At 40.2% G+C, this 112,473-nt stretch overlaps 7 protein-coding genes and 1 long non-coding RNA gene across 13 annotated transcripts; 3 read left to right on the top strand and 5 right to left on the bottom strand.

Moving 5' to 3' along the window:
* Nucleotides 1-30,359: 30,359 nt before the first annotated feature.
* Nucleotides 30,360-47,238, bottom strand: trip10a (thyroid hormone receptor interactor 10a). 6 transcript variants are annotated; one of them, XM_067615862.1, is made up of 16 exons: nt 46,932-47,238; nt 41,320-41,435; nt 40,699-40,755; nt 40,063-40,210; nt 39,313-39,375; nt 38,714-38,818; nt 38,471-38,599; nt 37,948-38,094; nt 37,643-37,831; nt 35,011-35,175; nt 34,730-34,753; nt 33,978-34,087; nt 33,545-33,677; nt 32,794-32,882; nt 32,572-32,705; nt 30,360-31,952 (listed from the first exon to the last, which is right to left on the bottom strand). In XM_067615862.1, exons 1-16 carry the CDS (start codon nt 46,953-46,955, stop codon nt 31,801-31,803), a joined length of 1,785 nt encoding a protein of 594 aa, XP_067471963.1. In that variant the 5' UTR covers nt 46,956-47,238; the 3' UTR covers nt 30,360-31,800. The 6 variants fall into 6 exon arrangements, with proteins under 6 accessions (XP_067471963.1, XP_067471966.1, XP_067471965.1 ...); XM_067615865.1 differs by lacking the exon at nt 35,011-35,175; XM_067615864.1 differs by lacking the exon at nt 40,699-40,755.
* Nucleotides 47,239-47,924: 686 nt separating this feature from the next.
* icam5 (intercellular adhesion molecule 5) lies at nt 47,925-54,454 on the bottom strand. Its single transcript, XM_067570272.1, has 10 exons — nt 54,205-54,454; nt 51,351-51,617; nt 50,936-51,262; nt 50,502-50,801; nt 50,103-50,351; nt 49,479-49,805; nt 49,132-49,368; nt 48,753-48,974; nt 48,334-48,597; nt 47,925-48,177 (listed from the first exon to the last, which is right to left on the bottom strand). Exons 1-10 carry the CDS (start codon nt 54,254-54,256, stop codon nt 47,987-47,989), a joined length of 2,436 nt encoding a protein of 811 aa, XP_067426373.1. The 5' UTR covers nt 54,257-54,454; the 3' UTR covers nt 47,925-47,986.
* Nucleotides 54,455-54,511: 57 nt separating this feature from the next.
* Nucleotides 54,512-58,947, bottom strand: angptl6 (angiopoietin-like 6). Its single transcript, XM_067570273.1, has 7 exons — nt 58,394-58,947; nt 57,233-57,729; nt 56,969-57,106; nt 56,665-56,872; nt 55,531-55,724; nt 55,120-55,390; nt 54,512-55,037 (listed from the first exon to the last, which is right to left on the bottom strand). Exons 2-7 carry the CDS (start codon nt 57,701-57,703, stop codon nt 54,853-54,855), a joined length of 1,467 nt encoding a protein of 488 aa, XP_067426374.1. The 5' UTR covers nt 57,704-57,729; nt 58,394-58,947; the 3' UTR covers nt 54,512-54,852.
* A 2,968-nt stretch (nt 58,948-61,915) lies between these two features.
* On the top strand, nt 61,916-69,368 carry LOC137168305 (suppressor of SWI4 1 homolog). Its single transcript, XM_067570833.1, has 13 exons — nt 61,916-62,136; nt 62,425-62,595; nt 63,230-63,331; nt 63,422-63,472; nt 63,669-63,839; nt 64,051-64,127; nt 64,565-64,672; nt 64,819-64,942; nt 65,029-65,107; nt 65,319-65,448; nt 65,534-65,694; nt 65,781-66,206; nt 68,249-69,368. The coding sequence occupies exons 1-13, from the start codon at nt 62,122-62,124 to the stop codon at nt 69,190-69,192; spliced, it is 2,559 nt and encodes an 852-aa protein (XP_067426934.1). The 5' UTR covers nt 61,916-62,121; the 3' UTR covers nt 69,193-69,368.
* A 1,817-nt stretch (nt 69,369-71,185) lies between these two features.
* Nucleotides 71,186-74,496, top strand: eif3g (eukaryotic translation initiation factor 3, subunit G). The gene is made up of 10 exons (XM_067571203.1): nt 71,186-71,331; nt 71,422-71,468; nt 72,196-72,284; nt 72,893-72,952; nt 73,062-73,166; nt 73,285-73,480; nt 73,612-73,722; nt 73,833-73,969; nt 74,196-74,302; nt 74,392-74,496. Exons 1-10 carry the CDS (start codon nt 71,309-71,311, stop codon nt 74,405-74,407), a joined length of 891 nt encoding a protein of 296 aa, XP_067427304.1. The 5' UTR covers nt 71,186-71,308; the 3' UTR covers nt 74,408-74,496.
* A 1,392-nt stretch (nt 74,497-75,888) lies between these two features.
* dnmt1 (DNA (cytosine-5-)-methyltransferase 1) lies at nt 75,889-88,547 on the bottom strand. Its single transcript, XM_067571202.1, has 34 exons — nt 88,360-88,547; nt 87,865-87,901; nt 86,954-87,061; nt 86,634-86,874; nt 86,331-86,403; nt 86,133-86,217; nt 85,954-85,994; nt 85,816-85,870; nt 85,620-85,703; nt 85,422-85,531; nt 85,176-85,294; nt 84,964-85,056; nt 84,729-84,880; nt 84,130-84,317; nt 82,323-82,506; nt 82,105-82,202; nt 81,699-81,846; nt 81,499-81,614; nt 81,202-81,403; nt 80,977-81,110; nt 80,703-80,882; nt 80,399-80,623; nt 80,101-80,293; nt 79,873-79,963; nt 79,632-79,772; nt 79,222-79,504; nt 78,960-79,101; nt 77,979-78,145; nt 77,652-77,829; nt 77,333-77,528; nt 77,073-77,236; nt 76,571-76,687; nt 76,292-76,385; nt 75,889-76,181 (listed from the first exon to the last, which is right to left on the bottom strand). The coding sequence occupies exons 1-34, from the start codon at nt 88,404-88,406 to the stop codon at nt 76,144-76,146; spliced, it is 4,524 nt and encodes a 1,507-aa protein (XP_067427303.1). The 5' UTR covers nt 88,407-88,547; the 3' UTR covers nt 75,889-76,143.
* Nucleotides 88,548-88,775: 228 nt separating this feature from the next.
* On the top strand, nt 88,776-90,354 carry LOC137200990 (uncharacterized). The gene is made up of 2 exons (XR_010932110.1): nt 88,776-89,020; nt 89,565-90,354. It is a non-coding gene; the product is annotated as an uncharacterized lncRNA (long non-coding RNA).
* On the bottom strand, nt 90,167-108,790 carry s1pr2 (sphingosine-1-phosphate receptor 2). Its single transcript, XM_067615779.1, has 2 exons — nt 108,178-108,790; nt 90,167-93,307 (listed from the first exon to the last, which is right to left on the bottom strand). Exon 2 carries the CDS (start codon nt 93,173-93,175, stop codon nt 92,060-92,062), a length of 1,116 nt encoding a protein of 371 aa, XP_067471880.1. The 5' UTR covers nt 93,176-93,307; nt 108,178-108,790; the 3' UTR covers nt 90,167-92,059.
* Between the last annotated feature and the right edge of the window lie 3,683 nt (nt 108,791-112,473).

The following is a 112,473-nucleotide window of genomic DNA, read 5'->3' as shown; positions in this document are numbered from 1 at the left end:
GCACAGTGCTAACCAAGCTAGCAGCTAGCGCTAAGGTCAACTCCACCTTCTCATCCAAATATGGTCACTTCTGGCTCCAAAAATCAAAGATGGCAATGGTCAAATCCAAGACGGCGATGGTCAAATCGCTAATCGAGGCTTCAAAACGGTAGTCCACAAACCAATGGTTGACGTCTTTAAATAAATGGTCATAGATCAGCTGTTGTACTAAGCAGTATTCATAATCCTAGAGCCAAGACAGATTTGACTTTATCACAGTTTATCAATGATGCCTTCAATTTGTGAGTATTTGTCTTTAGTTTCAGGTTAATATTAAAACTTAGGAGAACATAGTGCATAGGTACATGAAACTGAACACTCCCAGCACCATAAGTGCAGAGCAGATCATGAACAGCAATGGAATATAGGCAACTTCAAATGTTGCACTCTACATTATAAAGTTCAGGCAAGAGAAATAAAGGGGTTGTGAGGGAGGGATGGAGGGAGACAAGTAGAGTGACAGACAAAGTGAAATGCAGGTTAGGTGAGAAGACTGTCAGATCACAGGCCTTTTCTACTGTATGTCAGTGAGACAAGATGCTGTTCTCTCCCCGGAAGATCAAAAGAGATGAGGGGGAGCTCTCTGAACAGAAGAGCTCTTTCCTCTTCCTCTGTCCTCTCTCTATTCTGCAAAAAATGAGAAAGTTGAGGAAGAAAAAAAAGAGCCCTGTCAGAAAGCACCAGGGGCAGTGGCCATGGGGATAGCAACAGGAGGGAGCCTATTTTACAGACCCAAAGTGCTATGTGACTAAACCACAGAACTAATTGCACCAAGACCAAAAGTACAAAATCTCCAAGGACCAAGGGCGCCTCTCCAGTGTTCAAATTACACTCTGGCTCTGGTGCAGTGGACTGCACAAGTTTGGTACTGTGGATATCTTTTATGTCGCATCAAAATGAACAGACACATATATGCCAATCTAACATACTTACTCTGTTTTTCTTTATTAGATTCACACTAGAACTGTCACGACATCTAGGTTTAGACAGCACATACATGCACATTCATATACTTGGATCTGGCAATAGAACTTGCTGTAGCTAATCCACTCTTGCCTCACCAGATTATTACACCTCTGATCAGCCAATCTGATTCAAGTCACACACACAAGAATTACGCATAGGCACTCAGATAAAACAATACAATTGTAATGGAATTTTTTTACTCTGTGGTATACACTGTTTTATGATTCACGTGTTGTGTGCATGTGAGGTGTAATCCTTTTTTTGCCTGTATGGCCTTCTCTTCTGTGAGAAAGCATCCACCTTGCAGTTCTCTGCAGATATGAAGAAACACTCTCAGCAGAGAGGGAAGAAACATTGATAAGAGAATGAACAATATAGGGCAACTGTTGCATACAGGGTGCTCAGTGATTTTCCATTATGGGTGCGGCTTTCACTATAGAAATGACTGGTACACTAAACTCTCTTTGTTTAAGACAGGCTATTGAGTTTGTATGCATACACGGTGTGATTCCACAATAAACTCTTAAAAGACAATTCTCTCTTTGTGAAATCTATCTCTATTACGGAGAATTTCCACAACAACAGTATAACCATAATGCATACAATAAGTCTTTACTTCGTTATATGCATTATTATCAGGAGATATTGTGTATTCATAGAGCATGAATCTACAGTGCAGTGAATTTCAAAGACCACAATTAAATCTTAAAATTATAACTGCTGACCGATACAGCCAATGATATAAAGCTGTTTAATCAACAAAAACAGACCACACTCATTATGTTTTCTGTCTATCACATGAATCATTTGACATACTAGCCTTTCCAAAAAACTTGATTAGCCAGCATGGTAACCAGTATGACAAAATGTGGTAAACTCAATGAATGCTGTGAGGAACTAAAAAATACAATATTAATTTAGTTATCAAGTTTATTTCAAGAGAAAGTGAACTTTGTGAAAAAAGTTCATGTACTGTGATGTCTCTTTCTATTCAAGATTGCCAAATAATATCCCCCAATTGGGAATAAAAAGCGACAAGACCCGACCGAATTGAATTCAGGACCATACTAAATCTCCAGAAAATGTCATCAAGATTGAGTTATAGTCCATAGGCGGACATCTAGCATAAGGTGGGCATGTTATCAAATGTGTGTGTGTCCAGTGTCCAGAGTTAATATATTGTTTTGTACAGATGATTGTCCTCTGTCAAGTTTTCAATTTTCATTCATTTAAAATCTATTCAGTACTGTTGAATGTCTTATATGTTATATCTGCTTCAGCAGCTGCTGTTTATGCAGTATGCATCTGCTTGTTTGTAACATTATTGGTATTACGCTCAAAATAGAGACGTGGGCAGGAGTTTTGATTTAATTTTCTATCTCATATCACCAACGTGGTAGTAGAAGTATTACCGTTAATAAAATTGATGGTAAATTAATTATACCTTATTTGCGATCCTCCTACTTGAATTTATATTGCTGCTATGGGGGCTCAGGTGTCGTTTGAAGCAGCTTCAAATACTAAAGCTCTCTCTCTCTCATTTACTGTTTCTCTCTGTGTCTGTCTGTCTCTCTCTCTTTCTCTCCACCTACAGTGTGAGCTGAATTTTGCTCCAGGTTGAGATATGTATAATTCATGCCTATGGTTTATAGTATATTATGTTTTAAACATTGCATAAATCTTCATCATACTCTCACATACATAAAACTATTTCACCATTCTTTACATATACATTTGAACATATTGAGGTTTGACATTTAATAACAATTTAGGTATGTGGGTAAGCACAAAAGCCTGAAAGTGAAATCACTAAATAAGGAAATCCATGGGGATAGATTTGCATTGGTGTAATTATTTTTCTTCAACATGCATTAGGGAAAAAAATCCAGCACTAATGTTTGGGCTGAGCAGGGACACCAAAATACCTTTTTAGCAGATATGCAGACTCATTAGAATGTTTCCACCAGGGATATGCTGCCTTTTCTTGCTTCCAGTGCAACACGACATGGCCCCACCCCTGTCACCTCTAGAGCAAATCAAAGTAAAGGTAATTAAAAACAGTCGCCTCAGCCCCACCCGTCCATAAACATTGCAGGCTGCACGCGCCATGCTACATTAATATGCAAATTGGAGCTAGGGCTGTGATCACAGCGCTTTACTGATCCAGTTATTAAATTAATTTCCCCCAAAACAAGCAGCGGGAGCTGCTGAGGTAGTCAATGGGTTCTTCTTCTATCTGCGCATATTAATGAGACTTTATCAATTTTACATTCATCACAGTATGGGGGGCGAGTGGTGTGGACTTGCATGGCCACCCCTGTGGCAGGCAGGCCACTGCGCTCTACAGTCACAGCCACTCACAGGGTCGTCCATCACCAGAGCAACCCCGGGACACAGAGGAACCAGGATCTCCATCTCATCTTACTGCCCTCCCATCACAAGTCCCGTCTCATCTGTCTGGCACTGCATGCACAGCCACGCACTGGGGTGGTATGAGCAAGTTGTTGCAGTAGCAGCAACAGGTGATGTCACATGGTAGCCGAAATGCTGCAGTCTCTGAGGAGCAGCGGTGTCGAACCACTGTACTGGCTGGTGAGGGTAGCACACTGCAATTCAATGTGAATTAAACACACAGACAGTGTGTAGGTTAACATCAACACAATACGTGGGTGGAGACTGACACAAAAAGACACACACATACAAAAGAAGTCCCACTGGTAGGACTGTAAGACTTTGCACAAAAAAATGAAAACAACAGGCTACTGTTATATTTTGTTGTTTCTTCTGACAAATGTGACACACACAAAATGGTCTACCGTAAAACCAACTCGCAGCAATATGAAAACAACTGACTTTCAAGGGTCAAAACACCAAATTTCAACAGGTGAAATGAAGGTTTCCTCATGGGTGCCGTGTAGAAATGATTGGGTTGTTTGTTTTACTAGCCTCCTTTTATATGTATCTGAAGTGACCTTGGGCAAAGACTAGAGTATGGGGACATTAGCAAAACAGCAAGCATCGTTATAGCAATTACCAGGAAATCACGGGGCCACAGGGAGCAATTATGTGCTTTGTGTCTACAATTGTGCATATAGGAGAGCGATTGGGGAAAAGCTGAAGAAGAGCAGACATGGAAAAAATTGAGCTATAGGCAAGTGGGAGAAAGTGGAGCCAGAGTGCGGGATAAGGAGAAGAGACAAAGAAACAGCAGGGTTGAATATCAGCAGAGGCAGCAGATGAGGGGGTCAGCAGTCAGGTTTGTGAGAGGATAAGAGAAGAGCAGGAAAGAAGAGGAATTTCAGTGGTAGAGAAGTGGACTCTTAAGTGTAATTGAGTGAGCACTAGTGAAGAAAAGTGGAGGAACAAAATAGCCAATAGCTCCTCTCGAATCTCCAGAGCGTGCATTTTCTGCCACGGTGATAACTTGGATTTCTAATACAGCATCCTGGTCCTCTGAGGCATAAATTTCAAATGGCACTGTGTCCCCACTGTAGCTGCCCACACTGCAAGATGCGAGCAGGGACGAGATGGCCTGACGACGAGTCTGGGGCTTGGCTGATAAGAGTGAGGTGGAGGAGGTCACTGAGCTCACTGTATTGAGACATAACCGCCGGTCAATTCAATTTCCTTAAGGACACAGGAGTCCAAACCACAATCAGAACATTTCATATCACAGTCAGGCTCCTCTTGCCCTTTTCCCAATCTCATCAGAGGAGAAAGGGAGAAAGGTAGAGGAATGAGTGAGAGAAAGCATGAAACTAGAGAGAGAGTGTCATGCAATAGATGATAGGAACTTTGGGGGTTACTGCAATGGCCCAGAAAATCTTAATTTCCTGACAGAGTTATTGTAACCAGTGATTATGCTCCAGCTGGTCTCAAGAGGGAACGAGGGGAGGAACATCAGAGAACACATTCACAAACAGATTCAGTAAAGCTTTAGCACTCAGACAAACAGGCTAACACTGCCGGGATGTCGGGTTCTATAAAAGAGAAGAAACAGCCTCTCCCCAGCACTTTAATTATTTACATCAGTGTGTGCTTGACTTTCAGAAGAGAGTTGGAGCAGTACACATACAGGCCACCCAGAGGATCAAACACCATGCCGACTGCGACAGAGGATCCAGCACTGAACCAAACTCTGATGCAGAGGAAGAAAAAATGGAGGGTGACTGAGAAGAGCTGAGAGGAGGAACCAGTATACAAAACAGCAATCTAATACTGGAAACTTTGGGATGCCTGTGGACACCCACGGACCTGGAACAAAATAAAAGATTAGAGCAAACATAGCCAAGATGTGGCCTTGTTTTTTTAACCACAGCAACTTTTCCTACTTTCCTACTAATTTCACTTGGATTCTTAATGCAGGCAAACGGCCAAACAAAGTTCAGATGAAATTACTGTCACTGCTGCCGTTATGACTCAATTAAAGCTGAAGCTTTAGCAGCAGTTGTGCAAAGTGGGAGTAACATGATTCAACTGAAGAAAACCTCAGAATGTTGTTCAGACTGCGGTTTTACACAGGCGCTGACTGAACAAACAATGGCGCCCCAGATCATGTGAAAGGACCTACTGATCCTTGGTGCAAAACAATAATTTAACACATTCAAAGATATAGAATTTCTGTCAACAAAGAGAGTGCCTGGCCATCACATTTCACCCAAGAGGTAAAGGAAGTGCGGCTTCTAAATGCCTCCAGTGGATGACATTAAAATGATGTGACAGAGTTGGTATTTGCCAGACAGGAGCATAGTCATTATTTTGGACAAGGAAGAAAAGTGGGAAAATTTGTTTTCACTGCCTCACTTTTACTCTGTTTGTATAGAATGTGGAGAGGTGTGATTGTTGTGACAGTTACAAACTTATTTCTCACGGCAGAAAATTTTCCCTGGAAATGCAAATGAACTGGGGACCCTGAACAGATGCTCCCCTGGTCATTTGTCATTTCATAAATCATGCAGTTTAGGCTAATTTTGCGGTTGGTAAATCAATACTTTCTGAGACTTCGTTAGTCAGCGCAGACAAGGTGTTCACACGAGTGGGTGGCTGAAATGAAAGTTGCAATAAAGAAACCAGATGCTGAGAGAAGTGTAAATAAGTCCTTTGTTGCAGCAGCAAATTCATCAGCGCTGAAAACGCTGAGCCAGAGATGAGAGGGGATGAAGAGGTTGTGATGAGCAGCTGAGCAAAAGAAGAGCGGCTGATGAAATGATTTGAGTGTTTAGAAGTAGAGAAAGGCAAGATATGGGCTCATAATCAAAGGCCATGGAACCAAATGCAATTATGCAGTCTGTCTGCTCATTTAGATTGATTCAAAAACTCAGCCTCCAGTGGTGGATGTTTGCAAGGACCTAAAAAATGTATCTGAACAATCTCTCTTTCCTTTATCAATAGTTTCACATTCAATGTCCTTCTCTTTATCTCAAACAAGCAAAAACATCTGGTCAGATGTTTCTGAAGCAGCCAACAGCAATGTCAGGGAAAGAGTAGAGGGAAGCTGAAGGCCAGCAGTTACTATACACATACTATATAGATAATGTGACAAAGCTGATAGGTGCAGACACACACGGGTCAAAGTCTGGTGTCTGTTATATTTCCCATTGGCCTACAGTTCCTCCCACACACTAATAACACCACTCTGAAGTATATGGGACACCAAATGATTGTGATTATGCAGCGCAGTGGGTGCCTGTCTGGTTCTTGCTAGAGGAAAAAAAACAGAGAGAGACAGGGAAGACGCGAGAGAGCCAACAAACTATAACAGCATCACCGAGGAGAATCTCTGGAGCTTTATTACCAGACTGCAACAGCAACAACTCAACCGAAAGCAAACACGCTGTACAAGTTTTTGTCATCTGCCACCCTTTCACCCCATCCTCCCTGCTTTCCTTGTCATCCTTTTCTCTCCCATTTATGTGACTCCCAACACCCCAATTCACCTCTGTTTGACTAGCCCTCTGACTGTCTGCTTTATTTGTTCTCTAATATTGTCAGGGAATATACAACCCTTCTGTGGATCACTGCTTTTAGGCTGAATTTGTATCTCACTGCCTGACTGAGGGAGAAAGAGGGCCAAAATGGGAAAATAGGGATCTTTCAGGCCCAACAAGAGAGATGGATAGAGAGCCAGACAGAAGGGGGGGGGGGGGGGGGGGGGGGGCAGAGGAGGGTGGAGAAAAAGTCCTGCCATTCTGAGGTCTTCACAAAGAGAAAAGAGAGACAGCGCCAGGAGAAGAATACTCACACACCACAGCGGGTTCCCCGACTCTTTTACAACCTTCCATCGAACTAAAACGCAATACCTGACAGCCACTGACAGATTCTACAGCAGGAGGCAGCACAGAAGAAGCACACAGCACATGTTTTCCGTTCATATGCCTTGCATGTGTACATCCATGCATGAAATGGGGCTTACAGCTGCTGACAGGACTAAAGCGGTCTGCAAGCGCGATGCATAATTAAAATGTTGCTGTCATTAAGACATAATTTGCATTAAGTTTTGTTTGACATAATTTCAAACTGACATATGCATGCTAGTTCATCTTGTGACTGCTTGTTTGTGTATGTGTGTGTGTGGTTGTGCGTGTGTTAAGAAAATCATAAGAGACGTGAGAACTATCAAACTTTTAAATGTGCCCACTATGTATATAGGGGAATATATCACATCCACATGGGAGAGGAAATACAAGCAGTAACATCTGAGTGATGGGAAAAGTGAAATTTGAATGGTGAGCTCTCATGTTGAGTGAGAGATTGAGGTCATTCTGCATCCTGATCTTTTTTACAAATGGAGGAGGACTTTCCAAAGGCTGCTACTTCATAAAGTGAAGTTAGCTATTAAATCACTACTCGATCTCCCACACATATTGAAAAAGAGGTGACATTATTGGGACAGACATCAGTGAAAACAAAGGCCTTCTTAAATAATCCCATAAAGCACAATGAGGTGAAAAACAATCTTGTTTTTGATCTCTGAATGTCATCATTTATCATTAACGGAAGAGGGTTTGCTAACAGTTTGCGTGCTGTTATAATTTAAATTCTGTTTCCATACTTCAGAAAAGTGGACAGCATAATGGATTTGTCCGGTAATGTGGGTGTGGATGTGAATTACTTCCTCCTAACTTTCAGAGTCACAGCAAAGAAAACATTTTCTGCCAGAAAGACAGCAAAAAAGGTTGAAGCCTTTTTCATTTGATTCTCACAGTAATTTATGTAATTTATGTTTCCTGCACGGTGCTGAAAGCTGCACGCCAGCACTCTCATAACAACAACTCACCACACCATCCAACAGAATCTACCCGACTGTACCACCGCAAACACAGACCTCTAATTATAGACTGTGCTTTTGATTAACATGGCCTCTTTAAATAGGTTTTGTCCCACTTTCTGTACATATAATATAGTGTGTCTTATGCAGGAACACGAACATCCGGATGGAAGTGGTAGCAGTTCAGAGTAACGGAGAAACAGATAGCAGGTGCTACTGTAAATGTGATCCGTGCATATGCCTCACAGGACTCATAGGTTTAATTAAATTCCCAGCTGTCCTGTTTCCTTCATGCACATCAGGTCAGTCGAATCACTACAATAAAAAATCTACATCATTGGCATGCGCTATCACTGGATGTATGCCAATGAAGCACAGAGAACAGAGAGAAAATACATGGCTTTTGTATTATTAACTCTCCTGTAATTTTCAAACAGTGTTTCATGTTTGTTTTTCATTGTCACTAATCTGAAATTATGTCTGATCAAAAAGAAAAAAGAATAGTGTAGCCAATAATTAGAAACAGGTACGAGGTTGTACAATTGTGAAAACACTCACGTGAATTTTAATTAAATAAAGCCATGGATAATAGATGAAACAGAACTTAGCTATTGTGTGTGATACTTGATGCAATTGAAATTAATAGACATAATGGAGAAATGTAAATTAAAGCTCTTCAACACCTGACTATGGAAAACAAGTTATACAACCTCTTACATGATTGTCTCTCATGTGGCCATAAAACCAAGCCATATATTGATAAAACTGAGAGTTCCTGTAAAGAAAAGTAAGAGTTATACACTATATCCTTGGCAATCAAGCAGAGCACTGGAAACCATTTATCCAGTTTCCAGGTATATTGTTAAAAATAAAACCAGACATCTATATCTATAATTGGGCACTGTATCCATTTCTCTCTGGGTTCTAAAGCACTGGACTGCCAGACTCTCAGCAATTTGTGCCAGCATCAGCTGCGACGTCAACAGGGAATAGATAACGAAGCAGATATACACCTGAAAGAACCTCCTGCAACTAATATGGCTATGTAATGTTAAGCTTTCATTTTATCTCATCTTAACTTTTATAATGTTTGTTTCAGAAGTGTCTACAAGATGATTTGGCAGGCAAGTATTGTTTGTTGTCATGCCACTGAGGCTCATTTGAATTTCAATTTGGTGTGGAGGAAGGCAATAAGAAGAAAGGAGAGAAGGAGAAATGTAAGGTAGCGAAGGGCAAGGCGGCAACAAGTCCAATCACTCATATATGGGAGTCATTTGTCTCAGTCTGAGGGGAACTCATTCAATTATTCTTTAACTGTTTGCATTGAAGCAGAGCAAGTATCGATTCATTTTTCTCATAAAGAGAACAAACCAAGACGATGAATAAAATGTTTGCTCAAAAGACTCAGCAAAAAAGACATAAATGTGTATACCATACCAACCCTTTTAATACAAGCCTAAAAAGATTAACATAATATCTAATATGCACTTACAATTTCTAAATTGTAGTGCTGAACGCCAAAACAAATTTACTCCACTCTTTTATGCTGTGTTAAAATCCAACTGGTTTGATACAAAAGTACACAACCAAGAACTCATTTTATAAAACCCCACATACAGTTCAGATTGTGTCAAAAGAGTCAAGATTGCATCACTGACCCTGTAACACACGCGCATGACAAGCAGTCACGACAAAAAGGCGAGATAAGCCGTCAAAGTTATTCAAAGCCTGAAAAATCTGCTTCTGTTCTCTCATTCTGTAGTGAGCATAATGTGAACAAATATCAGGTAAACACTGAAAAAAAAACACAACTAAAAGGATTTGGGCTGAAGCCGGCAAAGCTCTGCTGCTACAAGGTTTGTCCTAGAGGACGAGGAGAGGATGGAGGGTTTATGCATTTCTCTATACAAGTGATTCATGCCATTATGGATTCTAGCAACAGAAAGAACAATGAAAATGTGTTGTTTCTAGAGGGAGAGAGTTTGTTTATGTGTGCATGAATTGTACATGTGGGTGTGATTGAGCTACTGTTTTTAATGTCCTCAATCCTAAGGCAACTGTTGAAGGTATGAGGGAAACAAAAATGTAACCTTGTAATTTTTTTACAATTCCAAACAAGGTAGTTGTTCATCCTGAGCAGTTATGTTTCTCTTGAATGTTATTATTTCCAAAATATTTCCACCAGTTTCCATCAGTAAAAAATGTAGCAAGTCTCACAAAGACCTCCTTGCCTCTAAAAAAAAAGCCACTAATTTAGAGACTGGTGCTGAAATGTGACAGAATTCATTTTTGGGGGGCTGAGATATTCTCTACAGACAAAATTCTATCTGCAGAAGAAATGATTGCTCGGACCTGGAGGGAATGCATGCATTTCAGGTTTCCTTCCTTCCACAGTATTGTAACTGCAGGGAACAAGACTGCGCATTCATGTAAATAAATACACTGCTTCCATGTTTGAAATTGTAAATAGCACTTAAAAAAAACTCAATTAGCAACAGCTCCAAGCAACACATAATTGGAAGAGAACATAAAGTAAAAAATTGTGGGATTAAGTTATCAGAATAATAGATTGTATTGAGGCATAGCCTCAATACAATCTTTATTGCTATTTCAAAGTTGCTATTTCATAGTTTAGGGTTGGCTGGATAAAAAATATGGATATAATATGGAGCCACTTTGGTCCAGGCGATATGAACACAATAACCTCGAGCACAAACTCTGAGTAAGAGTAAATTGCCACTGTAACAACGCTGCATTATAAGTCAGGCTGTAAAATTGGGCGACAGACTCCACATACTGTCAGTGCAGCTAGATAACCAAGCTGTGTGCAGTCACCTAAGATGGAGAGGAATGTAATCTGTTGAATGAGACACAGCTTTAAAATAAAACTCATTTCTTCCCCCTTGGCATTGTGCTTTGTCTGCAAAAATGAGGATTTGCAGTGACTTCTCAGACACTCAGGGACGCTGGTGAATGAGAAGAGTTATTATTCACATCACAGTAGTTCACACACAGACACATGCACACACACTCAAATACACACATGCACAAGCTCAGAGGTCCCTTTGCTGCACTTGCTCATCCATTGCTATTCAGTGTCTCCTCCTGCTTGGTCCTTTATTACTCCCTGAGCAGCTCTTGGGCTATGTGGTTACAAGAGGTACAAGTCTGCTTAACAGCCCCTGCATATTCAGAACACCCATTATAAAAGAGGGGCAAGAGCAGTCAGACAGTGGGTGGGAAAATCTGACATGGACACTTCCATTCGACTCAGTAACTCCTGAACTCCAGACATAGTGAGAGCTCAGGGGAAACCAACACAAAAAGAAAATACAAATGAGGTCTTCTATTAGAAAGCCTGTAACCAGAAGGACACTGGCCAAAACACTCTCTCTATTAAATAGGTGACATCATAAAAAATAATCCAAAGAAACATAGTGTTATTACATGTTTTTGTCCATTTAATACATATTCTGTACATCAATGCTGGCCATTCTCCAAGGCACATCATAGTTTTTTGGATTTTTCTTTATGTTTTATCTCCCTTCCAGACAGCGACCGCTCTCCACTCATTTTACTGTGATATAAAAATTAACTGCAGAGACACGAAACTTGCTTGAGATAAGTAATCAATTTAAATCAGTCTTTCCTTCGTTTTATTTAAGTGAAAATTTCATGTCATGACCATGCATTTTAAGGTGCAGACTTAAAAGACTGTGACATACAGTTCCTGCCTCAGTCCTGTTTGTGTTTCTCTTGCCCTTTCTGGCTCTGTCCCTGCCTTCAGCCCCACACTCTCTTCTCTTGGCTTTGCAATTCTGTCCATCAGATGTCCCTGGACTTTCCTTCCTGGTTCCCACACCCACCTGCTCACCTGTTGCCACTCCCCAATTGGTCCATCAGTCCCAGTACTATATATACTGGTCCTCTGTTATCTATTCCCTGCCAGTTCATCAATGTAACTTTGTTGTACACTTGTGTTGCCTCTTTGTTCCTGTTACCTATGGTTTTGACTTTCTGCCTGTTTGTGACCTGTCTACCTTGGACTTGTTTGCCTATTTTGGACTGTCTTCCCGTTACCGACCTGTAAGCCGTTTTTTTTTCGGATTTTGATTATTAAAGCCCTTTTCCCCAACCTGTCAATTTGTCTTTGGTGTCTGCATTTGGGTCCTCTCCCATTTGCCCCGTATACACACCCGTGACAACATGTTAAACTACAGTATGTAAATTTGACTGAATTAAGACCATAGATTGTAAAAAAAAAAATAATGGATTAACCACCATGACGTCACCCATTGGTTTCTGGACTCCTGTTTTGAAGCCTTGAGTTTGCATTTGACTGCCATCTTGAATTTTTTGAGCCAGAAGTTGGCCAAGAAGGTGGAGCTGACCCTAACGCTAGCTGCTAGCTTGGTTAGCACAGTGCATTTACAGTTTATGGTTAACTGTGATAATGCTAATGCTAATGCTAATTTTGGATAGCGAAAAATGGGATTAAAACCATTAAAACAAAATGTATTTACTGGAAAAACTGAACATCTGACTCCTTAGAGGGTCTTTTGGTACAACCAAACGCTGAACAAGACTTTTTAGGTGACCAAAAATGTTAGAATTAATTTTCATGAACTGAAAACACACTGAAATAGTGACGGCTACGGCTACACTGATACTCTGAATCTGGGGTTACATCATGGTTACGTTACCTAACCAACATTGTGGCCATGGTAGCAACTTCTCAATCACAACGTAGCCATGCCCTAAAGCATACCCTGCTTTATCGTCTATGTTGCTCTATATAGGGCCATAATTTACAAAGTGAATATTGTGCTGTATTGAAGACTTGAAACTAGTGATTGGGACCATAAACTCATTAGGAAACTATTTACTGAGGTGAAAAAGCAAGTGAGAAGTAGAGTCTGCATTGGCTTCACTTTTCAGACTCGGAACTACGGGCTTGGTTACTTTGCAGTCATAGTCCCAGTTGGGTTGGCTTCTCTATTTAAGCAGGTTAAGCAGTGCTTAACCTCTGATAAAAGGGAGAAAAACATCATGAGACTAATTTGTTCCTAGTTATAAGTTAATTTTAATATATTTTGCTCTTTGCTGGTGATTTAATAAGATATTTATTTCATTGGTTTATGCTAAATAATTTATATCAAGGACGCTGTAGTTTCTCCATGCCAGACTACATCTTGCCAGCTTGGTTTTTACTACATTTAAATGTATCCTGTGGATGTTTTTTTAAACCACTAGAGGAATTGAGGAACAATAGTTTGATAAACAGATTCCTGTACTGTTTGTGTTAAACAGACACTCATGCCACAAGCATAAGGGTGTTGTGATTTAATTTTCTTTCATAAGCCTAACCTCCACACCATCATCCACCTGTGGGCTTTGAGTCAGTGTTCCCCATGACAGGATGTTTATTATCGTCACTTTCCAATCTCTGCTGTACTCCGTGTTGTGATTGCCTGCAGGGAGAGACGGGGTCAGAGACCTTCTGTAGATGCCAAATAGCGCCAGGCTTTGAAGCCAATTTGACATAGTAGCCAAACTGTGTAATTACAACATCACATGATGCTACTGGGCCCAAAAAGACTTTTTCCCATAGACTTACATTATGACAAAGATGTCTGTAAATCAGCAGATACATTTTTTGAGTGTCACAACCTCTGCAAAATGATTCGTTTCAATATCAGAATTAGATCCATTCTGTCGGATCACATTTCGAAAGTCTAGAATAGCCACACAATTGAATTGTTTTATCCCCATTCAAGTTAGCCGGAAGGCTAAACCGGAAGTTAGCGGTTTGAGCTGGCGGAAATCTCTAGTGTGCATGCTCCATGGGCGCATTGGGCCCATAGAGCATGCGCGGTAAGTTTTCAGGAAGTGTCTTTTTTGGCTTCATGCGCCACCGAGCAACTTTCATAGGAATGAGATGGGCCCCACCTTGACGCTGTATCCAGTTCTCTTTATGCCCATGGGAGCTACCTGCTTCACTAAGACAAGACTGTGTTCAAAAAATGTGGGCCGGCTTCCAATAAACTTCAGAAACCATCATTTATAACAGAGTCCAGAATCCAGAATCTTTTCAACAATAATTCAAACAAGTTTAATTTCTCCAATACAAAGATAGCAGCACATTTTGACATGTAGGTTACTCAGTAATCACCGGTCATTCTAAATCCATAACTGCCTATTACAACTATTTATCTTGGATATTACTTATTTCTGGATAATTGTACAGAAATTCTGGCTCAGAAAATATTATTATATTCTTGTTATATACTTGTTCATTAATAATCTTACAACCATAAAGAAGAAAAAGGCTTCTGTAGTTTCAATATGAGCTATGAAATTATGTTTTTTACAATCTTTCTTGAATGCATATCCTATCAGTACATGTCATATTTAATAGGAGATTGGCACAATAATACAGTATAAAAAGCACGTTCATAAAATTCCCAATCACTTCCTAAAAGAAAAAAAAGAAAAAACATATAATATATTTAATCTGCTCTGAGGAAATGGTGTGTGTGCGCGCATTTGGAGAATAGATGAGAATAATAGAAGGAATTAAGGAACAGAGCAGCAAAATAGACATTTTGATCACCCACAGATATGCCTCATGCATTATGAATGATGTAGAGAAGGAGCGACTGGCTCTCTAAACCATCACATCTGCAAAAGCAGTAACAGTTAAGAAAATGAAAGCATAAAAAGAAAAGATGTATTTGCATACTGGTTTATGGATTAATTTAAGGGATAATCAGGAGTTACTTTCAGCAGAGGGGTGTTTAATTAATGTCAAGAGGTTTTTCAGATGTGCTACAATAATTCACATCATTTCAGTTGGACCATGTAGACAGCGGTCCCAGCCCCCAGGGCTTCGAGGCCCCCCTTTCATGCTAAACTCAACATTAGCTTGTATATTTCTGCGTGAGCACAGGCAAGAGCTGCATCACCACGGAAACTACAGTCAGCTGGGAGGGAAAAGTATTACCATGGGAGCAAAAAACTAAATAATTATGCAAAACAGCAGCAGACTAAATATATGAGAAATTGCAGAACGTAAAGCTTTGATGAGACCCAAGTTCTAGTTTTTGAGCATTTTAGTCATAGTGGAGATTTTTTTTTCTTTTATTATAACTATTATTATTATTCCTTCTGCGGCATCCATAAGGCACAATAAACCGTCTGAGAAAATATGATGTATGTAGGGAGGAAGACAAATTATAATTGTAGCCGGCCAGAAACTGGAATGCTTGTGCATGTGTGTGAGTGTGTGTAAGACTGTGTGTGTGTGTGTTTGTGTATGTGTGATAAATACAGAACATGGGGGAGAGAAATGTCCCACCCTGTTTATCATAACATGATGGACCTCATTGGAAACACAAACTGACAGGCATATTTAATGTCCTTGCAATAACTGAAAATTGAACATAGTGGATAAACACCGACAAGGCTTTTCATCAGCAGTAAGTGCTTATGATAACCGTCAGATGCAGCAAAAACATTTGCATAATCTATACTGTATTCAGTAGAGAAATATACTATTTACACATTAATTTATAGAATATATTACACCAAATTATTGCAAATATGGATGCGCAAAGCTGACATGACATCAAATTTTTAAATCACATAGAGAGGAAATTGAAATTAACTATTTCAATTTGTATTTCACATGTTTCCAAACATTATATATTATATATATTATATATTATAGTATGATGAATACCAATATTGAAATCCAAACCAAAACTTGAGTTAATATGATTTTGAATGTATTTCAAACTGAATGGCAACATTTCCATATAATCACTAAATATATAAATAGAAAAATAAATGTCTGTTTCCACCCTTTAAATATTTATCTTGATTTATTACTTTTTGGCAATTTGTCGCATAGGCTCCCACTGGACAATATTCTAAGGTGTGTTTACTAACTGGTCGAAAATCCACCCTTGACTCCTGCAGGGAAACTTTAAAGTACTCCTCCACCATCCACACCAAACTCATTATACTAATTTGTCACCTCAAGGCAAACAGGTCCTGTTGCATTAACCTCCAACAGAAACCTTGGCTGCAAAGTAAACAGCTAAAAAAAAAAAGTCAGTTTCATTTTGGCTGTACTGCATTTTTATATGTATATAAATGAATAGTTGAAAATTGGGCCATTAAATTCCAATATGAATGCTGTTTTACATTATGTGCACATACATATATGAGAAATTGAATTGCATTTTCACTTGAGAAATGCCAGCTTTGAACTTCCATAAAGCCTTGCCTGTAGTATTGAAGCATGTGTATAGCTTTTAATATCATAAAACAAAAACATTCCTATATGGTAATAAAAACCACACAAAACTTGTCATCCAGTTTGCATTTCGCCATTTAACTACTCTAGAAATAATCAAATCTTAAGAGTTGATCTTGTTGAAGTTAATTCTTCCGCTAACACTGTTATGCTGTTCACAATCCAGGAGTGACAGATTTTCTGAAACTGCAAATGTAGATCGATGAAAGTGTTTCAGCTGTTGATGCAGAACACTGAGGAAGATGAATATTTATACAGAGGCACACATGGGAGCACTTCACTATGCAGCTGAAAGCCAAAAATGCAACCAACTCATTCTCCTCCCTTCTTCTGTCAGCCCAAACAGCTCCTCAACCGATTCTTCGCTAAAAACCCAAACACGCCCGTCTCTTCCTCCGCTGCGTGTATCTCATGTGTCCTGCTCATGTATTAGGAGCAAGGAATGTGCTTATATCACTCTGCCTTGAAAACATTCTTTTGAAGAGGCCAAAAAGCCCAATCCATCCATGAATTTGTGTGAGTAACAGAAAGCCTGTGTGATCAGTGGAAATTCACAGCTTGCCGTTTATCCGCAGACAAAAGCGCTGGGCAGAATGAAAGGGAAATTGGAGTGCTTACTGAAGCTGCTGAGAGGGCCCCTAGCCGAGCCACAAATTGCTTCCCTCCTCTCCACTACACAGCCCTAACATGGCTGAAGCCATACATCAATTACCAGCCACCTCAGTGGAACATCTCTGCCACTGCAGTACCTTGTCTGGTTTACTGCCAAATGAGTGCTGCACTTACTTCACATCATAGAAATCAATCAGGCAATACTGAAAAGGCAGGTGTATTATAAATCTACTGCCCATTCAAAGGAACTAAGTAGCTGTTGACAGGTGCCGGTGGCATCTCAAGAAGTGAGAGAGAAAGCTCACAAAAGGTCTGTGAACTAGAGAGTGACGCAGCTCACTGATTTCATATTCTGCCTTCTACTATTTAGATTTTGAGGCATTTTAAGCACCCCAAGCAGTATGTGTTTTTATGATTGCTAGCTGTGTTCATTAGAGAGAAAAAAATAGCCCAACCACCCCCCTTGCTTTGAACAAGCGTTGTGCTCTTACTCCAAACCCCCCGTTCCCAGAAACAACTTAGTTCTGGGCATTCGTCCATCAGAAAAAGAGAGAGAGAGAGAGACAAGTATAACCATTTTGTCCAGCTTTTTACATCCTAAGCCCTTATCTCTTGTCTGGTTGCCTGCCAGGCAAACCAGCAATCCCAAGACACACGCTGGTCTGTCCTCTTCAGCTATTTAAAAAGTCTGGTGAGTGCACCTTGTTTACCATTTCATCACAACTGCAAGCTATATCTGCATTAGGAAATTTTGTCACTGCCACAACCTTCGATTGAGTCAAAGCCGGGTTAAAATGAGAGGGTGAAGATATTAAAAATATGTAATGTATGAGGCAGTTGGAGCTGTGTAGGAAGGTAAATGATTGATGGCTCACCGCTCATACATTTATGCTAAGTTAGTTTTAATGTTTTTTTGAACAGAACAGTAATGGTTCTTTGGGCCTCTGGGCAACCACACATCTTGTGCTTTCTGTATGTATCATGCGTCCCTGCATACCGGTGCATTAGCATGATAATGGAATTGCAGCATATCTGGGGGTCTGACTAGAGGTGGGAGAGCAGAGTATATACTAACATAGAAGCCAATTAGCAATTTCAGCAGTTGCTTGTTGAACCGGCATGGTGCAGAGGTCTCTGTTAAATTAAAATACAAATGCAAACTTGCCAAAAGGGGGCCAGAGTGCTTGTAAATCACATCACAGCCACTTTACGCAATCACACAGTAGACAAGGAACAAAGAAACATTTAAAAAGTTTTATAAAGGATTTGGAAGACTGGTTCTTCCTCACGAGACACCTACAGTGCCAGCCTAAGGTTATAAAAATATGGCACGATTTAGGTTCTCACGTTTTGGGATTTGATCTGGCTCCTCCACTAGAGACTTTTGTTTAATTGCCGTTCACATGGGAAATTACTGAACCCTTAGGCAAATGAACAGGAACAGTTCTTTCAAAATTCTGCAGACACATACACACAAGCACACCCTCATGCTCTCATACTGGCAAGCTATCCAGCTCTCACTCAGCTTTCTGATTGGGTTGAAACATAGCCCAAGAAGAAATGAATTCCTGTAATCCAAACAATGTTAGATCTATTTGTCCTTTATTTCTGAAAGCCACTACTGCACTGACTTCCTGCTACTGTGAGGATACTATTGAGATATTGAGAATGGAGAAAGATGGTTTGACAAGATATAAAAAAGACATTTATGAAGTCTAAGAGTAGGTCTAGAGCCTGACAGCGGTGGTCTAAATTGTATTCATCACACTGTCTGCTTGAATGCAGACTGAAATTATACTGTCTGGAACTTCATGTCTCTTTGTGCTGAAAAAGGCAAATTCCCAACTGGGACTGTGTAAGTAAGTGGCATGTTTAGCACAATTTTAAGATAGAGATACATCTATTTTAAGGATTTCATTAGGCAGTCAAATTTTCCCAATACTGTTACACTTGGAACCCACTGCAGTTTCAAAATATCAACATCAGAGCTCCACTCCACAGAATCTCAATTTATAGACCACATGCCTTGAACCAGTGTCCCCTTGTGTCCATCTATGTGGCCTCATTTCTGACTGCTGCCTCTGTCAGTTAAATTGTCTTCCTATACATAAAGATTATGTGCTGAGGATAGAGCCTGCACTAATTTGTCTGACCTGTTCTCATAGGAAGAGATTCACTGTAGCTCCAGTGAGGGTGAATCTGCTCCAGAGTTGACATTTAATCCATGCCAATTTATCACTACTGCAGCCCACCCCAGTGGATACTACTGGGTGGCATATTGCTTCAGTGGACCTCTGGCACAGATGTAGAGTAAAAGACAAGCATTTTTCCTTTTATTTCTTTCTTTTTGTGTGTATAAGGGGGCTACATTGCTGCATCGGGGTGAGAGATGGGCTTGTTCAGATTTGAATTTAAAAAAAAAACAGAGTATGATCATAAAGGAAGCCATTGTTTGTGCCTTTTATGGCTGCATGGAAGCTGGCCAAGTTTGCTGTTGTGCAGAGATATAGTAATGAATCTCTAAAATAGTCTAGGGAGGTGAAGAACATTGCAAAGTTTCTTGAGAGATTCATTACCATATTCGCTGCACTGTGAGAATAGTTGATGATCACTTTTGCTTTAAGTGTGTTTGTTAGTTTGTTAGTCTATTTATTTCGAACGTGTAAAAATAAAAAACAGATAAAAACAAAACAAGAATAACAATAAAATGAAATAAACAATAAACCTATACAACAAACTCAATAAACAAATTCTCATAAACAACACAAATTAAATATTCCCTGTTCAAGAAGGAGTAGGAAGACACTTATTTACCCCTTTCTCAACTACACATCCATATACAATTTGTGTAAGGCCAATGTAGAAGTATTCATTACTTGTTTATGAGAGAAATTCACATTAAGAAGTCAGGCCTAATAGGAGTTGTCTACGTTCACGGGGCTAAACCTGTCAGACGTGATATTTTCCCCAAATCATCTCCAGCCCCCAGGAGCATCTCCTGCATCTCCTGTGATAATAAAAACACAGATTATATTATTTTCTGTCAGTTTCTCCACGCTCCCTGTGCATCATCATGATTGATTTTCAGTTAATTCACTGCAGGAGGATGATCAAATATGTGTCCCAGAAAGGTGGTACACCAACAGATTACAAAAGCGGCAGTTTGTCTCCCGTACAAAACCTTGTTTAGGGTGATGTTGACATTCAAGCTGTCACGCGCTGAAAAAGCACATTGACTTTATTTTCAATGATGTGAGGATACCAGGAGAGAATATAAAATAATGAGGAGGTACGAGAGCGGAATCCAACTGCTAGCATTTCAACATTATTCATCTTCAGTTTGCAACCATCACATACTGACATGTAATTTAACTTTCTTTTATTTCCTAATATCATTAAAGGTTTATTGCAATATTTCTATGTTGAATATTTCAAGTGTTATGTGTGCCCTGGGTCGAGCCTCCCAGGTATCCGTTCCTCCCAATCTGTGTACTGCACCCAACAACTTCCACTGATGAAGGTTATAAATGATTAAAGTTAAAGGACCAATGTGTAGAATTTAGTGGCATCTAGCAGAACAGACTTGGTATCCACACAGGAAACGGGTCACCTTCCACAGAGGCCGCCATGTTGCACCACCATGTTTCTACAGTAGCCCAGAACAGACAAACCAAACACTAACTCTAGAGAGGGCCTTTCGCATATTTCCACAAGTTTAGCCACCATCACAGGTTCTCCTACACGCTTGGAAGTGGAGGGTGAGGGGAGGTGTATTCGTTTGGTTGCAGTCTACGACCTCACAGCCAGATGTGTCTAAATCTTACACATTGGTCCTTTAAGGCATGGTGGGGTTTAGCCAATTATTATGAAGGTACAGGATTTGTATGTAGCTTGAGAGAAAGTTTTGCCTGGAAAAGTAAACTCTGACAAATTCAGTTACCTGAGCATAAGAAACAGCTATTTCTGGCATATGTTACTGTATATGGAGCAAACCATAAACCTCCTAAGTTCACAGTGATTTTCATACAGCTCTTATTGAGAAGAGGAAAACAGGGTTTATTTTTTTGTATTCACAGACAATAATATACAGATTGTGTCATGCATTTTGCCTTTTTCCATACTCCCACCTCTGTCCCTGCGCCTTCATCGTTCTCTCCCTGATTTGTCTTCTTACTCCAAGCTCTGGGGTCTCTGAGGCCCATGACCCATCAGTTCTGCTAAGACCTCTAAGGGGTCATCCATCACCAGGACTGCGCTGTAACCTGGGGATAGATTTCCTCTCCCCTTGCCCACTCATCAATCACCAGGGGCTACTGCGCATACCCAAGCAGGCTGCAGTAGGTGGGAAAAGCCAGTCAATGTCACTCACTTGGCCAAGTACCTGCAGAATAGTAAAAATAAAAACATACCGACTTACTCTGAAATTACAAATTACGTTTTGGATTTGTACTTTATTTGAGAAATAAATCTATGAACCTTGCTAAGAGGAAAAATCTCAAGGTTTTTCCTTGTGAGAATTCCTACAGACAACAGGCTAGAATCTCTATACACATACACACAATAGACAGCAGCCAAAATACTTAAATTAGTAAAAGATTCATTGAGATTTTATATTGTGTGTTTTCAAATTTGTTCAGAAACAAATCATTGTTAATGAAGGAATGTTTATGATTCATCTTGCTCATTTGAGTCAGTAATGAGCAGGAGCAGCAAGACAGCAATCATGACTAACAGACAAGAGGTGGAAAGGTTGCACAGCTGTGCGTTTGCCTGTTAGCCTTGGCTGGAACAACACCAGTGCACACTCAGAGGCAAATCGTCATTGCTTATGGTTCACTATAGGAAGTCATTCAATATAAAAGTAGTTTGTGACTTGCACATCACTAACTTGACAATAACAGTAAGAGTGAAACATAAAATCATTCATAAATTGTGTGAATGGGAGTACTGTAAGCGGGGGCCACAGTGACGCAAAAGAAAGCAAGGAACAATGACAGAGACCAAAGAGAGTTGAGAATATAGGGGAGCGTTAATCACTCACACTACAGAGGAAAAGAGTTCTGATGCAACAGAGCAGAAAGAGCAAAAAAAGGGGAGAAAAGGGAGAAAAAGCAACTCTAGCGTTTGCGTGAATATATACAAAGAGAGACGCGTGCAAGCACCTAAAGCAAACAGTGTTGCAAGTCACTGACACCTATACAAAGAGGATTCAGTGATGGTTAAGGCTTTTGTCACATCGATATAGAGGAGACTGAGCACAGTGGCTGATGGCGTTGAGTCAGCCATTGCCAGGTGTCCTTTTGACATGGGCACCACTCCCCTAAACGTCTGGTTGAGAAGAGAGAGAAAGCTGCTGCCACCAACACCCTTCCAATTAAAACCTCTAATTAATCAGAGCTATTTAAAGAAACCCATTCATCCCCGATGGCGGGAAGCACGCTGACGAGAGAAAAGATAAACTGCACATCTTTGTTCTGATTTACCTTTTCTCTAAGCTGCCCTTTGGCATTGCTGCTTTCACTCCACAACTCAGTATGCAGCTGTCACAGTTATAAAATAAGGAATAACTGCATCAGACTGACAAAGTATATATATTGCCTTTTTCATACATATTTTCTTTTGTTTCGTGACATGAATAAATGTGAAAAAAAACATATTGCACACTCATAGAGTAGACCACCTGCACTTAACATTAAGAGCAATCAATGCAGGCAAATCCAAAAAAAAATATTTACATCCCTGATATATACTGATATACATGGTAAATATACATAGTTTGTGATTAAATGTTAGCAGTTTGGCATTAAATTAGAACCCTGGTCATACAAAATAGAGACAGGTAGAGAAATGTCTTGTTATTATTACTTTTTACTATATATATTAAATATATATTATATATTTAGGGATTATAGGAAAATATTTTGCTGTAACATTTAAGTTCTTGTTTATATTGTTAATTCACTCTCAAAATTCTTATATTTCCATACTGTTCTCACTTTTGACTCATTTTTGGTTTATGCATCATACTGAGCTCACTGTATTAAAGGAGGAAAAGTTAAAGTACCAATGTAATGCAACAAGGGAAAAAAGATGAAATCATAAGATGCGACGAGCGTACTGTATGACCCCACCATGCGTAGACCTGCCTGGTGTCATGCACAATTTTGTTTCTCTGTCAGAATCTGTTTCCCTGAACCTACAAAAGCATTTCATCAGAGTCCAAACTTTCTGGAATATAAAAAGATGAAACATATTTTGGCAGACTGCATTTACTCCCTGTGAAAGGAGCTCATTAGCTTCTCTTGCCCTCAATTGAGCCTCCCAGATAGCACTCCCTTTCATGCTGAATACAAATAATGCCTTTACTAAGATTGTAAGACCCAAACCCAACTATGGCCATAACCCTGACCATCTCAAGCCAAAATCAAATATTTCCACTTAATTAGTTGAACTTGCAGGGTCATTGCAAGTCCTGGAAAGGGGCATGCTACCTGAGGAGCTCAGTTCAAGACAAAAATGTTGTCTCTTTAATGAAAACATGTGTCCCTCCTATATCTCAGGGTATAAAGCTAGTATTACATGTCCCATGTGCCTCACAGATCAGGAATTCCTGCTACTCCAGAGACTTCAGTTATGTCACATTTGACTGTTTTCAACACATGTTGGTTGCGAGTGTTGAAGTTGCATTGGTGTAGTGGGATTTTACAGAACAATACTGAGAGAAAACTGAAGCCAAGATTTTAAACACAAACACAAGCCCTGAGTTGAAAATTACCAAAATCACTCTTTTAAACTTGTCTGTCCAATCTCTACTGTCTCTACTGTTGGTCCACTAAGTTCATAAATAAGTACAGATGTCTAAGTCTTTATTCAAATGTCTTGGCAGACAAATTGCCTCCCTCAGTTAATCACTTGTATTTGCATATAAAGTCTGAACTCTGTACACACTTATCCATTAAGTACCTGGCATTTTGACTGAGGAGCTATTAAACTAAACCATCTCCATCACAGAAATATGAGAAATGGGGTGACCCATTTTGTGTGTCCTGTAACTCAATTAAGAACAACGGTAAATCCTGTGAATTGGTGTTTGCAACTTGATAGCTTCTTGAATCTGGAGAGATACTCAACTCCTTTTTTAAAGAAATGATTAGAGTGATGATTAACAGTCCTTCATTTTCTGAAGAGTACCATAGAAATGAGTACTCAAGGAGTGATTATTGAACTATCAACAAAATGTCTGTTTTGAGTGCTGCCAATTCTCCTGGACTCATTTGGCTACAAAGTGTTTGGACTTTTAAGACAAAAAATGTTATGATCTTAATTGTAATCTGTTGATATCCGTAAAATTGAGTATAGGCTCTTAAGAGTCTACCATCTGTAAAACCTACAAAACATTGTTCTTATAAATTGGGGCACGAGTATGACTTGAGATTTGTTTTCCACCAAATGGCTGAATTAAAATTATGTGATTTGAATTGTAATGTAGTGAGACGTGTAGTATGGTACTCATATTCAAATATAACTTTTATTTATTTGTCTGGAATTTAACTTTTCAGATTTGTCATAAAATTTAGTACATGTGCATAACCTCAACCACTTGTAAAAAGCATTCATATATTAACAGCATTTGTTAATATTTTTTTTATTCAGGAATTCCCACTAAGATAAACATCTTTTTTTCTATTTAACTTGTTATGAGAGATCTGGGAGAAAATGACAAAGCACATTGTTCATTTCAGTTCAGTGTTGGTATAAACAATGATTAATATAATAGGTATGCTGCTGCCGTCTAGAGCATTGTGATGATAATCTGACTCTCTCATGTGACTCATAATGATGACTGTAATAGCTCAGTAATGAATATTAAGGTAAGGTAAGGCAGTAAAATGGCATGAGGTAAAGGATAATGGCAGCAGCTTACAGAACATCACCATGATAATATGCTATATTTCATGATTATTCTTAAATTTCTTCTGTATTCTATGTAATAAAGTGAATCTGAATTATTACTGAATTGACTTTTAGGTCACAAGGTCAACATAAGGACATAAGTGCAACCCAGGGAAACCCTGGTTTGTGGTGAACCTGTGGTCCCATGCCGTTAACAGCAGGGGACCCAGTCATGCTCTGTGTGGTACACCTCTATCAAAATTTAAGGGTATTCATTAAATGTACTATAAAGATATTAAAACAAGAATCATCAAAACAAGCAAACACAAGCCTTAGACCCTCGAAGCAACTTCTCAAACAAAACGCTGTGAATAAAAGATTCAAAAGACAGATCCACAAGGTATAAAGCATAATTTTGCTTTTTATCAAGAGACAACAGCAATTGCAGTGTATGATTTTTTGAATATAATAATTATTTTAAAAATTCAAAAATAAATATTTTTGTGTTTCTTGTAAAAAACAAAAAAGTCTTTGCTCTTATAAACTGAGAAAGTCCCACAGACTCTGGCCCTACCCTTAAATTACTAATCTTACCCTAACTACATGTAACTTTAACCTAAACATAAGCATTTTAACTTGATAAAAAATATATATAATCATGTTAAATGTAACTGAAACAGATTTTTGGCATTTTTACATCCATTTTTCAAAAATATTCTGAAAAGACTGATTTGAAAAAAAAAGTGTTTTTCCATTTGTTCTTTTGAAAATTTCTGTTTCAGGGGAGAAACATGAAATCAAAGCGTCTTTCAGTTCAACGTCTGCTTGCCTGTGATGCCAAACATCAACCAAGAAGGGTAATGTTTCTATAAAGACCTACAGCACACAGTGTAAATTTAATGCTTGAAAAGAGAGCTAATCACCTCTGTTGGGATTTTGCGAATTTCACTATACAAAAATCTGATTTAATTTGAGATTTTCTGTAGTCTCAGTTAGAAAAGGAGATGACTCAATATTAAACTGATCATTATTTACTGGTTATGGGGGATTTACTCTCATTTTAATGCATTACATCTGAGTGATGAAGCTGACTGCTTGGTCTGTGACAGTGTTGCATTACTCCTGGCTCCTGTGGGAGCTGAGTACAAGCTTTTGATGGTAGTATTAAAATACTTTTGATTGGTGGAGCTAATTACAGAGTTTTCGGATTCACATATCCTGAATACCGCTAATGTGTGGGAAACAAGCTTCAGCAGAATGGCTGTGAGAAAACAGGAGTAGTAAACAGACAGAAAATTGGCCTCAAGCTGTGCCGCAGGAATGAACACGAGGCAGTGATTAATCTGAGGGACTTTTATTTATAAATCTACGATAAAGTTACAATAAAAAGACTTTGCAAAGCAGTTGCAAAAGTTAGTTGTTTATTCATGAATTTTATTATCATATCATATGAAAAAGAGTTCAAGTAGGTGCCACACAAACGCTCAACCTGAAATATTAATTTTTCAGTGATTGTTCTACCAGTCTTGTAAATTGTCTTATCTTGTGGTTTAATGGTATAGTGAGATCATGCTATTAGACCACATAGAGCTGCTGAAATGTGTAAAGGTTTCCTTCCATCTCTGTCTTTTTTCCTGCAGCAACTGCTGGAAGTCGAGTTTTTAAATCTTTAATCACCTGTGGTGCAGCAGGCAGAGAAATAATAGCTTGTTTTGTAACAGCACCCACTTTAATGAAAAGGGTATTACATGTCACTTAGACTCTCATGGAGACGGACACAGAGTACAGATACCGAGAATTTACAGTATAGCTTTTATGTCAGTATTATCACAATATTTAACTGACCTAAAAGGATTCATCATCAGGTTGTTGCTCATTAGTAGATTAGCCGTACTGATGACTTGAAGGGCCTTGAAATTAGGTCAGTGAAGTGGAAGGTGAGCACTGAAGTCAAGTCAAGTCAATTCTATTTGTATAGCCCAATATCACAAATCGCCAAATTTGCCTCTGGGGGCTTTACAGTAAGGAAACCTCAGGAAGAGCAACAGAGGAGGGATCTCCCTCCCAAGATGGACACACAATGTTGTGTGTACAGAAGTACAGAATGCAGCATTGAACAGGATAACAAAATCATGATGGATTTATAATATATGTGAAGAAAACACCAGGCAGCTTCCAGGTGCCACCAGAACAGAATAAGACCTGAGCCATGTGACCTTCATCACCATGGAGACCTGGCAGGAGGACAGACTACACATGCACACAGGGGAGACACGAAAAGACATTATTCACACAGGAGAGAGAGGGATAAAGACATCATTCAGAGAGAGAGACGTGAGGTGAGGCTGAACTCCTGCAGGATGGCGAAACCAGATCCAAAACCTCAAGAAACGGCACCGACAGCCAGGGAAGCAGAGCGGTTGCAGGATGGGTGATGGTCCAAGCAAAAGATGCATGAGAGACAAGGAGGAGAAAATAAGGAGAGAGGGAGGGAGAGAAGAGAGAGGAGAACACAGCTTGGACGCTCGTGTGCTTGCGGAACAAACAAACAGAAGGTTAGAGAGATGCAATGGTTATCAGAACAGCTGCGATAATCAATAATCTCGATGGCAGGACAATGAATAGTAAATTCATTGCGACAGAAACCAACCCGCCGTGCAAAGGTCATGAAGTACTCAATTAGAGGCAACTAATTGTAGGTTAAGGTAAAAAAAAATGAGTTTTAGGGTTAGATTTAAAGGGCTCAACAGATTGTCTGACATCATCAGGGAGGTTATTCCATAAGAATCTGATCGTCCATTATTTTTATACGATTTATAAAACAAAATATATCAGCTAGGTCCAGGTCCAATAGCCAGGATCATCTTCCGTGCTGAAGACATGTCAAAGGCACAGTGAGTTATTTCAGTTTCACATTCAGTCTAGTGAAATCATGCTCAAACTCTGACTCTGCAGAGGTATAGTATATTAGTTTTTTTCCCCCATGGATAGAAAACACACCAAGGCACATATCAGTTTCTACATTTTCCCTTTTAGAATTTTTACTTCGTTAAAAAAAAATGCTTTTTTTAATCCCACTGTTCCCATAATGAGTTTTTATGCTTTTGTGTGTGTGTGTATTCATACTAATTAACATAAAGGCACAAGTAAGTGTATATTCTCAATCCTTTTCTTACACTGTTTAAGGAAGTAAATGTCTTTCATTTATTTAGATAGATTAGTCAAACAGGGCTGTGAAACCCACTTTATATTGACTGATACTCTGCCCATTCAATATTTTAATTCTATGTAAGAGGTGGAGAAAATATATGAGATGCAGAAACAGATAGGTTATGTTGAACATGCTTTTTTTGTGCAGCTACAACAACATCTTCTTGCCAAAGAGTCTCCTCGGATCTTTCTGCAGGATATATGTTCCAAACCACTGGAGCAGCCCCGGTCTAATCCCTGTCATTAGGCGAGAGATTATAGATGTTGTGAACAGGTATGGTAAACTGTGTCAGCCAAGGTGAAATGATCTCATTTCTGTTGTCTGTTTTGAAATAATAAATGTTTAATGACTGACTCACAAAAGGAAGAAAGCTGCTGTTGCACCTCTCTGTGAGGGTTCAAATCTCCAAGCTTGTTAGTTTTCTGGCCACACCAGTGAGTGATGTTACAGCAGGTATGGCAGCAGATTAGGGTGTGGCCAGGAGTGCAACTTTCTTAAACACAGCAGTTTTGTATCTCCCTCCTATATGCACTTCAATGTGGATTTAATGTCCCCACCAGGATGAGGTGCCAGGATGCAGTGCTGTCTCCCAGCTGTAGCACAGACTGTTGGCTGGATCCAGTAGCCTTAATGAAAAGCTGACCTTTAACGCATCTTCAGACTAAAGGCTTTGCATACAAATGATGATCCGATTCGTCATGACCAGTCAGTCAATGCCACGGTATGCCACTGCAGGATGCTCCTTTAGCTGAGTAGAGATCTATCATTTCCCCACAATGATTTTGCATTTCTATTAGAAATAATTCAGGTTAAATCTAAGTTTACTTTCATTGTCTTTCTCTTCACTTGTCTGCTGTTGTAAATAAGGTGAATATGAAAGTGGGGCGCATGCCAGTTTGGGGTTATTTAATTAGTCATTATAAACAGTATGGTTTTGAAGCCGGTGCAATTTAATCAGGTATGCAAATGCATGGCCTATATTGAAAACGTAATTATGCAGGGAGGAGAATAGATGGCAAATCTATGCAGCTTTCCTAAGAAATGATGCAACAGTGCCACCTATTGAGCATGAGCTCCATGTACTCTGATCTGAGCCCCTAAAAGAATTGTATTCTTTTCCTCTTTTTATCCAATAAAACTACTGGGATTTTGTAGAACCCTTTCAGCTTATGGATGCAATATCATCATGACTTCTAAAAAAAATCTAAAGTCAGACTTGAAGATAGGAAGGTAAGCACACTTATGACTGCAATGCAATTTAAATCAACCTAATGTCCAAAATATAGATGAATTAAAATGTAATAGTAACTTCCACATGTTTTTGAGAAAACTTTTACAGAATTAAAAAGATACTATGGCTGATTTTGTTGCAGAGCCCACTAACACCCAGCTGATATTTTGATGCATAAATGAAAACTGAGTGGGTGTCGGTGGTTTCTCTTTATATAAGAGATCAGATATTGTGGTTTCCTGGGTGTTTACAACATCTAAAACTGCATTCAAGTTATAGAGGAAAAGCATTTTAGAATAAATGTGTGTTTTTTCTGTGCACACAACATTTCAATCACCTTTATGAAAGTAGAAATAACAAAGGAATCCCACCAATATCTGATGTCATTAAGTTGTAAAATTAAAAGTTGCTCCATGACTGATGTGGATAAAATGGTTTGGAATATATATATTTCAGTTATAAAAGTCATATCTTATCTTATGACAGCAGAATTTACAGTAAACTTTGTTTGACCTGCAAAACCTATGTCAAAGTCTTTCATCCACCCACTGCCTCATCTATTTTATATTATACGGAGCCACATTTTCATCCCTGTGAAGTCAGCATTCAAGTTCTCCAGTTTCTAGCCTCAGTTAAAAGTGATGCATGTTCACAAGTATTGACTTAACTGTCGCAGGGAGCAGAAACATTCGTACAGAAAGTGCTAAAGTGGGTGTCAATCTTTTTTAAATATTAACTGTATTTAATGACTCTATAGACCCGAAATTCACAAAATCAGTCAAGAAATCAGACACATTTTATGGGACTGACAGACACCGGGTTTGCTTCAAATATTTATTTTCCAAGTACAAGAAATGACATAACCACTTCTAACTTTGAAATGTGCTTTACATTTATTAAGTCTTGAAAAAAGAAAATGTCTTGTATGCAAAAATGGTATATACACAATGCTTTTAACCAGAAAGGCACATGAGCAGTTACTTGAAGAGTAATGCTTTCTGCTGGCTCCAAAACCAGATAAAAACAGCTCATGGATCAACTTGAGAATGTGTGAAGTGAAAATCAAAACAAAATATTAACATAATTAGAGTCTTTTAATTTCTTGTCATGATGTAACAATCTTTATTTGAATGGCTAAAAAGCTAATAAGACAATAGTGGTGTTGTGATAGCTAAAACATATATTATTTATACATAAATACAATAGTCTTAATGTAGCACATTTTATGTGTGCATTTATTTACTCCCTTTTGTGGCTACAAATGGTCCACTGTGTGTGCAAGGGTAAAAGAAAAATGTGACAACATCCTTAATACAAAGTACAACTTCTGTCAAACGTTTAACATACACATTTGTAATAAATTATTTTTAGTACATTTTTCAGGTTGTAACTATTGGAAGAGGATAGCTATATCCTTGTTACTGCTATAGGTTGAAATGAACTTAGCGATGATATGGCTGTGATTGTCTGAACATTAAAGTGTTTGTACGGTTGTGTGCATGTGACAGGGTCTCACAAATAGCTGAAAACCAAAAATGAAGCATTCTCCTCCAAACTGCACTAATTCCCTGGAAGCCACTCAAGATCTTCGCTCCAAGCAAAAGCAGAGTGATAGTGCCACACATCTTCGCAGGTGCTATTATAGCTAGAAAGTGGCACGTTTGAGAGAAATAAGAACCGCAACAGATCATATATTTTAGGTTCATCTGTGGAGTTAACTACCGTGGGTCAGAGTAGTCAGTATTTAACTGAAAAAAGTAAACAGGTGAGGTCACTTCCTCCTAAGTATTACTGGTAACTAACACTCAGTGTAAAGATGGCAGCAGCACTCTTCCTCCTCCTCCTTTTCTTCATCTTCCTCTCACATTCAGAAGCTAATGCCTTCTTAGGCTATGGAACGAGGCAAGCACTCGAATCATGATGGTGCCTAAGATCCATGCAACACTTATTAACCACAACCAAAAAATTATTGACATGATATCAAAAAGTGAAATAACCTTGTGGTTCAGGTGGTTTAGGTAATTGGGATTACAATAACTCAGGCTGGAATTGTAAGCCATGAGGAACATCCTGTTAGCATCGTTCCTCTGCCCGTGTGGGGCACCTCTCTTCAGATATTAAAGCACCTCATTTGGACCCCCCTCTGGATACGCCAGCGGTCCCGCCCATAATGCTGTGGCCTCTTTATGACTGGTCCCATGGGAAGAACTGCATACAGTTTTGTGAAGTGATCAATTCTTCTCTTGTTCTTCATGTGTCTGTCATTTGTTTAGGGCGATGGTGACATAAGATGTAGGTATGTAGCCTTCATCCCCATTGTTCCTACGGACACGGGTCCAACCATCCCCTTTGTCTTCCTCTACCACGGCCAGCACCTCCCCCTCCTGCATAGAGATGGTCCCTTCACTGGCACCTGAAAGGAAAGGGACAGGCTAGCAAATACATCTGTGCTAGTTTATGCATACAAGATTATACATACCCAGTTCAGCCAGAGCAAAGGTAGGGCAACTGGGAAAAAAATATTAGTCAGAAAATAAAACCTTTGACTCATGATTTTGTGTCCTCAAATGGTACAGATCCCTCTTCTTGTGTAGGTTCCAGAAATGTTTTCCTTCCTTATTAACAGCTGGATTTTTTTTCTACACAATTATGATATTGTCAGAGACTATGTGTATTATTTGTCTACTCAAAGAGCAAGCTACTAAAATTCTGACAGATATGATCACCCACAAGAGATAAAAAGTGCACTACTGTGCATGCATTTGTTAGTGCCATATCTCCCTAATCATCAAATTTCTTTGTAGCTCATGCTTATTTCCAGAAATGCTCAAAACTTCTCACGCAAAATTCTTTCGACAGTTAGAACCCAAAGATTATTTAGCTAGATAACATCAATCTACAGTGGTTAATAATACTTCACAGGTCACAGGGTTATAGCAAGACAAAAGGCCGCCTACTACATTCCTCATCTTGCATATGTACTCTTTAAGAATGAGAAGTAAGGCAGTCAGCAAAAACAGCCTGTGACGTACCAGGGAAGTTGTACATAGCTGTGCATTTCCCAATAGGAGCAGTTAGTTCCTCATCTTCAAAGTCATCGTCAAATTCGGCGTAGATGGCTTGGGAGGGATCAGGAGTGCTTTCATCAGAGTGAGCTCCATCAGGGCTGTAGAAAAAAACATAGGTTTCCTGTGTTTGGCAGACAACACCTCATTGTGTCAAACACACTGAATGTTAGTAGAATAAAGTGCTACCTGTGTACGTCATGAGCTCCGTTGTTGTTGAATGAATGAGCTTTATAGCGCAAAGTGTCGCCTCGACCTCCTGCTTCAGCCAGCCAAGTCTGCATGAGAGAGGAGAGCCATAGTGAAAAGGTGACAGAAATCTTAAACATTGATTACTGTGAGATGTTGCTTATGTTTTATTGTTTGCTTGTTTTTTTACTACTTTATGGTCTTATTTTTAACTATTTTACTCTTGTGAAGCACTTTGTGACCTTGCTCTGTGAAAGATGCTCTACTAAATAATCTTTATTTACTATAATGTATTTAACGATAGATATATCAAGTCATGTTCATTTGTATAGCCCATTATCACACGCACAGTGCCTCAATGGGCTTTACGGGCAATTGTTCCCAACCCGACACACTTGCTAAAAGGACAAGAAAAAATGTGCAGTTACAAAACAGGATCTAAAAATTTAACATGTACACATGTAATATGTTGGGTCAGTGCCAAAAATTTGCTAAATTTACCTCAGCAGTGTTACCTCATAGTGTTGCCTGACAGAGAAGCCCTGTTGACATATTATGTGACACATACTGTACAAAGTGTCTGCTTACCTCACAATATAATAAATAAACAACTGATGCCTAATTACTCCATAGTAAGTTACAATAAACCTCTGAGAGCTTAATGATCTCATATGAGAATTAACAACTGTAAAAGGAATTAAATAAGAGCTTGGTGACCTCAATATGAATGAACGACAGAGGTCAGGTTTACCTCATACTTGTTGAGCTCTCCCCTGAGCCGTTCTATATTCTGGGATGTCTGGCTGATTTGGGATGCCAAACTAGCAGGGTCTCCCATTTGAGGATTTTTCTCATAAACATCTTTCATCTTCCCCAGGGCCTCACTGAAGAGAGGAGAGAGAGAGAGAGAGAGCAAGTGAGAGAAAGAGAGAAAGGGGGGGGTGACTTTCAGTAAAAATTGGTTCCCTGCAGAGCTCAGGGCTGGGTAAACAATTCGAGCACTCACACAGACACCACAGGGTTACACACACTGATGTGCACAGCATGAATATTATATCCACATTTCCACCAGAGAGGTTCTGACAGAGACGGTTATTAATACGCAGAAGGATACCCATATATCCCACACAATCCACAGAAAAACACACACACACACACACACACACACACACACACACACACACCTCTGATCGACTTCCTTTTGCAACTCTTTGCAAATTTCCTCTAGCTTCTGTTGTAACCTCTTCCTGCGCTGCTCTGGAGGGAGATGAGCGAAGTCTTCTGTCACTGTAGGCTGCAGAGGTTCACAGGAAGGGAGTTTCAACACTGTACTTATTTCTCATACTTAAAAGTGTGATAGCAACCATGGTGAGAACAACACCACACCTGCGGTTTGAGGTCAGCTCATTGGCCAATGTTTGTTTGACTGACAAAATATTATTTTCAGATCTCCCAGTAACAGTTGTTACCCCTAACAACATACTCTTGTTACTAAGATATATGAAAATATTAGCAGGTTTCCAATTGATGTGAAACCAGTGACGTACAACAATGAGCTGAACCCAAAATTACCACCCATGGAACAAACAAATACAATTTAGCACTCTTTTTTTTTTTTTAAATACAAGTTCAATAAATAAAACCATGGATGGAAAAGATGATCCAAGCAAGTGCACAACACAATTATGAATGTTTCAAAATTTAGGTTATGAATTTCTCAAAATCCCCTTTGTGCTACCAAGCATTTGTCCCTTTCTCCACCACCAGGTGGCCACCTCTTCAATACAAGCTCAAGGACAAGGCTTTGCTGCATGATCAGTTCAAAGGTTTGTTAAAGGAATACTGATAATAATGAGATGAGCAGTTGTAATGGAAAGGTGGCCATTTATGCGTCACCCAATTCAGACCCCCACACCAACTTTGTTGTCCATATTACCGTGATCCTCTCTGGTGTAAACTTCTAAGGGAGAAAGAAACGGTATGTGTATAGAAATAAACTTATAATATCTTTAAAAGTGGTTCTAGTGTTTCACCCTAAAAACATGTTTTTAACACATATAAATATTAAAAATAGTGGAGTAGCTATTGTGAGCAGTATAATATATGCTGGTCCTAGTCCTGTGATCAGGGTTTGCAGAGGAAGGAACACAGGATGATGTGCAAGCCCCGATGGGTGAAGGTCTCCAAGCACCCGAACCATCTCTCCTGGTGACTCACCGATCTCCTGAGCGTCCGGAAGGAAGAGATTCTGGGTTTGACTGTCTTATTGATCTCCTTCAAACAGTACGACAGGGGGTCCCGGCCAAACTTGGGGGAAGGGGGTCCGTTAGCGGGCGAGGGGGCGGGGGGTGTGGAGAAAGGTGGAAGCGTGGAGGGAGAGAGCTGGGGTAGGGCGAGACCAAAGTACCAGCACCCGAGCATGAGGTATGCAGATAACGGGTGGTGTACGGGATCAGGGAGAGGGGGATTGAAGGATAAAAAGAAGAGAGAAGACAGGGAAGACAAAAACAAAACAAAGTGACAAGGGAAAGAAAAAGACACCGTCAACACCTTAAAGCACACCACAAAGCCAGGAAGACAACACTGGAGCAAACCCAGCACAAGATCCCAGACAGCATGAAAGCATACACACACATCTGTCTCTTTGGCTCTAACAAACACACACACACACACACACACACACACACATATAAAAAAAACAACGCCCAAAATAACACAGCAAGCAACCACCCACAGCTTCTCCACCAGTGCCACAGCAGCCCAACACCTGCAGTCAAACTCAAGCCAGGTTCAAGGGTAGAGTGAGCCTCTGTGAGAAACTGGGGCAGGCAAAACTAGACTAAACTAAATTTGTATTGTTTTATAGGTTAAAAGGAAAATTCTTACTTTTACAACATGACTCTTATTTTCACAGTTTTACCCATTATAATACATTACTCCCCAGCCTCAATACACAGATGAGGGGACACAGCAAAGACACAGCTTTACAACTAATCTATTAAGGCATCACTTCAATAATAATAATCTTGCTGTATAAATATGTGTAGTGGGGTCATAGCAATCCTGTGTCTCTACAGTGAAATGGCCAGTAAAATATTTTTATACCTGAGAGGTAAAATGCCCCAAACAATGAAAATAAGACTGATGTTACATAGAAAACAAAAATTTTCCTTAAGCCAAATCAGCCAACTGAATCACCAGGATTCTGAGTGAAAAGTCATGTTCACAGTTCATGAACCTGCACCATTCTCCCAGTCTGGCCTTTATAGATAAAATATAAATTTGTTCATCATGGGAGTTAGTAGTTATAAATAGCTTGCTTAATTACCACAGTGGAATTGAGTGTATCGATTTTTTGAGGCTTGATGAATGTCCTGTATGACCTCTTAGAAAGACGTTAAATTAGAAACATGCTTGGAGTGAACTACTGTGTTCTGATTGTTAAATCTCTTGTTTCAGCTGCATGTCTATGTGGAAAGGTGGGAGTGGGATCGATCAGCTAAATTACACAGGAGGAGGCTGATATCCTCTACTTTTTAAAACTGAACGTCTAAGGCAGCCCTACAACAAGGCCTCTTGTGTAAATACTGAGAGCTGGAAGTACAGCACTGTTATTATGTGAACATCTACTGGGAAGGTGCTACTTTACTTGAGAGTTATGGGGATCTAAGTACAGGAGAGCAGTTAAGAGTGGGAATGTTTAGGGGCCAGACATAAACCAAAAGTTCACTGCAGCCAATATAGTAAGCCTCCTATTCATACTGCTACAGGCCTAATTGGGAGAGCATGACTGATGACACAGAGCAGTGCGCCACACACATACACGGAACAGGAAGAGTCAGTGCACAGCAGAGCACAGCCAGTAAGACATGCAGAGAGAAGAGAGGCGCTGAACAAGCAAACACTGCAGGGAAGAAAGAAGGGATCATTTATTGCTGCGAAAGGAGGGGGGGGGGCATTGGCTGGTTAGTGGTCAGCCACTCATATCACCAGTTTAATTTTGGACCAACTTCGACACCTCAGCAAGAATGCTCCTTTGAAATAAGATAAATGATTTCCAATGTGGTAGAGCTCTCTTGACCCAAATAGATATTTGAGAGCATGAATGTGTGGTTGGACCTGATCCAGATTTTCTGACATGGCAAACCTGGTGTCATCCCAACTGTTGGCACAAAGATTTTATTGTGATGCGAGACATAATGCTAGGTTCTGAGCAGTATAATGGGAGCAGTGTGTTTGTGGATGCCTGTAGAGGAAAATTCAATGTTGTTTGGGCCCCGTGCTGATGAAAGCACAAGCACAGCAGAATGTTGACTGCCAGTTGACCTATTGGAAACCATACTGCAGAGAAAGAGGGTGGTGGTTGGGGGGGGGGGGGGGGTTGTGTTGGGTGGGGCAAGGTTTATTTTACTCACAGTCAGGGACAGAGTCATGCAAAGTACCTGTTCTAGAAGTGTCAGGGTGTGTGTGTGAAAGTTCATGTATAATATAATGAGAGAGGTACATGCATTATTATACTGAGCTTTAGAGACGAGAAGGGTGTGTGTATAAGTGTGTGTTGCATGATGTGTGTGAAGCCACAACCACAAGTCCATCATGAGTGCTCTCAGTAGAGGGGATTTCCTGGCTCTAACTGCTGTCTCAAACACTAACATGGCCGTGCAAGGCGTCACACACTAATCTGACTGACTGCTCATCAGCAGATTTTCAAATGTTCCGCGGTTGATCATTGACAGTGCGAGTTGCTAACGCATTCATTGCACAATTTCCACAATGCAAAAAAAACCACCTTCGTTAGTTATTAGGCTAAATTACTCCACGGTGCTCTGTTAAGCATGCTGTGTCCTACCTTACTCCTTTTGCTGAAAAGCCAAAAGTTTTTGCTCCTGTTCTTTCCCAGAAGTTCCATGGGGCCTTTAGGTGTTCCCAGGCTACTGTCAGAGGAGGCTCTGTTGATGCCCTGACTGTAGTCCTCAAACTCCACATCTCCAGGACGCTCAAAGCCTGACTTGTTCTGCTCTATTACAACCATGGAGTCCTGTATAAGAGCAATCAGAAGTTATTTTTAAAAACATGTACAGTTAAAACAACTGGGCAGCATTAAGCCATACTTAATATTAAAATCAATATATAGTATTTTGGTGACCAACTCACATTTCTCTCATTAACATTAGTGCCGGCTTTAGTAATGCCTTCAAGGCACTTGCCAATGATAGGCATCACATGCTTCTCTGTGTCTGAGAACAAAATGTAGCCCTGCGCCAACTTCCGAACTCGCTTCTCATCCAAGTCCTGCAATTTCTAGTGAACACAAAGCAACAGTTGACAGACACTGCCATTATTAGGGTTGAGACAATACATAATACAATGTGTGTCTTAAGATCACAATATAATATTTATATGGCAAAGGAAAAAAGTATTACTTTTTCTTCTTATTAAGTATTTTTATTAATGATTATTAAAATATTTGTTAATGCTCTATTGTAACCCTCAAAGCCAAAACTTTAGCATGTGAAGAGGTAAAACAAAAATGAATAAATGAAACTGAAGAATTCATCTCTGGCTTTAGATCTATGAGAGTTCAGCTTACAGTTAGTTATCACTGTGCCAGATGTTAAAACCTAAATAAATTCTGAGGGTAGGAGTGATGTCATATTGCTGTATGTAATTCACTTACATTGAAGATGAGTGGCATATCATTAAAATAGAACTGGTTCTGCTCCTTGTTGTATTTCTGGAGCTGAGCCGCGTAGTCATTCTTACACTCCTCTGCTACGTGTGCTCTCATATGAGCCTGCTGTTTGGCCTAGAACCACACATACAGCAAACAGGTTAACCAGCTGCATCTGATTCTACTTTTGTAGATTGTGTATTGTGAAATTGTGTCCTAAAATGTAGATTATTCCCCCCTCCTTGTTACTTTTTCAACGTCCGCCTTTGTGGCATTGATGTCTTGATCAGTCTTCTCGGCGTACTGTGCTGCACGCTCTGCTTCTCGCCATTCCCTCTCAAAACGTTTTTTACTCTGGTGAACAGAAAGAAAAAGAAAGATAGAAAGAAAGAAAAAGAAAAAAGACCATGTTCAGTTCATTCAGCTAAGCGAGGCCATTACCTGAATGAAATATGAAGAGGTTCTGCTATTTAGAGCAAAGCATTTTTCACTGTCTGTCTAAAAAGACAGATAGGGGAGGTTTCAGGCTATAGGACAGTATAATCTCCAATCATCACTGAACAGGTCTTAGATTGATGACACAAGTCTAAAACGGGGGACTGCTTTCCACTCGGCCCATCTGTTTTTACTATAGACAAATATAGCCACACTGAATGTGTAGCCGTTCACTGACAGAGAACTTTTCCTATGTTTTCCTATTCATAATGAACCCAACAGGAAATATATCCAACAGCTTTGCTTATCACAGTAGAAAATATAGTCATGGTACATCAAGCATGTTGGATGCTTCTTCAGAACAAAAAAAAAAAAATGTGATCAAACTTTTAAAATTCTAAGACAACACTTACACTGTCGAGCTGCTTGTAGGTGCTCTCCAAACTCTGCTGGGCCTTCTTGGCCTCCATCAGATACTGCAAACATTCATAAAAATAGACAGAGTGAGAAGAGGGGAGGAGGGTCAGATGACATAGTGAGAGAGACAGCCATGTGCACAGGCAGACACAGAATAAACAATGACCTCCAAAAGCCACACAACATAACAGACAAGAAAACAAATACCAGTGTGTCTGGTTGAGACATCACGTCTGCAGCCTGAGCCTGAACATGGCTGCAGTGTTTTGCAGTCCAACAGGACAGAGCCAAAGCATTCCTCATAGAGAAATGGCACACCACCGCTCAGACCATGCCTCCCCGAGGAGACTCTAAGTAAGCCTTCCTTCCTGCCATAACACTGAGATCTCCACATCTCCACTCCTCCTTTTAAATCTCCTTCTATTCTCTTCTCACCCTTTACACTCCTCCTCAGCTGTGTGTGCTGCATACTCCAAATATCCCACATGGCGTGTTCTCAGGGTGCTCTTGAATACAGCACATACCAGTATATTAGTACAGTGTATACACATATACCATCTCAATATAGTAGTTAACAAGCTCCAGGTGAAATTGTAAAAAGTTCCTCTGACAAGCTTGCACACAGTGTGTTTGAAGCAACATTTTTAGTCTCAAACACATCATTTTATCTGTGCCAAAATTTCATTTAATCTAATATGCTGATGGCTGACACAGTGCACTTCTGGTCCTCTCCATATCAAGCTCACCGTCTTTCGTTCCTGCTTGAGCTCTTGCAGGTACTTGGTGAGATCGATGCAAATGCTCATCATCATGTTCTCAGCAATTAGCTCTCTCTGCCCCGCGTAGTCGTTCATCTCATTCAGGATGTCCAAAAATGACTGGTAGCTGGATAACCTATCATTTAAGAGGAGGAGAAAGGAAAGGGTGGAGAAATAAGGACAAAGTGATGGGGCCCACTGATAAGATGATGATTCTTCAAAGAGAAGCCAGCAACGGGCCAAGTCATGATAAGAAGCTCATGACTTCCTTATTCCTGCTTCCTTCTAGGGTCATTTAAATGGCTCCAACAGCATCCCCACAATACAGCATGGATGACACTAATGAAAAAAATGATTCTTAACAGTGAAATGTGGTATTAATTGCAGCACAGTTCTGTTTTCATTTGTTAGATCCCTGAGCGAGTATTAGGGCCGGGCTGTAAATCCAAATTGACCTAGTTAAGCACAATTTCAGCTGACATTGCTACGCATCTAAAGGTATTTCCTTAAAGAAAAAGAAAAATACTATACCTCAGAATAATTCTATACTTTTTGATTATGCATTCTTTTAAGTTTCTTGGAAAAAAAAAACCCAACAACTTTGCAACAAAACCTACATCTCACCTGCACTCTGGTTCATCTTTGCCACTCCGTTTTAGACTATATTTCTTTGAAAGGTTCCTGTGGACAGCGAAAGTGCATTAAATTAATTGGTGGTCAGATACTTCACATATTCTCAAAGGGAAATGGGTCAAAAAAGATGGATGATAGTTGAAGGGAGCTCACAAAATTAAACTGTTCTCGTGCAACTACTTGTTGGTTTAAACAATGAGATTAAAAACAGTCCACTATAAATATATTGAAACAGCTCCTCTTTTCCTGTTCTTCCTTCTTTCACTCTCCCTCTGACCACATCCTGTCTATCATGTGCCAGTCTGCTCCCACTTCCTCTCCTCTCCAGCAAAGCTCAGCACTACAACAGATGTGGGCCTGCAGACTGGGAGACAACTGGGAGAGGGAGCAACATGCATAGAGAGAGCATGAGGGAGAGAACGAGCACACTGCTGCCGGAGAATGAGGCCAGTGTTTCAGACACAAGTTAGATTCTGTCCCAAAGTAGTCATAAGACCACACAAACATTTCATAAACATCCTTTTAACGTGCACCCATACAAACACAGCACACACACACACACACAAGCATTTGAGGCAGTTCGTATAGGAGAAAGACACAACCGAGGCCTACCTCAATTGTTTGGCATAGTTTTGCTCAATCTCTGTCCTCTCCTTCACAAATTTCACATACTTCTCTACCAGCTCCAGGCCAGACTGTGTGTGCTTCTCAATGATGTCATATTGGTCCTGGGGAAAGGAGCATGAGAGACAAATAAGGAAAAGATATTAAGCCAACACACTGCAGGATATGAAACATGTGTTAACGTCTAGGTAAGAACTGGGATGTTCCTCTGGTTCACTTTGAGGCCATGTAAAGGAATCTTGAATGGAGGGCAGTAAACTAAACACATCAAGGTTTGTTCCTGCATGTTGGATTCCACAAATGCTCTCCACATGTGCACAAAATCTTGGATATGGTCTGTAAACTTCCGGACAGTCAAAGGACACAGGGTCACAACAGTGGACACAACTCTCAGGCTGGAAAAAGGAGGTGCTCTTTTTGATACATATCCTGCTGTACTGTGTGGAGTGAAATGTTTAGAAAAGCAGTCTTGAATGAATTATATCAAATGAGCTTTACAGTCTTTATTATAGCAGATGTTTGATCTAGTGCATGTCTAGTGTAAAAATCATAGATCTCTTGCACAGTACGACTGAATTTGCTGACTTTTCCTTTAATGAAGGATTGTGTTTCTCTTCCTCTTGTTCCTTTTTCACGTAGAGCAATTTATGACACCTTCAAGTTCAGACAAGTCTGTTAAGAGTGATATCTAAGCCAATCTTCTCTCACTCTGCACTCTGTACTCCAAGCTTTCTTTGCTGCTGCCTTTTGTATTGAGGAGGGGGCAATTCGAAAGGGGATTCCTGACAAGTTGGGCCAAGTTCTTCTGTACCTTTTTCTCCCCTTCAGGTAAAACAAAAGAGACAAAACCCAAATGAATGAGACAATGTTTAGCCTAATTATAGAACACAGTTAAAGGTTAAGACAGAGGCCTGCAATCCCTCACCAAAATAACAGCTAACCTATAGGCTTTAATTTAGTGTCATTAATTGCGGAACAGAAGTAATTATATTCAACACAGCCAACCTACAACTACATATTGTTCAATTTCAGTTCACAGATTTTTTTTCTTGGATGTGTAAAGCTTATTGTCCTGTATTTGACCTGCAAATACAAATGGTAGAGAAGAATAGTGCTGAAATAAGCTTGTAGCAGGATTTCAGTGTTTCATTTGTTCATATGTGGCTCACTTAAAACTAGAAAGTGACTCATTTATTTATGAAAGACTTAAACGTGAGCAGTAGTTGCCTGCATCCAGCACACTCAGAGTACCCTCACAACCTCACCACATAAAAGACTGTGGCTGCAATTATGAATATGCTGATCATGAACCACATTGAATGTTGGATAAGATTCATAATTGGAGAAAAGTTGATGCGCTGCCATTAACCCAAAAAACAACTTTGTTGTACCCAGTAACATAACCTCAAACACATAAATTAACCAAGTGTTGAAGACTGCAGGAATCAAAATGCAATTTAAATACAACTGAACTGGTAAGGAGCAAATAAGAATAACTGTAAGCATAAAGCACAACTGGCAACATACAGCGCCTGTTAGTCGAGGCCTGACCTAGTGTTGTGGTCAAATTCTGAGAAGCTTTTATACAAGCCACTGTAACATGGAAAACTGTGATAGATGAGGAATGTGGAGAGGGGGAAACTCAGATGCATTCACACAGTGGCCAATGCAGAGATAGGGATTGGTAGTCAGACCTTGCACCAGGTTACAACTGGGAAGGCTGAAAAGATTTTCAATATATAAGTTTTAGATTGCCAATTGCATTACTAAGAGGAGTTTATGTATCAAATTATGGAATGGCTATGATAGTAGAAATAGGAAGTTATACTGCCTGCAGGTGTTTTGCATAGATAGGTCTATTATTTGCATATTCAGTTTCTGGACTGCTGATCAGTCTGTGGAAGTCTAGTCAACTACTGTGGAGATTGATGTGGAGGTCAGAAATTGTTAGGTAAGATGTTGTGGGTGTAGCTTCTATGTAGTTTGGACAGTAGGGATTTCCCCAAACCAGTATTTTGCCCCTAATCCCACTCCAAGTGACATCAATACTGAGTCCCAATACAATATTTACAATTCCATATACAATACAGATGCATGGTGCACACCTGTATATCAATGTTGGTAAAACTTCAGATTCAGGTAAGATAGCTTGACAGTTGAAAAGCTATGCATTAAGATCAAGTGTGTATCACAAATGTCCTTTAAAGAGTTGCTTCCTTTAATGGTCAGGTAAACCTGGCATACATGATTAAACCAGGTATACCTGAATAAACTAATCTTTTTGGGAGACTCAGTCAGTGTCCTGGCACCTTTCTTTAGAATTTTATTATTTATATCTATCACAGCATGACGTAACTCTAAAGTGATTGAAACGATACCCTGTCCAAGTGTTTATGCTGTCAGGAATATTTTGGGAAAGTTGTGTCCCATTATGGCGTTAAAACACTGTGTTTCATCCATAGTTGGGTCTATAATTTTCACACCGGGGAAGAAAATAACATTTTTATTGGATTGTTTTCCCACTGCTAGTTGTTCCAATACTAAAACAGCATCTTTAAAAATATTTCACAGAATCACGAATGATGGAAGTAGCTGACTTAGAGAGCTGGCCCATTTGCTCCTTCTAAAATATGTTTGTGATCTTATCTAAAACTCCTGGAGTACCTACTGGAGGTTTTATAAGACGTTGTCAGATTACAAATAAGTGCAACAAATGTCACTTATCACACACACACCTACAATAATTAATTAAGGGACACAAATTTTACCAAAAGAAGCAGCATCAGTTTAACATAAATTGAGAAACTGACATCAGCTGACTCTAAAAAATGCGTATGTATGTCATATGTTTCTTAAGTTGAATGCAGCATTGTTGAAAAAGAATGAGCCTCGGATGAACTCTATGTGCTCTTTTATAAATGGCAAAAAGTAGCATCTGTTGATCTCTATAAATCAATGGTAACTGCTGGATTCAAAATAAGAATGCCCCAATTAGAAAAAAAAAACAGCCTCATTAAAACTGTCTTAAAATACATCAATAGCTTGATAAGACATTAATTAGTGTCTCGTCAAACACCAATGGCTGTCATATCACTACAGTTAATAATACCCACCATCATTAAATTATATTTATAGATCCACATTGACTGTATTTGTACTAAAGTGATTTTCATAGAGCATAAATGTATTGTATATAAACTGTGCTCCTAACAACTGTCAAATGTTGATTGAGCAAAAAAGGTCAAGTTTCTGGTAAAACTAACATTCTGGCTGTTTTCATTATTACCTCAGCCCTTTTCACACCTTTATATTTAGTTAGACATTCTGAGTCACATTCAAGTATTGTAACCCATTCCTCGGAGAGATTTGGTATCATCTTTTTCTCCTCCACTCATGCCACCATTGTTGATTTGTAGTTCAGCCCTGAGAATTGAAGACATGCTTCAAGACAGCACACGTATCTAAATCTAGCAAGCATCCATAAACAATTAATCTTCCAATACTTCCAGTAACACCACAGAGAAAACTGGCATGAAGCGAATGCCACATAACTTATAAAGGAGTCACCCTAAGAGTCACCGACCTACAAGGCTTGGTTGGATGTTTCAGCCCTGAGTCACCCTGTCTTCTAGAAAATTAGGGGCCTGGCCCGACCAGACCTGCCACACTGAAGTTCTCAGGTTCAGCATCGTAGCACTCACCGCGATAGCTAATGCCTAGACACTGATCTTACACGCTGCAAACTTGTGGCTTAAAATAGCCACAGGATTAACAACAATCAGGGGACAGATGCCATAGAGCTGACATGGCCCAAGGGATGACTCTCCAGCCAAACATTACCAGAACCAATTATGCCTGCAGGGCTTTGTCTAACCTGACAGGAGAGGCTAGTCGCCAAAGAAATCAACTGCACAGAAACTTCAAAGAATAAAATAATAATTCAGCTCTGAAAGAAACCATTTTTATTTCACATTGACTGAAACAGAATAGTGGCTTTGTGTGGACAATTTCCTGTACAATCAGTAAAGCACTGTACAGAAAACAATCCCATATAGAGATAGGGCCTCTGATTAATACTGTGGTACGGATGTTTCTCTGACTCAATCAAAGTAGGGCAAAACTAATTAGGCTGTTGCACCAGCACGTAGGATAGAAAAAAGGGACAGGGAACGAGGCCTAGGGGGAGACTCTGTAATGAGGTCACAACCTCCCTATCCTCATCTTTGCAATGCTCCATTTTACATATTCTGGTGCTCTGAGAATGTGCATGGGTGAGTGTTTTGCAAATGTGTGTGATTATCGCCATGGTGCAGTGGCTGGCACGTAAACTGTAGCAGTTGTCAAGGTAATATCATGCATGGTGGGATTATTCAGCACAGTTTGTTTAGATTCTGGACAGCGTCACTAAGTGTCTGCTCCCCACATACATTTCACTTGGTCCTACTGTTGCATCCAGGAAGTGGCTTTTAGCCTCAATGTAACACCTTGACTTGTTAGGAAATGAGATAATCATGAGCTTTATTGTGGCCAAGTAAAAAGCAGTCATTTTTTTAAAATCACCAGCAGAAGCAGGAAATTTGAATCACTGTATTAGTCTACTGAGCCTAATAAAAATGTCCTAACAAATCTACTTTTATAATCACTCAATCCAACGAATAAAACCATCACATGTAATTGGAAAATGAAGATTTCTTGAAGTATGTGCACTGCTTGTTGAATATTTAGTCATGCCAGTCAGGTGAACCCATTAAGGCATTTCACCAGTGATGAAGCTTGTTTTCAAGACAAATGACAGCATCTGATTTCATCTCTATGGAAGCAAGGTGTGTCAGATTGTAAACATTGTAACATCCCACTTGAAACAATCCTCCTTTAAACACCTGTGTATATGGAGAATAAAAAGTATTTTGACCCGTTTTTCTAACTTGACATCAGCCTTCACTGTAGAATCATAATTTACATGGTTAGGGTTATGTCTTTGATTATTCTCACTCATCCAGATGTTTTAATGTCTAGAAATACTTAACAAATTGGACTTGTTGTCCAGGTTGCTTTTGATTCAGTACTTCGAAATATGATTAATTAGTAGATGGTTAAACGCCAGAAATTAGGGAAACAAGGGGAAGGACTCTTTTCACAATGCAATTATGGATTTTAAATATAAGTAACAGTACAGCTGTTTGCCTCGTGCACTGTAGATATCCAAATGGCTGACGTTACATCTCTTCTGTTCAAAGCCTGTGGAGTAACTGGGTGAATTTCAAAACCCAAAGATCCCAACAAAAGCCATATCGGTGTGCAAACGTGGATTCAAAATAAGCTGGAACCGCGCTTCACTTTGCGAAAGAGCAACATGTTGTTAAATGGGCTTCTGCCACTTGATGCTCTTTGTTTTACCGATTAACACTAAAGAACGCTGTCCGATAATAGAATCACGATCCTGAATGCACCGTCTTGCAATCAGAACCACCGAGCCAGCGTTTCCCCTGCTTCTTCAGACATTAAGCGACTTTCTCAAAAAACATTGGCTAAAAAAAAAAAACTACATGATTGCCATCCTGATACTGTTATTATCTCAGCGAGCCAGATGATGGACTCACCCAAAGCTCTGTGCCCCAGTCCATGTTCAGCTTGTTGGCCAAGCTGTGTGACTATCCCGAATACAAAGAACTTCTCCAAAGTTATCCCAACAGCTCGGGAGGACGGCCCTGGCGAGAATAATCCCGAGGTGATAAATCAGTCGTAAACACTGCGCACTCGGGTTTTGGTTCCTTTAACAAATAATGTAAAGCTGCATCATAATTGGCTAATTAACTTGGCCTACTAGTCGTCAGTCTGTTTGTCCAAATATTTTTCATAGCGAAGCAAAGAGGGATAAACTAGCTTTCATATCCGCGTCACTCCCAAATCCTAAATCTTAAAGGGGCAGTGTACTGAGCCACACACGACACATGGCTACAGGACTGTGCTATCCTGGCAGTTTGTGTTGCTTCAAATCATATATTTCGTTTAAACTCTCTCAGGCCATGTGTGGTTTATAATATTACTCGGCTGAAGTGTCCTTGTGCAAGGCATTGAGCTGCATGATCTTTGTATTGCCCTTGGCAGAGCATCACCATCACCACCCCCCCACCCCAACCCACTAAGGTTTACCAGTGCTCATGGCATTATTAAGGTTATGAATGACTCAATTTATAGCTAGAGACTTTACTGATTTTACTTTTTTTTTTTACTGATAATCTGAAATTAGGATTATTTATGTACAATACTAATTTCCGATCAAAATTAGTCATGGCAGTATATACAGTAAGCAGTTCCAAATAAAAACACAACACATTAACACTGAAGCACTATTGTGTAACTTTATTAAGAATAAAAAAAGATAGATTATACAAGTTATTTAAAAAAAAAAAAAAAACAATCTGCATTAAAATGTTCAGTTTCATTGGTTACACTGTTTGGAAAACAAATACAAAAAAGCTTTTTTTTTTTTTTTCTTTTTTTTTTTTTTTTTTTACATTTTTTTCATACACATACACAATAAAAACGAAAATACAGTATTTGTAGGCCATATAAGTCAATATAAATAACCCCATGGGTGATTTGATCTTACCTATTCCACAAGTAGTTTAATAAACATCCTAAGCCTCCTTCCTCATTTACTCATTGTTTTCATGGGGATATTTGAATCATCTTTAGTTGTGACAGGTCTAAAATTATATTCTCCTTTATTTTTCTTACATGTCCTGTAAATTATCAGGATGGTGAGGAGGATGATGATGACGACGGCGATGCATATTAGAATTAGTAACCAGAGAGGTAAAGGGGGGTCTCCATGGTACTCCTCTGTAAGACAAACAAGATTAAAAAAATTAAAAAAAAAACATTTATTAAGATACTTCTCACCTCTTGCTGCCATTACTGATTTTTTTTTTAATGTAACCTGTGTATGGCAACATCAACATTTCCATAGGTGTTGCACAGGGTCAATAATAATAATACCTTTCACTCTCAGTCTGACAGATCTTGTAACACTCCCAACACTATTCGTGGCAGTACAGTTGTAAACACCAGCGTTGGTAGACGTGGCTCCAATGATGTTGATATTCTTCTGGCGCCCCCAAGTGGTCTCTTCCTCATTCCCTGCAGATGTGTAGTTCCACACAATCCCAGGGGAAGGGTTGCCCTCAGCACTACAGCCAAAAGTCACATTTCCACCCCCAGTCACCTCCTTATCATCATATCTCACTTCAATCACTGGTGCATCTGTGGAGAAAAGGGTGAGATTTTAGATCACTGCATCAGCTGCAAGATGCACAATGCTGGGAAATGTATTTATAATCACAAATCACTTAGATTCACTGTGAAGAAAACAACATATATAGGCTTTTTTTTTTGTAATTCCAAACATTAAAACTTACACTGAACATTAAGATACAGTGTGTGGTTGGCTTTTCCATGTCTGTTGGTTGCTATAAGTAAGTAATTCCCACTATGATTCCTTGTCCAGAGCTTTGGAGGAATCATCTCATTTCCATCTTTAAACCAAGTGATGGTCGGCGGAGGCATTCCTTCTGCTATACATGGAGTCCCAACATTCTCTTCAACATCATAGTGATCATTACAAGTAAATGAAGCACTATCTGTGAACATTGTATCAAAAATACTCATTAGAATTTAATAACAGCAAAAGAACATATAAACTTATCAACACTGATACAGTGCATTTGGGAATCATGGAAAGTAATGATGTGTGCTATAGTAATGAAATATACAGTCAAGCAGATCTGATGTACTCACATTCAATTGTGATAGCAACAGAAGTGTTGATCGTGCCAAGCTTATTTTCAAATTCAGCCCGGTAGTCTCCTGAGTCATACCTGGTGAGAAACTTAGACGCATCGATCTCTTTTTCCTCTTTGAACCAAGCAACACTGGGTGGAGGGTTGCCAGCACTTTCACAGTACACCATTTCTATCTTGAATTGATGCTCTGTACCAGTGTATCTACTTGGACAATTTTCGATCACTGGCTTATCTACAATTAAACATAATTTAAATGAATGTCAAATGGAGAACATTTGAGATGTGTTCAGCAAGAACAAAAAAACAAAATGATAATAATAAATAGATAAGTGGAAAACTCACAGTGCACACGAGCAGTGTAAGGTGTAGAGGATGTAATGGGGATGAGCTCTGGTCCTTTTGGTCCCAGGTGCAGCTCAGCTTCACATCTGAAATGTGCTCCATCGTCAGCTCTCCCAGGAATGATTCTCAAGGTAGAGGACACATTCATTGGGGTCACAGTGGAGTCATTAAATGTTTGTGTTTCCACAATTTCATTGCCTCGGTACCACTTCACTGTGAGGTTCCTTACAGGAGCCACATTGATGATGTCACATGTCAACTGGCGCTCAATACCCTCCACCATCACATCATTATACGAGTCAGAGATTGACACATTGTCTGGAGTCTCTGGAAAAACAAAAAACAAAGAAAAATTGTAAAAATTGTAACCACATTTGTACAATAAATAAGAATACATAAATGCATTAGTATTTACAGGCTTAATGTTTTATACCCAAACACATTTAATTTAATTTCATGCCAACATTATCTGTGCTTCTCCAGGCTAGTGTACACCACCATGTCTTCCATATTTACTTTGCTTCTGAAGTGTACTGCAGATGTATTGTAAAGGGGTATTTTTCTTTTCTGTAAGCATTAGAGATTGTTAGGATAACCCTCTGGAGATGTCTGTCGACTACTTACTATAAAGAGTGATGACTGGCATCACAGTACACTGGAGATTAGGTAGAGTAATGAAACACTTGGGTTCGATGCCCCAGTGTTCCAGTTTGTCAACAATCCAGGGCACAGAGGGTTCTTCAGACCCTATGCCTCCAACTACAGCCTCCCAGCCGATTTTAAAATCATCTGTGGCTGATGTGCTGCAGTTTATTGAAGCTGGATCTCCAAATCTCACCACGATTTCAGCAGGCGTCAATGTTAGTGGGCAATCTGCCATTTAAAAGCAAACATATATAGTCAGGGCTTCATTTTGGTGCACAATAAGAAATAAGAACAACAGAATCCATAAGTTGATCAACACAGATATTAGTGATACATATCCCATATCTGAACAAATGAGAAGGACATAAGGATACATACCCATTGCTGCTGATGGTTCTGGGGTGGCCACGGCCATGGTACTTTTTGCAACATGAATGTGCATCTGCTTAGTTATGTTACCCAGATAATTGGAAGCCGTGCAGCTGTAATTTGCGCTGTCATTCACTTGATTAATATAGAGATTGCTGGTGTTCTCGGAGATATTAATATTAACCCCGTCAACGGTCCAATGAAAGACAGAGGCAGGGTTCCCCTCAGCCTCACAGTTCAGGGTGACATTATCACCCTCTTCCACATAGACCTCATCAATATCAGTTTTGTTCTTGAACTCAGGAGCATCTGAAAAGACAAATGTAAACCTTTTGATGATTAAACTAAGTTGAAACATAAAAATAAAAAAATCAAGTTCTGTAATTGTGAAAATTTGGCAGTAAAATATAAGTTTATATGGAAACAACATAATGATTACTCACAGTGCACAGAAACAGACTGTGTCTTAGATGAAATAATAGGACGTTGTGGTCCATATGACCCAAAGTCCAGTTGAGCCTCACATCTAAACTGCGCTCCATTGTCTCCTCTGCTGATGTTGTGTGTAAGAACGGAAGACTCATCTACTGGTGTTTTGGTTGTGTTGGTGAAAGACTCGGTCATGATGATTTTATTGTCTTTGTACCATGTCACAACGAGGTTTTTAACCGGGGCAACATTGAGGATATCACACTGCAGCACATACTGTGTATCTTCCCTTACATCTTGTATGTGGTTTATAGGAAACATGTCAACATTCTCTGGATCCTCTATAAAAAAAAACAAAATTAGATAATGAAGTTACTTTATGGTTTTTGCTCTTTTTTTCATTCCATAATAGTTATTTGAAACACTTACGGTAAACAGTGATGTTAAGGTCTTTGCTGCATGCAGTAGTTCCATTCAGCTTTATTTTGCACTGGGCCTCTACATGCCAGTCCAATGACAGTGTCACGGTGATAAAATTTGTGTGCTCCTCAATGTCATCTTCTCTCCAGTATATCCCATCATGATACTCTTTTGTGCTGGTGCAGTTGAAAGACACTGTTGTGTTATATTGTCCTATGACCTCAGGAGGATCCAGGCTGAGAGGGTTTAACTCAGTGGGACATGTACTGGCTGTATCTGTTGATACACAAACAGAAAAGTTTTTATTGGACTTTAAAAGTACACATTTGTAATTAACAATGTGGGAAACCTGTGATATCACTTTTTTCCAAAAAAAAAAAACAACCCAAAAACTTCCTTTGTGCCCCAATTTATGTTTACTTGGTATATTTCCTACTGTATGTAATTTAAGTTGTGAGAAGAAAAAGATGGCATATTTCTGTTATCTTCATGCCAGATATGCAATTGCTGTGTGCAACAAACAAAACAGAAAACAGCACTAAAGCCATTTTTGAATCAATGGCTAACAGGACTTTCAAGCTCGTAGACCTCTAGAAAAAAAAGTTTGTGTTAAAGGGTAATTCCAATGACTTTGAAAAGATTTTTCAGTAGTTGAGACTTAAATTTAACTAAACCGTACATCATTACTAGTTTTTCTTCTTTTCCTTTGTTTTTGTTGTTTTTTTCTTATTTGTTATTGTGTTTTGCATGTCTGACATATATGTTTAAAGCAGAATAAATATAATGTTTAAATAAAAGTAGAGATCAGATCACTAATGCACATCTTTTACATTTTGAACAGTGTAAGATCACCTTTTTCACAGCAGACTTGTCAGAGCAGGACAAGCACAGGTGGAACTGAAAACATTAACAACGGCTCAGTTTCATTCACATGCCAAAAGAAGCCTAGATTGAACAGAGTTTCAAATCTATTGGATGATGAATCCAAGGGTGGGAGTTGCCATAGTCAGTGTCCAAGTGCCTCCTGTTGAACCATAATGTACTATACCAGGGTCTTGAATAATGGAAGAACTAGATGAGATTCAGCCATCATTCATTTTAATAATTGCTCCTGTGCTCTTCCGGCTTTCACATGTCGTAATGTCTGATGTGAAAAAGGTCTATTGCAGCTCACACTATGCTGTCACACTTCCAGGACTAACCATGCTAAATCACTAATTTGGGATGTAGCCGTATGAACTTCACCACTGTTCAATAAAAAACAAACATCAGCACTGACACTTTAGGAATGTAGGAAATTCCAATTTTAAACACACACAAAAAATATCCAATTATTATTATTATTATTATTATTATTATTATTATTATTATTATTATTATTATGTAATAATAATAGTCTTGCAGGTAAAATATGAGACTCAAAACTTTAATTATTATGTAATAATAATAATAATAATAATAATAACAATAATAATAATTTATTTGTTATCGTTAATTCAATGGGAAAGATCAAAAATTTACTATTTTACACAAATAAACACAATTCCCTCTCTTCTTTTTCCTTTTTTTTTTAAAAGGAGAGTGTGTAATTTATATTAACAGGAAAGTTATATATATAATATTATAAGAACAGAAAGTTTGGTTCAGTTTGTTGAATTCTGACTACATACTGACAGCACCTTTCTAAGAAATCTAGAAGTTCAGTTCAATAATGAAATCCAACAACCCCACCCCACTACCTAAATAAGTAAACACAAGCACAAGCAGAAAGCACAGTTTACCGTAACTTACTATGCTACATCGGAAGTTTTTACCACAAAGCCTTTCACAACGATGAGCTCATGAGGTCACACTTTTTTTAAAAAAAAATATCTGTTTCACTGAATCTTGTTAGAGATGTAAAAAGGCAAATGCTATATGCATGACAATTTTCATTTTTCTTGTCTTAAAGTCTGATTATTCCTAATAAAACTCAAAAAGAGGATTTTAGATTTTTGGCTGGACCGCAACATTAGTCGGCCGGCCGTGTTGGACTTTCCTCATTGGCTGTTCCTCTTTCAAAATGAATGTTTCCTACTCCAAGCTCTGACACTCTAAGCTAAATTGTTAGATGCAGTGAAGTCGGCTAAACTCCTGTTTAAACAGACACATAACAGCGTCTCTGCATCCCTTCCTCTACCGCCCAATGTGGTCGACTCTCCGGCTGGCAGCGCTGCCGGTGGCCGGCAGGAGAGACGCGTTTGGATTTTATAACTGAACTAATACCAGGACGCAAACTTTATGTTTCTCTTACGTTTTCATATCACAAACGATGAACGAAAGCATTAAAACACGAGTCCTGCAGGTAAAATATGAGACTCAAAACTTTAATTTATAATTTCCACAGCGGCCTCCTTAACCAGGAGGGAGGCAGAAAAAGGCGCACAGAGGCATGAGAGAGAGCGCGCAATTAAGGCACCCCAAATAAAAATCACTCTGACAAAATACTCAGAGTGCAGAGTGAAAAATGAGAAACAACTGCAGAGAGAAACTGATGAAAAAGCAGGGGGACCCTAATCATAATTAGAACTAAAGTCAGATCTCTTTCAAGTCAAACATCCCAAGATATGAGTGGAAAGTAGTGTTCTTGCAACTGCATTTATAACTTTTTTTTTACTAAAACCTTGTCAGCCTTATAGTCTTGTTTTTTTATGCTTCAGTTTGTTTTTGTGTTTGTCCTCACAGGTAACATGCAGAGCTATTGAAACTAAATGCAAGCAAGATAATACCTCAGTATTTTAACATAATTACCCCTAGTCACGGCATAAAATACCATATAACATTTCAGATGCACAAAGAGGTATTGTAGAGTATCATCACTCACCACATTGTAAAAACATGAGGAAGAGAGGGCCCAACATCTTGAAAGGCAGCATGCTGGACCACCATGCGGGAGGAAACAGATGGATGGAGGAGGTGTGGTGTGTTTCAGGATGGTTCAGAGGATGTCCAGTTTCAGGACCTGGATTAGATTAATCCTGACCAGCTAGTCTAGCTAGATGAGCTAGTCCTGATGATGATCACCCACTGCTGCCAGTTACACGAACTTATGAGCACAAAAGAAGAACACAAGAGGAAATGCTACGCCTTGATGAACAGGAAACAACCAATACGGAAATAATGACACCACAGCCAGTTTGTGAGGAAACCATAGATAGTAGTATCATACAGGAAGAAATTTGGCTCAATTTTATTAAAAAGTACATTGAAAAACATCAATTTTGGCAGGAAATGTCAGCAATATACTGTAGTACAGACATGTCAACCACATGTTACTTAATCATCATCCAGTGATTCACAAATAATGTTGTTGACTTCTAGTCAATTTTATGAAACAAAGACACAGATTGGCTCAACACTGTACAGGATTAACACAAAAAAATATTCTTTGAGGATCTCTAAATATGTCTGAAAATCATCTACAATAGTTTATAATTGTGTTTCTGTCTAACATGTCCATAATGCAACTATATTATGTGGGTTTGATCATCATGGAAACTCGTTTGAGAGAGTAGGAGCCTCCATGGAACTCTGCCCAGTAGACTCCATCCTGGTAGCGGCTGCGATAGTGTCCACCCCGATACCACACACCGTTCAGATTGGAGTGGGCGCACATGTGGTACCACCAGCCTCCTTTCTGGTAATGAGCACAGTTACCTGATGACACATCAGAAAGACAAGCTTATTGACAGGAAAAACATACAGAGAACTGTCAAACAGTACCAGGGGGAGAGTGGACCTGTGTAGCCATCCTTGTCCCGATCCAGAGTGGTGAAAGCCTTGTTGTTGTGCCATGAGAGGGAGTCCCCCGCGTTGCCGCTGTATTGTCCTAACCGCAGTCGATACCAGTCGCTCTCTGGTTCCAGGTGGAAGCTGTCATACTCAGCAAACACCTGCCGGCCCTGCCAGTCCTCCAGAGCCACTCGTAGCTTATATTGGGCTTGTTTAGTCAGCCAGTAAAGGTGTTCCAGGCCGAGCCAATACTCTCCATCTAAGTTCCCAAAGCCTTGCTGCAATACACCAACACACCAGTTTAATCTGATGGACAGTATTTATTTTATTTGCATCATTTTTTTAAATCTAGCTTTTAATACCAAAAGAATAATAAATCTCAGTGTGTTCTGCAGACTTTAAAGTCACATAAAATCACCTTATACTGCTCCCAAGTCCTGAAGAAGTTGACTGACCCATCCTGTCTCCTCTGGATGACTGTCCACCCTCCCTGAGCCCGACTCTGCTCACACCAGGCCTGCAGGAGTCTGTTGGCACTCTGAGGGCGGAGTAGATAGATTCCACTGGTGGTCTCTCCTGATTCCAGGACATGCTGGCAGTCCCGCCAAGGTCCTGGTGAGTTGGGAGAAAAGTATATGCAACCAAGTGAAAGCTTTGGAATGATGTTTACTTTAACGCCAGGAAGACCACAGATACGCAGCAACTCAAACTTATCTTTTTACGAGTGGAGATTTTTTTTCCCCCCTCCAACACATGTTCAGTGCCTCATGTCACAGTGATAAGATGTTGAACAGAGGAATCTGCACAGAGACAATGTATACATAGAGGAAAGTCTCCCACACCAAGCGATAATGCCTAATTGTCATCCCAGACAAGCATTTGCAGTCACATTCAAAGCCCATACTCAGTCATATTCACACAGGCAAGATGTGGCAAAGCAGCATCTTTCGAAGGCAAAACTTCAGCAACAATTGAAGTATATAGAACAACTTTATATATACAGTATACAGTAAAGTTGTTCTATATACTACAAGTTTTGCTGGAGTTTTGACCTCTTCAAATTTTTTTTTCTTCTCCCTGCACCCTGGAAGTAGGCAAAGTTGTGCCAGAAAGCCCTACTCTGCTTCAGTGTCTTTCATCAGACCTTCCCGAAAGTGTTGAGTCACACACATGGTGGAGTCACCTTGGTTCTGCTGACTTGTTGGAAGGACTGCCCAAATCCTCTACTTTGTAATTTCAAACATTCCTCTTGTGCAAGAATACAGAAGTGGTGTCATAAAGCTCCAACAAATGCTGTGGTTCATACATGTGTGTTTACATGTGTGTATTCATTATGAAGTCCTCCCTGTTCTGACAGCTTCAAGATGTTGTTTGACGTTGTTTAGGCATTCCCAGAGAGATAGGCCTCCTACCAGTAGGTCACTGACTCCATCAGCGTCTGCTGCTTATCAAACCAGTTAAATAACTCTGGCAGAAGATTGATGCACATATACACACAGGTTTCCGTCTAATCAAGTACTTCAACCATAAGACATGCTTTACATTGATGTACCTGGAGTCTTTGTGACAGGGAAACTAATGAAAGGAGGCTCCGTAGGAGTGTTGGCTGTAGTGGAGGGGAGGGAATGAGCTCCCACAGTTTTTTCCCTCCGTGGTGGAGGAGCACTTTGGTCCCTTTGAACATCATTTGTCATTTCATTGGCTTCAGAGCTATAATTAGGATGCACATTAGACTGTCTTTTTGGTGGTTCAGTCGCCACCTGTCCAGAAAAAACAAAAAAACGAAACAGCTTTCTCAGTTCCTGTAAAACCTTAGAATAATTGTGCAACATGCAAACCACCCATTCATTTCATACCAGAGAGGACTGGGTGGAGTCCCTGCACTGACACTGCTTCTCCAGACGTGCAATAAACTGGTTCTGAGAGCTCATCATGGAGGTGAGGGCTCCGTATTTCTTCTCCAGCTCCCTGTAATTACTGGACACCTGCAGCGCCTAAGATGTTCCACCACCCGCAACAGACATAAGGATGTTTTTAAAATTTTTATAACAGCTAAGATAAGATGCAATGTTGCTTTGACATGATTTAAACATCAACAAAGACTGAGGGTGTCTGCTCACCTGCGTTGTAGCATTCAGGAGGAGGCTCTCTACCCTTCGCTGCTCTGAAGCCTGGTCTTTCTTGTGCATGACTTCATGCAGCAGCTGGGCATAGAGCTGGGCAATGCGAGAATTCATGCTGTTACTTTCCTTGCGTAGGGCTCTTACCTCCATGGCAAGGGACCCCTCCTGCTCCAGTTGGCTCTGAAGCTTCTCCATTTGTTCCTGCTGTCGTTTGAGCTCTGTCCGCAGCGCTGCCACCTCGGAGTGGTTGGTAGTAGCAGACTGCGTGTTCAAACACAGCGCTCCAGACAGTTTTTGCTGTGGAACAATGAAGGTGTAGGAGCAACGGCCTGCTTTTGTATCTGAAGAACGTGATGAACGTTTCCCAGTGTTCTCGCCATGGGCTCCCTCCTTTCGCCCCCCAGCTTCTGGTATGTGCAGACAGAGTGCCAAGAAAAGAGTCAGACCTATTGTCAGCGTCTTCTCCATGAATCTGTTAAACCTCTGAGGACACCCTGGGGGGGTGGAGAAGAGGACATAATTAGAATTTCCACAGTAAAAACATACAATTAAAACCTGATCATCTTTGAGTGAAAATTAATCATGGAGAAACACGTCAGACACTCTGATATAAAGATGTCGATTTTGCATTCAAGGAAAACATTGTCTTCTGGGTGTTGACTGTTTATCACATGTTTCCTTGCAAAGTGAAAGTAAGTACACACATTCCCCCCCCCCCCCCCCCCCCCCCCCCCCCCCCCCCCCCCCCCCCTCCAGCTGGAATTTATTGGCAGGTCAACACTGAAGGAACAACAGTCAACACAGACCAGCCAGAATCAATACACCTTCATCTCACAGTCAACTGAGTTCTTTAAGAGTCATCACCACATCCCACAACCACAATCACCGTCAATACCATAAACACATCCATCAAATATTGACATCACACACACACAAAAAAATCTTCTCTATGACTTTCTCAGTGAAACACCTGACTGGTATAAATGGAATATGTCTATACTTCTAACAATACTTGTTTCTGAATAAAACAATCAGTGTTTGGACAATTACACTATTCTTGGCTAAACAATATGTATTATAACTAGCTAATTAAGCCAGTACATTTCAGTCCACCTAAAAGTATATTACACTGACATAACTTGTGAGCGTCCAACTTACTTTAGCAGCTGAAAAGTGTTTTTAATGTCTTCGTTCTGATCCACTGCTGCTCCCAAGGCACAAAGGAAAATGCAAAATTGTGTGAAAAAAAAGGAAAAATGTGTAAAATTGAGACTATCGCATTTTTAAAATTACATGTTCAAGAGTCGTCCGTGGCACTCCATCAATTCTGAAGAGAAGATGAAGGCAGAGAAAGTCGGGTCACAAATAAATCTAAAGAGGAAACAGAATGACACCCAAGTAATATCAGCAGCTAGTCTGCCTCTTCTTCTCCAGAGGCCCTGTCCCGGGATCTCTAAAGAAGGAGACAACTAATTACAAACCATCCAAATGACGCCGCCTCCCAGTTCTTGTTGTTCAGCTGCATGCTCAGTGGGATGTCTCCTCCCCCTGTCCTCAACCTGCTATCCTGCCACAGACTCTATTTCATGAAGAGCTAGTGTGGTGTGTTTGCGGTGTTTTCAGTGGTAAGCACTTTCATCTCATCATCGAAACATCTTTAGCCTCATTTATGGCTTCTGTCTTCCGGTTTGATGTTGACATGTCTTCCCTGTTAAATGGATTTGCTGCAATATAAGAAAGACAGTGTTTCTTTACAAAATGTTAATATTGTGATGTGTCCTTTTTACATAACTTTTGATTCTCTTTAGTTTTCTCTTACTGAAGTTTGACACACGTATAGAGCTGCAGCGATTAGTTGATTAATCAACTGACAGAAAATTAATCTTTTTTGATAATCGAATAATTGTTTTGGTCATTTTTTAAGCAAAGATGCCAAATATTCAGTGGTTGCAGTTTCACAAATGTGAGGATTTTAAGCTATTCTGTGTCATACATGATAGTAAATTAAATATATTTGGATTTTGGACTGTTGATCAGGCAAAAAAAGACATTTTAAGATATAAAGCTTTGAGCTTTAAGGAATTATAACAGGTATTTTTCTCTGATTTCTGGCATTTTATAGACAAAATGATCAATCAAAACAGATAATTGGCAGATTTATCGATAATGAAAATAATCATTGGTTGCAGCCCTACATGCAGGTTCTGCAAGTTCTCCATCAAAGTGCAGCAGTATCAGTGTAGCCTCAGTGACATACTGTTTGTTTAGCTGCATGTCTTCTGTTTGTGTATCTTTTGGTACATTTATTGTATCTGAGTGCATTGAGAGCCACTGGAAACTGGAGTCAAATTCCTTGTGTGTTCAGACGTAATCTCCCCACATCTGTTTCAACTTTTATTCGTTGTAATAATGTACACAGAGGGCCAAAAGTCTAAAGCCTTGCAACTTTCACAGTATAAACATCAGTGCAGTAGTGTTTTGCTGTATGTGATGTTATGACAGGGGAAAAAATACCCATCTGAAGCATTAAACTCTGAGTTAAAATATTCTGTTTGGTTGTACTAATGGTCACACCCAAAAAGTATATCAAGTTTTAGGTGGGGTCAGATTGTGCAATCAGATAGCAATATGGGAAAACCAATGCTATAGCAGTTGTTTAGCGTGTGCATATTACAACATATTCTATGGCCAGTAGTGGCTAGACCTGTAGAGCACTAACACTTCAACTATCAATATCAACCCATTCTTTTTTCATAACAGAATCACACAAGTCAAAAACAGACCATGCACCTCGGGAATGACACCATTTAGATGCTGCACTGTGGGGGTCAGATTCTGATTTTGAAAGGGATTGTCAGGAAGTCAGTATCTTTAGTATTGCAGCGGTTATCCTTCTGTAATATCTAATATCTATAATGACAGAACTACAGACCTGTCGAAGAGCCTTCAATGCTGAGTGGATGTTTCATTTTTGAGTTAATTTTTGTGACTTTTCAAAAATCCACACTTTAAATTGTGTAATTTTTTTGTGATTTCACACCAGCTAGCAGTGTTGCCTCACTGACAGCTTTAGGAACAATAATTCTTTCAGTTATAGTTTCTCCTGTTTAAAAATGGTTTGGGGTTTTTTGTTCCTGTTTTCTAGCTCTCTGTTGCCACTCCTGAACAAAGGTCCTCGTGACAACGCCCTTTCCCTCTGACTAACTAGATCTTGTAATTAGTCAAAAAAGTTAAAAGTCTTTATGGCTTTTCAAAATTTTAAATATTAAAGGTTCAACACTTTATAGAGGATAATATTTATCCTCTAAAATTTTGTTTTGTCCAATTGTAACAATATATTAGGTTTTTCACTTTTATCTGTTTATCTCTGTATTCATTTCCATCTTGTTCTCATTTATGGAGCCTACTTTTTAATCACACTACACATTAACCTGAGACACAGGTAGAGCAGGTTACCGCTGCTCCATCAGGAGTGCCTTCTTCCTTATGGCAAAGTGTGGATTCAACACATGTAGAAATGGAAGTATAGACTTGAGAATAGGTTTCTAATAATATATAGACTCGCAAATTAAGAATTTAGAATAACAGACTTGACTTACTTAGCAGTTTGCACAAACACTGGAACTGAGGTATTTATTGACCAACAGTTGGGCACAGTCAGAGCATGTAGCATTGCAGATGTATTTACCCCTCAGTGAGGTTAGATTATAGATATTCACTGACTGTATTATCTTTAGAGGTATCAATAAGTTTTACCTGAGGTGTAAAACTGCCTTCTTTGAAACTACTACAAGATTAAGGTTAAACTTCTGTACAGTGTAATTAGAATCATGTGTGTTTGCTGCTATCCAGTGGTCACAATGAGGACCTAAACAATACATTAAATCCGTCAAACTCATTACAATATGACAGCATATTAACATTCCAGTTAATTCTGATCGTTTTCTGATGGTCACAGTTACAGTGTGAAACTCCATGTTCCTCAGTGGGACTAATACAGATATCAAAACATATTAGAGTAATTCCAAAAAAGGACCGAGGCAGCATAGATATCATTATTAGTGTTCTTTATACTTTTTTCTTTGTTCAAAAAACATGCAAGAAATTAAAACAATTTTAAATAAATAAAAGCATGATAACGTAGGCACATAAAACATGTCTAGTAATAAAAGTATTTAGAGTGACTGTGTTGAGGTCTAAGTTGGTGTTCAGGTGAGTTTTTTAAATGTTCCTACAGACGAGGCCTGTCTTCAGTTTTCAAGAAGCTGGATCCAGTATTAGGCAGCTTCATAACTAAAAGCTGCTTCCCCATGCTTAGTGTTAACCTGAGGGACAACTTATAGACCAGTCCCTGATCATCTGAGGATTCATCTGGAATTAGCTTCTGAGAAATACATTTAGGGCCCAAGGCAGTTTTTAGTAGAGTAGGTTAAGTAGTACAGTTGTCCTAATTTTAACACAAATTAAGTTGTTTTCATACAAAAGCTGTTAAAACAAATCACGCAAACGGTTATTATACTGCTATTTTTTGTTTGTGCACTATTGGCGACTGACATCATATCAAAGAACCAAAAGTAAACGTCATTTACTTTTGAAATATGTGCAAATCACTATGAGTATCAGCTCCTACACACCCGGGTTACTTTTGCTAGGAACCATCTATATCCAGAGCTGTGAGAGGACACGAACACATTAGCGTGTGACACAGAGTGGAACAACCATGCGGATGGCGTCATTTTGACTTCGCAGTCGAGTTGGTGAAATTGTTATAGGTTACATTTAGCGGACATAATGAATTTAACGTTTCTTGACAGTATTAGTACAGTAGTTAAAGCGTTAGTGTCACTTTTTTGACCTGATTCACAAGCTGTACATCTCGCTGAATAATGGGGAAATCAAAGGTAAGTGTCGCCACGTGCTAGCTGGTTAGCCTGGTGTGAACTTAGCAGTAAATTACAAGAGGTTATGTGTGTAATAAATATATTTTATACATTCATATTAAATGAGAAAACCAGTGTTGAGCTGCAGATGGTGGCGACTTTGATAACGGTGATTGTCAAAGCGTAACCGTAACGTGATTTTATATCGTGATTTCATTCAAATGATCAAAGAATCTCGCTCAACAATCAATCCAATGTCAGTTTAACATTTGTCTCATGAAACTTAATGTGTGGATCTTGTGCTTTCAGACCAAGAACCAGAAGAAATCCCGAGCAACAGCCAACCATGTGGCCGAGGAGACATACGGAGCTGTTCCCCACTCCTTCGTGTTTCATCGTGGTCAGGTCGGCAAAAACGTGGGTCAGCTCATCCTGGATGTACGGAGAGTTATGGAGCCGTACACCGCAGAGACTCTCAAGGTTTGTCTCTCTGTGAAAGCTCAACCAGCCGCCTTCAGCATGTGCTGTGATTTATTTTACTGCTGCAAATACAGAGTCCACCTTGCTTTATTTTAAAGGACCAGTTCGTAGGATTTATTGGCATCTAGCAGGGAGGCTGCAGATTGCAACCAACTGAATATGTCTCCCCTTCCAAGTTTGTAGGAGAACATATGGTCGCTGTGAAACTCAAGAATATAGCAAAAGGCCCTCTCTAGAGCCAGTGTTTGGTTTGTCCATTCTGGGCTACTGCAGAGACATGGCAGTCTCCGTGGAAGAGGACCCATTCCCTATGTAGACATAAAGGTCTCATTCTTAGCTAAAGAAAACATAATGATTCTTAGTTTCAGGTGATTATACACTAATAAAAACATACTTATAAATATTATACTCCATTTCTGCTAAGTCTGTTCCACTAGATGTCACTAAATTCTGCACACTGCACCTTTAAGGGGAAAGTTTGATATGTGGAAGTTCACTCAACATGGGCTGAATATTACTTTTAGTAAATGATCAACATTTTCTTGAGATATCTTTTAAGATGAAAAGCATCTTTATCTTGTCGTGCCGTTTCATTCTCATTATATCTGAAGTGTTTGTGTGTTTTCTGTACCAGGTCAGAAAAAAGAACGTGTTGAAAGACTTTGTGGCAATAGCAGGACCACTGGGAGTGACGCACTTCATGATCTTCAGCAAGACGCCCAGCAGTATCAACATGGTGAGATCATGTTTGACTGTAAGCAAACAATTCTTGTTGGTGTTAATCTTGTACCTCTGTCATCTAACAACACATTCATTGTTCTTTCAGAGACTTGCTCGACTCCCCAAAGGCCCCATGCTTCATTTCAGAGTGCTCAAGGTAAACATCTGAACTCATGAATAAACCACAAGTGCAATAGATAGATGGGTGCAAGTGATGACATTTTAATACCTGATTGTTAGGTGATGTATTTTCAAAGTAAACGCACTGATGTGCCCAAACCTCTAAAGTCATTTTTATCTTTAAAGTTTTTTCCATTTTTATAAAGTCTCAACTTTTTTTTTTTTTTTTTCAGTATTCTCTCGTCAAAGATGTGGTTTCATCGCTGAAGAAGCACAGGATGCACGAGCAGCAGTTCACACGTCATCCGCTCCTCATCCTCAATAACTTTGGATCTGATGGCATGCAGGTCAAACTGATGGCCACCATGTTTCAAAACATGTTTCCCTCCATTAATGTGCACAAGGTATGCGCCATCAGTGAAACATTTGCATTATTGTCACATTGAAAGACTCAAAGGTTTAGGTGAAAGTGATGAAAGTATAGTCTTCTGAGTTCATCTCTGAAGATATGTCAAAAAGTAAACGCTTTCTGATTTCTCAATCCTCGCGTCATTCAGCATGACCGAAGTCAAACTTTGAGTTCTTGTGAGAAATGAAAATATTGTTGTTTTCCAGGTGAGCCTCAACAACATCAAGCGGTGCGTGCTGTTGAATTACAACCCGACATCGCAGGAAATAGAATTTCGACATTAGTAAGTAAAACAGTTTGTCATAAACATTAAGATTGTTATATTCAGTCTTTGCATTTGGCTTATAAACTAGATAGCTGTGTGTTAAACCACACTGATGAGATTGATTCAAACTTAAATATTTGTGTGAAATTTCTTGTCTACAAATGTTAGTATCATGACAAGGCAGTTTGTAACGGAAAAACAAAACTATTCAAGTGGCAAACTGTCCATCAGATTGGAGAGACAGATGTTCAGGCCTTATCAACAGATGTAACTTTCAGTGAAACATTCTTGTGATATGATGGTCGGGGCTCAAATGATGACAGATTGTAACTTGACTGTTCAGTGATGCATGTTCAAAGTAAACGCACTGACGGGCCCCCAGTAAACAACCAGATGTGTGTATTTATTGACGACACGCCACACTGACCCGTACGATCAACGTTGTCGACTTGCAGCAGCCTGAAGGTGGTCCCTGTGGGCATGAGCCGCGGAGTCAAGAAGCTGATGCAGGAGAAGTTCCCCAACATGAGCAAGTTTGAGGATATCAGTGAGCTGCTGATGAAGTAAGGTTCTTGTGAAGGTACAATTCTACAAATTCAAAGGGTGCTTAGTTTTATAGCCAGTCTGTAGCTGCTGTTCTAACACATGCAGAACTGGTGATCTAGTATTCGTAGCTGAACTATTTTGTACTCTTCCCAACAACTTTCAGGGGGGCAAACCTTTCAGAAAGTGAAGCAGAACAAGATGGGGAGCACAACATCACTGAGCTGCCTCAGGTCTACTCTGGCCGAGGCAACATGGCGTCCCAACAGAGTGCTGTCCGTTTGACCGAGGTAACTATGCAGTCATTTTTTTTGAAAACAATATGTCGACGATGCTTGGACGGCAGCTGAATTGTAGCTCTGTGTGTTGTCCTCAGATTGGTCCTCGCATGACTCTGCAGCTGATGAAGATAGAAGAAGGCATGGGAGAGGGGAATGTCCTCTATCACTCTATCAGTAAGTGCACCCCACCACATTTTATTATCATTTATTCATCTTTTCGCTTGATGTTAAGGTGTACATGATGAAAAAATGAGTATGAATTCCATGATTCCTCTCTAAAAGTAAACGCTTACTGATGCATCTAAAGATTACTTTGTTTTACGTGGACATGGTGCAAAACTGTCCTTTTTTTTAAAAAAAAGTGATTTTTGTTCTATGTTTACAGCCTCCAAGACGGAGGAGGAAATCCAGGCGATCCTGAACAGAAAGGAGGCCCAGCTGAAAGAGAAGGAGGATCGCCGGAAAAAGCAAGAGCAGAACGTCGCTCAGAAGAAAGAGAAACGAGAAGAGAACAAGTAAGTTTGCCTTTTAGATATCGTGACCCTCTTGACACATCCTTTTTTTCATTTGGTCTAATTGTAAAACACTTTATCTTAACAGGAAAAAGAGCCTGGAAGGTATCAAGAGGAAGCGTGAGGCTGAGGCTGAAGAGGACAGTGAAGTGGAGGATCCTGGGATGCAGGACGATCAGGCAAACGCTGTTGAATCTGATGATGAGGCGGAGTACTACAGACAGGCTGTAGGAGAGGAGCCAGATGAAGGTGAATATAACTGCTGTATTATAAACCTTTAAATCTGGGGCCTTGTTTTGAATTCATTGATTGACCAAACACTGTTTTTCGTGCAGATATGTTCCCCGGGGCCAAGAGGAGACGAGGCCCAGCAAAGTCTCAGGTGCCTGCCAAGAAGAGGAAGCAGTCCCCTGGTAAATCATCAAGAGAAGACAGAGGTGCTAAATCACCAAAGAGAGGTAGTCCAGGAGGACAGCACAGAGACAAAATGGGAAAAGATCAACAAAGAAAAGGATGGAAGAAGTCCGGGGACAGGGAGAAACCATTTGGAAAGAAGATGAATCTCAGAGGCAAGGCGTTCGGAGCAAAGAAACCTGGCGATAGGGAAAATAAATTCGGTGGGAAGAAGAAATTTGAAGGGAACAAAACATTCGGTGGAAAGAAAAATAAAGACTTCAGATCTAAGGGTCAGAAAGGCAAACCGGGCTTCAAGAAGAAAGGCGCAGGAGCAAAGCAAGGCTTCAAACAGAGGAAGGGAAAAGGCTGAACGCTCGACTCTTCTTTGTGGACTCAGACATTGAATGCATTACTGTGCTGGAGCACCAGATGGCAGCAAGAATGTGTCATCAGTTCTTCAGGCTGTGAAGCTTGAGAAGGCCTCAGCAATGACTGATGGTTGTTTATTGCTGAAAATCAGCAGAGGGAGGGAAGAGACTCAACGCGCTATATTTTCACACTGTATGAATTCATTTTGAAAATGTTTGTTTAATAAATAAACCAATCTTTGCAACTCAGTTGGTGAATTTCTTCATGTTGGCTAACAGGTGTAGTTCTGCAGAGCTGTTGGAAAATCTTCAGGATGTGGGCTGACAGTCTAACGTGTTTTATTCTTGAATTCCTGCCAGATAATTAAACATAGAAAGCCTTGATGCTATCACACTTCAGTGCTACACATCTGGAGTAAATTGCACAAACTCTGTTTTCTTGGTTCTTTGACAATTTTCTATAAACATGTTTTTGTCAAACCCAATCTCAAAAATCTGCTTTAAGCAAATGGCTAAATAATGGGGTGCTAAGATAACACATGCTCATTGGTTCCCTGAGTTCATGTAGATGAGAAAGGGAGGATTCAGACACTTATCTTTAGAATTTAAAGAATTTGGCCAACAGGTATGATTCTCACTCCACCCACTGGTCAACCAGTTCAATTGAGTTGGGAACCGTCTCAAACCAAAAGGATTATTCGGCCGCACCCGTGGCATTTGACTTTTACTTGCTGATGCTCCTGAGCTGTTCTCTACCAGTATTTTTGGAAGGATTGAGTTGTAAGTAGCTGTTGATAATACATATATAAACATCATCTCAAACATAATTATAAAATGGTTTGATCAAAATTTTAATGTAATTCTGCCAGTTGCAGTAACTACACTAAAGGGTTACATGGATTTTAAATGTATTTTGAGTGTAAACTTGTCTGATATTTACTGAACAATTACATTTACAGGATAGTACTAAATTTGCCTTTTTCCCCACATTCAAACAAATACTTAGTTTCAGTTCAGTTTTTTAGTTTTTATTTTTACTTCTGTGTCATGCAATACATCTTCCACTAATGTATATACAGAAGCATGTGGAGAAAGAAAAGAAACACAAACAAAATGCCGGAAACACAGAAATGAGTTGAAAATAGCATCCAGCTGGAAGCTCAAAGGATGCAACTGCAGAACAAAGATATGAAGATATTTTTTCAGACTATTAGACTACATAATAGCCGAATTGTCTTTACGTGAATCAAAAATATGAGGAACACCATTGCAACACGGCTCTTTATATCTTCGTGCGACCAGGGTAGAATATCAGATCACCGCAGTTCTTTCTGACACATTTATCTTTTAAATGAGACGGAGTCTTACACTGGAGCTTTGAGATATAAGACAGTACTTTCTGATAAAGCTGCAGTAGACGCCGTCCTGATATGATCTGTAATATATGAACTCTTGCTGAATCGCTTAATCAGTTCTATGACGAACACTAAAACTGCTATTGGCTGTTTATTTTGCAAACACATAGCATGAGGTGGCATCATAGTTTTCCTTCTTCAAATTGCGAAATGTATGCTGAGAATAAGAGGAAGTGGCTTTCAGGTTTGTCTAAGTCCTCCACTTCACGCACACATTTCTCGGCTGACATATTAATAACTATGTGTGTGCTTAACACCCTTTCTTCACAGTTATAACGCAGCAGTTAGAGCACTGCGAATCCAGCTTTCGGTAAGTGTTCACATTTTTATTTCCTAAAGCTTTCCAAATAATTAACTGAGTTTCTTTTTTTTTTTTTTTTTAAATTGTGACGTTTTCTAACGGTTAACATTTTACTAATACTATAATTCCAAAATAAAATCAAACTACTTTACTGTAGGCTTCCTAGTGTGTCATAATCAACTCCAAATTGTACTGAACTTTGTGTCATAGATCAACGTTGATGTGGATTCACACAAATGATGGAATTAAATCAGTTAACATACTTCCGTTTGCAGATATTGGATGGTACAAAGAGAGTGAAGGCAGCTCGACAATAAAATAACCTTCAGCTCAAAGCAAGATGAATTTCTCTGAATGCGAGAAGTTTCAAATTGCCCTGCTGCCCTCAGTGTATGGCATTGAGTTCATTGTAGCCCTGGCAGGAAACCTCTTTGCCTTGTGGCTGCTAGTGGTCAAAGAAAGAAGGAACTGGCACACTGGTGTTGTCCTGTCCTGTAACCTCGCCATCAGTGACCTGCTGTATGTCCTGACCCTGCCTTTGCTGATCATCTACTACTCACTGGGGAAGCACTGGATGTTTGGTAATGCTGTGTGTAAAACCGAGAGGTTTCTCTTCACATGCAACCTATATGTGAGCATCTTTTTCATCATGGCGATAAGTGTGAACCGCTGCGTGGCCCTGGCGTGTCCCTTCTTTACCAGAACCTATGTAGAGCCTGCCCACGCCAAGGCCATCAGTGTCATCATTTGGATCACTGTAGGAGTCATTTCCTGCCCTGTGCTGAAATTTGCCTCAGTTTGCCAAAATGGCAACAAGACTATGTGTGTGTCCTTCTGTGGTCATCTTCCCGGCGACGATCACCCTCACTTCACTTACAAAATATTTCTAGCTGTGTTTGGGTGTCTAGTTCCCTTCTTGGTTACTTTCACTTCTTACTGTGTAGTTATTTGGGTGGTGTGGAAAAATGTCAGCATAACCACACTAGAGAAACGCAAGGTAGCCTTGTTAGTCATATCAGTACTTGTCCTGTATGCTGTTTCTTTTGTGCCTTACCATGTCTTTCAGATCTATCACTTCTATGTGAAACACAAGTACCCTAAGAAAGCTATCTGTTGGCTCTACGATATGTACCAAGTGTCTAAAGGACTGGCAAGTCTGAACATGTGTATTCATCCAATCCTTTACATGGCTGTGTTTGACAGTATCAGAGTGGCTTGTTGTGGGAATAGCTCTGAGGACAACAAAAGAGAAGTTATAAGAAAGTAGAAATTTCTGTGATGATTATTTCATGCTGTAAAATTCAAGTAAATTTAATCTTGACACGTGAATTTTCTCTTGCTCATATTTCTTGCTTTATTTCTTTTATTGCCAAAAGTTACTGATCTGTATTATTGACTTTGAAACATAATCTGTAATAGAGATCATGTAATAAACCTTTTAAATACATTTAATAAACCTCCTTGTTGCTGCAAAAAGACTTTAAATGCCTCATCTTTACTTTATCCACTTCCTGTCTGACCTAATCTGCACCATATCGGCAAGAAAAGTAGCCTCCTTCCAGTGGCTGAGGCTGGAGAATTGCTACTCTACAGTATATCCAGTGACCAAGTTTTGAAAAAGTATCCATAAATAATCCATTATAATCCAAAATCCATACAAGTATAGTTGGTTTATAATCGCACTGCAGAGGAATCCTCACTGTTACAAAATCATATAATTTAGTTTTGTCTGTAACTGCACAAACATAAAATTACACATTTAGGATTCTAGCCATTGCTCTCTGAGGAGGTGATTTCCATCTTTTTTTGATCATGTGACCCCTTTAATGAAGCAATGTTGACTTATGACCTCCTAATCATAGGTCATGCGTGGGCATGAGCAGCTCTCAAATGTATTTTTTTTTATTTGAAAGATTTTAAAAGGCCTAAAGGATTAAATGAGTCAGTAATTCACGAGAAAAAAAAGCCTGATTTGTGTCACAGAGATGTGACCCCTCAGATGTCAAGGTTTAGTTTAGTTTAGTTTATTAGGATCCCCATTAGCCATTACACTAGGCAACAGCTACTCTTCCTGGGGTCCACATTGAACACAAAATACATACAATACAAATCAAGATAAAATGAAAAGAAAATAACAATGGACACTTTTTAAATTCATAAAGAAAAAAAAACACAAAAAACATAGGTAAAATGGTGAAGAAGATAAAACAAAAAAAAAAATGCCATCTCTGATTAGACAATAGAGAGGCTAGCTTGTGGATGACACCATAGTCATGACACTACAGGTGATAGAGGCTAGATAGTCTCTAGCGCATTGTACAATAATCTTATTATAATACTATGATGATACATAGCATAATACTAATCAATATAATATAGTTTATCTACACTGATCTGTATCAACCATTCTTTGTAATTTACTGAAAATTATTAAGATGGAACTTAAGCTGTTTTTTTGTTTTTTGTTTTTTTTAAATTGCATTCTGCCCTTAATTTCTATGCATGCGGGAAGTAAGGAGATCCATATTAACATATCTCTGTACATAATTATTTCCTTCATTACGTTAGGTTTAGTCATATGCACTGTAAAAAGCTCCATTATCAACGGCCTGGTAGGATAGTTATGTCTATTACGAGTATAATGAAGTAAGGTTGGGAAACACTGCTCCAGTGTAGGACGACTCTTTCCCCTCTCACCTCTGCAATATCGGGCATTTTCCTCATAAAACAAAGCAAAAATATAATTAACAATTTATACTCACGTTCTCATCTATGAAATTTTGTTTAAAACTCAGCATAAAAAATGCAGGACTCCCGGGTAAGTTAGACAACTAGAAGTTGATTTGAATTGCGAAGGTATGTTAAAGCTCATTTCTGTTGTCATTTTCAGCCGTAACTGTAACGTTTAAAGATATATATAGTTAAACACAGTGGTCCGACCTATCAGGCGTTTCTTCTGTTCTTATTTTATGTACTGTGTTGCTTTGCTGGTGTTTTTGATAAACCAAACCTACCCAACAGCGACATCTGGTGGCTGCTTTTGTCATAGTGGGAACCGCCTTATCACTGCTATATTCATTCATACTTAGTTATGCTTACTTTTAATTGCTTTAATTTAATTGCTCACTGCTTATACTTACTTAAACTTATTTATATACGCTTCTTTGTTTACTTCTTTACTTGCTTAAACTTGTTCATCTTTTCTCCGCGCCGTTAAATTGTATTTACGTGACGAAGGGGGTTTCTACCCGGAAGTTATCGTAAACAAACATTATGATTGGTTCTATACTTTCATCGCGACGTTGACGTCACGGAAGTGTGTGTAGCGGCTCGGCTCTCACCGCTCCGTTCTTTGCGGTCCTGAAGCTAAGCTAGCTGAGAGGATGCCGTCGATTGAATACGACGAGTGAGTGTTTTTTATAAACATCTAATTATAACTGCTCACATTGGAGGCGTTTTATAGATCTAATATTGCATTTTAATCTCTCCCCCCTAGCTCCAAGCCCAGCTGGGCCGACCAAGTCGAGGAGGAAGGAGATGAAGGTAAAGAGCTAGTTAGCTAATGTTAGCATGTCTCTTGTAGGCTAGGCGGCTTTCATATCCACGTGGTTGTCCGGCGCATTTCTCGAGCTAAACATATACATATCTGTGATGTTTTGGATATCTAACCTTTTAATGTAGCGAGACATACGTTTGAGTGGTTGACATGAATGGACTATGTATTGATCAAACACTATATCGACATATGCTTTGGCCTGTGGGCAGTGACGTAAGCAGTAGCATTCACCAGAAAGACAGCACAGCTTGCAAGCTTAGCAAGGTAGTTTAGTATGTTAATAGTTAGAATTTAATGCAGTTAACGTACGACAAACTATAAATAATTGTGACCAATGCTGAAATGTTTCACTTCACCAATGCACACAGTTTAATTCAGGTGTAAAGTGAGTCCTGGACCAAGTCAAAACTGGAGATGTGATGGAAAGGTGGTGACAGCATAGAGTAGTAAAGTGTTCATGCCCAAAAGGAACTTGTATTATAATCATCAATGTGTAACTATGAAAAGTGTCCTTGGTGGAAAAGGTTTAAGTGTCCCAGAAACCGCTCTCATCTTTGGTCTAAGGCTGTTTGTTCATTTTCTATTGGATCGGAAAAAAAACAAAAGCCCCCACAAAGGAGGCAGGAAAGAGTTTCTTTACCTTACTGTCTTCTGTCGTTAAATCTAATTTGACTGAATGAACTGAATATAATTTATTTTATATTCTTCTGGCAGGCACACTACCACCCCCCAAGGAAACCATCAAAGGAAATATAAAAACCATCACAGAATACAAAATAGACGATGATGGGAAGAAGTTCAAGGTAATTTTTGAGTCTTATTAAAGTAAATGTTGCATCTGTTAAGATTGTTCACAGTGCTTTCACCTGCAGGTTTGTATAGGGCTCCATCCCATGAGTGCAGCTGCGGTGGCAGCTTGTACAAAGGTGTAGAAATAATCTTGGCTTTCAGAGTACATTCATCCATGCTATGAGACTAACATTGTGGTACAGAGACATCTATTAGTTCATCTTTTGAACATCTGGACTTTAATAGTTAACCTCATACTTCATGCAGTTTTTTTTTTTTGGTTTTCTCTGTTTATTTACTTTAAGTATTGTAATTATCTATAAACTTTTGTTTTTGGCTTATAAAACTACAAAAGCAACAGATTTAGTCATTAATGGATCTGTATATAATAGTTTCTCCACCACTCTTGAAGTTAATTTTGGTCGCTAACCTAAACTACTAAAAAGCCTCTTTAGGTCAAAAACGTTGAAAAGACTGTATGTCTCGTGGGATTTCTACATATATTAATACCACTGTTGTTTGTCAATGGCACAAATGTTTGGCCATTTTGACAATAATAAATAAAAAATGCTGCTGTGACATAAAAATGAGTTTGCATATGTTTTTTTTTTTTTTTTTCTAGATTGTCCGGACCTTCAAGATTGAGACAAGAAAAGCCTCCAAAGCTGTCGCCAGGAGAAAGGTCTGTTTTTAAACCAAATCTAACTGTAGCTGCATTCATTTGGAAATGAACAAGTAGAAGACTTTGGATAAAGTCAGGTGTCATGTAATGTATTGCTCTCTTATTTCAGAACTGGAAGAAGTTCGGCAACTCTGAGTTTGATGCACCTGGTCCTAATGTTGCCACCACCACAGTCAGCGACGATGTCTTCATGACTTTCATTTCCAGCAAAGAGGTGAACTTCACTTTTTTTCTGCTGCTGTACATGATGTGTAGCAATAAACATAATGCCTGCAAACATCCTTTAACAGTGGTATCTTTAATTAATGAGTACCTCGTCTTACCTCTTGCAGGACTTGAACGCCCAAGACCAGGATGAGGATCCTATGAACAAACTGAAAGGACAGAAGATTGTGTCTTGTCGTATTTGCAAAGGCGACCATTGGACCACCCGCTGTCCGTACAAGGACACTCTGGGCCCCATGCAGAAGGAGCTGGCTGAACAGCTTGGGCTTTCCACCGGAGACAAGGACAAGCCTGCTGGCTCTGGTATCATCAGCACACAATTCACACCATCAGATTTTGATTTGTTTTCACCATCAGCTGTTAGACTTGGTGGTTGGATGTTGGATGTTCTAAATTTTCATGACTGATGGCCTGCTTTTCTTCTCTTTCACCAGCGGAACCAGAGCCTGCACAGCCTGCGCAGAGCAAGACTGGCAAGTATGTGCCCCCGAGCCTGAGGGACGGAGGCACGCGAAGAGGGGAGTCCATGCAGCCTAACCGCAGAGGTGGGTTTAAGTTGCTGTGCTTGCTAGCTCTGTGCATCCATGCTGTACTGGAGCAAGATTGCTCAGTGAAATCTGTAATGTAAACAACTGTGTGTGCTTGCACCTGACAGCCGATGACAATGCTACCATCCGTGTGACCAATCTGTCTGAGGACACCCGTGAGACAGATTTGCAGGAGCTCTTCAGACCATTTGGCTCCATCTCAAGGATCTATCTGGCCAAGGACAAGAACACTGGACAGTCAAAGGTCAGTGCTCATGTTGAGAATGCTTCAGTGATATTAAATGCAGCGTTTTGATACATTTGTCTCAGAAAAACAAGTTACAAAGACCTGAACACTTGAGGAATTGATCATTTTCAATTCTTAGACCAGAGAAAAAAAGTGCAGATGTTATGTTGACTGTATTTTTGGGTTTACACAACTGCTTTTGTATCTTTTTAAAAGTAAAAACTCCTCACTTTGTTTCCTGCAGGGCTTTGCCTTTATCAGTTTCCACCGTCGGGAAGATGCAGCCCGAGCCATTGCAGGAGTGTCAGGATTTGGATATGATCATCTTATTCTCAATGTTGAATGGGCCAAGTAAGTACCAGTAATCATCAGTTTTGTCAATTAAATGTAAAAGCCTGCTATTCATTCTTGCTGCTAACCTTTTTTACATCTCTTTGCAGACCGTCTAACAACTGAGGAAACTACCAGAATATTCCAGCAGGATGCCAGATTTTGTTATGGTAAAATATGGCTGTTACCTAAATAAAGACTCAATGTTGTCACGATTTACTTGTCATTGTTTTCTCTCTAGTTTGCACAACTTTCAGATTTCCAGGTAACTTTTATTCTGACTTGAAACTAAAACTGTGAAGACTTGAATGTCAATTGAGACGAGATAAAAGGTGGAAGGCTCCATGAAGAGATGTAAATTTAATGTGGGGCACATTGAATTCTGATCACTCAAGCTACACCTGGATAAAGTCAAGGATGTATGCATGTATTAAACCTCTTGAAGAATACCTTCTTGGTGGTGAGGTGAGACCTCTGCACATTTCATGTGTACATCATGAGTGAGCTTCATTCTCATTTTTCTTGATATTCAACAGAGACACTGTTTGGCTTGTCTAGTTATTGAAATACATGACAAGGTACTTCATAACATTTGATGCAAAATCTTTTAAATTCAACATTAACAGAAGGCAGTGTTTCTTACTGATTGCATTGACATTGCCCACAATGGCCTAATACAACCAGAGATATTTAAGGAGATGCTACCTTTGTATTCTCACCAAGTGGACAAAACTCGACTTTATCATACCCCTGCTTGGTGTTCTGCAGTAGTTGCCATTTCCCACAAAAAAAAGTTAATTAGTGAGAAGCTACTTTTAAGCGGTCACTCCACATGCAGGTGTAAGCTGCAGCTTTCCTTAACTAGATTTAGATAACATGGATATTAGATTATAGGTCTGATATTGGCTAAAATTCTTTACTTAACCCTTGTGATGGACGGATGAAGTCGTCTTTAAACTCCACGAGCACATTATCAGGTGGTTTGCAAAACCAGCAGCTCTCCAAGTCTGAGGCTGAAGCACTACAACACCTCAGATGTTTAAGTTTCAACCTTATGTGTGCAATAAAAGTCAAAGAAGCATATCTTATGTAAATCAGTAATACTTTTGATTGTAAATGCATATATTATTGTGCAATATGCAACAGTAAAATAATGATGGTGTCCCAAAAAGCTGACAAACATTTTTGACACAGAAATGAATGTACCTCATTGGTGTGGTGTAGAGACATTGTCACACTGTGGGTTCTTATATTTTACCTTCATGGTTGATGTGAATGTGACATTTCATCAGTTGCAATGTGATGAATTGGAGAATAATATTCAAAATATTATATATTACTTGGTTTAAACTGGAAATGTTCTCATACTTGAAGTGTATGTCACCATATTTGCTCCTGCCTTTTCTGCAAAACTTCATGTGATGTTTGCATCAGACGTCATCGGTCACGTGGTAGTATTAATTTGACACAAGCTTCATGACAACATATTAAACACTGCGTTCCAGAGTTAGATCTTCTGCCCATCAATACTTGACCCTTAATACCATTTTACCAGACTTGACATAATCTTCCTAACAGTCCAGTGTTAATTATACACACACAAATCATCAATTTCATAAGAGCTTTATTTGAAATATTACATATAAAAACTACATACAATTTATTCCACATTAGGCGAACATTTCCCAACATCATGATTAAAGCACATTTAAAACTTAAAACATGGAATGGCACTGCACAGAATGTCCACGGTGGCCACTTAGTGACACAGTTGACTGCCAGCTTATTTAAAAGAAATGACTGCCTGACATAACAGCATCAGGATTTATAGATCCGATTCTTGCTGGGAAAGGAGCAAAGGACTAATCAGAGACCTCCATCTTCTCTTGTTTGATTTTCTCTGTGGAGGAGAGATAATACGCATTAGTATTTCTGCTTATTCTATTGCTTGAATTTAAAACATCTTTTCATGTTATTCTTGAATGACATTGAGACAGATGGGAAAGTCACCTGATGCTTGGTCTTCCTTCATCCTCTCCAAGACACACTTCTTAATCTCCAGTCCTATGGCCCTGGAGAGTGGAGGGGGGACAGCATTTCCAACCTGGGAAACAGGAAGAAGCAATCAGGTCAATCAGGTCCTTAAAATTTCAGACAGACAATCAACGCCTGCTACGTCTCAGCTGTGGCCACTTAGTAGTAAAACATGTTTGGGGATCCTTAAAAAAAAAGAGCCAAGTAGGTTGGCAAGTAAACCATGACACTGGCAGCCCAATGCAATGTGGTTACCTGTCTGTGTTTGTCCAGGATGTTTCCAAAGAAGCGGTAGGTGTCGGGGAATCCCTGAGAGCGTGCACACTCCCTCACACTGACCACTCTGTGCTGCTCAGGATGCAGAACACGGCCCTGAAATTAAAATGCAAGGATTAAGATCCAGATGCAGGAAATCTGTTAGACTGGGTTTGAAGGCATCAATACGGTTGTTGTCCTCTTAGTGTACATTTTTCCAACCACATTATAAGTCAGTTGATTTGAGTTAACATTATAACATTCAAGCATCTCCCGATATCTGGGGCAACTGAAATTTGTAACCAATGGGATCTTTGTGACCAGTGTGATTCCTCGTCTGATTTAATTCTGTCTGAAACTGTTCAGTTGGCTTTTTTAGGCAAATAGGATACAGGGAGGGATGTTTCACAGTATGAAACAAAGTGAATGATCTCTAAGCTAGTTTGTGTCAGTTAAGCAACATTTTGGCTGAAAATAGGTTTTATTCAGAGAGTTCATGTACCTGTTTGCCCATTGGTTCAGGGTTGGTAACAGTTGTGCTGAAGAAGCCGTCCCACTCCAACCTGCCGTAGAGTCCGGCCCAGTGGTTGTGGCGGTTCCCAGTGTGAGGCAGACACCAGGGGATCAGGGTGTTAAACTGCCTGTCTGCGGGGTCGCAAGGCTTCCCTATGACGAGGCATAAACACAATCAGACATGTCTCCACACTCGAGATGTAGGTTCTGTAATTTCCACTACAAAAGTACTTGACTAAAGCTGCCTACCTCCTGCACAAGTACATACGCCTCTGAGAGCACCAGTGCTGCTGCGTCCGTTCTTTTTATCAGAGTGTGTGTAACGGAGTTTCTTGGTCATGGTGCCGTCTTTCAGTCGAACCTCAATGTTGGGTAGATCCCTCCAGTCAGAGCCTGGGGCCAAGGGGATGTGACGCATCCGAGCTTCCACCAGAGCACTCATGTCCTGAGAACACAAAGATCTTCATCAGTTACAGAAGTGGTATTTGCATTTCAGTCCTACATACTGGTAAACACAGTACATCTAGATCTGGTTAATGTCACTATCGCTAAGTGTGAGACAGCTCACCTTGCAGATGTGATCTTTGAGGATTGGCTGATACTGTGTGCCTCTGATCTGCCTCTGGAACCAAGACTGAGGCTCCCCATTATAAGAAATCTCCAATGCCGCTGCACCATTGCGAATCTCTGGCAGATCTGACATGGTGTCTCTGACAGTGATGGTTCTGTAGATTCCTCCATTACCCCTATTGGAAGACAGGAAATTTAATCTAGTCGACAGTCACACTGAAGCATTATTATAACCTGTTTGAGGGGCTGAGGAGTGTGTGCTGTATTGGTATGTGATCTAGAATTACAGATCAAGAAAGAGGAAAGTGGATTATGTTCACATTACCGTGTGACATTACTGACGTATTTCTTTTCATCCACCACCACGCTCAGAGAGCAAGCTCTGGGAGCAAACACATGCAGAGGCTCAGGATAACGAGGCAGCTTCTCTCCAGGAGCAGCAGCCAGGATGATTGCCCTACGGCGGGTCTGGGCAACACCATACTGACCAGCCTGATAAAGAGGGAAGCATCAAGCATGTTACTGTCTAACAAAGCAGACTTCAGTCATAAAAATACGAGCATGTAGGGCTGTATTTTTTTTCTCCTTGTAAAATCTGTCAATTTCATCTCTTCATGCCTCTAAATTATTCATTTCAAAACAATCTGGGAGGAACTGTTTCCTGTTCATATAAAAATACTGAGAAGGGCTTGCAAGAGTACGTTGCTTTTTTTTGTTGTAGTCACCAGCCAAAATGGTGGGAACAACTGCATTGTGGTAAATATTTACATCAGGTTGATGTGATGGGTTTTTTTGGTGAAGTTTTAAGTTATCCGTAAGGGTCTGAGGATGGAGGGTTTGTATGTGTTGGTCAGATTAAAAAGCCCTCTGAGACTGACAGCAGATTTTCAGCAATGTAAATAACATTTAACTGAAGCACATGCATCACAGTGCATTGTAATGGGAAGTCTGTCATTTTCAGCAGCATCCTCACATTTTTAAGGAAATTCAGGAAGATGTGTCAATAACTTTTGTGTTACATTAATTTAAATAAAATGATTGTCAGGTTTTGCTATTTATTTTGCACTTAAACCTTTTTCTCTGAATTTGACCAGTTCTGTTTGATGCTGCTGTTCCCATTAATGCCAACATGTTTGGTGCTTTGGGGAGAATATAGCCATGAGTCTCCTCCGATACACACCAAGTTGCCAGGCATTTTTATTTGCAGATGAGGATTTTTTTGAGCATCACACATGCATACGTCCATGCTATTCACTCAGATTTCACACCTGATGAGAAATACAATACCAATTAGAGTCAGACCCACCTGAAGGACACCAAAAGTACACTGGTAGCCCATTCGTACAAGACAGCGTAGTGTCAGTTTCAGGACCATGGACCTTTTGAATGACACGAAGTTCCTCACATTCTCAAGCAGGAAGAATTTGGGCCTGTAGTAGTCGCAGTAACTGCAACAAAGAAAAACTTATTCCAATTAGGCACACTTACATGGATATGTATGGTCTACAGTGCAACAGCCTGTTACTGCAACTCTAACAAGATAAGAATCTGCTCTTACAAACACTCACCTGAGATAGGAGACCACAAGTGAGTTCTTGAATTTGGAATAGGTGCGTGAGTTGAAGCGGTTCATCCCACTGAACCCTTGGCAAGGAGGTCCTCCACACAGCATCTCCACATCACCCTTCTGAGGCAGCTTCTGGCCAAGAGAGTTGGTCTTCTCTCCAGACATGACCAACTTCAGCAAGACGTTGCAGTCTTCAGTGAATACTGTAGTGCCGGGGTTGTTGAGCCTAAAGGCCTGTGCTGCAGGCTCCCACATCTCTATGGCCCACTCAGTCTCAGAGATACCTTAAAAAAAAACAAGCCAGTCATAATTTCAGCATTGTATTGAAAAATAAAACTGAAGCTTTCCATATATGCCAACATTTGTGGATCAGAGAACACATTTTATGGGTAGTATGGGACAAGCATTTACCAGCCTGGTGGAAGCCTTCAGAAAGTCCTCCGCAGCCAGAGAACACATCCAGTGTGCGATATTTGAGCACTTTAGGTGTCTGTGGTTCATTCTGGGGTTCCTGTGTTTCCTGTACTGCTGAAGCTTTTCCCTTGCCCTTACCTTGTAGAAAATAGTAAAGTTGATGGATTAGTATTTTAGTGACCCTAAAAACCTATTTCAGTTTAAGAATATATTCAGTTTTTTCATGTCAGCATTTTACCTTTTCCTTTGCCCTTTCCTTTGCCTTTATTAACAGCAGAGCGAGCATGATTTGGAGGGTCTTCAAAGCTTTTTGATTTTGCATTATAGGCCTGTGACAGGATTAAAGATTAAACATGTTAAGATTAAACACAGCAATTAAGATATTTTTAAGTGTGGGCATTATGTTTTCCAATTTTCATTTTAGATGATACACACAATACTGTAGGAACAGTGTAAATAGCTGTACCTCCAGGAAATAGAAGCGATCAGGTCTACCACTGGAATAGTCTTGGACTGATTCATTCAGGTCTTCTGCATATTCTACTTCACAGCGACCGAGCACCTCAGACATGCTGACAGTTACTTCTTCATCACTCCAGTACAGCTGATTGATGTCTGTGTGGTAACTGCCTTTGACACCTTTGTGAGTGTTCTCAGGCCTGGGACATGAGAAAAAAAAAGCCAATTAATTTAAGAGTTGCACCAGTCACTTGTGACACAGTAAACTCTGAATGACAAATCAGATTCATTGCAATGCATTATACCTGTAGAACTTGTAGAGTCGCAGTTTGACCTCTGAACTGTCTGGTTTCCCATTGCTACGTCTGTGACAGAAGATCTCCTTAATGCGCCCAATGCGGAAAGGCTGTGGGGCATCCAGGTTTGACCCCTTGATGTAGTCTGAGGACTTCCTGTAATACTCTGGATACAACTCCTCATCAACATCATCTTTCCGATGGGAGCGCTTCACTGGGCTAGCTGGTTTCACACTGAGAGCCAGGGACAGAGGCAGTGAGTATCACACATTTCTTGATTGTGCAAAGTTGAGTTAAAGTTCACTTCACTCACCTGAAATTAAAAGCGTCAGGAGGCAGGTAGACACCGTCTCCCACCCGGAACTGCTCCCCTTTAAAGCAAGCCAGAGCATACAGAGCCTTGGAGTCGTTGTCTTCATCATCCAGAGGTTCAAATGCACGAGGTGTTTCCTGTTCTTCCCCTTCTTTTGTCCTAGTACAGCTGCCACAGAACCTGAGAGCAAAATGGAGCACATTCATTATAAAAAGGTTAGCAGAGGAAACAGAGAGACTGTCAAATGTGCAGTATATGTGTGGGTGGTTCTTACTTGAACTTGCAGTCTTCTGATGGAGTGGTGTTGGGAGGTGTCACAAAGCGGGCAAAGTCTGTGTCATACCAGAACTGATAGAAGAAACTCTTCCCATCATCCTCAATCACCTTGATGTCAACATCCAAGCCACCCTGAAATAAAAACGTAACAGTGAAATGAATTTAAGAAAACCAAACAAAAACATAATATATTACAAATTAACCTGCCATCAATTTAACCTACCTCCATAAACCAGTTGTTAGATGGGGCCTTATACATGACGTTTACTTTGCCAAGCACGTAATTGAGCAGCATGTCTTCACACTCGTCCACAATGAAGAGCTCCAGCGGATCAGAAGACTCTCCCAGCACTGTGTGAATCCCACGAAGGAACCAGTGGGCATGGAACATCTTTCCATTGTTGTCCTCCCATAGTGCTGTGATCCTGATGGATGAAATATGTCATTAGGTTAATACGAGCCACTGTGAAAAAATGTTTTCAAGGAGTGTTTTTCCAAAAAATAAGAAAGAAGGCCATACCTTGCCAGATACAGAGGAATGGATGGGTCCTCTGATGAAACTGAGACACAGTCTCCCACTTCCAGCACTTCATCATTCACGCGGACCTTACTGTAGTACTGCTTCTTCCCCTCAGTCTGAAGGGGGCAGGAGACAAGTATGAGTGTGTGCATATATAAACCTCAATCCTCCAATAACCAACAGGGACAGGAAGCAGATACCTGAACAGGCTCTCCAATCCAGGAAAGTTTGCACTGGGTCTGCTTCTTTCTCTTAGCTTGAGAAATCTTTTTGGGCTTCTCCACTGGCACATCTTCCTCTTCAATGTTCTCATCATCTTCAGCCTCCTTTACTGCAAGGTTTGGGCATCTAAACAAAGGAATCAATATTGGATTTTGGCAAAAGTGAAATTAAGGATGGAAGATGTAGCTGTACAATGCTTGAAAAGTTCCTGAGACATTAAACATTTGTCCCTCTTCTTTTCCATCTTCAAGATGATGTTTGCTGGATTATAGTGTTATAATTTACACAATTCGCAATTCAACTTTGAGAAAACTCAGACTACAAAACCCTTTGTGGACATACATTCACAATGCTACAGACTAAATTGCTTAGAGACATCCTCACCTTCGCTGCTTACAAGCCTGCTTGCTTTTGCCACTTCCTCCAAATTTGATCATGTCCTTGCAAGCTGCACACTTGCCACAATCAGGAGATTGGCAGACCTGAAGACACAAAGAACAGCATGTATTTCCACTGTTGAACTTTGCAGAGCACATGATCTGTTGACTCACATGTTAAAAATGCTTTCTAAACAATGGGGCTTCACTTTCAGAATCACTCACCTCACACACACCACAGCGATGTCTTTTGACCCCTCCGCTTTCTTTATCATTCTGCTCTATCTGATCAGAGAAGAAGGTATCAAAGATCTGGTAAACCAGCTTGGTGGTAGTCGCTTTAGTTGGCCCCTTGCTGTCCTTCTCGATCTTTGTTGGGTGACGAATGGCCTGCCTTCTGGCAGCTCTCCTGTTAAAAAGAGTAAAGTTTGCATTCAGACGAGAGGTCCATTTTAATCAGCACAAATACCTGATGATATGTGGAGCGATAGCATTATGAAGCCCCTGGCCGTCAACACACCACAGCATCAGGCCATGCAACATAATAACAAGCAAACAAAACCAAAACAGACACATTAAAAGATGTACAATGCAGAGTTCCCGTTAGATGCAACTGGCTGATAAAATTCTTCAACATTCTGGCCTTTAGAGATAACAACAACACACTGACTCACATTTAAAAAGGTTTAGTAAGTGTGCTTTGAACTAACCTGGACAACCAAGAAGTTGTTTTTCCCAATAAAGTCCATCAAGATGATTCTTCCACTCAGTTTTATAAATATTAAATGTTGTGAACATTTAACTCCACCTTCAGTGTTGGGCGTTTGTCTCACCAAATGTCTCCTTATTGACACGCACATAGGCTACAAAAAGTTTAGAATAGCTTAATATACTGTACTGCTGGACTGATAAATTGTTACCTAAAGCCCTCCACTGTTTCAGAAAGGGTGCAGGTCTTTTACAAGAAACTGGTTAACAGCCCTGTGGCATCATTCATCCTCTCCTCTGCCATCTTCTCTGTGGCAGTTACTGCTGGTAGAAAGGAAGCACTGGCTGGTTTCAACCAAGTCTACGAGAATTCAACTAATTTTGAGATATGTGGCTTATTTCAATCGTTACATACAATTCGCAGTTGTCTTTAGCTTGTTCATAACTATTCTCTTTTAGCATAACAAGGACTGTATGACTGTAAAACACACTGGCTGTAGATAAAAAGGGGAGCAGGAGTTAACTGCTGGCAGAGCAGTTGAAGATGTCACATTTCTGCACTGAACAGAGACTTCAAAGTAACTGTAAGTAACCCTAAATCCTACCAAACATTTTTTTGAATAGTGAATTGTGACAGAGTTCAAATTATGTCATGATGATTTCTGGACATTGGTCCACAAATACACACAAAGTGTTTGGCCTGAATTAAGATATGCCAGATAACAAAAATAAACTACAATGTAAAGCCAAAAAACAAGAAAATTCTAGCGTGAACTCTGGTATGATGTTCTTGTCCATATAGCTTCTAAATGCTTCTCACTAAACACACCATACAAGCTAAGGATGCATTCACAACAAGGCCTACCTACCAGTACAGCAGCATGCTGCATTAGGAAATGTCAAAGGAATGTTAGACATTAGGGAGAACAAGGAGCGAGGAGCAGTAATACAGGAATACAAGCAAAATAAAATGGATAACTTCAAAAATCCAGAAGCATGTGTTGCCGAGGAGCTGCTGCTAAATAAATTCAGTGAAGCAGAGAATGGGGAGTGTTCATGTAATTTAAAAATATGTAGCATGTGCTCTGCTCATGTTTGTTTCCACTTTGAGTTACAGTAGCTATGGAAGACTTGCTTTTATGAATGATACAATAAATTGATGGTTTCAAGTATTTAGAGTCTGCAAACTATTAAAAGCCAATAGTCTGCAGGTTCACAAGACTGACCCTCCCCCCCTTTGACTACTTCCGCTGACATCACTTCATGGTAAGGAGGAAGGGGAAAAAAGTTTTAAAAATTAAAAGAAAAAAAAAAAAAATCGTACCTCTTCCCTAGTGTGACTCCTGCAAGCTTGATCAGGTCTCTCATGCAGGGAGTAACAATGATGGGCTGCTCATCGGAGTCGCCAGCCTCATCATAGCTCTCCACCTGCTCCACCACGAACTGGGCATGACGCAGTAGTGTGTCTTCGGTGAAGCAGTTGAAGTTTAGCCCTGCAGGAGGCACCGTTGTCTGAGGGCGAGACGAACAAAACTTTCAGTCCAGGGGCCGTTTTCACAAAATATCCTAATGCGCTCCTAAAAATAAGAGGCATGTCACTGCTAACTTTACATAGCATTTTATCTTTAAAAAAGTAGCCCCTAAAAAGTCCTCCTGAAAAGTTAGAGGTTGTCCAAAGGACTTCTAAAGACCTGCTCACATTCAGTCAGTTGCTGCAGGTAATGCCTGATCGCATCACTGTTTTGGGGAAAATACAACGATACTGAACTTTTCAAAGTATATTTTGATTGGGGACACCCAGATTAAAAAAGGCATTGTAGCAGTGATCACAAATAATCCACAAGAAAAACAGAACCATGCTGAATATGGCAGAAATGTTCAATTCGCAAGTAGACAAAGACACTATTTCACACAATTCCTCACCTCAATCTTGTTGAGAAGGTCCTCATAAGTAGCGTCAGGGTTCTTCTGGAGGAATTCAACCACAATCTTGCTCATATAGATTTTCTCCTGCATCAGTGCAAAGATGGGCGCATACTCCTCACTGGAGTGCATCAGGATGTAATCAGCAAAAGCTGGATAATTGAGACATTACTGTTAGATCATGACATGGGTAAAGTGAATTCAAAGTCGGAGGAGAAAGCTTAAACTGTGTTACCTGTAGTGAAACCAATTAAAGCCTTTTCTCCACCATCAAACCCAGTGATCCACCAGGCATTAATGGGTCCAAGCTTCTTGGCAGGAACACCACCTGAAGGAAAAAAAAAAAAAATCACAGGTATTCAGCTTCCAATTGGTTGTAGTGGTTCAAGGAAATAAAAGTGTATAGTTACCATGGGGTTTCCATGATTTAAATGTGAATTTTCTTACCATCCATGCAAGGGTTGTCATCATAGATGGGTTTGACAACACAACTGAAGTAGAGCTCCACATTCTTCTCAATCAGTCCAGAGTCAAATGGACAAAGGTGGCCACGCTTGTCATACACACTGTAAGACAAAACAGTTAATAAAACTGACACTGTGGTGTTAACACTATGATAATAGTAATCATACTTGCTTCTTTAGGATAAGCCATCAGTCTGAGGTTATTTTAAACTAGACAAAGAATCCTCACCTGAAGTTTGTAATCTTGTGCTGGGGCAGATCCTCATAACTCTCAAATCCATCCTCATTTGAGTCAAACAAGGAGAGGCGCTCATCTGTTAACATTTCTGGTTCATCCAGCTGAAGATGCAAACAGCAGAATTGTTTCAGTAAACAAAAGTAATTAAATTAACATCTTTAAAACCTTTCACTTCTTGAAGGTACTCACTGCGTTATCAGGATCCCCTTGAAAGAACTTGAGGTCTGAGTCATCCAAGTATTGTCTACAGTCTGGACATTTGGGGGGTGGTGTCTGGGAGAAAAAACAAAAGACAAAAACAACAATTATAGACGGGCAATTATGCAAGTAGCATCAGTACTATGCATTACAAAAAAGTGCACAGCTGAATGACCCAATTCATTACCTTTGCAGCAGAAACTGGCTTAACCATCTCACTCTTTGATTCTTCTGGAGCATCACTGCATAAAGAAAAGTATTAGTGCGTCCACTTGTGCAAGTTCCATCATAATTATTTATGTTTAAAAAAGGGCAAAAGACTTACTTTTCATCTGACTCAACTTTGAGACGCTTCTCCTCCCGAGACTACAACAGATTTGAAAATTGAATTATGTGGTTATGTACCAGATACTGAGAATTATACAAGCTCTCTGACTGACATTTAAACATCATGAGTACATCCCAAAAAAAAAAAAAAAAAAAAAAAAAAAAAAAAAAAATTACCTCCTCAACATCCTCTTCCTGTTTTTTCTGCTCATTTTGTCCATTAGTGGCTTCTCCATTCAAGTCCTCAGACTTGCGTTTTTGACTGCAAGAGATTTACTTTTAAACAGAATGCAAGAGACTTTGTGTACATGAAAACTTTATCTTCTACTTAAAGAAAAATGTGAATGGAAAAAAAAAAGAGAGACATATACGCACACTTTAGAGAACATTGACAAGATGGTTGGCTGTTTCCCACTGTTTCTTGTAACCCTGGTACTGACTGGAGACTCTAAAAAGATGATAACACGAGATTAAGTTCAACATTGTTTTTAAAAAAATTCATTTGCTGGTCATCTCCATCTTAGAATACGGTTATATGATAAATATTAATAAGGAACACTACATCACACACACAACACCAGTGCAAACACTTATGTCCTTTATGTTTGCACTGATTCCATCAGCCTGGCCGTGTGGTAATAAAAGAAACTTGAAATTTGGAAGGAATCTCAAACTAACTTTTAGTGTCAGAGTTGGCCTTGCTCCTGCGTCCACCCTTCCCTTTAGAAGCAGTTGGTGACTTGACAGCCTCCTCTTCCTCCTGTACGTCCATGGTTACATCCTCACTGTCCTCGTCTTTGTGGGAACCATTTGTGAAGCCATTAGTCTTTCCGTTCTGCTCCTCGTCATCAGCATGTGAGCCATTTTCAAGATGAAGCTCCTTTCCCAGCAAGGCCTTTACTTTAGAGATGTAGACCTCCTGAGGAGTACACGGTGAACTAATGAGCAACAATGTTTCAGAATTTGTAGTGTTTCACATATTGTTAAGAGTCACTAACCATTGAAATCTCTGAACTTTTCATCTTCTCCTCGAGGCTGCTCAGCAGGTCCTGAGCGTCAACATGCAGGAACTCCTGCACCAGCTTGAGCTTCTCCTTCACATGATCCTGGAATAGCATTTTAAGGAAAGAGATGTACTTAGCAAGGCTTAGTTTGCCTTCAAGAAAAGAGAACCTTTAACTGTTTAAGGCGACATTAACTTGATCAGTTGTAAAATAAACGTGAATTCATGATGCAGGCTTAAAAAGTACAAACATACGATATATTGATTTTTTTAATGTGTTGACAGACACTATTGCCATAAAATGCATCCTGTAACAGAATCAGAGGCCACTTGCAGCTGGATTTTTTTTTTTTTAATGTCAAACTGGTTGATAGTTCACAAACATGCAAAACCTAATAATCCCATGACAAAACACATTTTAATTGAAATGTCACTTTTTCCCTTTGAGTCACAGCTGCAAAGATGTCTGGACACATGCTTACATAAAAATCTGAAGATGACAGCATCAAGACTTGATCCGATGACTTCTTCACATGACACTTTTGGCAATTGGCTTATTGATAGTGTTTGACATAATTAATCCATTAATTCGGTAACATTCAGGGCACCTGTGGAGCAGCTCGGGTTAGGGGGTCTTGTGTCTAGATGGCATCCTCTCTTTAGCATTTATGTCACGGAGAGACTCAATCAAAATCATAGATTACAGTTGAGCAAGGCAACACTACAGATTTTGGATAAGGGGAATCTAATTGAGGCTTCTCTTTAACAGAAAGACACTATATTATGACCGTACAATCATGACTTAATAGTCGTCGGCAACAACAATTAACGAGCAACTGCAGCAACTAGATAACTTGCAGGTTTTCACGTGTAAGTTATCAAAGTAACGTTAAACACAGAACTCACCTCGTCTGAAAATCCATCTTCATCCAACACCTGCAGCCTGTGAACAAAGAACATGTCCAAACAACGTCAGGGTAAGTTAGATTAAGTTAACTAAGGAGCTACATAGCGCAAACTATCTATGAGCATTATTTCCTGCGACCGGTGCGACAGGGAACAAGCAGAAAACATAGAAAGAAAAACTTTCAGAGTGGCGCCAAATCTCCCACGCCCCTCCATCCATTTAGGGGCTACGGTGCTAACTAGCTAACGTTTAATGAACGGGGCTAACGTTAACGGTATCGGTGCTGACTGTCAGGTGGCAACAAGCTAACGCTAGCTGCAACTGTCTAGTATAAACGATAGATTAAAGTGATAACCGCCAAGCCCAATCCCAAATGCACCCAGTTATCCGGGGTTTACTGTTACTATTATCGGCTTTTGAATCACGACAACAAGCTGCATGCATGCTACATCTTCAGGACATTATTAGCACTCCGGTTATTAACGACAACGTACCTTTTCCTGACATCCTCTGGCAGAGACAGGGAAGTCCTGGCTGGCATGGTAAACAGCTATCTAAACGTTCAAGACAAAAGAGATAAAAACGACTTTAAAATCCGTTAAAACCCGCCGCTGTTGACAACAGTGCAGCTCTGCCTGGCGCGTGCTGTTTCTGCCAATGGATGCTATAAGCAATTCGGGCGCGCGGGCCGTCTTTTCGCGCGGAAACCCGGGTGTTGTGGACTGTACCACTGCAAAGATCTATGGGTAAAAACAGTCGATCAAAGGGTTATAATATAACGCTGCTGAATGCCTCGTTTTATAATACGAAACACATTTTGTATGTTTTATATTTATAAACTATAACTATGACTGATATGTGGTTGTATCTTAGGAAATGTAATTTTCTTGAAATGTCAAACTAACTTCACCTACCCCTACTGTTTGCCAGATGTTGTAGACAACTGACCAAGCGGAAGCAAATCTGAATGTTGTTTACTAATGAGCAATATTAGCAATAAATCTCTGCCTTTCAGATATTGTCTGTATTTACGATTGAAAGCATTTCATATATGACGCAATGCTTTCAGTGAATGACGGTGTAAATGTGTTAGTGCATGGAGACAGCGGTAGATAACTGTATAGTGTGATGTGTGTTTATGATTCACCCGGCTGGGTAATGTTATCTCTCTATCTCTATCTTTTATATGTAGTATATATATGTATAAATTTGAGCGATGTCTATGATTTCATTTGGCAGACGTGTAGTTTTAAAAGTATATGGAGCAAAGATCCTTCAGATATGTCTAGCCATGTGACTTTTTCACCACGAGGTGGCACTATGTCATCGATAACTTGAAAACAGTGTGAGTCTAGCTTTCTCATGTTCCCAAATCATGGCTTTGAATCGTCTCCCTCATATTGTCCATGCAAACCCAAATATGAATACGTTTACTATCATTTTCCTTAAGTAAATTCAATCTACAGACCTACATTAACTGAGCCGTGAGCATTCTTGCAGTTTATTATAGTTAATTCTCATACTGGCCACTCCTTTAAAGGAGTACCTCTTGCTCTTGTGTGTATGTACTATATACACATAATCTAACAGAAATGATTAAGTGTGGGTTTTTTTGCTGTAAACTATTAACTTATAAACTCACATTGGTCTAGTGTGCCATCTGGCTTGAATGTTTTTGTGTATACAACTTCACCTACAGGTTTCTGAGTCTGATGTCACATCCTGCAGGGCACTGGAAAGACTTGGCAGACTTCCTAGCGGCGCAGCCTCCTGGGGCTGATTCAGCCAATGTTCCCACCCAGGAATCCTGGACGTCTGACAGAAAACAGACCCAACTCTCCCAAGGCCACTATAAGTCAGCCTCTCCCCTCACTCCAAAGTCTCCCCCTTATCCGAAAACCTCTCCCGGGGCCTTTCTTTATGCTTCTCTCAGACAAACTATCTTACAAATAGACATGCTTCTTCACCGCACCCCATGTTCACTCTCCCTGCCCTCTGCCCAGCTTCCCATCATAGCCTTGTCTTGCTTTGGCCTTTGAGCAATTGGGACAATTTTATTAGGTAAGACAGCCATGATTAATAGCCAAGTAGCATTTGCATGTACAATTTCAGGCTTTCATGTTGAAGCTAGTTGTTTTCTGACCTTGTCTGAGCATGTTTGGATTAAATGCTTCATCTTGAATACTTCTCAGATGTCAGTACAATAGGGAGTCATTCCAGGACCTGCACATATACTACAATTAAATGTTTTTAGGCTTTACAGATCAGAAGTACTAGTAAACTCAAACACACAAAAACAGATTCTCTCAGTATTTTTTTTATTTTATAAAAAGGGAATGCAATTAACAAACGTTTATGTACCTACATTAGTGTTTCAGATTGTACCGATTTAACACAGGCAGCGTGCTACTGGACACACAAGGCTATTGCACACAGGACATTTCATACAACACAAATTATACAAACTGTACAAAGATACGTACAACATACTTACAAACATACATAGTTATTTATATATTTATAATAAAAAAACATAGTCAGGCAACACAATGAAGTGATAGGTACACAGATTAAAACACCTCTCCATCTGAAAAAAAAACTGGGAGAAAGCAAACGTCACTGAAGCTGCCAAAGTGCTTTTCACCATTTCTACTTGGCCATCTAAATGTAAAAGTCAACAAGAAAACACTGAGGAAGAGAAGAGTTTTTAAATGTGTGTCTACAGGAAGAAGGCTAGTTTAACCCTGAACAACAGGAACCGGACAATGAAAAACAGGACTTCCTATGACTGAAGGAAGTTGCGTGTTGTAGGAAGTCAGAGAATGAGGATGAAGCTGACCTCCCTGGGGGCAGACCCCCCCCTTTGCCTTGCCTTTGAAACCGGATCTTCTCCCATTTTGTAGGCGTCTTTGGAAAGATGAGACGTATTAACACTTTTAGCTGCACAAGGCATATGGCTAGCAGATTAAACCAGGATGTTCAAATTCAACAAATTATTGTTTGTGGTGCTATTTAAGACTTCACAGTGAGATTGACGGACCCTGTTCATCCCACTCTTTGCTCACTTGGTAATTCAAAATGATGATCAATAATACTGTCAACAATGGAGCGCCTGCCCCAAACACTTCATACATACATTCAGCCTAATTCCCCAAGAGGAAGGCACAAACAGAAACAGTACATTGCCAGTACGTTGCTACAACACTGTCAGGACATTGGTCCCATTAGTCTGGACAACTGTCATTGAGTAAAATTCATCAGTGCCAACTCACTTCAGGAAATGTGCTTTCTGATTAGGCCTTCCTCAAAGGAAACTGTTAAGATACAAAAGACAACAGTAAAAGCAAGAGGGACAGATTATGAGGACAAATGAGGGAAGGGGTGTTAGTGATGGAAGCTGGAGCTGGAATATATCTTAAACATTAGCGCTAACAAATGAGTTAGAATTTCATGCATTAAATGTAAGCAGATTATGTAAGTTTGTTGTACTTAATCAAATGATTTTAAGCAAGGTTATATAGGGAATATATAGCCCTGGTTTTATTGAGGGAGTAATAATTTGGCTTCTATGGAATGCAGTGCTGAGTGAAGTTGATCACTGCCTCCGGTTCTGCAAAGAATTAGTGATAAATATGTAGGCCTAATGTATACATATATCAGTGAAAGAGTACTGTGGTTAATTCTTATAAAGGACAACAATCTCTGGAGAAATCTACAAAGTGTGACTTTGCGACCTTTGTACTGATGCAGATGCATAGGCCCAAAATAGTTCACCAGAGGTGTGATATCACACACATTATAATTCTGTTTTTTGGCTTCTAATATGGGTTTACATGTTAAGAAAGAAAAACAAAAGCAAGACAGGCATATACATGAAAATGGTTTGCAACTCCATGTTAATTTATCAGAGTACCCATGACAAAGCTATTTTCACATTTCTGAAATTTGAATGTTTTTTACTCCCCTGCATGGGTGAGTCGATTAAACGCTGATTGTGGATTCACACAGTTTTGATTGTAATACGAAAAAGTCTGGATTGTAGAACACAATGCCAGACATCTTTGTTCAGGATGTGCTTGCTTCTTTTTTTATATCTCTTTGTCTCATCACAGTCTCTCTACTTGATACACACACACGTGCACACATACATACACACACACACGCACACAAGCACCCTGATGCGTTTGCACCACATCAGACACAGGTGGTACAATCTTGCATGATGGGTGTGGTCTGGTGTTCATGTTTGTTGGTGCAGTGTTCCAGAGAGCTGGAGCTCCTTAGAGGGACCAGACAGCGGTCAGCTGGTCGTCCACTTTGCAGCACCCCCCAGCAGCACAACACACGCAGAAACTCTTTTCTCATGTCCTTACTGCGCAGTGTGTAGATCACTGGGTTAAGTGCTGAGTTCAGAGTGGCAAAGCCAAAAAAGATGTCTGCTTTGGAGAGGATAGGGCATAACTGTATCCTGCAGGATGAATCTAGGAGGAGGATGGTAAAAGCAGGCAGCCAGCACATGATGAAGACACCCAGCACTATGGTGACTGTTTTCAAAAGGGCATAGGCCTGTGAGTTGGTCGCTTCCTGGTGGCTGGAGCGTACAATCAAATAGATCCTCACATAGAGAATGAGAATAGAGAGTAGTATCAGGCTGAAAATGGTGACAACAAAGAGGATGTATTTCTTTGAGTAGAGTGGCAACACGGCTGAGCATTCAGGAAGGTTGTTAATACAGTTCCAGCCGATGATGGGAAGTCCTCCAAGCAGGATGGAGGTAACCCAGCAAGCTCCTATAAGGAGGAACATGCGGCACGTTTTGTTGGAGCCATACACCTTGACCTTGGTGATGGCAATATATCGCTCTATAGCTATCGCCAGCAAGCTCAAGACTGAAGCTGCCAGAGCAATAAATGCCGTGCCCTCCCGGATGAACCACTGCACGGGTACCAGCTCAAAGGTCTTTGACCCAGATAGAAAAATGTTGGCTATGTAAGCCGAGCCTGCCAGCAGATCTGAGAATGCCAGGTTGCCAATGAAGAAAAACATAGCAGAGTGGAACTTCTTGTTGCGGCAGACAGCAATGAGGACCAGGAGATTCTCCAGAATGATGATGGTGCAGAGTACCACGATGACAATGTTGAGGTTGGTTAGCACCTTTTTATCCTCACTGCGTTTGTGCAGGTCCTGGATGGTCATGTTTTTAGCAAATGCATAATAAGAGGGGATCAGACTCCGATTGTAGTACTGGGAATACTTGTTCTTCATGGTGACAGGGTGGTAGAGCACAGCGGCTTTACAGCAAAGATTCATTCACACAGTGGAGTTATGCACAGTGTCTAAGCCGATAATCATTGCCTTTAAGGAAAGGACAGGAAGAGGGCCAAGGCTGGGAGGGAGACTGCCTGTCCCACAGTCACGTCTCAGGAGCTCTATGTGGGTCACCTGCAGACACACAAAAAGGAAGAAAAGGCTTAGGTTACTGACAAGGGAAATTTTGTTGCACTAATGAAATAAACAGTGACAAAGCAAACATACATTTTTAGTAAAGCAGTGTACTTGCCAAAGTCAGTCCTCTAGCAAAACAGAGTATCCAGGCAACAACCTATTCCTCAGTACTCTGTAATCTGTACTCTGTACAGTGGAAACTTAACATATTTTTAAATGTACTTGAAGAGGACTCCATTGTAATGACCCAAAGTGAAAGGGTGGAGGAACAGCAATAGAGCAGAGCTGAAAAACAAAACCCCCTTGATATCATATGTCCTTGAGGCAGTTTAACAGATAAACAGGTTTGAAAGATTTGGCATTTACATTTATAGTAAATCTCAAACCGAGCACCCACACAGGAAGATAGTTGCAGCTTGTTGCAGTCTACAAGGAATGGAAAACTAATAATTCATTGGCTTACAAGAAATTTGTATTATTATCATAAAAAATGACTCTGGGGGGAAACTTTATTTTGCTCTGAGGGTAATCAACAATCAAAGATCTTCCCTGCACAGGCAGAGATCATCTTCAGGTAGAAGAATAACTGCTCTATGAGGCAGAGTGCTGGTGCTTAGACAAACGGCTCCACTCGCAGACTGAAGAGGACATTCCACTAACCCTGTCCGAGCACTCGGCTGTCAACACACAGCATTGTTGCGGGGAGCAAACCATTCCACTCCAGTGAGCTACCTCTTGAAACTTCAGCATAGCTTGTGGATCAGCCACATCTCTTCATCCTGACCTGCCCATTTCAGCCGGTTCACAAAAGCAAAGTAACAGCAAATCAAATAGATACTTGAGAGGCAAAGGTGGGAACTTCTCTGACAGCATGATCATAATAATTCCTACACACACACACACACACACACACACACACACACACACACACACTCACAAAATTAGATTATGTATTCTGGTGCTTTATGTTGTTATAAACACTTTTTAAAAATCATCAAAATCTACAAGCAAACAAGTACATAAACAAGCTTACAAGTGTGAAGCCAATGCAAGAAACCTTTGACCTAATAAAATGTAAACTTATATAATTACACAAATCTTGTGAATCACTAATGTGGCTTCAAATTACTGAGACAACTGTTTTAAAAAGGAGAAACCTATAAACCAAATGAAATAAAAATGGACTGCAGCTACAGGGCTGAAAACAAAGGAAAGTTGGAGGCTCTGGAAATCTAATTAGAGGTGGAGCTGGTGTTTTAAACCTGTCAAAAGTAACAGGATCCCTCTGCAGGCTAGCTCCAGAGGTAATTCAACACTGATGCTTCCACTGCTTGTCTTCACAGCTACACTGGATGGCTGCAGCAGCTATTAACAGGAAACCTTTAGTCAAAACTGCATGCTGCATGAGGCAGAACCTCTACTCTGTCTGTTCTGCTAGGCTTTGACTCAAAACCCGAGAGACTGAAAGATGGAGAGGGAAACGAGACAAAGCCAGACAGAGAGCATGCATGTGGAACGGCATCTGGACACAAAGGCAGGAATCTGAAACATCACTACCATGACGTGCCCACACACACAAACTCATCCATGTGACGTGTGGCACCACACAGAACTTAACTCTACACGTGCACAGACATCTCTTTTTCACACCTATTGCTAAATGTGACAGATGTAGACTAGTGTAGCAAAGCCCCTGCATACAGGCGAATTCAACACACAGCTGTTATTGGTTGCCAGTAATAAGCAGCGCACTGTTTCCTCAAGCAGGAAGAAAGAACAATAGTCTCCTTCAGCGTGCAAAGCATTGCCCTTCAGCCTTAATAATGGGACAGCACACTTCCATTTGGCTGCTGTGTCTGTATCATAGCAGATATTTATTTACAGTTGAGCTCTCCCTTATCAGAGCTCCTGTATCAGGACGGCTGGTCTACCCCCCATCCTCTTAGCTCCATTAATAGACACAAATAGCAGGCTTGAGGCTGAGCACATGTGCCAGCTGCACCAGCGTAATTACATTAGGTTGCATTATTGCAATGTGTAATGATTTTATTAATGTAAAAGTCATCTGATATAGACCAGCTCTGTATCTCCACAGTCCCTGCTGAGGGAAAAACACGCTGGATTCACTTCGTTTATATTGGTTTTTCTCTCAGCTCTGCCAGGTTTTCTCAGGAAAGTGGACTTTCCATGTGTTGTGTAGACAGCTTGAGGTCCTCCTTTCACCAAGGAGTCCTTGCAGTCTGTCATCAAGGGATTTCACAGTGTGTTTGTATGTGTGTGTGTGTGCATGTGTGTGTGAAACCTGATGGGCTGGTTTGCCTAGAGCACTGTCTCGTCGCAGCCCTGCCCCTCTACCTGCCGTGTGCCATTCAGATGTTTCAATGGTGATTGGATGACAGAAGTGCAGACTTCCTGCTATGTAACCCCCCTCTTTCCAAACCCATCCACAAAATTGTGCCCTGTGTTCGACCCAGACATCACTGTCACAGTTCCACAATAGACATAATACATTGTCAAACATTTTGTCACACTGTGTCAACCAATGACTATTTCCTCACTAAGACAATGGACAACAACAGCAGTGCAAATCCAAAATAACCTCACTTCACTATATCAACTACTTCAGGTATTTAAAAGAAATTGTATACTACTGCTACTGTTTATAGAATACTAAAAGTATACTTAGTATTTTATGAAGGTATTATTTCAAAAAGAACTAAAGGTATTATTATTTTAATTATGAACAATTTTGCACTTCAAAATTGCTCAAAAGTATATTTAAATAAATTCATACATTTCATATCAAATGCTGTGTCTCATAATTATTTTTGGAACTTTCTACTGTATATGCTTTTGCATTTAATGCATATATGCATTTAAGATATACTGTATTTCAATGTAACTTAAATATAATTTATGTGCAATTAGGTTGCATTAATAGTTTTTAAAATTAGACTTAAACAATACTTTAAATGCATTACTTTGTGACAGCATATATAAGCGCAGCTTGATTATTCAAAACTGGAATGTGTTCTCAAGTTGTTCCATAATGACTTAAACATCATGTAAATATAGCATTTACATAACCATAATAGAGCAATGCATTTACTAAATATATTAAAGTTGTATTAAGTTGTTCCAAAGTAATACATATATGTAAGCATATAGATGTTGGAAGTAAATGTATTTAAAGTACTTTTTAAAATTGCAAACAGGAGTTTTGTTTGTTGCTCAAATGTCATAGCACTGTGATGTAGGTGGTAGTGTAGGTGGTTGTGTAGACGTTTAGTTTCACAAATAATACAATATCCTGTCAGGATTTCATAGCAGAGCTTAGGTGCTGTAATAGAACATGATGAAAGAAATAACTGTGGACAGGAAGTTCAAAACGGATGACAAAGAGACAAAGGATGTTAAACAAGAGATACGGCTCTGTATCATAAAATCTGCACCTGTTTGTCATCATTTGAGAAATAGTTCAGAGATACTCTTGTAGTGCAGGTTCACATGAACACCATCTACCAGCTTCACAGCCATGCCTACTTTCACAACCACATAAGCATTGCCAACCATGGAACCACAGTTGCATAAAGGTGCATATAGTGCACATATGTTTTTGCAAAAACAGACCCAAAAACAGATCCAAAAACAATTGATGGTTGCTGCTGAAAGCTGACCCTTATTCTTTCATAATCCTAACAAGAGACAGAGCTCCCCTCTCCATCATGGGAGTGAGGGTTGCACAAAAGCCACAGGTGTTTTTCTCAGAAACACCTGATAAGCCCTAATTAGCAGAATGTCTGCTCACCAAAAACCAAGGCAACGCTGTCCCACTACAACACCTGCTACCTGTCACACTCTACTTAAACCTGGCTCTACTTTCTCTGGGGGAAAGCACTTAAAACAAAGACACAGCATGCATGCCCATATTTCTGTATACTCAAACATTTTGGTCTACACTGTCATAAATTGCTGGAAAAATAAGGCCAAATTCTAACAGTAAAGTACCGTTTCTAAATATGGTAAAATACCGTAAATTTTGATGGTTTTGTAGCCAAAACCAATAACAGATATTAACAGTAGGCTACTGTAAGATTTGACAGTAAAATACAGTATTTTCATTTTCACTACCGCAGTAATGGAGGGACAGAAACCACATTCAGCCATCAACATCATTTCATCACCATTCATCCCCCTCTGTGGTATCAAATAAAAAGGTCAGGAACATCTCACTCAGAAAACAGAACTACATTTGTTCATCAGAAAATTTTCATGTAGTTTTCTTCAACAGCTGGAAGTTTGAATTACTGGTATTTAAACATTATTTTCACTGCTGTTTGCAAGTCTAGTTTAAAGATTATATTTGGATGACTGTTTTCTCTTACACTACATATCAGTGAACGCTAACGTTAGACCAGCCTGATCTATACCTATACCTTGTTTATCCCACTTGCATTTCATAATTAATAATAGATTTCTATGTAAAGCTCATAACAGTTGAAGTTGATTCAAATATGAAACCAAATTGGTTAAGATATTTTGGCTGCTGAGCCCCGAAAGACAGAGTGGAGTGGTTATATTGGTTATTTTAGCTCAACCACAAGTGTTTTTACGCTGTTGCTAGGTCGCTGAAAGGATTCTGTAGTTTGTTGCCAAGCTGTGCTAAAACCTGGGGCATAATAGGTGATTTCCAGGCAATACTGTTTACTCATACAAGTGTTACGTGTTGTTTTCAGGAATTTCAGCGCGGGAAAGTCATTCCTAAGAAGACAAACAAGCTCACAGTGAGCTCATTACCACTCTTCTAAAGAACTTCAGAAAAAGTTTGTTAGGTAACCTTTTGTAAAATATTTCTCTCTGCCATTAAATTGTTTAATTTCTCCTTCTATGGCTCTGTGCTTGATTTTTTCTCACTCAGTGAGCTGTGAGCCTGGAAACCTGGATGCTGACCTTCTGCCAATTAAAACAGAGGACATGTTAAGGCATTAGAAAATTTTTTATCCTGCAATCTGTTTATTTGTGCTTTTAACAGTAGTTTGCAAAGCAGTTTCTGTGGATGTTTTGCTGGCAGCTCAGGATATTCTAATTAACAGATTTACATTGACCCCCTGTAGAAGGGCATGAACCTTGAGAATTATATTTTTAAACATACTTAAATATACTTGACATATTTGAAAGCCTTTGAATAAATGTTCAATTCCAGATGTTAAGGGTTGCGCATTTTTAAATGGAACACTGAGCTGATCTCATTACTGGACCATTAAGATTGAAGACATATTGTTAGTTACAGTATATGTCTGCAAATAATAGTTGTTTTTATTAATATGAATAAGAAGAAAACCTTTCAGTTGTTTACTGTAACATTTAGAGTAAGAAACTATTAATGTAGATTACAATACAACACTGTAAAAATACTGTATATTACTGCAGGCCCAGCTACACAATCAAACTGTAAACCTCATATTCCACAGCAGAATACTGTTTTGACAGTAACTAAATTCCGGTAGTGACATTGTAAAAAAAAAAAAAAAAAAAGGTACAACACTGGTGACCACAAATGCCAGCTGTAGTTTACTATAACTTTGTGGGTAAATTTGTTACTGTGATAAGAGCGGTGCCAGTTTACAATAGCTTATCTTGTTTCCATTTGATTTGTTTGCTGTTTGTATAAGCAGAAGAATCGCTTTTGAGAAGCTTGTGGTCTGGAACATCCTGTAACACATCTTTTTCCATCTGCCCTTCACACTCCATGCACAGAAGCCGCTGTAGTGGCAACATTGTGAGACAGCATGGCCGAGTGTTTCTTCACAGAGCGTGCTCTAAAATGTCAGTAGCATGTGACTATAACAGAAATGTCTTTGTTAGGAAAAGTTAATCATATATTTAAGGAGATTTAATGACTTCCTGCACTCTCTACGAGACAGTAGGCCTTTCTTGGAATAGAGACTTCATCCCTCCTCGGTTTTGAGAGCAATAGATATAGATCATGGATACACAGAAAGCATCTGCTGCTGTGATTTGTCCTTTCCTGTTCTCCTCTGCTCCCAGTATCCACCATCCTCTAACTGACCTGGCCACCAAAGGACACACTGTGGGGTGCTGCTCACTCAACCATAATGACCAGCACTCATATGAGGAAGAAATATAAAGACTACAGGGAGATTGCAGCTGTGTGTGAGGCATGGAGATTGTCTGCTAAAAAGCAAAACAATGCTTTAATTCTTAACACTAAAATAGGATATACTTTTAAAGATGTCCTCTGGGGTATTCCCACTGAGGTAAACCAAAAGGTTTAAATGTATCTACATATAGCAGAAGTACAGCGGAAGAGCTGAACCTTCAGAGAGGAAAATTCCGTATGCAAAAGACAGCAAGGTAATCAGAAAGTTTCCCAAGTCAAGTGTTGACATGTCAGACACACAGGAGACAACACAGGTAACTATTTCCACCACAAAGTTTCACCACCGCTACCACAGTAGCTTCATTTCTAAGGAAATGATAATAGCGAAAGATGCAACACCCACAGCTTTTTTTTTCTCTTCACTTTTCTGTCTCTTACTTTATCAGTGTTGACATACTATACCTTCTTATATTTAAACAGCCAGTACAGCCCTCCACTAAGCTGTCAAACGCCACTGCATACATGGATCTGTTAAGGAAGGCCCTATTTTGCATTGAGTGGCTCCATGCAGTCATGCTGAAAACATAGGCACGGACTGTATTTGCTGGCAGGTGGCTACAGCGTCTCTCTGCCGCTGTGTCTATCGCTGAGCCCCGGGGCTCTGTGTGTGGAATCTTTTCACATTAGCACAGCAACACTATTGATTGACCGCAGTCAATTTCCAGGAAAAAAAACATTAATGTTTCCAGACCTAGTGTAACTGGGATGAAGAGGATTCATGTTGCTGCTGTGACATGACTGAGCACAGACTAAATAGTCACACGTAGTGTCTCTCATTTAGTAGTGTCTCTTCAGTATGGTCGAAAAAGGCCCCGAGCAGTCCTCACATCCTCAGTCATGACTGTTGAAACTTATCTTGAGCTGGCTCTGTTATCTATGTTACGTGCCTCAATGCAGACAAGCGCACTGATAAAACTGATGCCAAAATCAGTAACGATAAAAAAGGACAGCTGACATTAAAAAACAGTATTTTTAAAAACAAATCATGTTTGAGGTCAAACTGAAAGCATCAGCAACCTCAACTTCCTACTGTGGTACAACGTACCATTTGCTATTCAGAGTACAAATACACGCACTTCAAGACCTCAGGACCCAGACCGCTTCATTACCAGCACTACGGTACTGTACTACAGTACAGCACTACTACAGTCATCCACAACACTAAATGCCTCAAAAAGCAGATTCATAAATGCTCTCTTTAGCAATGGACAGGCAGCATTAGAGCAAAGAACTTCTGTTCTTCCTCATCTGTTTGACTAGATAATTACAGGTGTTTACTCATATTTTCTGCACACAGGAAATCAAAGTAGTAAAATCTAGAGACACTGACAAATTCTGGCAGTGATTTCACTCACTGCAGCCTTGTACTGTAAAAAGGAAAGCGTGGGCAGTGTGCGGAGGAGTAAAAATACTGGCATATACGTTGGTACAGTCTGTTATTTTGAAACACCAGCAGTTCATGAAATCACCAGACAAATAAAAACTAGGAGTTTCAAGGGGAAGTGCAAACGAGAAAGACGAAAGCCTGTTTTAGTGTCGCGCTGAGACTTGCACAGTCGTGAGGCAGGACAGACAAGAGAGATATGAGATGGGGGGCCTGCAATATCTCACAGTTCCTAGCTTGGAGAGGAACTGAACAGGGGGAATAACAAATTTAACAGAAAAAAAAGACTTGGCAAAGAAATGTCTGCAACTTGCCAAACCATGTCCCAGACATACACAAATCAGATCCTTTTTTGTGACTTCAAAAAAATATATAAATATATAAAGAAGTATTATGCTATCACAAATTTGCATCAGTGTCATGATAACAGCATCATGGCATGAGATGAGCAGCAAAGAACAAACAGTTCCTTTTTATTGACAGAATAAACGGTTCCCTCTTGTTTTTTCCACTCTGTTCTAGATTTAATTTTAGCATCAAAAGCAATCCCTCTTCTGTCTTTGTCCGTTATATGCTAACACAATCATGCTTCATTAAAACTGTGTATAAGCTGCTAGATATAAGGGGAGTGGGTGTCCCCAATACATGTGGTTTCATCATATAATTAGGGATTACCCTTTTGCTCGTCAAACAGTTTGACAGTTTGGGTACAGCCTCTCGTGAGGGTCCAGTCTGTCAACACAGTTCTATCATCAACAAAAACGTTTTTTATTGTGTGTTTCATGGTGACTCATCTCGTCCTCTCTTCTTCTCCTCAATCGGTTCATCTCTGCAACTTTGCAATGCATGTGTTTATTTATGGCAGCTGTTCATGTGCTGTGGGGCTCTTAGAGTAGCGGTGAGAGGAGCTGCAGACAAAGAGCTGCATAAAGAAGGGCATCATAGAGCCTCAGGAGCCAAAGCCCGCATGACCAGCAGACACCCTCCTCCCCCCCCAGTCTGTCCCACTGGGGGTGGGGGGATCTCCAAGAGTGGCGCCTCAGAGGCAATTACTATAATATCTTCACCCTCTGACCATTTCTGTCAACTTAAAGTCACCGGCTTCCAAATTATTCATGTTTTTTATATTGCTCTATTTTGCATATTTCCCTTTTATGCTGCTCTTGGATTTGCAGAGCCACACCGTCCTCACTCTAACACCCCCTCCTCCCCTCGTATATTTTCAACTTCACCACAGACATCAAAAGACAAGGCCATAAAGATGTCATTAAAACATCAAAAAGGATTTATTTAGCACACATCTGGGGCAGACATGTTCTTATACTCCCCTATTAAAGACTTCATTACAGCACATGCTGTGTGCAATCAGCTCTCCATTCAAGAAACTCTGGAGCTCTGTAGCAAGAAACTACTGCATGTGCATCTTAAATCCTCTTGTCAAAATGTGCAAAAATGTGTGATGTTTCATGCAGCTTTACTAATAATTTTTTTAAAAAAAGTATGATTATCATCCCTATCATTAACGCCTGAAGACACATTTATGTATTTCTACAGCATGCAGAATGTGTAACTGATGTGCAAACTGACCTGAGATTTTCTCATCACGAAAAGGTGAAAGGTTCTCAGAATTCAAGCTTAACATGGTACAGCAGTAAACCGCACATAAAGATGCTCTGCTGAGAATCAAACGGGTTTGCATGTGTAAAGGTGTAAGCTAGAGTTAACCACATGGAGCCCTTAACACTGGTACAGGACATGTGCACACAAACTGTTATGATGCAAAAAGAAGTTGGGTCAGGTGTGGCTTGCCTGCATTAGAAACCTCAGGTCTGAGGGCTGACGTGTGCTTGATTCAAGTTTCAGTCACAATGTCCTTCTCACACCTTCCCATGTTCTTGTCTTTACAATGAGGTCTCCCCTAATGAATGGCTTTGAACCCTCTGTTAGGTCTCTTTTGTCCTCCTATTCTACTCTGTAGCAAGACCTTGAACTCCACCCCTTCTCATGTTCTGTTGCCTTGTTGGAAAACTGTGAGGTTGCCGTGAGAGAGCTTGTGATTGTTTGTTGCAGGCCGTGTCAAGAAACACAAGACATGACAACATATATATACATGTAACTGTGTATGTTTGTAGCAAGGAGAGTTGCTGTGACTGTGACACTGAAGTTTGTTCCACTCATGTTGCTGTGATTTCCAGTGGATCGTGACAGAAAGTCACAGGACAGCATGGCAAAATCAAAGACATAGCAGAGGAGAGGGCAGGAGAGAGAAGACACTGTCGACAAAGCAAAGCACCACACAATGGAAAACGATACCATCTACACAGGCTAACACACAGGGGGCACAAAGCCGCCCTGACTGCCTCTGCCTAGCACCCGCTGATAAGATGTTAAATTGATGGAGGCCCTCCATCTCTCCTCATGGTCCAGCATAGAAAAACAGCTCCAGACTACTCTGGCAAACACAGATCCATTAAACACAGCTCTGTTGTTGGAGAAAAACATGGTTGCCTGGAGAGGGAACATTGTTGTGTCCACACATTTCACAGTGTTTCCTCTATATTTTATACAATTTAAGGATTTCTTGCTTTAAAGAGCAAATTTATTTCTTGAAAATCTCTTGTGATGTCAACATTCATAGGTCTCTTTGTGAATGTAAATATAATATATTTGCACACAGTTACGACTTGCACTTAAAAACTAGTGACTGTATGCATGAAAAGAGACCTGAGGGTATTTAAAGTTCGAGAGTTTTGGAGGCAACAATTTTCCTGGCAACATTAAGTGAGTAAAAAAAAAATGTAAAGAATTGGGCCCACAGCAGCTAACTTTTTTGTGCGGATTCACTGTGCCTTATGCAAGGTTTGGGTAGAGTGACTTGCCAAGGGACATTTTGCAACAATAACTGGTCAAAAGTGAGTATTGCTGTGTGGCTTTTCAGTGGGTATGAGAGAGCAGCTACTTGACTTTGACCGAGGCGCGGCTCATCTGAAATGTTTGAGCAGTTGTCATATTAGTTTAAAGTAAACAGCATCCACTTCCACTCAATCTGTCTGTTCCAATGGAGCAGTCTGGCCTCTATCATGACCCGGCTTGTGTTTGGCTGGAGGTTAATTCCATCATGTCTTTAAGCTTGGAAAGACTAATGCCAAGGCATTTGCAAGATAAACAATCTCAATGGCTATTTCTAACGAACAGGCTATCCCAAAACAAGGCTTATTTTTAAATCTAAAAGAGCTTGTTAGAAGGAGAGATGTTAACTTTCAGCAATTTCCACACGAAACGAATGGCTTCAACAGGCCCTTTAGACCTCTGAGCTCCAACTGGCTGCATGGGACAATTCAAAATCCAAGAAAACTGTTTCCAGCTTACTCCTGGTTTTTTGGGGAGGTGGGGTGTTGAAGTAATCCTGTTGAGTTTTCCAGCTGCACAAACAAAGCTGACTGGATAACAAAGGCTTCCAAGAGAGAAAAAGAAAGAGGAGGAGGAGTTCTCCAAAACCACAGCATCTCCATGTGTACCTGCTCCAAGATTGCTCTGGGGTGCAGCGTTGAGAATGACCAGAAATAAGGAAACCACGACATGACCACACTGATTAAGCCCGCCGCTAGAACAGACAGTATGAGGTTGTTCCCATCCAGTTCATAAATCACACTGTATAACCCAAAGAGAGGTTGCAAAGTGCCGTTGATCCCATCCAAAGCCACAGTAGTAACCAGAGACCTTCTATTCAATGTATTTGTCAACTGTATGAAAGATTATGTGTAACATATAGAGCAACGTCGCAAAAAGCAAAATGCCAGTCAGAGCTCTACAAACCATTTTCAGCATTATTTCCAACTGGCAGCATTTCGGAACAAGAGCTGGCCCAAGCTTGAAATGTGACAGAAGAAAAACAGCCTTATCCCCACTTTAAAAAGCATCAGGAAATCCTGGCATGCTGCTACAAGCATCAGCGCCTGGTCATGGGGGGGTCTTATAGTTTGTCCAAGTCCCTCAAGTGGAAAAGGAATGTAACAGGAGACTTTAAAGCTAATGGAGTCTTTCATTGGGTAAAACACCTTCCTAAAAAAAAAGTCCGCCAAGTATCAGCTTATGTAAATGTTTATATGATAATCCGAACAGAACTGACATCATCTTCATGCAATTCAGAAAGGTTGTTTTGAAAAGGAGAGACAGATAGGTTAAGTAAGTGTGCATATGTATTCCTTCTACCTGCCAGCAAAGAGCAAGCACAGTCTTTAGTGACATCCTTTTCCTCAACCGTGTTCACTTTTTTTTTCAAAGGAGATATTCGCATATCTAACTATCTCAGATGCAGGTGCCTTGGAAAGTATCACTTCAGTCATGGGAAAAGGAAGATTCTGCACCCTGCTCTTGTTCAGCATATTAATGTTTCAGTCCCTCTGGACCTTCTTCAAGAGTATTTGAGTATAGAAGAGTTCCTTTCTCAAGACTCAAGCGTGTTCACAAAATGGGTAAAAAGCAGCAGAGGACGCCATATTTATTTCTCCGCTCTGAGACACTCCCAGCTCTTGGCTGTGAATCAGAAACTACATGCTGTCAGCTGTGTGTTGTGACTTGCGCTTCGGCAGCTTGTGAACAGAAGGCGTTTATTTTGCTCCAGCTGCCACACCCAAGGAAAGTGTTTTTCAGGCTAAGGGGGGAGTACCAGCTAGAGCAACTCTTGAGCCTGTAGAACACAGATGGCTGTCCAGGCACAGTACTATTAATATCACAGAGAAAGGGCCAAAAGCAATGTAAAAATATCTGCATTGTCTCCTGTGATCTGTCATGCTTCCTATTCTTAAGTTATGTATTGACCTCTGACTGGTTTCATTTAACCAGGTAAAAGCCAGGACGCCTCTGGCAAGTCACTCCTCTGATCTTTCAATGTTGTTACCCCTCGGATCAGGCTGAATAAAGTGGTGCGTGTAGACAACAAAAGAGAAGTCAGTCTCCCTATGGAAAAGCCTTCTCGCTGCTTCCTATTAGCAGACCGCTCCCAGGCCCAAGCTGAAACCCGAGCATCCTTCAGGGATCGACACCACCCACCCGCCACCCATCTCCGCCTTCAACCCCCTAGTGACCTGTCCCAGTAAAAAAAAAAAAAAGTCCCACAAATCCAGTTCCCACCATAGAATTATCATTAATTTATTTATCCGTCCATGCACTTACACATCTATTTATTTATTCAACTCATCTATTTGTCTCCATTTCTCACGCTATCCCTGGCAGTTCCCATTGACAAGGGTCTGATTACAGTCATCTCGTAGAGGAAAGCGGGGCCACTGAGCACAGTGAGCTGGGTCAGCAACACGCAGATCCTCAACGCATGATGTCATGGGCCGCTGGAGTGAGCCAGTCTCCCTGTGCCCTGACAGAAAAGATTTTAGAGTTCCTCTATATAGACTAGTAAGACTAAAACCATGTGTGCTCCACAACTCTGCGAAAGACTTGCATCTGCCTGGAGCTGTGGGGTGTCTGGCCAATAAGGCTGTATGGATCTATTCGCAGCACCCTGGGGTTTCTCTCATCCTGGCCAAGGATGGTGAAGAGTGTGAACGCGTGTGTGAAGAAGCCTAGCTGTGGTCAGGCCTGGTGGAGTGGCGGGTGTTGTTCTGGTGCAATGAGCCATGTGGTCACATGGGCCAATGCAGACGGCCGGCTGGCTGTATCATGCCCTGTATCATGCCCTGTCTCCATCCGGTCCAAGGCATGCTGGGAGAAGCACCTGAGTCCCAAGACAGCCGTGTACACCCCAAACAAACCAAGCTGCTCTCACCCAACACTGACATCAGTGAACCTGCTGACAGGGCCTTCCGCACTTGATAGTTCTCTCTTAACACTGCTGAGCATGCTTCCTCTCCTCCCCCTTTCATGATGTTATCAAAGATAACAAGATACTTGCTAGTCTAAATTTAACAGGCTTTGTAGCATCCGTCTACATTTCACAGTCTGATTTCTCACCCACTAACCTCAACCAGAACTTGAGATAATGTCAGCACATTCGCAAGCCTTACTGCATTTAAGACAACCTGCTAATGAGTTCCACACCATGCAGGCTGAACCAGACCAACCACAGGATAAAGGATGACGGATGGAGGCTTTTATCTGGGCAATAAACATTAGTTCCCCCACCTTATCATCTTATCTCACCGTGACTTGAGGATTCTCCAACAACAGGATGCCTCACTGGACTGCTGACACCTACCTCTCTGCAGGGTTTACTCTTTAGGAAACACCAAGCAGCTGTTTAGTCAGTATGACCTTATAGTGGTGATGAGATACTGAACTGGGAAGAGATACAGAAAAGTTCTGCAAATATTCGCAACAAATTTAATTTCAATACTGTAAATATACAACTACAGCACATCATTATAATAAAAAAATGCATTGTATTTAAAAGGTGTATTCAATTCTTTTTGCTGGTGTTAAATCTCTGACAACAATATACTGTAATCTCTTAAGACTTTGCATGTTAAAGCTCTGTGCTGCCTTTCTCTGGGGAGCCCATCTCCAACCCAAGAGATTTACTCCGGTGCATGAGGATAATGGGGGCTTTTGTCTTATTAATACATCCTTTCAAAACAATGCCTTCTTTAGAGTGACGGATGAACAAGCCTCAACACCATCGGAGGGGTCAGAGCGGGGGGGGGGAGGGGGGGGGGTGCACAGCAGGCTGCGCAACGGCTCTAAGGAACTATGTGTGTGTGTCTGTGTGTGTGTGTGTGTGTGTGTAGTGTGTTTGGAGGCCCCTGCGAGGACGCGCCTGCGATGCACGCAGCTCACCAGCCTCTGACAACATGATGCAGCAGACTGCACTGACCCCACCGTATGATCTGTGCTATAACCCCTGAGTGTTAATATTTAACACCGCACTATGTTATTCATTAAAACACACACACTGTGTTTAACAAAGGCAGCTGTCACATCTGAATCCAAATATTCACCCTGGCTGAAGGCTGCAGTGTTTCTACTTGTGTTGCCATCCCGCTGTCATGGGTGCTTGAGAGTCCACGGCACATTTTTGAGTTTTTGAGCGTCAATAAAGACATTCACTTTATTAGTTACTGGTCGTTGATAGCCTTATCAGGGGGAACTTCATAAAGCTGACGTGTAAAGGTTTACATGCTTGATTGTTCAGCCTAACAAATTGAACAAATTAATAATAAACTGTGTACGTTTAATAATTTTTTTTTTTACAGTAATACGCAAGACGCACTAGATCCTTTTGTTAGGTTGCTGCAGCACATGTATATACACTGTCATACACAATATTTTTGAGAAGGTGCCATTACTTACCCCATGAGAGATACGGGCTACTACAGCAGCGAATATACTCTCAGACAAATGTTTGTCTCCAAATGTCCTCACATGTGGTCACCGGTTTCCACATAAAGTTTAGCGCTTTCCCCTGCTCCGGTCGAGAGGCACCGATGACAATCAAAACTTTGGTGGCGGACTAGACGGCGTGTCTTGTCTAGTCAATGGTAAATCCATACCGGTCTGTGAGCCACCGCGGAAACAAAGCAAAAATCACTGAAAGCTCGAGAGAAAAAAAAACCCAAGAAAGTAAAAAGTGGATGTGTGATGATCGCACTTTCTCTCTTCTCGCTCTAATCCAGCAGTCCGTCTGATTGTCCTCCTGGCTCTCTCTGGGAACAACAGCTCCACGGGGCTGTGGAGCGTCGGGGAGGCGCGCACACAATACGCGGTCACACACACGCACACACAAACACACACACAAACACACACCCACACACACGCGAGGCACAGTATGGAAACGTCATAGCCTATGCCCATAAATCGCCTCAGCGTTTAAAATCTAAGGTTGATGCGGATTTGTGGACAACAATTAATATGGAAAATAGTTTTAAGCCTATTTCTGGACCGTTCCCCCCACTTTGGAGCACACAAATGAAGTCCAGATGTTCCACCTCCACACTTCCTCTCTCTCTCTTAGCAGCATGAACCAGAATCCTCACTTTTCAACTCATCCTGGCTCAGTTTCCTTTGTGAGCAGTGGCCAGCTGTAAATGCATAAACTACCTATAGCTCCATGACAGAAATAAACATCAGCATTTAAGCTGCGCCTGCTTCTTTAAGATTTTTGTTTTCCTAACTAACCACAATTTTATTTATTGTTTCTGATGAGTCATTCCTGTAATTTCTACATTTATCCCTCAGGTCTGGGTAGCTATAATAATGAGGGGTGAGGTGAAGGTAAGTCAGGGCTTGTTAGTCATCAGGGCTGCACCTAGACATACAGCAGTGCAGGTGCTGGATCCTGTGAAAGAGCCTCTGTCCAACCCCAGAGGAGGTAATAATGTCTTCACAGTCATTACGCTGAAAGCCAAAGTCATCCCAAGTGGCTATGATGTCATGTGTCTGTGATAAGAAGATGGAGCTGTGTAATGTTGTTATAGTTTATTACTTAGGCTGTCTAACAAAACATATAGGAGCTACCTGGCTTCTGTGTTTAGCAACATTTATTATGTGAGCAAAAGAAATAATCAAAAAGAAATAAGCGCTATTAGATTTTAATTAGGAATTGTGTGCAAATTTGTGTTTTGTTTTTTCAATAATGGACAACTCATGCTTGAAAAAAAGGTGAAAATGAGAACGGAAACTGGAAGACTTTGATGAAGCAGTCGGCTGTGATGATACAGAGCTGAACTTTTTGATATCTGTCCTTTTACAATGACCACAGTCAAAAGAGCGGAAAGCAAGAGGGACTTCAGATTCCTACATGTAGCCTCTCTGAATGAGAGCAATTACCGACGGGAAAACACCTCACTGCTCATCAGACAGTTCACTTATGAGAGTGAATGACATGAAACATCCCCAATAGCCCAATAGAAATAACCAGTAGTTCCCAAATGAGTCTTGGCGCGTCTGGTCTCCACTGAAGAGTTTCGACCACTTTGACTCATGTCTGCTGGTGGTTGACAAGGGTGAGAAAGGACTGAAGATTGTGAAATCCACTGTCATCGCACTCATCTCTGTTGTCCCTGCATCAGCTAGTATGTGGCAAGTACTCATTCTGAAGAAAAGAGAAGAACTTTTGGGGGAGGAAAAAAAATCATAATCTTTGCACTTTTTCTGTTGCGGTTAGCAAAATTTGTCAAACAGCACTTTAATGGTGCGATGTTTTTGTTTTCTACACTCTGTGCTCTCAGCTGAAGTGCTGGCAGGTTGAATAGGCAGTGTGTAATGGATGTGTATCAGACAGCCTTTATGGACTGACTGCTCACTGTCAGCAGTTTATGATGGGACACTTTTCAGAAGCCGCTCCATTAAAGCTGCCCCACTGCTGTGTCTCTCACCAAGTTTAGGGGAGGGGTCGAGAGCCCTGACCTCACTTCCTGTAGGGGCTCCTCACAAGCATTCCATTGTCTGTGAGAATGTGCACGGGCTCAGGGGACTCTGCACATCTGGCAGCTGTTATTAACAACCTCCTATACCCGCCCCCTCACCCCCTGAGGAATATTACAACATCTGCTGGTGGATGTGCACCCCAAAATGCACCTCAAAATAAAGTCTCTCAGATGCTATTTTTTCATGAGCCTCTGCTCAGGTAGAAAGCTACATTACATTCTAGAGATTTCTAAAGCTTGACACCAAAAGGTGCAACATGAAAGCAATAGTTCAAATACATTTATTCGCTTTCTTGTGGAAAGTGAAGTGAGAAGACTTATACTTCCTCACTGTTTTAGAGCTGTATCAATTTTCTCATTTCACTTGGCAAGAAAGAAATCCCTTCCAAATGTCACCTTTACACCACACAGCCTGCGAAACGGCCTCGTTTACTAGACGCATACAGACAGACAGACTGCGTTCACATGACCTTGGTTTGAACTTACCGCAAGTGGGACAGTAAGCAGATTTTAAGTCAGAGAAATGAAAGCAGTGACATAAAGTAGGTAAAGTAAGTTGTACATCAGATGTTCAACACATAAGAAAGACATTACTATTCATCTCTATTGACCTTTTTTTCAAAGAGCTCAAGACCCAAAAAGGCAAAGCGGTCTAAATATTCTATGTTCCTACTTTTAGACACGAGATTACACTGGGAAAGTCATTAACAGTAAACTCTAAAGTTCTCAGGCCCTGTGTTTTGTAAGCTGGGAAACTTTAATGCACAGTAAGCTATCCGTTCAAAGCACATCTAAAGATAAAACTGTTTCCATTTCAGAACAGAAATACATATAGAAAGCGAAGGGGAAGATCTTCCATTGCTTCCTCTGTTTCTGTTTCCTCTTTTCCACACAGATGCTTTGACCAAAGTTAAAAGAGTATTTTTAGCTCAGTAAATGTTCTTCAGGTCATATGCATCAAAGTTGTCCAAACAGTCAGTCAGAAATGATGTGATCCAAATGACTTGATTCTCAGAGGATTGTAGGTCACGTCAAAGGAAATGAAATATGCTCAGTTCGCATCTGTGAAGCTGTTGTCACCACTTTTTTTTCTGTGCACACAACGAGAAAGGTGTTGAGAGGTTTCTTTTTTTTGATTCAAAAGATTCACACCAAACGCTGTCTCTGCATTTAAATCAGCATTTGCATTTACTGAGAGTTGGTGATGAAACAAAAACCTCCCTGCTGTGTTAAAATAATTAAAATGCATAATCTGGGGCACTGTGCGTCGAGCTAATTGGCACAGACAGTGCTTGTGGCGGTAGAGGTTTGGTTTTCTATCTCAAAACTGAAAAGCAGGAGTTCTGCCTCTAGTCATGATGGCTTATCTCTCTCTATACCTCAAACAGTGGGCTTAAATGCTGGCTGTGCCACATGTCTCTCCTGTTCACAGGTTTAGAAGAAATCCGTTCACCCTGCATTCCCTCCCCCCTGAAACCTGCAGTGTTATTTTACCGCTTATCTCTAGACCATCTTTTTTTTTCTTCCTTCCTGCACAAAAGAAGTCAAATCCTTTTTATATTTGATCTGTTTACTGTGCAGAGATTAAGTTTGAATCACTGTCAGCATTCAGGTCACTCACAGAAAATATAGGACTCATGTGTCACTAATGAATAGCCACTTGATAGAATATCTTTGTGATCATTTAAAAACCATTGTGATTTAACTCTCATCACTGGAATCTTCCTATGTGGAATTTTACCCTGGGTGCCTATAACAAAACATATTGTCTTTTGGATATGACTGAATGTCTCTACGGTGCTTTTACAATATTTCATTGCTCCACCCCTCTACTGAGGCGTCTCTCACAGGAGTATAGAGTTACCTTATTTTTACAGTCAGGCCTGAAAAGACTTCTCCCATGGTCCACTAATGCAACCGTCTGTGTACTGGTTACTATGCGTGAGTATTAGTATTGAGTTGTGTTCACTGTCCTCTGCTCCGCCGAGGGGTAGAGTGTTAGTGGATAGTAAAGTGTGGGGCCCCACATGGTTGGGGGGGGACGGGGAGTCATGACTTCTGTGGCTTCCTGCAGATTAGGGCAGTGTTTATAGAGCCTTGCTGAAGTACCCTTAGCAAAACATATTCAAATCCACACATTCATTATTAGTCTTTTCCATTAACATTAGAACTGAGAGCGTGTGTTTTTGTAGCAGCCATAGGAGAAGTGATGCAACTGCTG

This window comes from Thunnus thynnus, chromosome 17 (genome assembly GCF_963924715.1).
Source record: "Thunnus thynnus chromosome 17, fThuThy2.1, whole genome shotgun sequence".
Lineage (NCBI taxonomy): Eukaryota > Metazoa > Chordata > Actinopteri > Scombriformes > Scombridae > Thunnus > Thunnus thynnus.
Note: the sequence above shows the minus strand (reverse complement) of the source record. Positions and strands in the feature narration are given on the sequence as shown.

What these genes read in the sequence shown, in the direction of transcription:
- trip10a (XM_067615862.1), bottom strand. Translation starts at nt 46,955, where the DNA reads ATGGACTGGGGCACAGAGCTTTGG. An exon ending in TTTTCAGCAAAAGGAGTAAG is followed by an intron (nt 35,176 to 37,642) that starts GTAGGACACAGC and finishes GCCCTACCCCAG; the next exon opens with CTCTCTCCCTCCACGCTTCC. An exon ending in AGCTATGTACAACTTCCCTG is followed by an intron (nt 31,953 to 32,571) that starts GTACGTCACAGG and finishes CTTTCCTTTCAG; the next exon opens with GTGCCAGTGAAGGGACCATC.
- icam5 (XM_067570272.1), bottom strand. Translation starts at nt 54,256, where the DNA reads ATGCTGCCTTTCAAGATGTTGGGCCCTCTCTTCCTCATGTTTTTACAA. An exon ending in AGAACCATCAGCAGCAATGG is followed by an intron (nt 50,352 to 50,501) that starts GTATGTATCCTT and finishes TTTAAATGGCAG; the next exon opens with ATTGCCCACTAACATTGACG. An exon ending in GCCAGTCATCACTCTTTATA is followed by an intron (nt 49,806 to 50,102) that starts GTAAGTAGTCGA and finishes TTGTTTTTCCAG; the next exon opens with AGACTCCAGACAATGTGTCA.
- angptl6 (XM_067570273.1), bottom strand. Translation starts at nt 57,703, where the DNA reads ATGGAGAAGACGCTGACAATAGGTCTGACTCTTTTCTTGGCACTCTGT. An exon ending in TCCTGAATGCTACAACGCAG is followed by an intron (nt 57,107 to 57,232) that starts GTGAGCAGACAC and finishes GGAACATCTTAG; the next exon opens with GCGCTGCAGGTGTCCAGTAA. An exon ending in ACTCCACCCAGTCCTCTCTG is followed by an intron (nt 56,873 to 56,968) that starts GTATGAAATGAA and finishes TTTTCTGGACAG; the next exon opens with GTGGCGACTGAACCACCAAA.
- LOC137168305 (XM_067570833.1), top strand. An exon ending in ACACCGCAGAGACTCTCAAG is followed by an intron (nt 62,596 to 63,229) that starts GTTTGTCTCTCT and finishes TTTCTGTACCAG; the next exon opens with GTCAGAAAAAAGAACGTGTT. An exon ending in GTGCTGTCCGTTTGACCGAG is followed by an intron (nt 64,943 to 65,028) that starts GTAACTATGCAG and finishes TGTTGTCCTCAG; the next exon opens with ATTGGTCCTCGCATGACTCT.
- eif3g (XM_067571203.1), top strand. Translation starts at nt 71,309, where the DNA reads ATGCCGTCGATTGAATACGACGA. An exon ending in ATGATGGGAAGAAGTTCAAG is followed by an intron (nt 72,285 to 72,892) that starts GTAATTTTTGAG and finishes TTTTTTTTCTAG; the next exon opens with ATTGTCCGGACCTTCAAGAT. An exon ending in CTTTCATTTCCAGCAAAGAG is followed by an intron (nt 73,167 to 73,284) that starts GTGAACTTCACT and finishes TACCTCTTGCAG; the next exon opens with GACTTGAACGCCCAAGACCA.
- dnmt1 (XM_067571202.1), bottom strand. Translation starts at nt 88,406, where the DNA reads ATGCCAGCCAGGACTTCCCTGTCTCTGCCAGAGGATGTCAGGAAAAG. An exon ending in ATCGCTTCTATTTCCTGGAG is followed by an intron (nt 79,964 to 80,100) that starts GTACAGCTATTT and finishes ATCCTGTCACAG; the next exon opens with GCCTATAATGCAAAATCAAA. An exon ending in TCAAAGATCACATCTGCAAG is followed by an intron (nt 77,529 to 77,651) that starts GTGAGCTGTCTC and finishes TTGTGTTCTCAG; the next exon opens with GACATGAGTGCTCTGGTGGA.
- s1pr2 (XM_067615779.1), bottom strand. Translation starts at nt 93,175, where the DNA reads ATGAATCTTTGCTGTAAAGCCGCTGTGCTCTACCACCCTGTCACCATG.